Source organism: Bos indicus x Bos taurus, chromosome 10 (genome assembly GCF_003369695.1).
Source record: "Bos indicus x Bos taurus breed Angus x Brahman F1 hybrid chromosome 10, Bos_hybrid_MaternalHap_v2.0, whole genome shotgun sequence".
NCBI classification, from domain to species: Eukaryota; Metazoa; Chordata; class Mammalia; order Artiodactyla; family Bovidae; genus Bos; species Bos indicus x Bos taurus.
In genome coordinates, this window is record NC_040085.1 from 81,252,864 (window position 1) to 81,397,042 (window position 144,179).

General features: G+C 42.5%; 1 protein-coding gene across 5 annotated transcripts; it reads left to right on the forward strand.

Annotated features, from left to right (window-relative positions):
- Positions 1–8,846: 8,846 nt before the first annotated feature.
- On the forward strand, positions 8,847–69,088 carry GPATCH2L (G-patch domain containing 2 like). Of its 5 annotated transcripts, none has more exons than XM_027552501.1 (10): positions 8,847–8,932; positions 11,091–11,766; positions 26,743–26,807; positions 32,232–32,408; positions 34,368–34,447; positions 37,141–37,208; positions 38,289–38,328; positions 40,318–40,403; positions 57,076–57,170; positions 63,440–69,088. In XM_027552501.1, the coding sequence occupies exons 2-10, from the start codon at positions 11,105–11,107 to the stop codon at positions 63,598–63,600; spliced, it is 1,434 nt and encodes a 477-aa protein (XP_027408302.1). In that variant the 5' UTR covers positions 8,847–8,932; positions 11,091–11,104; the 3' UTR covers positions 63,601–69,088. The 5 variants fall into 5 exon arrangements, with proteins under 5 accessions (XP_027408302.1, XP_027408300.1, XP_027408303.1 ...); XM_027552499.1 differs by lacking the exon at positions 38,289–38,328 and adding an exon at positions 38,374–38,428; XM_027552502.1 differs by lacking the exons at positions 38,289–38,328; positions 63,440–69,088 and adding exons at positions 38,374–38,428; positions 59,020–62,463.
- The last annotated feature ends 75,091 nt before the right edge of the window (positions 69,089–144,179 follow it).

Sequence of the window (144,179 nt, forward strand, 5' to 3'; positions counted from 1 at the left end):
GATCCAAAAAGGTCAATGAATCCCAAGGACAATAGACATGATGCAAAGAATACTAAGACACATCATAGTCAACTTGCTTAAAACTAGAGATACAGAGAAAAACGTAGCAGCAACAGCATAAAGGTGTTTTCTGTAAAAGGCACAAAGATAAGAGTAACAGCAGACTTTATCCTGGAAATAACACAAGCCAGAAGACAATGGGGCAGTATCCTTAAAGTACTGAAAGCACCATCAGCCTAAGATTTGATACTTGGCAAACCATCTTTCAAAAATGAAGATGATATAAAGCTTTTAAAAAATTTTTTCAGACAAACCTGAAGGAATCATCAATAACATACCAGAACTACAAGAAATGTTAAGGGAAAATACTTCAGGTAGAAGGAAAATTTATACTACATAAAAATCTGGATCTACACAAAGAAATGAAAAGCACCAAAAATGGCATTTGTGAAATTATAACTCTTGGACCTAATTTAAAAAAAATCTCTAAATGATAACTGACTGTTTAAGGCAAACAAGTAAGAGTGTACTGCGGGGAACTTCCCTGGTGGTACAGTGGATAAGAATCCACCTGCCAATGCTGGGGACATGGGTTTGATCCCTGGTACGGGTAGACTGCACATGCCATGGAGCAGCTAAGTCCATGCACCACAACTACGAAACCTGCGCTCTAGAGCCCTCCAGCCACAATTACTGAGCCCACGTGCTGGAACCAAGCCCAGGCATCTACTGGCAGCCTGTGCACCTAGAGCTCGTACTTCACAGCAAGAGAAGCCACTGCAACGGCCCACGCACCACAACAAAGAGTAGCCACACTTGCTTGAACCACAGAAAGCCCACTTGTAGCAACAAAGACCCAGTGCAACCAAAACCAGTTAATTAATTTTTTAAAAAGAATGTTTTTGGGGATTTCTGCTATATTTAGAAGTAAAATGTGCGATAACAATAGCACAAAGGCTAGGACAGAGGAAATGGAGGGGTATGGTTGTATGCAAGGTGTAAAGTGTTATAATATTACTTGAAGGCAGAGTAAAATAAGTTAATAAGTTAATAATCCTAAAGCAGCCACTAAAAACATAAAAGAGCTATAACCAATAAACTAACAAAGAATATAAAATGAAATAATAAAAAGCACTTAATCCAAAAGAAGGAAGAAAAAGAGGGAAAGAGAACAAAGAACAGATGGGACAAATTGAAAATATATAGCATGATAATAGACTTAAATCTGTTATGGACTGTATCCCCAGGTTCATACGTTGATGTATTAACTCCTGGTACCTCAGAATTTGACTATATTTGGTAATAGGATCTTTAAATAGATAATTAAGTTAAAATGAGACTGTCAGTGTGAGCCCTAATCCAATGACTGGTGCCCTTATAAGAAGTGGAACTTGAGACAGGGACATACTTGGAGGGAAGACACTGTGAAGATAAGAGTGAATACAGCCTATCTATAAGCCAAGGAGAGAGGGCTCAGAAGAAACCAAACCTCCTCACATCTTGATCTTAGACTTCAAGCTTCCAGAATTGGGAGAAAATACATGACTGTTGTTTATGGCACCCAGCCTGTGGTACTTTGTTATGACAGCCCTGGCAAACAAATATACTTTGCAGGTATGATTAAAGTTAAGGATCTTGAGATGGAATGATTATCCTGAATTATTCATGTGGGTGCACATGGGTTCCTAAAAACAGAGAACCTCTCCCAGCTGTGGTCAGAGACAGACATGGTGGCAGGAGGATCAGAGAGATTTGACATTGCTGGCTTTGAAGATGGTGGGAGGGCACAAGCTGAGGAATTTGGCAGGCCTGGCAAAGCTAGAAAAAGCCAAGAAATGTGCTCTCCCCTAGAGGCTTCAGAAAGAAACAAGCCATGATTTTAGCACCTTGATTTTAGCCTAGTGAGATCCATGTGGAACTTCTGACCTACTAACGGAATTGTAAGATAATAAATTTGTGTTGTTTGGAGTCACCATGCAGTGATTTGTTTTAGCAGCAACAGGAAATTAATACACACACCAACATCAAAAAGGATACTGAGAAGATGAAATAATGAATTTAAAGTCTTCAGCACAATGCCTGGCCCATAGGAAGCCTTTGATAAATGCTACCTTGACAACCTCCCAAATTCAATGTTGTTGAGGAGGGTGAGTGAGAGAGTAAGAGAGCTGGGCCATAGATAGAATTTGATAAGCCGCTGCCATCTGCCACCTGCCAAAGAGAAGGTGTCAGAAGGGCTGGGGCCAGGGAGGAGGGCAAGTTTCAGGGAGGCACCCATTTTTCAGGTAAATGCAAACACTTCCTGTCCTCCCTGGTAGACACTGCTTCTATTAGTATTAACAACATCCCTTCAGTGGCTATTGGAATATTTGGGGGAAAGATTCAGAATGTCTTGGATCAGTTTAGAGAAGCTCTGAACAAGGAGACGAATTGTTCAGTTCAGTCGCTCAGTTATGTCCAACTCTTTGCGACCTCATGGACTGCAGCACACCAGGCCTCCCTGTCCATCACCAACTCCCAGAGTTTACTCAAACTCATGTCCATTGAGTCGGTAATGCCATCCAACCATTTCATTCTCTGTCGTCCCCTTCTCCTCCAGCCTTCAATCTTTTCCAGCATCAGGGTCTTTTCAAATGAGTCCGTTCTTCGCAGCAGGTGGCCAAAGGATTGGCGTTTCAGTTTCAGCATCAGTCCTTCCAATGAATATTCAGGACTGATTTTCTTTAGGATGGACTGGTTGGATCTCCTTGCTGTCCAAGGGACTCTCAAGAGTCTTCTCCAACACCACAGTTCAAAAGCATCAATTCTTCAGTGCTCAGCTTTCTTTATAGTCCAACTCCCACATCCATACATCATGCATGCATGCTAAGTCGCTAACTAATCCCATACGATGAGTTCTAAAAAGCATGCTGCTGCTGCTGCTGAGTCGCTTCAATTATGTCTGACTCTGTACGACTCCATAGACAGCAGCCCACCAGGCTCCTCCGTCCACAGGACTCTCTAGGCAAGAATACTGGAGTGGGTTGCCATTTCCTTCTCCAACACCCATACATGACTACTGGAAAAACCATAGCTTTGATGAGATGAGTTGTGAAGGAACACAAAAGCATAAGAAAAGACAATCTCCTTGTTCTTATGATATTTATAGTGTAGTGGGATGTGACAGAGCATAAACAAATACACACAAAATAAGGTTAATGTTGGATTATGAAATAGGCCATAAGTGAAATAAAGAAGACGATGAGATAGAAAATGGCTTTAGGGGAGGAGGATTTCTTAAGATGGTATTAGAAAAGGCTTGTTTGTGGAAGTGACATTTTAGCCAAAACTTTAAAGATGAGGATATTCCATGACCCTCACCTGCAGAGCCCTAAAAGACAGATATTCTTGGTTTCAGGAAAGCATATGCCAAGGCCCTGGGGTGGGAGTGGGGAGGCATGGAGGGAGAGTTTATGGGCTGGTACTAGGAGTATGGGGCAGGGACTATATCCTAGGTTGTGCAGGCATGCAGAGGACTTTCAGGTTATTATAACTACATGGAATCTGATGAATCAGCCAGTGGAGGTACTTGTTTTTTCCTCTGTGGGAAACAAAGAAGGAAGAAGCCTGTTGTTCCTTACTGGGTGCAGATCTTTTCAGCTGGTGATTTGCTCATTCAACTTGAAGTTCCATCCTGATGGTCAGTTAAGGGAAACTTTTTCACTTCCTCTACTCCATAATTCGGAGAAGGCAATGGCACCCCACTCCAGTACTCTTGCCTGGAAAATCCCATGGATGGAGGACCCTGGTGGGCTGCAGTCCACGGAATCGCTAAGAGTCAGACACGACTGAGCGACTTCACTTTCACTTTTATGCACTGGAGAAGGATATGGCAGCCCACTCCAGTGTTCTTGCCTGGAGAATCCCAGGGACAGGGGAGCCTGGTGGTCTGCCGTCTATAGGGTCACACAGAGTCGGACACGACTGAAGCAACTTAGCAGCAGCAGCAGCAGCTACTCCATAATTACTAACATTTTTAGAGTGCTTAATTTGTGTTGGGCTCTAAATGAAACATTTTGCATTATTTAACCTCCACCCGAGAGATGAGTATGTTTTGTTGTTGTCTCTTGTGACAGACAGATGAGGAAGTTAAGCCGTCAGGGCAGGACACAGCTTATCATGTACGGAGCTTCACTCTTGGTTTCTCTCCCGCCTCCACTTTACCTGCTCCAAGTCTCCATAAACCCTATAATCAGTGCTTGCTTCACTTAGCAAGCGTGATGGCCTTTCCTGACACCTGTTTCTAATTGTCCTCTTGGTCTCTTTTCGTAAACGTCACCCTTCTCTGGCTTCTACACACTGATTCTTTTCCACTGCTCTCTGTCCTTTGACCGCTTTGCCCTCTGCGGGTTTCTTCTCTTGTATCCTCTTTCCTTGAGTGGCCCTGCCCATGGCTCCCACTGTCACTAGCTTTCATTTAAATTTTCTCTTAAGACTGAGACAAGCAATTCTAATTTCCTGTTCTGGCATAGTAAACAAATATTTACTTTTGTCAACTGACAGTAGTTAGGGAGCACCTACCAAGTACAAAGGACTGTGCCTGGAATTGGTGGGACTGCAATGGCTAGGAGACTCTCTGGGGCAGTGCAGTAGGCTTCATTTTTGCTCACCCAGCTGTATCTCCAGAGCTTAGCGTAGGGCCACATGTGTGATAGGTACTCAGTGAATATTTGTTGTAAGAGTAATTTGGCTGGGGAGGCAAACTTGCACAGAATTGTCTCAGATTCAAGGCTGAGTGAAGAAATGTTGTAATGAAGATACCAGCAAAGAAAAAAAAAAAGATGCCAGCAAGTTCTGAGAGATCCCAAAGAGTAGGCAAGCACAGTGAAGACGTCATGGAGGTGACACTGACACTGAGCCTTTAAATCCCCTCAAACCCCAGGGGTGTTCAAGAAAAAGCAAGCGGTCTGGTGTGCCCAGCATGACACAGGAGATAGTGGAAGATGAAGTGAAACGGTGTTTCGGGAATCTCACTCTGGTGCCGATGTAGAGAATGACTTTTGGGGGAGAGAATGGAAGTGGCAAGACCAGTAAGGAGGCTGCTATGCCATCCACAAGAGAGGCTGCCTACCCAGATGTGCCCAATGGCAGACAGAAAGCAAAAGGGGGAGGGTGGATGCAAGAATACTATCAAAGTAGAATCCTTAAATCTTGGCATTTATTTAGATGAAGAAGTATTAAGGGGGAAAAAAGGGGGCTAATGGCTAATTTACCTGGGTAACTGCATGATGGTGGTGACATTTCCCAAACTGGGAACAGTGGGGGAAGGACAAATATGATAGGGATTACGGAAGAAACTAAGATTTGTTTTGACATCTTAACCTGGAGGTGCTGGTTGAGAAAATAAGTGGAAATTATCTAGCATAAATCTGAAACCAAAAGCTGGATTTCAAGAAATGTAGGAGCATTCATTGCTGATGGAGGGAAGTGACACTATGGGAGCTGATATGATTTATGGGAGAGAACTTCACTTAAGCAGAAAAGAGGCTGATGGCTGCGGACACCTCTTGAACATTTCCATCTTTTTGTCCTGTGGGAGTCACAAATTCAGCATGTCCAAAGTGGAATTAATCATCTTTCTACCAAACTTTTTTATCTCCTTGACTTCTCTAGTTGTGCAAAAGGCACCAACCCCTCTGTTAGCCCAGTATTCTTGGGCTTCCCTGGTGGCTCAGCTGGTAAGGAATCCGCCTGCAATGTGGGAGACTTGGGTTCAATCCCTGGGTTGGGAAGATCCTCTGGAGAAGGGAATGGCTACCCACTCGAGTATTCTTGCCCGGAGAATTCCATAGACAGAGGAGCCTGGCAGGCTACAGTCCATGGGGCTACAGTCCATGGGGTTGCAAAGAGTTGGACACAACTGATTTTCACTTCACTCTGTTAGTCACTCTGGCTCAAAGTCATCTTTGTCTACTCCCTTCATTCTTTATACAATGTTTCACCTATAGAAAATTCTGAAAACCCATAAAAACAACATGTAGGAGATACAATAACTTATAATGGAACTATTTTGGATGATAAGCAATGTATTATTCTGGTCATATTCCTATGCAAGTATAGATTTAATTTCCTTTATGCATGAATAGTCTCATACTCTACAGTTTTAAAGAAACTTTCCCCGCAACCCCCCCCCCCGCCCGGCCCCGGCCCGCCCACTTTCTTCTTTAAAGGAATGTTTTAAAGTATAACCATTGTACAGAAATGTACACAATCAGAAACTGATGACTTTTTGTGAAATTAAATATTCTTCTATAATCACTGTCAAAAGGCTGCAAGGTATTCCATCCCATAGACATACAGTAGTTTAGATAAGTAACCCCTGTTGTAGGATTTCTGGCTTTTTTCTAGTAGTCTCATGCCTACCTCCCACAATGCTCCTGTCAACTACAAATTGCCACTTGCCATCTACCTCTACAAGGATTAAATCATGCTGACTTTCAACAATCCCTGAAAGGAATTCAGGGTGGAGGGCAGAAAAGAGGCACTCTGTGCTTTGGGAAAAACTGGCAGAACAAGTCTTCAGATGGTTAAATAATTTCACAGTCGACTTTATGAGCCCAGTTCTTGTATCTCCTTATATCCAGAGAAGTCCTAAAGTCCTTCATGGTGATGACTGCTTCTGGTGACTAGGAGAAACATTCTGCCAAACAAAAGAAAACGTGCTTGATTGCATGTGCTCCCCCTTTACCAAAACCACATATACACCTTCCCCTCTACCTCTTTGGAGCAGTTTCTCAGAGCTATCTGAGATGCTATCTCCTGGGCTATAGCCCTCATTTTGCCCCAATAAAACTTAACTCACAACTCTTACGTTAGGCTTTTTTTTTTAAGTTGGCACTACAAGGATTAATTACCTGTACATTGTCCATTTCTAATTTTTTCTTTAGACAAAATTCATAGAGGCAGAATTTTCAGGGTCAAAGTTATTTAAAAATAAACTTAATTTCACAATAGCTTTAGGTTTCCAGCAAAATTCAGAGGTACTACTGTTCCCACAACCCCACACTCAGGTCCTCCATTATTAACATCTCACATTAGTAAACATTTGTCACAATTAATGAACTAATGTTGCTGCTGCTGCTAAGTCGATTCAGTCGTGTCCGACTCTGTGCGACCCCATAGGCAGCATCCCATCAGGCTCCCCCATCCCTGGGATTCTCCAGGCAAGAACACTGGAGCGGGTTGCCATTTCCTTCTCCAATGCATGAAAGTGAAAAGTTAGAGCAAAATCACTCAGTCGTGTCCGACTCTTAGCAACCCCATGGACCGCAGCCTACCAGGGTCCTCTGTCCATGGGATTTTCCAGGCAAGAGTACTGGAGTGGGGTGCCATTGCCTTCTCCGAACCAATGTTGGGACATTATTATTAACTAAAACCCATAATTTATCCACATTTCTTTAGTTTTTACCAAATATCCTTTTTCTAATCCAGTGTCACATCAGGATATAATATTACATTTACTTGGTATGTGTCCATAAGCTCCTCTTGGCTGTGGCAGTTTCTCAGACTTTGTCTTTGAAAATCTTGAGAGTTTTGAGGAATATTGGTCAGACATTTTGTAGAATGTCCCTCATGTGGGGGCTGTCCACTTCTTCCCTTTTATTGAGACTGGGATTATGAGTTTTAGAAGGAAAGGCCATTTTTGTCATATCCTCACTAGTGCACATACTATCAACATGATTAATCACTGTTAATATTAACCTTGATCACCTGACTGAGGCAGTGCTTGTTTAGTTTCTCCACTATAGAAGTTACTCTCCTCCCCCCACTTTTCACGTGGTACTCTTCAGAAGGAAGTCACGGCACAGGCCACATTTAGAATGAGGAGTGAGGCCTCATGGTGGAGTATCTATAAAAATTGTTTAGAATTCTGCACCAAAGACATCACTCCTTCCCCACTTATACATTTATTTGTATAAGTGATTGATTTACCCCAGTTTGACTATGGCTGCTACCTTTCAGTTCAGTCGCTCAGTTGCATCTGACTCTGCGACCCCATGGACCACAGCATGCCAAGCCTCCCTGTCCATCACCAACTCCCAGAGTTTACTCAAACTCATGTCCATTGAGTTGGTGATGCCATCCAACCATCTCATCCTCTGTCTTCCCCTTCTCTCGCCTTCAATCTTTCCCAGCATCAGGGAAATTTTCCAATGAGTCAGTTCTTTGCATTAGGTGGCCGAAGTATTGGAGTTTCAGCTTCAGCATCAGTTCTTCCAATGAATATTCTAAACTGATTTCCTTTAGGATGGACTGGATGGATCTCCTTGCAGTCCAAGTGACCCTCAAGAGTCTTCTCCAACACCACAGTTCAAAAGCATCAATTCTATACTTCAAGTTATAATCCAGTACTACTTGTTACTCAAGGCAAAGTGCATCTTTAATAGTCTAACTCACTACGACGCTATCCTGCCAAAGGCTATACAACTCTCATAGTTAGGAAATGAAGATTCATTTCCCTAACTTCCACGCGCTTGTATAAAGCCGGTCAGCAAGCAAGGACAAGGCCCATGCCCCTCTCTAGGGCCCAATATCCTGATGTCTCCAAGGCAGACGAGGCCTGCACGGGGTAGGCTCTTCCCCAAGATGGGCACCTCAGCGCCACGGTCTTGTCAGCCCCGGTCCTTCGTCTGCCCCAAAACACCACCGCTCCTGGCCCCCTTGCCTTCCTTCTGGGTTCTCGTGGCCCCCAGCTTCCCACGGGACGGAAGTGGGCGGGGCTGCTGGCAGGAAGCGCCATGCTGGGGCGGGGCCTCCCGCGCCGCCAAGTTCCTCCCATCTCGCCGCCGCCCCACCCCTCCGGCCCAGACCGGAAATGAGGTCAGAGAGGAAAGCTCCGGCCGGGAGACTCGGCCCCGCAAGCGGCGGCCTTCGGAGGTGGCTGCGGCAGTGGGTGAGGGGGACTGGAAATGAGAGGGTCGGGGTCCGGGGGGGTCGGCGCCAGTGGGGATCCGGGCTCTGGGTCGCGGCGGACCGACCGGGGGGCGTCAGGGGGCCGGCAAAGGCTGGCGGGAGCGGGTGAGGGTGGCGGGCCTTGTTTTTCAGGACCCATCTCCCCCCGAATCCGTGGGGGATGAGGGTTTCGGGCCATCTGCCAGGTGACAGTCACTTTTTGTCTTCTCTACTTTCTGATTCTTTAGGGAGTGGCGACAGCGTAAGGGCTTGGTATCCCAAGCTGTGGTCGCCCTCGTCCTCGGGGATGGGCCCCGGGTCGTGGTGGGGAGAGCCCTTCGAAACACACTTTTTTTCCCCAACAGATGTGGTCACATTGCGACCCCTGGCACGGAGGGAGTTTAGATCACCAGGGCTTGCATCTTGGCAGTTTCTGCCCTGGAAGAGCTGACTCCCTGCTCCTAGGTCGCCCCAACTGGGAAGTTCCCTCCTGTCTTCCCGCAACGTCTCCCCTCCCAACCCGGTCTGCACCTACACGACCCTGCGCCTGCCTGCATCTTTCTTTTTACTTCTACTGGTTTCTGGTCCCATCCTTTGCGCAACTCGGACAGCCTTTGCTTGCCTGGCCCCGGATCCTCTCGGACGGTGCATCCAGGGAGGGTAGGAGTTCCAGGGTTCTTCTGTCACCTGCTGTTCCAATTTTTGCAGTCTTTGAAAGGCTTGCATTCAACTGCACAGGCAAGGCATTCAGCTTCTAGTTGTTCCGTGTTAAAGTTTGTACAGTTTTGCCCGAGTTTTTAAAGCAGTAGTTAAGCATAGAGACAAGGGAAGTAGATTTAGATTCACCTATTTGGTTTCTAGGGACAGTTGTCTCCCCAAACCCCAGTCATGGCATTTTAAATAGCTTATTGCTTAAGTGAGTGTGGCTTTTGACACTTTGAGAAGTTTTGTTTGGTTGGTAGTTTTGGAACAAGGTGTCAACTATTGCTCCTCCTGACTTTGAGTTGGTTGGCATGGAGATCGCATGAAAATAGGTTTTTAGAAAGTCCTTTGCAAAATATAAACTGGGTGAACGGAAATATGGTCTGAGAGTGGCACCATAGAGTTTTAAGCTCTAATTATGGTCTTGAAATAGGTTGAACTTAAGAGCTAGGGAAAAAGTGCTAGTTTAACATGTATTTAATTAGGTGTACGAAGTATATTACACATTTCCCTTTTAAAAAAGGCATTTTGAAAATTGTTCCTCCTGCTCTCTGCCTCTGGAAGGTTTGCCTCTGAAGTGATCCCTGAAGTATGATGGTTTGACAATAATGAGTTGAAAAATAGGAAATTTTGGAAAGCTGTTACCTAGAAATCTTAGAGACTCCACATATTGTCATTTCAGCCTCAGTTATATCCTGTTTCTGTGTGATTGTCTGGCACCGAAGCACAGAATTTGGATGCTCACTTTATTTTCTGAAGGAGAGTGAAGAAGAACTTAAAAGTTGCTAATTATTCACAAGTTTATGACATACTCTTTAAAGCTCTTTGCTTCATAGCCTCTGGGTGGTAGCTGGAACCAGAGTGGGTGCAAACTGTCCTTTTTTTTCCCGGGCACAGCACAAACCTGCGTCACTACAAATTCCCGGATCACCAGAGCTGCAGGCAGCCCTCTGTAAGGGCGTCACTAGGTTGTTTTTCTGTTCCTGCCAGAACACTTCTTCTTAGTGACCCAAGACTGTAGAACAGTCTTTTTCATCTGTGATTTTGAAGTGGAGTGTTTTTCTGCTCCTGTCTAAAGAGACATTCTCTAAACCTTTTAGATCTCATCATCAGGTAATTTTGTTGAGCAAGTTTAATTGGGAAAAGGGAGCGATAACTCCCCTGAGTTTGCTTATTTTTACTAATAACCCATTTGTCATCTGGTGAGTATTTTGAGTTTTTGTGCTCAAGAACATGACGGCTATAGGCATTTGACAAGGGCCAGACACCTATTTTTAGTGACTTAACAGTGCATGGATGATAGGAATAGAATCTTAAGTGTAGCCAGGTGAACGCAGGTGAATTTTCTGTAGATGGAGTGGACTCTGCAGTGCCGCGATCTATTTAAAAAATTATCCTAAAGCAACAGATCCTATTGAGTCTTTCTCTTGTTTTCTTTTCTTCTGAACCTCCTTTAGGTAGATGTGGCCTCATGGATGAGCTGGTTCATGACTTAGCCTCAGCCTTGGAGCAGACATCTGAGCAGAATAAGCTTGGTGAGCTCTGGGAGGAGATGGCCCTGAGCCCGCGGCAGCAGAGGCGGCAGCTTCGCAAACGGAGAGGCCGGAAACGCCGTTCAGACTTCACTCACCTGGCAGAGCATACCTGCTGCTACAGTGAGGCCTCTGAGTCCAGTCTGGATGAGGCTCTCAAGGACTGTCGAGAAATGGCCCCGGTCACCAATTTCAGTGACTCTGATGACACAATGGTAGTTAAACGGCACCCAGCTCTCAACGCCATTGTTAAAAGTAAGCAGCATTCTTGGCATGAATCTGACTCCTTTACTGAAAATGCACCCTGTCGACCGCTCAGGCGCCGGCGTAAGGTGAAGCGAGTGACGTCAGAGGTGGCCGCCAGCCTTCAGCAGAAGCTCAAGGTGTCAGATTGGAGCTACGAGAGAGGCTGCAGGTTCAAGTCGGCCAAGAAGCAGCGTCTGTCCCGCTGGAAGGAGAATACTCCCTGGACCTCATCAGGTCACGGGTTGTGTGAATCAGCAGAAAACAGGACTTTCCTAAGCAAAACGGGAAGGAAAGAAAGGATGGAGTGTGAAGCAGATGAACAAAAACAGGGCTCTGATGAGAACATGTCAGAATGGTGAGATGTCCCATTCTATTTCCATTCTACTCCCATTCTATTCTATTTTGATCTTACTAAGTCAAAAGATTTTCCTGGTTAATTTTACAAATTAAGCACAAATCCACAGTCTTGATGATTTCAACTTTCTTTCAAACCAGCCTCTGATACACTGACTTTGTAGCTTTCTTTTAACCAGTCAGGTTGTGTTTATCTCTGGCTTAATGATCCTGTCACCCTATATCAAGAAGGCTATATTTATAGCAACACATTTGTTTTCTGAAAGTCATTTAAAATGTGTACCTCAAATGCATAACCGAGAGTTTTATTTTAAAAACATTTTGCTGCTCTTTATGCCACACAGTTCATACATACATAACTATTCTTTAGAACCAGGGCCTCAGCAGAGATTTGTGTGTGTGTGTGTGTGTGTGTGTGTGTGTGTGTGCGTGTGCGTGCGTGCGTGTGTGCACATGCGCTCGTGGGAGAGAAAATGCTGGTGCCAGGCATATGGAATTTGTAAATGTTCTTGGTAAGCTGCCTTTACCCATTAAGAATCCTGGCTTGAGATAGTAATATTTCTGGGCTCTATTTGTGTTTTCTACTTCTTTCAGTTTAACTGTATTGAGTTTATTTTATTGGCTGACATTCAAGTTGTCAGAACACATGGTAGACTTTGAAAATAACAGTACTGAATCCCATTAGTCTTACACGAGATGTCATTGAGCCAGCAAAATTTGTTTCTGATGGGTGCATGCTTAAAATGTCAGTGTAGTTTTGGGTGACTTTAAAATTTTTTACATCTCAAATAGATAGTCCTAGAAACATCAATACTCCCCAGCTTGATGCTTTAATATTGTTATGAATATTAATGTGTGGTGTCTGTTTCTCCATGCTGATGCTGTTGGTGTTTTGGGTGAGGCAGCTCTTTGTGAAGAGGGATGTCCCATGTTTGGCATCCTACACAGTTCCCACCACCCTTCATAGTATCAAAACAAATGCCTTCATGGGTGCTCCCTCGTAGGGTTGAGTACTCCCAACTGAGGACCACTGTATTATTGTTACTATTGTGGTTTAGTTGCTAAGTTGTGTCCTACTCTTGTGATCCCATGGACTGTAGTCTGCCAGGCTGCTCTGTCCATGGGATTCTCCAGGCGAGAATACTGGAGTGGGTTGCCATTTCCTTCTCCAGAGGATCTTCCCGACCCAGGAATCGAACCCGGGTCTCCTGCATTGCAGGCAGATTCTTTACCAACTGAGCTATGAGGGAATCCCTTAACAGTGTTAGCATTTATTAAGCACTAACTGTGTGCCAGGCCCTGTACTATTGTGCAGAACGTATATTCTTTTTGAATGTTCACAACTCCCCTCTCTGGTAGGGGCCACTGTTTGTATTTTATAGACGAGGAAATAGAGCTTATGGGTGTGGAGATAATTTGCCCAAGGTCATCTAGTAGCAAAACTGGGAATCAAACCTAATTCCATAGCTCATAGGTAACCACTGCGTTTGATTGCTCTTTGAGCTTGCTTTTCCCATGGCACTTTTCTGTCTCAGCTTAACTTTTACAACTAATAGAACAGATGATCTTTCTTAGGGTTTTGCTTCTTCTGAGATTTGTCTGAAAAACAAAAGCGTAAATCTTAGGAACTTCAAGGTGAGACTTTGTCAGGAATAGGAAAAGCTGTTCAGGTCTGTATGCCTGTACCTTTCATGGGTGGTTTTTAATCTAGCTTTAAAATTTTTTCTTACTAACTTTATGTTTGCCAGGCTGTGCAACTAGGTGGGACTTCCCAGGTGGCTCAGTGGTAAAGAACACCCCTGCCACTGCAGGAGATGCAGGAGACACGGGTTTGATCCCTGGGTCGGGAGGATCCCCTGAAGAAGGGAATGGCAACCTGCTCCAGTACTCTTGCTAGAAAATCCCATGGACAGAGGAACCTGGTAGGCTATAGTCCTTGGGGTTGCAGAGAGTCAGACTTGGCAGGCTTATAATTTGGCTTTCCTGATTTTCCTCTGCTGTATATTCTAGGGCCTTTTAACCCAATTTAAATGTATGATTTTGGATTGTAAACCCTTTTGTTTTTCCTCTCATCATGCTATATTTAATCAGACAAGAAATGCTTAACTTGTATCCTTTCATAATGGTGAAACCCTCAATTGAGGTGTTCAAGTTTGTTTCAATATCAAGCTTACATACCAAATAATAATCATCTTCCTATTAAGAATGACAATTTTTTTTTAAAAAAACTGCTTTTTGGAATGATATTTTTGGGTATATGTATTTCTTCCCCAGAATTTCTTGTTAAACTGTGACTTAATTGTATGTGTGTGTGACTGTTAACTCTGTCTTCTCTAAGATCACAGCCCAAGTATGGTTGCAGATACAGAGCCTGTAACTTAGCAGTGAGGCACTTGAATCTTTCCAGGTCCTTCTTACCCCAGATACATCTGTCATACATTATAGTCAGATTGTGATAATACATATCTAGTTATATGAAAGCTTGGGTAAATTGAAGTAGGCAGCGGTTCTTAGGAAATTCTCCTCTTTTCAAATTGAGGAGACCTGTTCCCACATTGGGGCTGTCTTCCTGGCCCATAACTTCAGAGTTCTTTCAAAGAACAAGAGTTTTTTGGTGGACACCAAAATCCTTGTAGCTAAGGGAATATTGGGTGGAGAAGTAGCAGACATAGAATGAGAAAAATTCTTCAGAATGTATTTAGGAGTCTTCAGCTCACCTCGACTGATGCTGATTCATCTTAGTTACAAGCACATGTGCTTTGTATTTTTTCCCCCTAAATATACTCTATGAGGAAGGAGGGTGATTCTTTTTTTTGGGGGGGGGGCAATGCCGTGTGACATGTGGGATCTTAGTTCCTTGAACAGGATCCTGTGTCCCCTGCAGTGAAAGTGCAGAGTCTTAACTACTGAACCACCAGGAAAGTCTCATGGTGATTCTTAGTTATTCCTTGACTGCACGTTATGTTTTGCCTGTCAATAGTAAATTGGAACCAAAATCTCTACCTTAGATTATTAAATATACCCTATAAACAGGACTAACATTAGCATATGTTTTAAGTAGGCAGTAGTTCATGATTTAGATGTTATACTGTCTTGATGAGTTGATTCTGTCAAAATTTTTCAACCTTTTTTCTGCGTTAAAAGAAATCCTCTTAAGAATTCTCTTGGTTATTACTCTTTCATAAATCTGCTTGGATGTGCCACTTTGCATACAGATCAAAGTGTAGAACTTGATATTAGTGTTTTTGAGGGTTGGCAGAATATACGATCCAGTTTGTAAAATTATTAGGATGAAGTTGATCATTAAGCTGTACTTTGCTTAGTAAATAGTTCTTTTAAAAAGCATATATTAGATGTTTTCAGTTTGAAAATCTATGTCTCAATCAGAGAACTTTATTTCTACTTTCCTTAAAATTTATTCTGCTTACAAACATAGAGTAGTTTTAAATTTAACCTATAATTCTTTTTGCTTTTCTGTTTCTGTTCTTCCTTCAATTCTGTACCAACCAATCCCTCAAGAGTTCTGAGGGACTGAAAGTGGTTATGATGTAAAAAGCTCAATTATTATTTTAATATTTTTCTATCCATGTGTGTTCCATTCTAGAATAGATCAACTCTTTTGTAAAATTACTTTCTACTGATCTTTATTCAAATTGTCTGTACAGTGACTATTAATTAGGTGAGTCATAGTCCAATTTTGCTTTATTCTTCACTAACATCATTCATTTGTTCCCCTTGAATGTAATTTAGCTTCTTTTCTTTCGTAAGTGAATTGGTTTGGTGGTGGCCTGAAGTTGCAGTCAGGAGCCTTCCTAAGGTGATGTATTAGAAGCCAATCTCACAGGAAAGAAAATATTCTCTTCTCTTGGAAGCCAAATGACAGAGATAGAGTGCTAAACCTCCCCCCTCCTTCTCTAGCCCAAGCTGACCTTCTGCGGCCCCTTGGTGCCTCTTGTTTTCTTATTTTTATAGAAAATCAATATCCCTTCTGACACAAATAATAGCTCAGAAGCAAGAATAAGTGGTGGAAAGCTGAGATCTCTGTCCATCACCTCTCACTTTAACTCTCCCAAACTCTTTTTAATTATGAGCATGCTTTGCTCCAGGTGTTTGCAACAGTGAAATTGCTAAATGAGGACCATTTTAACCAAAGATGGGTGATCAATAACACTCTATAGCAGTAGCTTGTTGGATCAATAGCATTCATTATTTCATGGTTAAGGTAAGTAGCCTCCTTTGCAAGTGGAGGTCATTAATCAGGGGTTTATTGGAGCTGTGGAAAAAACTGTATGTGGTAGGTTGAGGATGTTCTGTTTTCCATTCTGTAAATAAGGATGCTGACCAAGAGGGTATTTACCATTGTTGCGGTTATACCGTCGTATTTGAGGGTATTGCATAGCTGGCACAGTGTGCTTATATAGATTTATTCAAAGCTCTGCTGCTATATGCTAAGGAATAACTGGAAAAAAAACAACTTGGGAGGTGGATTTAATGTTACATTATTGTATTTGAAGATCTGTCTCTTAAATGTTTTGATTATTCTGTGACTCTAGAGGAAGGAACTAGAATCCATAGATACAAAGTGCAGAGTGTGAAGTGTTGCCTCAGTATAAAATACAGCATTCTGAAAATTAAATCTCCATAAAAATTGAGTTGTTTTACCAGGTAGATCACTTCAAGCCTGGGCTTGATGACCTCTTACTGAATTGTAGAGTTGGAGAGGCTGAACTGAATGATCTGTAAGGTCCCTGAGATTCTGTAATTGTTTTGTCACAGTCTCCTTCACATCATTATAACTTCACATCTTAAAAAGCATCTGATAAGTAACCTCAGCCACCCCCTAAAATATTTACGAAGATGTGAAACATTGCAAAGTCACATTGCCAGAGACCAGGACTTAAAGCTGACTTATTGCCAAGATTTTGTCAAACTGCAAGGCTGATAGACCTGCTCTGGAGAGTGCAGTAGGAAGCCCGCAGCCATGCTGAGCCCGCCCTGACTGTCGGTAGTGAGGCCCTGCATTCTCTCCCTATAGTCTGCCCTTGGTTCAGAAAGGCAGGGTTCAGTTCAGTCAGGAAGTTGGGCAGCTGTAGTTTTAGCTCGAGTGTTGTTGCACCGTTAACTTCCCAGTCAGTATTCTTGATTTTCTGTCTGGAGGTTGTAACTCCCAGAATGTACTCGGATAGGGAATTGTAGTGTTTTCTGTGTGTATATATGTTTGGGAGTAGGAGGCAGTCATAGCATATTGAGTCCTGGGAAATAAGAGTCTCCAAGAGTAGTTTACTGTTGGCGTAGACAGAGAAGGAAAAAGCACTCGTAGTAGCAGTGCGTTCTGGAGACTGTAGTGTTTATATACCTTCATTTATTGCAGACTCCTGGAATGGGGTCAGAATCAGGCAGTGAGGATCAGAAGAAGATCCCATCTCAATCTCCCGCGTAGCTGTATGAGATAAAAATCTATGGGTGAATTAGGCCAGGGGCTCTATCTTCCTGGCTTGTTGTAGATGTGAAAAGAGTGTGTTACCGGTATCCAAGGGAGTAGAGAATGGGACCAGGAGTAATTTAGCTACCCCTTCTGTTGGCAGATACCAAAATGTAGGTAAACTAATTCTCAGCAAGGGGCTTTTGAGCAGGTTCTGCAGAATAAAAAGAAGGGCACACCCTCCTGAGTGTTCAGAGGAAGAACACATCTTTGAAAATGACAGCTAGTGAAAACCGGAAGAACATTTTAGAAAATCTTCATAAGGATGCAAGGAAGTCTAATCACTTTGAAACAGGAGCAGAAAGTCATAAGGACAGAAAGATAGCTGTTTGACAACCCAGAAGTGTGGGAGGAAAGAGTGTAGGGAGATTTGAAATGTAATGTTACAATGAAGGACAATTCATTCTGCAGAAAATTGAGTTGATGATGTGGAAAACTTTGGAAGCCCTCCCAAAATGCACAGAGGAGATAAAAATGAGAGAGAAGGTGATAGATCTGGAGCACAGGAATGGAGGCCTAGTCTGCAGGTATGTGATTACTCCCAAGGAAGAAACCAAACCATTGGGATAGAAGAATGATTTAAAAAATCTAACTGAAGAGAGAGCATGTTCCTGGGTTGAACAATTAAGCATATAGATTAAAAGGGAAAGCTAATGAAAAGAGACCTCTAGTCATATCCTAGCAACATTTTTGCATTTTGCTTTGGTGGTGGGAGTGGAACAGTTGCAAAGAAAATCTTCAAAGGGATGAAAATAAGGTTGGTGTCCATCCCTAGAGTACTCTATGCCAGGGGCTAATAGACTTGCCTGTAGAATTTTGAGGGGGAAAGGTTGCTCCCCTCCTCCTCTCCCCTCCCTACCCTGAATTTTATGTATAGCTAAGATAGTGGGAAGGCACCAGAAAGACATTCTCAGGTATTCCAAGTCTCAAAATACATGCTCTTTAAAAACTTACTCTGAAAAGGCATCTCGTCTTGCTGAGGATGAATCTGTTAACTAAGCCTTAAAAGGAGGGGGTGGACTTCTCTAAGTCACTGCCATAGCTCAGTAGCAAAATCCTGACAGAAATCATTATCTCCACGAAGTATACCTGATTGCAGTGGCCGTGTTAATTGACCTGTGAAACTGGAGAGATTGCTGCCTTCTTTCTTGGTGCCATCTGAAGAAACTGAAAAAATAACCTCCTTCATTACACATTCTCATAACTAACTGTGGGAATAATTTTGCAGTTGGTGGGAGATACTTCTCTGAGAAACCCGTCCTTCAGTCATGAGTGCTTCCATAATCAGAACTCTGATTACATATGATTACAAATACACCACTTCAAGGAAGAGAAATCCAGGGAAGGTGTTTCAGGTGATAGATCTAGGAGTGACCTTTCTGTTTTTGTAAATTCTAAGACAATTAAAATTTTTTTTAATGTATTTTTTATTATTTAATAAAAATTAAAATGAAGCCCCTTATTTTTTAGCATGATACTGTAAGCCATTAACTCCATCCTGCTTATTTCTTTTAAAGTTAGTTGTAAAAGATACATCTTACTTAAGCTACTTGGTTAATAATTTAAATGGGTGAGAAACCGAGGTGGTAAAGTTGCTGATACAACTTTTGAGTATAACTGATAGCACTAATTCTGTACCTCCTTACTGTAATGGTGACAGGTATAAAGAACTCTTATTCAGGTCTAAATTTACAGTTTTCTGTGGTCAGGAATATGATAGAATTAGCAAGCTCTCAGGTCAGAGGCTTCCCTGGTGGGTCAGACGGTAAAGAATCTGTCTGCAGTGCAGGAGACCTGGGTTTGATCCCTGGGTTGGGAAGATCCCGTGGAGGAGGGCATGTCAATCCACTCCAGTGTTCTTGCCTGGAGAATCCCTATGGACAGAGGAACCTGGAGGGCTACAGTCCATGGGGTCACAACTGAGTGACTAAACAGCACAGGTCAGAGAACAAGCTCTTAGTTGTGGGAATTCAGAGATTTGACTTCTCGAAGTTAGAAGCTTCTCATTAGGGCTAGAAAGCAAGGAGAATTCATAAAGATGCTGTGTTTATTGCTACAGAAAAAGTTGCCCTAGAACTTAGTAGCTTTATAAAACATCAGCTTCAAGTGCAGTATCTGAAGTCAGGAATCTAGGAGCAGCTTAGCTGTGTGATTCTGGTTCAGAGTCTCTTCTGCAGTTTCACTGTTGGTAAGGGCTCTCGTCGTCTCAAGGGTCAGCTGGGGCTGAGGAATCCACTTCCATGCTCACTCACAGGGCTGTTGGTAGATCTCATTTCCTAATAGTCTGCTGGATTGAGAGTCTCAATTCCTTTTCTTGGGCCCCTCTTACAGGGCTGTTAGCATCCTTGAGAAATGGTCGTTGGCCTCCCATAGAGCAGATGGTCTGACAGAGAAGGAGGAGAGAGAGAGAGCAGGAGAGAGGGAGAGAGCAGGCTCTCCCTTAAGTACCCAGATCTCAGACATGAGATTTGCCTGTGCTGTTGGTTACACAGGCCAACCAGGGTGTGAAATACCAGAAGGCTGGCATCATTGGGAGTCATGCGGGAGTCTGGTTACCACAGGTGGCTACTGGTCTTCTGAAAATTTTCGTTACTTAGCATGAAGCTAAATTCAGGAATAATATTCTCAGAGTAATTATTTCCCCAGAACTTACTAAGAGAATGTTTTTACTTTGATTTCAAAGAAAGGACATTCAGGAACTATAAAGGCAAGCAAGATGTAGATTCCTGAGAATACATTGTTATATTTTCAGCATACTGAAAATGGTTGTTTATGTTTTAAATTTTAAGATGTAGCAAAAGGGAGAGAGGATCTTTTCTGAATTGAGTTTGTAATTCATTTTCATGCTATTCAGCATGTATGATGCATTTTTAGCTTATAAGCTGTAGTCATCAAAATATAGGTAGAATTTCAGCTGTATCTGAATGTTCTAAGTAGCAAAAAGCAAAGAGTAAACTCTTTCCCTAGTTCAGTCAGTCTGTTTGCATTTTCAGGTAAATGAAAATGAGAAGTGCTGAAATTCATAATTACGTTCTGAATAAACCTGAATTGACTTTCAGTAAATGAGATGACTCTACATCACCTGTGTTTTAGTGGCCATTCAGTGAGTGGGCTGTGGAGATACACTGCTACTGCTAAGTTGCTTCAGTCGTGTCCGACTCTGTGCGACCCCAGAGACAGCACCCCACGAGGCTCCCCCGTCCCTGGGATTCTCCAGGCAAGAACACTGGAGTGGGTTGCCATTTCCTTCTCCAATGCATGAAAGTGAAAAGTGAAGGTGAAGTCACTCAGTGGTGTCTGAATCCTAGCAACCCCATGGACTGCAGCCTACCAGGCTCCTCCGTCCATGGGATTTGCCAGGCAAGAGTACTGGAGTGGAGATACACTAGCCTGGTTCTAATGCTTGTTGTGCAGTGTGGGATGAGTTGCTCAATCTTTCCAAGCCACATTCCTTCATCTGTACTATGAGGTTGACATAGTTATCCCATAGACTTTTAGGGTAAAAGAAATGAAATAATGAATATAAAGCACTTAGTACTTTGTTGGTTCTATAGTAGAACACAGTAAATGATGTTATTGGTATCAATAAGTAATAGTAACCTTTTTTATAATTAGATTTGTTTATTTTTAGTTGAAGGATAATCGCTTTACTATATTGTGTTGGTTTCTGCCAAACATCAACATGAATCAGCCATAGGTATCTATGTCCCCTCCCTCTTGAACCTCCCTACTATGTTCCTCCCCAGCCCACCCCTCTAGGTAGTTACAGAGCCCCAGTTTGAGTTCCCTGAGTCATACAGAATAGTAGCTTTCTGTATTAATAGTTTTCCTAATAATTCAAGTGCCAAACCTCTTCTTGAGATACTTGTCTAATATCTGCTGAGAGCAGTGTCTCCCTCTCTTGGGTGAAACCCAGTGTGGGGAAAATGCTAGGTTTCATAGGTCACATATTAATTTTCCATTCAAAGTGAAAATAGATTTGAGTCCTACAGAATTTTTAGATTGAGGTATAATTGAGAGTCCCATTGAATTTAGATGACTATTTTAATAAGAATACCAGTGAGGAAATTACTACTACTATTAGCCTCTAAAATAATATTATTGGGAAACATACAAAAATTATCACCCTAGAAGTAGCCTTTGAGTCTTTCATCCTTTGCCTTTGTATAATAGCTCTAGACTCCACAGATACATCCTAGACTCCATACATGATAACGTACGTGATACATCCTCGTAGCACACCCTCAGAACAGTCCATCCACATTTTAACGTGCATGGAAATAGGATTAGAGAGGTGCAGTGACATGACACAAAAGCCATACAAGGAGAGGCAACAGAGCTGATTTGAATGAGTTCATTTCATTTGCGCAACATTTACTGAATGCCTGTTGTGTGCCAGGTGCTGTATTAGGCATTGGGGACATTGAGGTAAGCGAGGTATTTCCTTCTTTCCCAGCCTGGATCTTTCTTGTCCATGGCTGTAGGATATTCTTTCTGTCTGGGCTAAGCTGGGAAGGTGACCTGTACAACTTGTGAGGAGTTCAGTTCTTCAGACCAGTTAGCCTGAAGGTCCAGCTACCTGCTCATTGTGGGATCTGCTAGACCTCAGACTGAGGCCCTCACCCAGTCCTGGCAACAGAATGACATTGTTTCTTCTATAAGATGTTGACCTCTGCCCCTCCTCCGAAGTGGTTTCCCTCCTAAACTGTGATGTCCCATCCCCTTCATCCCTCCACTTTATTCATCTCTCTAGATTCGGGTTCTCACCTCTGATGCTGCCGACAGTCCTAGGCCAGATGACCCTCTGTTGTGAGGGCTGTCTTGTGCGTTGTAGGATGTTAGTGGCATCCTGGCCTCTGCTTGGTAAATGCCAGTAGAATACCAGCTCCTTCTACCTGCCTCCAAGTCCTGACAAAAAAGCTTTTCCCAAATATTGTCCAGTGATCCCAAGGGCTGGGGTGGGGCGGGAAGATAGGAGAAGGGGGACAAAATTACCTCCAGTTGAGAACCACTGCTCTCAGTGTTTCTGGTACTGAGATGGAGTTTTTACTTCATTGACGCTGCTTTTACCAACAAGCATGACTTTCATAGTAGAAAACTCAGTAAGACCAAAACGTTGATTTCTTCTATAGAATAAAAATATTGTGATTTAAAAATGGAGAGTTTTTCCTAATTTGAAAACCATACTTTTAAAAATTGTTCCTGAAAAGGACAGGCAATTCATTTTCAGAACTTGGAAAGAGGAGCAGTTCAGATGAAAGCGTTTAAAAACTTGTACCAAAATTTACAATGTTTAGGTAACTCTACCCTGGAATTAACAATTTAAGTGGATGAGAAATATCAATAGTATTTTATTAGGCTGGATTCCTGTAATAATCTACCCCTCTGAAAATGGATGGCATGCCCAGTCATCTGGTTTACCCAGAGTGCCTTGAATTACCAAGAGGATTGGGTAAGGATAGGCGGACAGATGTGTGACAAGACAAAAAAACCAAAATGTTAATTGCAATATCTAGATGATAGCGTGTGAGTGGTAACTGCTTTCAGTTTTTTTGTTTGCTTGGACGTCTCCATAATAAAATGTTGAGAGAGGAAAGCCTTTGGAACTGCTGGTTAGGTTGACTTTCTTTACATTTATGTTACTTCAGTTGGATATGCTTCGGTTGTTCTTCTAACAATTTTGTAAAAAGTAGGTAATATTAATACAATTAATTGGTCGTCCAAAAATCTAGGCTTTAATTTTTTTTTTTTTTTTGGTCTTATTTTAAATAGTGGCTATGCTGCTGAATTGTGGATTTTTTTTTTTTTTTTCAGTGAAAACCAGAGAAGTATGAGGTATTACTACTATTTTTACTCACATATGAATATTTTTGAGATACTTTCTGGCTTCTAATATGAGGTGATTTTCTCAGTATTATAAGGTTAAACTCTCAGCTTGCACCACCCTCACTGGAGAATTTTCTTCACTGGAAAGCACTCTTCTTTCTGTGTTTTCACACTCTTCTTCCATAGACTAGGCTAAGTTTTTTTTTTTCTCAATAAAATACATGGATTTAAATTGTGGTTGGCCTGCTTCCTTGTTAGTGTTAGTGCTGGTTATAGCAAGGCCTGGTATAAAGTAAAACTTAATAAATGCTTACTAAGTGAATGAGTGACAGTTTAGGGGAAATAGTGGGGGAAATCCTTCCTCCTCTTTCTTCTGTTAGAGACTTTTTATTGCCCCAGTTTACAATAGAATATTTTTGAATAAGGTATTGTAGGATTGATACATTTCTGCCCCAAAATATTCAATGAAAACTTTGATATGCAAACTCTCTATAGATTAGAATCATGTGAGACAAGGAGCACAGAACAGCTCCCAAGGCAAAGGCAGGAGGCGTGGTGCCTCTAGGAGTTGCTGTCATTTTAGGAAAAGACAAGATTTTTACTGCCTGGCATCTTTGTGGGCTTTATCTTGTTACTTTTTCTGATGATTAATCAAGGCTGAGTTTCTGTCTTCCTGACTAAGCTTCAGAGAACTATAGTGAAGTGGATAACAGAGGTAGTATCTCATTTTCTTTTTCTTATAAAAATGAGGAACAGAGCTATTTTCCTTGCCTAGTAAAATTGCCCATAGCAAAAAAAGGTATAAACTCTTTTCACGGTTTTGTAATAGGAAAAATGTGTAGTAGTCTACCACCTTTGAACTTTTTGACCTTGTGATCTGTAAAGGTACTAAAAGACAGTTGTTTTTATTGGAAGATAAGTGCTTATTTTTAACAGAATATTAAACATTCTGTTTAATTAGCTGAATTAACATTTTACAGTTGACTGAATCATTATTAAAATCCTACTAATATGATTTTTTTTTAAATGGTAATCTCTGATTCAGAAGTGAATGAAGGCCACCGGACTTTGGCCTATAAATTGGAAAAGGAAAAATTTGCTTCTATTTCATAGCTAGCCCTACATTTTTATATGCTGTATCATAGTGTTTATGTGCAGATAATGCCATGAAGTTCCCTTCTTTGTCCTCAGTAAATTATGCAAACAGTTTTTTTTTACATGTGGTTAGATTTTCACAATGCAAGTTCTTCTGGAGACATAGATAGAATTAAAAGATGCTGTCAGATGAAATAATCATTTCCAGATATTGGTGGAATGATGATACTTTTATGTAATAAGTGTTCTGTAAGGCACACATTATTTTCTTAATGAAGAAAATACATATCTCCCTAGAACACAGTCTTAAAATCCTGGTGGTATTTCTATGACATCATTGCCGTTACTCTAATTAACTATATATAGAAAACTTACAGACAAGTTTAGTGCAAGCTCTTTCAAGAACAGTGAGTCTCTTTAAATACTGTTGACAGAAATAGAAAATATACAAGACAGGAAGGTTTTAGGTTACCCATACCTTCCTGGATCCAGCAGATCACTCCCTTTATTTAGAGTCTGAGGAGATAATGGAATCCATGCAAAAAAGGATGAAAGAAACATGGTATCTTGTAGTGCTTACAGGTGGCCGGAGATAAATGGGGGCAGAATCCACAGACTTTGTAATAAGGCCTTAGTTTTAATTTCTTAATTGGAAATATTCAAATAGAGGAGCCCATAGACATTGCAGGGTAGAACTTGAAACACCCATAGAGCAGGAAACAGCAAATTTCCTTGGTAAAAAGCCAGCTAGCAAGTATTTGGGGGCTTCGTGGGTAATATATGTTCTCTATTGCAACTCCTCAACTCTGCAGTTGTAGTGTGAAAGAAGCCAAAATCTGTAATAGTCAACGAATGAGCAAAACTGTATAGGAACTTTTTGTTCCAATAAAACTATTTATGGACACCGAAATTTGAATTTTGTGTCATGTCTGTATGTCACGAAATAGTCTCCTTTTGATCTGCCCCTCTACCTGGTGATTTAAAACTGTAAAAACCATTCTTAGCTCACAGCCTACACAAAAATAGTTGACAGGCTGTTGTTTGATGACCCTTACATCTCAGTGATATGCTAACCAAGAATGCATATAACACAGTCGTGGAGGAGAATGTTTGTTTTATGGTCTGATGTGCTTTTTAAGCCCTCCTTAACATGTAGAGGAGCTAAAAAATAAATAAAATATGGTTTACCTTTGAGGTAAGATGATAGTAATAAAATAGTTGATATGAGAGGATGTGTAGTAAGACTCAGTGGACTTAGAGTATACCACTAATGCTCTCAGGAACTTGCTAAAAACAAAAACAGCACCATAAATTTAGCAGGCACCGTTCCTTAAACTCAGAAGTAGGAAGAATGCAGTACCCTGTGAGGATGTCTTCTGGATTTAACTGCAGAGCGCTTTGAAGAATCTAAATCCATCAGAATCCAGTGGTGCTAAGTTTTGTGAGACATTTCTCATAATGACACCCGAGAATGTTCCCATTTATAAATGCAGAGGAAAATGAAAGAAACTTTAAAGAAATCAGGTATGTTTTATTGGCTCTCACTGCAACAGATTTCCTGGATCTGTTACCCAGAGACAAGCTTAAGTGAGGAAACACTGCTACATAATTTAACTGGCATTTTTAGGATTTAGTGCTGGCAAGACATTTGGAAATGTTGCAAAATACAAAATATTTTCAGAGTTTGGATCCAGAAATGCAGACTGGGGTTTTGCCAAGCCTGTTCTTTATGCAGCAGGGTGAGGATGCTTCTTCTGTCTTCTAGAGCACGTGAACGAACTTGACTAGCTTGGAAGGAAACATCCCCATCAAGGAAATGGCTAGTATTATAAAGAATAGAGAAATTTTTCTTGCACCAGATAAATCAAATTTGATGATTAGGTGGGAGAAACGCAGCATCCGAAGAGGCAGAATCAGTTGTTGGAAGTAGCTCAGGATGAAGCTGACTTGGACAGCATTCTGTGGAGCCAGAGTTTTTATTTTGGTGAATTCAAATGGAATTTGTTTTTACGTTTTCATTTTTAACCTTATTTTTAAAGTGAATTTTGTTGTATCCACTTGATATCAAGAGACATTAAATTTAGAAAATATAATTTTTGTCATACTGATTTTTTTTTCTGGATTTTTGTTTGCTGCTTTGTAAATGGGAAAACTTGAAACATGTTGGCTATCTTTTAAGTTGCACGGCTTCATTTGAAACTGATAGTTGACGATATTTAAAAATAAAATTGGTTGATAAATTTGTGTTGTTTAATATACCAAAGCAGGTTGAAATTTACTTCCGTGAGCGTCTATAAATAACTTCCTCTTGGTAAACTAACAAAGTGACTTGCAATCTTTTGAAAATACTATAAAATATAAGTAAAAGTTTTACAATTCTCCTCTTCTTACATTTCTTTTGTTTGGGGGAAAATGAATTTACCCCTATACTTAACTGTGAAATTTGTATTTCTGATGAGTTAGAATGAAATGAGGGAAACTTGGGATCTTTCGACTTGAAAACCAGCAGATGAATGGACAGCTTCGTGTTGACTGGACCTGATGTGTTCTCTTGTGTTTTACTCTTTTTTTCAGTGAAACCAGCAGTGTGTGTAGCAGCAGCGACACGGGGCTCTTTACCAACGATGAAGGCCGGCAAGGTAATCATGATCCTAGCTTTGGGACGTTGGTTCAGCGTTTCTGGGAGGATTTGGATGGTTCTAGGAGTGCCTTACTGGGAGTATGATGGTTGTCTGTGAAAGTGGTTCTCAAACTTTAGGGCATAAAAACCATGTGGGGAACTGTTAAAACTGCAAGTTCCTGAGCTCCTCAGATTGGTCTGGAGTTAGCCCCTGGAGTCTGCATTTTCCATAAGTACCTGTGGTGATTTTTTTTTAATGCAGGTAGTTCAGAATTTGAGGATCATTGATCCAGGGGTGTTACAGTATCAAGGATAGAACTTTGGAAAGTTGCTTTTTATTAAAACCAAAAAATAACAATAAGGTTATTTTGTAACATTGTATTACTGGATGGTAAGACATTCTTATTTTCACATGGAGAGAATATACTTTTCTAACCTTATTTATAAGTGACCATTTATATAGTTCATGAGGGTCTCATGACAAGTATACTGGGGTGGTTTGCTGTTCTCTCCTCCAGTGGATCACGTTTTGTCAGAACTCTGCTATGACTCATACGTCTTGGGTGGCCCTGCATGACATGACTCACAGCTTCATTGAGTTATGCAAGCCCCCTTGCCATGACAGGGCGGTGATCCATGAAGGGGGCATCACTGATACAATAAACAGGAGCCTGGGCAGACTCCAGGGGATGGGGAGGGACAGGGAGGCCTGGCGTGCTGCAGTCTGTGGGGTTGCAAAGAGTCGGACTTGATGGGTGAGTAAACAGCAACAATAGATGATCGTAGTGTTCTGGGTGAAGAGACAGTAGAAAAGATCTTGTTTTCTGAAGTTTAGTAGAAACTTCTTGTGAGGAAGGCTTGTGTGTGTTAATTATCAGTTCTTTATTTTTTACTATTTAAACAGTAGTTTGATCTTGTCCTATACACTTTTGTGCTACACTAAGTGTGTAACAGTAAGAATTTTTTATAGCTCCCTTAGATTGTGGTTTTCTTTTTTCTTTAATCTTTTCCAGAAGTCAGGTATAAGGCAATTTATTTATTTGTTTACATATATTAAGTTTTTAATTCTAAACAAATATCAATCGTATGGAAAGTAAACAAAATACAATAATGAACCTCATGAGCCAGTCAGATAGTTTCAACACTTACCAGCTTTCTGCTGTTATTTCATTTGTTTCCACCCACACTCCACCCCACATTCCATTTTTTATTTTTATCATTTTTTTGTTATAATTTATATGAATTGAAATGTGCGTATCTTAGCTACATGATTTTGACAAACAAATGAAGTCTTGTAACCTCCCAACTCATAGAACATTGCTATCTATCCAGGGATTTCTTTTGTGTTCCTTCTTTGTCATTCCCTGCCCTGGCGATTAATGTTCTGATTTTATTTTCCACTTTAGATTAGTTTTGCCAGTTGGAGAACTTCATAAATGGAATTACAGAATGTTCATTTCTTTGTGTTTGGCTTCTTTTCCTCCTCATCTAAAGTATGTAAGATTTATCTGTGATATTTTCATTTATGAGTAATTTATTCCCTTTTATTGCTAGTTCAGTTCAGTTGCTCAGTCGTGTCCGACTCTTTGCGACCTCATTCTTTCCAAAGAACACCCAGGACTGATCTCCTTTAGAATGGACTGGTTGTATCTCCTTGCAGTCCAAGGGACTCTCAAGAGTCTTCTCCAGCATCACAGTTCAAAAGCATCAATTCTTCGGTGCTCAGCTTTCTTCACAGTCCAACTCTCACATCCATACATGACCACTGGAAAAACCATAGCCTTGACAAGACGGACCTTTGTTGGCAAAGTAATGTCTCTGCTTTTGAATATACTATCTAGGTTGGTCATAACTTTCCTTCCAAGGAGTAAGCGTCTTTTAATTTCATGGCTGCAGTCACCATCTGCAGTGATTTTGGAGCCCAGAAAAATAAAGTCTGACACTGTTTGCATTGTTTCCCCAGCTAATTCCCATGAAGTGATGGGACCAGATGCCATGATCTTTGTTTTCTGAATGTTGAGCTTTAAGCCAACTTTTTCACTCTCCTCTTTCACTTTCATCAAGAGGCTTTTGAGTTCCTCTTCACTTTCTGCCATAAGGGTGGTGTCATCTGCATATCTGAGGTTATTGATATTTCTCCCGGCAATCTTGATTCCAGCTTGTGCTTCTTCCAGCCCAGCGTTTCTCATGATGTAGTCTGCATATAAGTTAAATAAGCAGGGTGACAGTATACAGCCTTGACGTACTCCTTTTCCTATTTGGAACCAGTCTGTTGTTTCGTGTCTAGTTCTAACTGTTGCTTCCTGACCTGCATACAGGTTTCTCAAAAGGCAGGTCAGGTGGTCTGGTATTCCCATCTCTTTCAGAATTTCTTGTCTTTACCTTGCCTTGAATGGCTGGTCATCCTCCAAGACTGTGCTCATTTTGCTCCTCTGGGGCATATTTATGGACTACATCCATGGGTTTTTTTGCTCTCAACTTCTGGTTGGGTTTGGCTGTTTAGGAGGCAGCAGTGGAAGTGTGTGTGGCAGGGGAGGTGAATGAGATTGGTTGTATCAAGTTTTTATTATGATAATACTGTTTAGCAGCCCTAGGTTTCAGTGGTTTATTGTTGGGTTGGCCACGGTCCGTTCAGGTTTTGCTGTAAGATGCTATGGGAAAACTCAAACAAACTGTGTGGTCAATCCAGTACATTAATTTCTTGCTGTGGGGCTGGGGCTTGGCTGTGGTTCAGCTGCTCTTGCCTGGGCTCAGCCTGTCTCCAAGCTTCAAGTTAGGTTTGTATCTACTCATTTTTTTCTTATTCTGGGACCTAGGCTAAAGGAGCAATGGCTCTGCGTTTCATGGACTTCTCAGGGCAGAGGACGTGAATGCCAAGTGACCAAGCCAGAACATATATGAATATTTAAAGCTTTTGCTTGAATCATATCTGCTAATGTTCTACCTGAAGCCAGTCAGATGAGTAAGCCCCATGTCTGTGGGATGAAAAAGTGTGCTCTTCCTCAAGGGGTAGGCTCTGTGGAATCCCAGGGCAAAGGGCAAAGGCTGTGAATGTATCATTCTGTTATGGGGAGGCAGTGAAGAGATGGAAACAATAACGCAGGGTACCGCATTGGATTAGAACCGTCCCTGACTCCCTTCTCCTGGTTGCTCCTGTTTGTGCTCTTCTGCTGAAGGCTACCACCCCTGTTTGGACCCTTCTCCTATAACCACAGTTCTCCACGTTCTGGTAAGCATTATTTCCCCTTGCTTCTTCTGGTCTAGGAATGGTAAAGACTCACTGCTCTGCTGGCTCCGGGATGCTTCAGCATCCCTTTGGCTTCTCTTAATACTGCTTACATGTTTGTAAATAATCACTGAAGTCTCAAATACCCCATTTAAATGTACATATTTCCTAAAGGGATTCTAATACAATCAGTGTACACATCATCTCCTAGAACCCTTAACTCTTTTTCTTTCCCTGAACTTACTGTTTTATTTACTGACCATATTACTTTATTGGTAACAGATGCATGCCTTTTCCATGGAAGCTTTTCAGAGGCAGGAGTTTTTTGTTGTTGTTTTTTATTTTTTACCACAGTAGTAACACATTATCTGGCATATAATAAGCTCTTAATAATTATTGGGGAACACAGATAAGGGGGAAATTCTCCTTTCTCTTCCTGAAACAAAATTGTACACAGAACCTCAAATTATAAAACAACTAAACTCACTCTGGTTAAAGCAAGCTCCTAGAGGAGCAGGAGGTCAGAGCCTGACGCACTCAGCCTCTCCCTTATTCTCTGGCAGCCCTCTTTTGAGGAGCTCCTGCATCAGGCATCCTAGTGAACCAGGGTTGAAGACTACTGGTCTAAATGATGTCACAAGGGTCCTTCCAGTTCAGTGAGTCCTTTCTTGTATTATCGAAAATCTGGAGTCAATGCTTGAGAACCAAAACAAACAAAAAAATTCCCTTATAGTCTGCCATTTGTTATTAGAAAATTATGATATACTAATTAATAAAGGGCCCAAGGAATGCTTATGAATAGGAAGGAATCACTGTATTGACTTGGAGTGAAACTAATCATCGTTAATTCTGATGCCTATCTTTTATTCATTCTTATACCTGGTTAGGTTAGATGCTTTTAGAGTAATGGTTCTCCAAATGTGGTCTCCAGACCAGTTTAGCTTCACCAGGGGACTTGTTAGAAATGTGCGTTCTTGGTCCTGTTTAGGCCAGAAGCAGAAGTTTGGGCAGTGCAGCCTAGCAGTGTGTGTTCTGGTAGTCCTTCCCCATCCTTCTGAAGCACACTAAAGGTTGAGAACCACTGTTCTGAAAGACAGCTGTTGATGTTGTGTTTTTATAAGAGAATATTTGGAGCAGCTTCTTTAGTGGCCTCTTTTTCCTTTTAAAGATCTCTGCAGTGATTTAAGAGTTATCCTTAGTGATCCATGAATCTGATACTTCTTGTGATTAACAGGTCTGAGCAGCTTCCCTGAGATCCAGTACCCATCAGAATGAATGCAATGTGAACTCTTTAGATGTTCTAGTAATAATTTCCTTCATCCTTGCTGTTTTGAAAAGGGTGAGAGGTAGCAGACAGAAAGTTATCCATCTTACTCTTTGTGGGCAGGAATAAGCTCTTCTGGAAATTGAGATGCTATTATAGTAGCTGGTAGAAAGAAGTTTGAACCAAGAGTCTGGCTGTATGGTTCTAGTCTTGACTTTGTCAGTAATTGAGTATGGCCTCGGGCAAATGGTGTAGCTTCTCGACAAGCCTTGGGGTTACCTTGTCTTTGTGGTTAGTTTTTTTTCTGGTAGCTTGGGTTGCTACTGTCAAGATGATTTTCTGTCCCATCAATGAGATATCAAGGAAGAAACAAGGGACGAGTATACATTCTCTACTCACCTAGTACAAGAAATAACAGCAAGAAATCCTGCAAAAATAGCCAGTTTCGAATTGAGTAGTATTTGTGGGTTTAACCTCCAGGTTCATCTATGCCGCTTAGAATGGTGCACGAGCGGCGGTTCTTTTTTATGTGAAAGGCTTTGGGGTCATTCAGGCGTACTGTGGCTTCACCGTTACTAACTCTGTCTTGATTTTTCTGGGCTTTAGTTGCCTAATTGATAAGTTGAAGTTAGTGTAATGTTTGGAAGAGATAACAAATTTACAGATTTTTTAGCATGGATTCTGGTAGGTAGACAGGACTTATAAGCGGTAACTTTGTTAGTTTTGACTATCAAAAGCTTCCCAGTTTCAGTGTGACATTTATGTGGAACTAGTCTGATGTCCCGGTTTTTGTCATAATATGGATCAAGAAGTAGCAAACGTTTTTTTTTTTGTACTTTGACTTTATTTAAAAAAATAGAATCAGACCCATATCACTGAGACATCATCTTCCCACTTGGCTTCTCTTAGAGCACGTTAAAAATTCTAGCCATGACAGAATCTCTTTCCTTTAGGGGACGATGAGCAGAGTGATTGGTTCTATGAAGGAGAATGCGTCCCAGGATTCACTGTCCCTAATCTGCTGCCCAAGTGGGCTCCTGACCACTGCTCCGAGGTAGAGAGAATGGATTCTGGACTGGATAAACTTTCCGATTCCACATTCCTTTTACCTTCTCGACCAGCTCAAAGAGGTGAGTTCTGAGGAAACCAAAACATACTTCATACTTTTATGTTCTCTCTGGGGGGAGTCCGCCCATGGCCAGCCTACTCATGCCTGTAAGCATGCATTGACTGTCTGAATTTTAGAACTAGGCCAGGGAGTTGTCCAGAAGGTTCAACGGTCAGTCTCAAAGCTTGAGGTTTTCTCCATTCTTACCTGAATCAGTCCACGGAGACTCCTGGGATTTATATTAGCAGGGATCACAGAGACTCCCGGGATTTATATCAGCAGGGCATCCCTTCAGCTTGCAGTTGCCATCTGTGCCAGATCGAAGAAGCCCAGCAGTGTGTCACTGCTGCCTGTCCTGTGAGACCGATGGGCTCCTGAGTGCCCAGTGGAAGCCTGAAGTAGTGGATCTTGGAAGAGAACAGATTTCAGTAACAACATTCATAACAACAACAGGCGTAATGACATTTTTAAATGGGTGATTTTAAAATATTAAAAAAAAATTTTTATTTTAGTAATTCTGTTATTGTGGGCTTTAACACAAATGTGTATTCTTTCCCTGTGCTTTTCCACTGACTATGATGTAACAAAGTGGAATGAGTGGAGCCTAGGACAGGGGAAGGAAATGTGGGAATACTCTCTGGAGCTGTCTTCCTAGCTCTGTGACTGGTAGTTACTTCATTTCCTTGGGGCATCAGAGTGATGACTTAGGATATTGTGACATTGAACAATGTTGTTTCAGAGGTTTCTTTTAGCTCTGTAAATTTGTGATGAAAAGATCCCCAGAAACCAAAAATCATCCAGTTTCCAAGTGTATGTTGAGCATCTGTGGGTGCAGCATTGCACTAAGAGTTGTGAATTCCTGTCCTGCAGTGTTTCATTATGAATTTGGGTGATTGAAACGCCTTCTCAAAGCAGTCTGTTCTTGGTAAGGATGCCTGGCCGAGGCACGTCATTTGATACCTTAATAGTTTTCATAAACACATCAATGACCATTTCTAAAAGTTCTTTATGCACCACTTAAAGTACATACAAATAAGCAAGACTAGAAAGAAGAAACTTTACATGGCCTGTAATCCCACACCCAGAGTTGCTGATAATATTTTCATGTGGATTCTTCCAGTAGTCTCCTCTGTGTATAGAACATATACTGCAATTAGAAAAATGGGATTATATTATACATGCTATTTTTTTTTAACCTGTTTCGTGAATTAGAATGTCTTTAAAAATTTTTTTTTAAATACTTTTGTTTGTTTATTTCTTGGCTGCGCTGGGTCTTCCTTGCTGTGCGGGCTTTTCTCTAGTTGCGGTGAGCAAGGGCTACTCTTCATTGTGGCGCACAGACTTCTCATTGCTGTGGCTTCTCTTGTCCTGTTGCAGAACATGGGCTTTAGGGCACGCCGGCCTCAGTTCTTGCGGCACGTGAGCTCAGTATTTGCAGATCGTGGGCTCTCGAGCTCAGGTTCAGTAGTTGTGACACATAGGCTCAGTTGCTGCACAGCCCATGGGATCTTCCTGGACCAGGGATTGAACCCGTGTCTCTTGCACCAGCAAGCGATTTCTTTTACCACTGAGCCACCAGGGAAGCCCCTGAGTTAGAATGTTTTTGAGATGATAGCTAACGTTTAATTTGTAATTAGAAATTGTTGATAATACCTTATGTTTGTGTAGTGTTTTCAGTTTATAAAGTACCTTCCATGTGCTGTTTCATGGAGTCTTGAAGTCCTGTAAAAGCGGACTGAGCAAACGATTGTTCCCTTTTTAAACAAGGATGCCTAGGTCACAGGTAAATGACATGCCTAAGATCATACCACTGGTGACAAAGACAAAGGAATAGTAAATCCTTGGCAAATAGCCTAATGATACTGGTTTAAGGATCAATCTAGTAAGATCCCAGGTGGAAGGCCTTTGTGTACTAAAAGCATATCACTGCTAATGAATCTTGTGCATTCAGTTACTGAGGTCTGTCTTCTTTTTTATTTAGGGTACCACGCTCGCTTTAATCGTCTGCCTGGAGCTGCAGCTCGATGCCTCAGAAAAGGGCGAAGAAGGCTTGTGGGGAAGGTGATAGCTCTCACTGTTTCCTAGGCTCCCTGGGAGGATAATTTATTCCCCAAGAGATTTGTATCCTATTGGTAATCAAAGGTGCTGAAGAACTCCCTGGGGTTAATTAAACCAGATGTATTTTGCACGTTCACAAGAGTGAACATTATATAGGACATGAGTGGATACATACATGAAAGCTGAAGCTTGATTCATACAGAAGTTCTGACAAAGCAAACACTGTCATGACAGTGTTGGTGGTCTGTAAACCTAGAGGCCCGCTCTCTGTCCCTTCTACTCTTTTGATTATATTATTATTGTATAAGTTGAAATGCTCTTGGCTTCTTTATGACTCCTCTTGAATTCACGAATGCTTCTTTTGTTCTAACTTTGGTCTTTTATTCTAATTCATTAAAAAAAAAATGGGAAGCAAGACCTGTTATCAAATTCCAAAAGTCCCTCCTTGGCCATAGGAGAGGACTGTCTACCATTTACTCAGTTCTGCCTTCGCCAGGGACTCTGCTAGGTACTCAGTTCATTTATTCCTCCCAAAACTCTTGTTAAAAAGGTGATACTTTCTTTAAAGGATGAGGAAAATGGGTTCAAAGGTGTTAACGAATGTCTGATGTTATCCAGATAGCAGTGGCAAAACACAGAGAATTGAACCCAGGTCTACTTCTCTTTTATCTTTTTACAATTTAAATTTAATTAATTACTTATTTTTCACTCTGGCTTTGAGATTGAAAATAAGGCTGAGGCTCAATACCAGTCAGAGAAGATTGTGGTGGAGAAAGAATAAGGGTGGGAGAGGCATTTTTAGAGCATTAATATGTTTGTTCACTCAGTAAGTATCTAGACTGCCTGAGTGTGGCAGGCCCTGTGCCCGGCCAGGTATGCAGTGATCAGAGCCACAGTCTTCCTGCCTTAAGGGAGCTGCAAAAGAAATGAGTCTGTTTATTTTGAGATGAATTCATATTTTTATCTGTCTTTAAATTCTATTTCATATCTCTAATTAGAAAAATATTTGATTATTGGAAGAATACCTTTTCTTCTGGATTACTCATTTTATAGGCAACACAGTGCTGCATTTTCTATTGTGGGAACTTATTCTAACAGGACAGCTAGCAGGTAGGAACACATGGAGTGGAGGGAGGCCCCAGGATGTTGGGAGTGGGGAAGAGAGCAATGGTTTGACTTTTCTTCTTTATTGGTTAGGCTTGACACATGGTGTTCTCCCTAACACCTACCTTATTTTGTTTCAGCTCCTATAAAATAAGAGCCTTCCACGCCCATGGAAGTAAATAATTTCATCCTGGAGAACCCCCTTTAGCTTGCCTGGAAGGAAAGCCGGGCCTGTTGGATGTGTCTGTAATGATTTCAAATGAATAGGATAATATTTACTTGGTTAATTCATCTTCATCACCTTAAAGGGATATTTGTCATTTCTAGCAGAGGTCACTGTTCTGCCCCCCTTCTTCTCCCTCCCCTATCTCTCTCCTCTTTTTCTAAATTGTAATCATAAATAATGAGTTTCATTCACAGCTCCCTGCCAGCGAGCTGCTAATTACGCAAAGTACTGCTTGTAATTTACACAGTAATAAACTGTAAATTTAAACATTATGGCACTTTAAGTTAATAATTTTTCTGCTGTAACAAATAGCTCATTTTTCACCTATCTTTTCTCGTGGCCCCATTGCCATGGTTGTGTCTGTGACCAAGAGGCGTAGGTGTAAAGAGTGAAAAATAGGAAGAATACAGTATGGGAAGCCTTTTCATTTAGCTCCACTCCCACCCAAAATCTGACCTCCAAGTTAATTTTTCTACAGTCAGTTCTGCTAAAATGTGTACCCTCATGTTTAGGCTAATCCACACACAGATGAGTACAGATAATAGTGTTTGCCCAGAAACAAATGTGTTTGAGTAACAGGCTTGACATTTTTGACATTCATGCCCATGACTTACGCTCTTTCATCTTAACACGTCCTCACACGCGTGTAACTCTTGCTCATGTACTGTCAGTACGCTTGCCCAAGTTCTGTGATAGATACTCACTGTAAGTGTACTCAAGTTGAATGAAGGGTGAGTGCCTTCTGCCATTTTCCAGTTTTTTTGAGATTAGTTTCTGAATTGCTTGTGGTGGTATGGGTATGATTTTGTATTACAATCTTGAGAACCACTAATTTAAGAACCAGTTTATACAACTTGTATTTTTGCTTTAGGAGATGATGTTTAACAGACAAAATACAGGGTGACAATTTTTGTAAGTTACAAAAATCTTTTGACCTGTATACATTTAGTCAGTAGATACTTAGGTGTTCCTAGTGAGGACTTCACAAATGTCGCATTATGAAGGCTGTTGAGGCTATAAGTGAATGACTCTAGGGATTTGGTGTGCTGGCCTGTTAAAAATTGGCTGCTATTGGATTTTTTTAAAAACTGTTTCTATTTTGACATTTTTTAGTAAGTCCAGGAGGTGTATTGAAATACTATACATAGTTTAAAAAAAAGACTTTTTCTGAGCACTAAAGAAAACTAAGTCTAGAATACCATGCAATACTTTTACAATAGAGTTCCACAAAAAGCTGTCTAGTTGCTATTGGATTTTAAGATTGACATCTGACATGTGCTTTGGGGTTGCTGGTATAATCATGGGAAAGGGTGAGTTTGGTGACAGATCATACTTAATGATTGTTTTACCTTCTTTGCCTTTTCAGGAGTCCAGCATAAGTAATCTGGGTACTGAGAGGATAGGCCACCTCATTAGTGACCCTCGGCAGAAAGAGTAAGTGCTTCTGTATTTACCGGTGCTCTCCTGGCCTGTTCCTTGGAGGAGAGCGCAGAAGAACATTTTATGAAGAAACCTGGAAATTCTGTTGTAGAGCTGAATGAGGTCATCTTAAAGATTGGTACTTTATAACATGGCTAACATGCTGAGTTCATGAGAGTGATTAGTTTTTCCTTTCTAGACTAGTTTTTATTTCTTTGCATTTTATGTCTCTAGGTGCTACATTGTAAAAGTAGCCTCTAATGAGAATGTTGTATTTTAAATCACTTTTTCCATCTCTTAAAATTTTTTTGTTCAAAATGTGTGATTGCTTCTGTATTCTCTTCTGTATGCACTTCCCATGTTTAGGCGTCTAGACAAAGAAATACCTTTTTGTTCTAACTACTGTGATAAGTGCTACTGGAGAGCCTGTGTGTAGTGTTCTGCCTTTTCTTGTGACAGCCTTGCCCCCTAACACAGTTGGCTCTTTGGTGTCTCTAGTTTGTGTCATGGTCAGTGTCCAATTGTGATCCTGTATCGTTCCAGCCTGGTTGTTTGTTATAAAATTGACAAGCTGTGGTCTGTGCCCTTGTTGAACTAGGATCCTGTTCTCACCGCCCAGCTGAGAGTGCATTGGTTTCACACCATCGCCTTGAGTTGTTTTAGTGTCCAGTCTTCTGTATCCTGACTTTTTACTTTGAAGAGTCATTTTCTGCAAAAAAAAAAAAAAGTTCATACACATTTAACGTCTCCTTTTCTCCTCTGATTCCTTTTTTTCCCCTCATTTCTTTTTTCTTCACTTCATTAATCCAATATCTTTTTTATCTTCTCGTCTCTGATAATGTTCGTACCACTTCTCTGACTTCCCTGGTGGCATCTGCCTACAGTGCGGGAGACCCGGGTTCGATCCCTGGGTCGGGAAGATCCCCTGGAGAAGGAAATGGCAACCCACTCCAGTATTCTTGCCTGGAGAATCCCATGGACAGAGGAGCCTGGTTGGCTACTGTCCATGGGGTCGCAGAGTCGGACACGACTGAGCAACTTCACTCACCACTTCTTTTATTGTTTTCTTTCCTCTTATTCTCTCCCTCTCTGTAGTTTCTGGTTACCATCAGCTGGGAAAAGAGAACGAAATCAGGTAAGATTATTTTTCTTTGTCATCATTTGATTTCCTTTTCTTTAGAAAGAATAAAGCCTTGGCTTCTGGTTTTCCTCACATTTCTGCTTGTGCACATGAGGTAAGGCTCGTGTTCCGTATGTTATTCTGATTTTCTTGGAGAACTGTTTTCCACAAGTATCTTAGTATCCACTAGTAGGAACAAGAGTCCCTTCACCTTTTTAGGTTCAGCTGTGGTCTTCCGTTTATTACGTGTGACGTATTTCATAGGAATCCAGTTTTTATTCTGGTTTTGAACTTTGCAGTAAAAAATCAGAATGAACTTCATTTGCCTATTTTTTAGTTCAGTATTAGCATCCCATGCTGAGAAATGCAATGTTGAATCCTAAACACTTGAAGCAGAGGAAGGTAGAGCTGCTTTGGCTGAAATGGGGTTGAGGCCTTAGAGCCTCTTACTCTTTTCTCTGGCTACCCCTGAGGGGCCCTCAGCATATCTAGGCCTTTATGAGGGTCCTGATTTTAAAATTGCTGACAGTGGCTCTCAGTGTGTTCCTTTAATGTCCTAGCCTTTTGTGTTTTGTTGCGAGAGAGTTTGTTTCATCTTGATGATTAGTTGTAAAATAGACGAATACTGATAGGTTTTTTGGTTTTTCTGCTTATTATCTTGTTAATAAGTTGGTAATACTTTTTAGACTTGGCATTTTTGCCTTGAAGTTACTATTTCAAAATGAACTAGAACAGTGTTAGACCTAACTGGTATGAATTTATATAATTTTAGATGGCATGTGGATCCACAGTTTTTACTTTAGTTACAATAATTTATATTAGAAAAATGTAATTATTTTATCAAACTTATTATTTCACAGAAATATAGTGATGACAATGCTGAGTAAAGCTTAATATGCAGGAAAATATGAAATAAGTAGTAGAGCAGGTGATTGGTAGATAGTCATTAAGGTGGAATGTGAGAGACTACAGTTTGGGAACTGCTACGCTAGAGTATTAATTGTGTTTGCATCAGAATCTAAAGGCAAAGAGACCTATGATGATCATCTCATCCAGATCTGTTAATTTACAGATGAGATGGATTATGTACAAACGAGGTTTAAACCGATTGCCCAAAGTCATACAGCACTGGAACTGGAACCTCTGACAGACAGTTGCTTAATTTGTGTACTTTTTAAGTTCTTTTGAGATGATTAACACCATTCACTGTTCTTCTGGTATTCATATATATTTATTTCTGAAATGTGGGGGCAGGGGGAGTATTTACTGTAGAAAAAAATCCAAAGAAGGCTAGCCAACATAAAGTGACGTACTTTTATATAGTTCCCAGTTGATCCTTACAACCCCCTTTTGAGGTGAATAGGTGTTTTACAGATGAGAAACTGAAATTACTTTAAACCAAAAGTAATATTTTATGTAGCCCTCACAGTAATCCCATGAAATAGGTAAGACAGATAGTGATACATCTGTTTTACAGATGAGGATGGTAAAGCCCAAAGAGATTTTGTAGTTTTTAGTATATGACAACTCAGTGGCAGGCTGGAACTAAACGCTGGATATTCTAATTCTTAATCTAGTTCTGTTTCCACTACACTGCTGCTGGTTTGTGCTAACCAGTTATTCACTGGAAACATCTGCCAGGATAAGGACAAGGTAATTTCATGCTAGTATTCTTGGGAACAAGGGCTGCAAATCAGTAGGCATAAGTTCCCTTTATGTCAGTTAGAAAGTACTGTATTCTGCCGCTTAAGTAATTATTATGTATCAGAAGTTTTTGAAAAATTGCTGCTTACCAAGGACTAGCCTGTTTTTGAGGCTGGCTAGATTAGTTACGCTACATTTGTGGGTACACTGTTGACTGTGCACAGATTGATTGAACGGTGTCTGTGGTGTGACAGGAGAGTTGAATAATCAAAGGGGAAAAGTAAGCAAGTAGCAGGTAGCCCTTTAGGATCAGGTCTGTTTCATGTAAGCCTTACTGAAATAATCTCATTTATTCTGCAGTTTAATCCTCTCTCTCCCCTTTACTCCCTGGATGTTCTTGCTGACGCTTCTCACCGAAGGTGTTCACCAGCGCACTGCTCTGCCAGGTAATTGTGTCCTAGTGACTGTCTTTTCTAGATGATACTATTGTCCTTTTATAAGCCTTTTCAGATTAAAATATGTTAGTGTATACTGTCCACTTTGATCTCTCAACAACTTTTTGAGGTCAGGAGTTGTTCTAGAGAGGCAGAAACTGAGGCAGAGTGTTGAAGTTATCTTTCCTGTGGTCCCATGGCTTACTGTATGATTTAAAACCTCAGCTTTGCCCTAAGTTCTGACTCATCTTCTGTGATCTGACTCCTGCCTTCTTGTCCAGCCTCCTTTCATAGACTGCTTCCTCCTCACTGAGAGAGAGATCCAGCTGTGCCTGGGAGCTCTGTTTTATTCTTCAGATTGACAACTCTTTCCTGCCGCTGAACCTTCGACACGTGTTCCCTCTGCTGGACTGCCGTCTTAGAGCTTTTCCTGTGGTTGGCTCTTTCTCACCCCAGCTGGGGCCGCCTCCTCTGGGAGGACCCCCTCCGGCTATCCTGTGTAAAAGTGCCTGCCTGCACCTCTCACCGCTCGTTCTCTCTTTGCTTTAGAGCTTTAATTACAGTCTCTAATGACTTTATTGTTGTTTTGTTTTTCTTCTTACTTTTCCCCTTGTCTCTCACTAGACTATAAGCTTTAGAGCGCTGGGACCTTGTCTTGTTCCCTGATACGTCCGTCCCCCACGCCTAACACAGTGTCTGGCGCTTACGGGGCATTCAGTATGAGTTTGTCAGGATAAACCCTGCACTTGCATAGCAGAATGAGATCAGTGCCTCTGAATATCCATTCTCTCAAGTTGGGTGAATGCAGAGTAAATATGGTTTCTACGATGGCATGCCCTAGTGGGTTATTGTGCATGAGGAGCAGCTAATAGGCTGACCATAGAACTTTTATTATTTCTCGTGGCACAAAGAATTTCTTTACAAGGTTCCCATGGTTTTTTTTTCTTGATTCTTCCTAACACATTGTTAAGTGGATATATTCATAGATTTGGGGGGCAGGCTGCACAAAGAAATGATTTTTTTCATGGATATAGTTAGGATATTTGCTATGGCCTATAATAATGAACTCTGCACTATAACCGCCTGCCTGACCTTCTACTAGAAAAGTAGTATTTCAGTAGGAAAAATCTTTTGAAAAAAGAGACTATCACGCATGGTGTTAAGTAAGAGCTTGGAAAATTAGGGGATATTAGTAAACTACTGTAAGGCCTTTTCTTAGTTGCATGCTATTGAGCCATCATTCATTCATTCATTTGCTGAGTCCTTACTATGTGCCTTCCTGGGAAGCCTTCCTTGGAAGCCTTCCTTGGTGGGTCAGATGGTAAAGAATCTGCCTGCAATGCAGGAGATCCGGGTTCAATCCCTGGGTGGGACAGATTCCCTGGAGAAGGCAATGGCAACCCACTCCAGTATCCTTGCCTGGAAAATCCCATAGACAAAGGAGCCTGGTGGGCTACAGTCCCTGGGGTCGCAAAGAGTCAGTCACAACTGAGTGACTAACACTTTCACTTCCTTACACTTTATTATGTGCCAGGCACTTTGTTTAAATATTTAATACTATCCTAAAGGAGCTTATATCCTCATGGGAGGGTCAGGTGTAGAAATGGACAACTACAGTTAGGAATGACAGGTATTGTGTGCACCAGAGTGATAGCAACTCAGAAGAGCAGCTCCTCACTCAGGCTCAGGGAGCTTTTCTTAGAGGTGGTAGTGCTCAGGCTGTCTTGGAAGATGAAATTTCAGTCCATAGGAAAGCAGCCCTCCAGCTACTTGTTTTAATACCAAATAAAATAATGTCCACGTGTGCTCTTCAGGAAGACTCTGTGAGTAAAACCATGTCATGTCAGATACTGAAAGTGGACTATTTGTCCTCCTCCCCCGACTTCTGCTGCCTTGAGCTGTGCTGAGATTGGTGTATCCATGCCTTTGTCAGGCCTCCTATTGCCTCTCAGGCCTCATCCTGGTTGGAGTGGGTGTGAGCTTCGTGTTTCTTTGTGCATCTCATTATCCACATCATTATCTTTGTTCTCTTACCGGCCGTGCTTGTGGTTCTCTTCCAAGCCGTGCAGACTTGGAAACATAAGGAAGCCGAGGCTGTGTTTCTGGTGCACTCAGCTCTGTGGAAATAGTGCTTATTGCTTCAGACTATTGCTGAAAGCAGGATGAGAGAGTGTGGACACTTACAGCTCATGCTTGTCCTGCCTGGCATCATTCCTGGGTCAGTGGATACAAAGTGGGGTTGCAAACATGAAGGTTCTTTGGGGCACGGGAAGAACATTTTTAAACTTACATTTATTTATTATCTTATGCTTTAAAATTTTTTTTAAGTTATACATATATTAGTCTAGCAGCACATATTTTTATGTGTATGTATTACATATATAAGGAGTGTTCAGATTTTTTTTACTGAGGGCGCACGAGCAATAAAGTTTGGGAACCCCCGATCTGTGGGAAATGGTCAGCACAAGTGACCTCCACAGGTTTTAGGAAATGTGGGTGATGAGTCACTTCCCACGGGGCTCCCTGTTTTCCTTAATAGCGAGGTCCCTGCCTGGCAAGGGGTCAGCAGAGAAGGAGCAGCCTAGCTCCAGTGTGGCTGACGGGTGCTATCAGATTCAGAAATGGATGGTGGGCTTTGCAAAGAGTGGACCATTTAACAAAACCTGGCACCTAGGGAAGGATGTTAAAGAGCAGTGGTGGCAGGAAAGAGGCAGGTGAGTGACCACATTAAAAGTTGTTTCGAATGGAAATTTTGTCTTTTTCTTGTTTCATCTTATTTGCTGTAAAGATTCCTTTCAAAGCATCTGGGCAGCATTGGGAATTTCACACCCATCATTAGAACGATTTGTGCGTGTGTGTGTGGTGACTATGTTATCATTAGCGGTATAATTTTATTTTGCGAAGAGAGAAGTGTTTCCTGTTTTATCACAGCTTTCCCCGAGGAGGCCTGGTGTATTAATTTGCTGTATTGCCTCCTGGCTGTTCCCAGACTGTTTTTCCTCTTCATCATGGAATTTTTAATGGCCCTACTGCCTCTTGGGAAGCATGTGAGGAAGAGTTCCTCGGGGAGTGCTTCCCTTTTTTCACATGCCTATAATTACTCTCCTGTAAGAGCACAAAGAGTTTGATGATCATGCCTGAACTGTGCAGGTTTCCTCCTGTCGGGTTACTGAGCTGAGGCTGCTTCCTGCCTGGATGGGACCAGTTCAACTCCCCCCCCAAACACTCAGCTGCAAGAGAGGGAGGGTTCCTCAAGCACCTCCTCACTGCTAGAGCCTTCTCCAAGTGAGGCTTGGGGGCTGCTGGGGGGCAGTGAGTGACCTCAAGGTAGTCTCTTGTTAGCTTTCCATTGCCATAAACAAGACATAATGGGGACGTGATTTTAAGAGAAATGTGATCAATGTGTCATTTTAATACCACCCAGATGGCGGGTGCAGTGAGAGCGAACCTGTGTGGTCTTTGTACCACTGATTCATTTGTGGGCTAAGAGGTTTTCAGAAATACTGCCCTAGAAATACTGAAGTTTTCTGGTGTTCAGCCCTGGCTGTACTTTTGAATCACCTGAGAAGCTTAAAAAAAAAAGTCTATCCAGGCTGGTCCCCACTTGGCACGATCCTGATCCAATTGGCCTGGGATGAGGCCCGGGCACTGGCAGTGCTTTGGAGCTCCCAGGTGTCTCTAACATGCAGCCAGGCTTGGGAACTGTTGCCCGAGATGCATATGGTTTTATGACCGATGCTTTGTAATTTACTTAACAGGAAAGCCCATTTCATAATTGTCCTGTGCTTGGGTGTTGTGAGCACAGTTCTGTACGGAAGGGACAATGCTGGGCTTCTCTTAGCGTTGGAGAACTGCTGCAGGTGAGGAGGAGAGCAGCAGGGTCCAGCACTTAGTGGTGGGCAAATGGGCAGAGTTGATGGGTGAGTGTGTGGGTAGCTGGATCGTGGGCAGGGTGTATATAGATAAAATTCGTAAGCCAGCTGTTTGGGTTTGGTTGCTTTGGTTGCTGGTATTGGGCTGTTGCTATTAAAGTAGTAAGACCGGGGGCAGGTGCTAAGAATTGCTGCTGCTCAAACAGCAGATGGTGTGATTGGTGTTCTGGTAGAAGCGCTGGTTTTGCTGTCAAGGACACAGTCCCAGAATGGTAATAAGGAACTAGTGCTGTAGGCAGCTTTCTCCAAAATGAGAGATTTATTGATTGAAAGGTAGTTTTTTTTTTAAAACCATTATTGTCTTAGAGAACCATAACTGGAACTTATAAATTGCTACATCTCTTTGTATGATGCACAAGTCGCCGGTTGTAGTTTTTGAATATCTTGAGGCAGTTTTGAGTTTCTTTGACTTTCCTGATCTTTCCTCTATTTTGGGTGATCACTTTGTAGTGTATCACCATTTCTTTTATTCTTTCTTTTAAGTTTTTAATCTCATATTAGTTTGAGGCAGACTCAGATAGGAGTCTTGGCTTTTACCTGGGCAAAAGAATTAACCTCCCCATACTTCAATTTCCTCACCTTGAAAATGAAAATATCAATATTTTGGGGGCTGGTCGGGATCAAAATGAAATAATATACTTGAATATTTAGCATACTGGTAGCTAATACTTATTTTTGTTATATAGTTAACTACACTACCCTGTTCTAAGGATAACTGCAGTTTTACAAACCTTGAGTTGGCTTCCAGAGTCATTTGCTAATGAATATTTAGTATAGATTCTTGAGGTGTTTAAAATGACCCCAAGTGGACTATAAGAGAAGGCATTTGGACAGTGCTTGGGTGAAAGAGAGAGAGACCTTCCTGTTAGTTGAAATATGATAGTCTGCACTCATTGTAATTCATTTTATCTGTTCACAAACGCTATGATCTGCATATCAGAGTTGTGTGCCCAGCTGGCTGTGCCACTTGACAAGGAGTTTCAAAGAGCAAAAAGAAGACTCAATTCATGCTATTAATTTTGACCTTTGGAGCCATAGTAAACAGCCTCAGGTTTTACCTCGGGGCTTAGGGGAAAGAACCTTTTATTAGTCCTCTCTCTGCTGGGGATGCTGTGGTGCACAGTAGCTCTCGCTCACCACTTCAGCGCTTGGTTTCAGTCCTGTGTTAGGAAGTGTTTGTGCTGTGACGTTGTCCACACGGCTGCCCGCTCCTACCGGGACTTCGCATTCTGTAGTGCACACTTCTGGAATCTTTTGTCCTCTGTTGGACTGTCTTGTTTATAGCAGCTCTCAGCCAGCTGGCATCTTACTGCCAGGTATGGAATGATGAAAGCATTTTCTCTCTCTCTTGTTTTGCTACTGTAATATACCCATCCTTCCAATGGATATGGAACTCTTCTACTCCTGTGGGTGGCATGAGATGCCAGCCTTCGCCCAGCAAAGGGAAGTAAGTAGATTACAGAGAATGTTCAGGTGCTGGCGAGCAGTTTGTCACAAACTGCTGAGGGTTTGGTTTGAGTGAAAACACGAGTGGGATTGCCAGGATCTCTTCCTAAAACCTCCTTTGTGTCCTCTGATCGGGAGGTGGTTTTCTCTCCTCACTGCGACACTCCTGTTTCTAGTGTCATAGGCCTGGGTCCTGTCAAATGTGCAAGTCTGTGAAGATATATTTCCCCGACTGGGTGTCTAATAAATGTCACGTAACCCTGAAGGTAAAATCACATGTGAGGAGGGGTCTGTACTCCTGAGGTTTCCTCCTCTTCTCCCTCATTCTCCCCTCTCACTTTCCTTGCTCCTTGATTACAGCTCAGTGTCTCGTATCGCCTTATGCGTCGGCCTCCCTCCCTCTGCTGTGAGCTCCTGGTGGACGGGCCCTTGGCTCAGTCATTTTGTGTGTAACCTCTGTACCCAGCACAGTGTAGGCCTTCATAAATTTTTGTTAAAAATAATTGAGGTGAATAGATTAGTAATTGAGGAGAGTAATTGGAATATATGATGTATATGACCTTTGGTCCTTAGAAATATCAATAGTTTTTTCCTGATGTTACTTATTTGTGTGTTTTTAAAGGAGAAGTACAGCAAATAAATATCTTTTTAAAATAAATTTTATTTTTATTTCATACCAAAACGTGAACTTTTCAGTGAGTTTTTAAAATGAGTGCTTTTTGAAGGTGAACCATTCCTTAAAAATTAGCTTGCTGTTGACAGAAGACTGTTCTCTTTCCTTAGGAATGACTTTAAACCTCTTTGTTCTAAATCTAAAGCAGTCACTTCAGTTATTTATTTATTTTTTGCCAACATTGGTTCTATTAAACATGCATGTATTTCTCAAAGTAAGTTTTTCTTCCCCTAAAAGTACATTCCTGCCCCAAGGACATAGTGACCTGCCCAGTTTCCTAAGTAACACTGCAGTTTTAACAACTCACCTGATCTTTTCAGTTACCTGCAGTAAAAAATAAAATAGACGTGTTGTGTTTACGTGTGAATATACAGAATACTCTTTCAATTAATTTTTAATCTTCAGCATTCACCTTCACAGTTACAATGTGAATTTAGTGATTTTTTTTCCTGAAGTAAGAATTTTTAAAGAGTGCATTTAATGTTTTTAATGTTCGTTCCACCCACACCACCCCCAGAGCTTTTCAGCAAATGCTGCTGAATGTGATGCTTTTAGGAGAAGTTCTGACCCAGCACTCATGCTGTGAAAGAAGCAGTGCCCGGAACACTGAGGCCCAGATCAGACGAATAGAGCGAACGTGGCCTGTCTTTCCTCTGGGTTAATTGCTCGCATACTGGGCAATAATAAATATATTTTTCATCTACATTTATATTCATTTAATCACTCTCTTATTCTTTAAGTTAAATATTTAGATCTATTTTATGGACTAGCTTGGCCTTGGGAGGTTTTTTTTTTTTTTTTTAGCTCAATAATTTTCACAGTAGGTAGAAGCTTATCAGAATTACCTGAGGTAGAATTTCAAAATAAACATATTACAGATTCTTCTTCCATCCCTGCGTGGTGGGAGATGTGTATTTTGTAAAAGCTTCTTACATAACCATATATCACTTCCGTTGAGAAGGGAGTTTTAACTTGGTGGTGGCTTTAGCTTAACTAGTACTTAGCCTTTTTTTGCCTCTGCGTAATTGAAAGATTCCCTCCCTCCTTGCACAGGACATGGTTCACCATACAAGAGCAACTTGCACTGCTCTTTAAAAGGAAAAAAAGAGTTAAAATTAAAAAAAGAAATGTAGTTAAATTTTCTGCCACTCAGTGGATAAGGATCGGGGTCTGCGTGCCAGGAGAAGGGGAAGCCCCCGCCACTCCCTGGCCCTCTGTGATGCCTCCTCACCTGAGTGTTGGCCCTCTTCAGTCCCTGTTTTGGGAGACAGCGACGTTGTCAGAGTGAAAACAACATAATTTTTGTTGTTGTTACTCAGCCCTAAGTTGTGAAGTTATTCTGCCTCTTATGAAATGACTCTCCCACCTGGAAATGGCCTTAAGAGAAATGTTTTAAGAGGGAAGGAGCACTAACCTGAATTTTAGGAGTGAGCGTGACGTCTCTTTAGGGCTGCCTCAGTTCCTTTCTATACAGGTTCTGTAACTGGGAAAGCTGTGCTTCTGGAAGTGGGCCCAGGCTATAAAGTCCATTAGGGAAGAGACTGTTTCATTCACCACCATATCATCTCCCCCACCAGGTAGAAACTCAGTGAACAGTGAAAGGAGCAAAACTCCCCTCCTGAGTAGAAAGGAAACAGTCCACACAGAACTACATACTTTTATGACAAAATAAGTTGTGTTGTCTGGTTTCAGAAAGCCTCCAGTTCTTTCCTAAGAGGAATTTATGGATTTTGAAGGTATAACAATTAGGAGTGGGAATGAGATGGTAGAAGTAGACCGTTTACTGCAGAGAAGTGACAGGCTGAAGGCTTTAGCAGTCGGAAGTCATTTAACTAACGTAGGGACAGTTAACCCCGAAGCCCTCAACATCGCTGAGCAGAGACCAGTGGGGGATCCAGGAAGCAAGGCCCAGGGGGCAGGTGTTGCAAGGACCACCTTGAGCACACAGCGGCCTCCTCAGGATGTTGCACTATATACTGCAGGGGATAACTATGTGTAGAACAGTAGGCTGCTGCTGCTGCTAAGTCGCTTCAGTCGTGTCCGACTCTATGCGACCCCATAGACAGCAGCCCGCCAGGCTCTCCCATCCCTGGGATTCTCTAGGCAAGAACACTGGAGTGGGTTGCCATTTCCTTCTCCAATGCATGAAAGTGAAAAGTGAAAGTGAAGTCGCTCAGTCGTGTCCGACTCTTAGCCACCCCATGGACTGCAGCCTACCAGGCTCTCCATCCATAGGATTCTCCAGGCAAGAGTACTGGAGTAGGGTGCCATTGCCTTCTCCGGAACAGTAGGCAAGTAATACTTATTTTCATTTTACTAAAATAAGCATTTAAAAAACCATTGCATTTCCATTTAAAATGGTTTAAAATGTAAAGAATTTTATTCCAAAATGTGTCATTCCTTGAAAATATGGGATAAATGTTACTGACTAGGCCCATAAAGAGTGATAATTCGTGCCCTCAGCCATCTTCTTGACATGTATCAAGCACACAGAGCTGTGAAACGATGGACGGTGTGTAAATAAAAGGCAGTATTTGCTTTGTTTAGCTCAAGTTGATACTTTGAGAATTACTACGGTAAAACCCTTTTGAGTGTTTTTGTTATCATTGTTATTTTGTATCTGTCAAAACTTAGCATTTCATAAACATTGACCTTGAAGAAGCAATAGTTTTTAATTTAAAAAAGTTTAATTAAAAAAGTTTTTATTGAAGGATAATATACGTACAGAGAAGTGTACGAAGAAATACACACCTGATGAATTTTCATGAAGCCACATCCAAGTAACCCAGCATCTAGATCCAGAAATGGAACATTCCCAGAAAGAATCCCGCAAGTTGCCTGAGCCTTTTCTAGTGGCTGTCCCTCTTCCACTAGCCACAGCTCAAGGGTAGCCACTGTCTTGATGTCTAATAACATTGTTTAGTTTGAAGAAATGGGGTTAACGTTTAATCTGAAACATTTTAGTGAGTCCTTCAGTGAGCTTAAGGTAAAGAAGAAAGGAGCATGGCTGTAAACTGTTTCCCTTTGCTTGACTTTTCCCTTTCTCTGGCTCTTTAGGAGAAGCACAAATGAGCTGGGCTTCGCCGGTGGCTCGGCTAGTAAAGAATCTGCCTGCAATGTGGGAGACTTGGGTTCGATCCCTGGGTTGGGAACATCCCCTGGAGAAGGGAACGGCTACCCTCTCCAGTATTCTGGCCTGGAGAAGTCCATGGGCTATCCGTGGGGTTGCAAAGAGTCAGATAAGACTGAGCGACTTTCGCTTTCACTTTTGATTGAACTAGAACAAAGGGCTTGGATGGTATTTACTCAAGCACCTTGCTTGTGGGAAAAATAGAAGCTCTGTTCTGTACACTTCTCTGTTTTAAGGAGAAACAAAATTTGTAGTGTCACTTTCTTTTCTGCCTGTGTCTTTGACTTCAAAGGCAATTGATACATCTACATTTAGACCTGTCTACCTCTGACATTCTGTCTTATGTGTTTCTTATTATTAAATCGGCATGCTGATTTAGACTTATTCCCAGAACTCCGTAAGGTATAAAAAATGGATCATTTCTGCTATTTTACACATTTATACTTTCCTTTCACTTGGGGTTTCAGGATTAATTATTCATGGAGTACCTAACTTACAGTCTTTTGCCATATAGATGCGAATGATCAATAAAAGGTGACTTAGGTGGAATTCTTTGGACCATAGGCTTTATATTGTAAATATCTGCCTTTTGTAGAGTTCTTTGCATTCTAAAATATTTCTTATGGTTTCAGTCAAATTCTTATTTTTTCTTGTTTATAAGTTGAATTGACTCTTAAGCTTTTGCTGTTTTAAAGAGAGAGAGTATACATGTGTGTGTGAGGGCGAGAGGGAAGCATGTGGGTGCACATGCCCATATGTTTTTAAACTGTGGAAGTTGCCAGATTGGGGACCTCTGGATAGGAAAATTTGCCTATTCAACAGTAGTCTTGTTGCCTTGCTAACTAGATTCTCTTAGATTTGAGTGAGGTTTCATTTTTAAGGCTGTTAAGCCATGAGACTTGATTCCCCAGCTAGGACTACCAAGTAGGAGTTCATCTGATATAATTTTATTGGAGTCTTTTGTATATGCTTTGTACTCTGGCTGTGTTTTTTAAAGTTGTATTAAAATATCATAACATAAAATTTGCCATTTTAGGGAATAGCTGGTGGTGCAGTGGTTAGGACTCAGTGCTTCCACTGCCATAGCCCAGAGTTTGGTCCCTGGTCAGGGGACTAAGATCCTGCAAACTGTGCGGCATGGCTAAAAAAAATTACTGTTCGAATCCCCCCTAAGTGTACAATTGAGAAGTTTTGTTTTTAAAACTTTTATTCATTCATATCTGTTTTAGTCAACAGATACTTAGTGGGGGTCAGCTGTGTGCCTTGTGCTGAAGTTGGTAGGTCACTGGAAAATTATGAAATAAATGTAAACATGGTCCCTGTTCCCAAGGATGTTAGCCTCTTTAGAGAAACCAGATACATATACACCAGTTAAATAATGATTCGTGGCTGATGAGGCCTAGAGTGTTCAAGGAAAGCTGTGTGCAGATGTGAGACTGACTCAGCTTGGTCCTTTAATCAGGGATAGGATCTGTCTAGGTTGAGAGGAAGGTGGAAGCAGGGAAATGAAATAGCATACCAGCCTCCTAGCCATGGCAATCAGAGAAGAAAAAGTAATAAAAGGAATCCAAATTGGAAATGACATACACTATACATAGAAAATTCTAAAGAGGCTACCAGGAAACTACTAGAGCTCATCAGGGAATTCAGTAAAGTTGCAGGATACAAAATTAATACACAGAAATCTCTTGAATTTCTATATACTAACAACAGAAGACTAGAAAGAGAAATTAAGGAAACAATCCCATTTACCATCACATCAAAAAGAAAATACTTCTGAATAAACCTACCTAAGGAGACAAAAGACCTGTACTCTGAAAACTATAAGATACTGATGAAAGAAATCAAAGATGACACACAACAAATGGAAAGATATGCCATGTTCTTAAGAAGCAATATTGTCAAAACACTGTATACCCAAAGAAGTCTATAGATTCAGTGCAATCCCTATCAAATTACCAATGGCATTTTTGCAGAACTAGAACAAAAAATTTTAATTTGTATGGAATTACAGAAGACCCCCAAGTAGCCAAAGCAATCCTGAAAAAGATAAAGAGTGCTGAAGGAATTGGGTTCATTGACTTCAGACTATACTACAAAACTACACTCATCAAAACGGTATTGGTACTGGCACAAAAACAGAAATACAGATCAGTGGAACAGGATAAAAAGCCCAGAAACAAATCCACACATCTGTGATCAACCTGTGATAAAAGGAGGCAGGAATATATGATGGAGAAAAGACAGTCTCTTCCATAAGTTGTGTGGGGAAAGCTAGGCAACTACGTGTACAGTTAGAACATCCTCTAACACCATACACAAAAATAAACTCAGAATGGATTATAAACCTAAATGTAAGATATTGATGCTCTAAAACTCTGAGGAAAACATAGAAAACTCTGACTTAAATCACAGCAATATATTTTTGGGTCCACCTCCTTGAGTAATGAAAATAAAACCAAAAATAAACAAGTGGAACCTAATTCAACTTAAAAGCTTTTGCATACCATAGAGAACCATAAACAAAATGAAAGGACAGCCCATAGAACAGGAGAAAATATTTGCAAGTGAAGTGACCAACAAGCAATTAATCTCCAAAATATACAAACAGCTCATGCAGCTCAATATCAAAAAAATAAACAACCCAGTCAAAAAATCAGTAGAAGATCTAAATAAATATTTTTCTGAAGAAGACATACAGATGGCCAAAAAGCATATGAAAAGATGCTCAACATCACTAATAATTAGAGAAATGCAAATTGAAAGTACAGTGAAGTACCACCTCACACCAGTCAGAATGCCCATCATTAGAAAGTCTACAGATAACAGATGCTGGAGAGGGTATGCAGAAAAGGGAAACTTCTTAACACTGTTGGTGGGAATGTAACTTATTGCAGCCACTGAAAAAGAGTATGGAGGTTTCTCAGAAAACTAAAAATAGAATTACCATATGGTCCAGCAATCCCATTCCTGGGCAGAAAACCATAATTTGAAAAGATATGCACCCCAGTGTTCATTGCATCACTATTTACAATAACCAAGACATGGAGGCAACCTCAATGTATATCAATAGAGGAATGGATAAAGAAGGTGCGTGTGTACTGTGCGCACGCGCACACACACACACACACAATGAGTATTACTGAGCCATAAAAAATGAAATAATGCCATTTGTAGCAACATGGATAGGCCTAGAGATCATCATACTGAGTCAAGTAAGTCAGAGAAAGACAAATATATGGTATCACTTATATGTGGACTCTAAAGTACTATGGAAATGAACTATTCTTATACAACAGAAACAGACTCACAGACATAGAAAACAAACTTACAGTTACCAAAGGGGAAAGGTTGGGGGGAGGGATAAATTAAGAGTTAGGGATTAACATATAAACACTGCTGTATATAAAATAGTCAACAAGGATCTACTGTATAGCACAGAGAATTCAATATTCTATAATAAGCCATATGGAAAAAATCTGAAAAAGAATGCATACGTATATGTATAACTGAATCACTTTGCTGTACACCTGAAATTAACACAATATTGTAAATCAACTATTTCTTGTTCAGTGACTCAGTCGTGTCCAACTTTTTGCAACCCCATGGACTGCAGCACACCAGGCTACCCTGTCCTTCACCATCGCCCGGAGCTTGCTCAAACTCACATCCATTGAGTCGGTGATGCTATGCCATCTCATCCTCTGTCATCCCCTTCTCCTCCTGCCTTCAGTCTTTCCCATCATCAGGGTCTTTTCAAATGAGTCTGCTCTTTGCATCAGGTGGCCAAATTACTGGAACTTCAGCATCAGTCCTTCCAATGAATATTCAGGGTTGATTTCCTTTAGGATTGACTGGTTTGATATCCTTGCAGTCCAAGGGACTCTGAAGAGTCTTCTCGAACACCTCAGCTCAAAAGCATCAATTCTTGGGCACTCAGCCTTCTTTGTGGTCTAACTCTCACATCCATACATGACTACTGGAAAAACCATAGCTTTGGCTGTATGGACCTTTGTTGGCTAAGTGTAGTGCCTTTGCTTTTTAATACAGTGTCTAGGTTTGTCGTTGCTTTTCTTCCAGGAAGCAAGTGTCTTTTTATTTCATGGCTGCAGTCACCATCTGCAGTGATCTTGCAGCCCCAGAAAATGAAGTCTGTCACTGTTTCCATTATTCCCCCATCTATTTGCCATGAAGTGATGGGACCAGATGCCATGATCTTCGTTTTTTGAGTGTTGAGTTTTAAGCTTTTTCACACTCCTCTTTCACCCTCATCAAGAGGCTCCTTAGTTCTTCTCTGTCTGCTATAAGGGTGGTGTCATATGCATATCTGAGGTTATTGATATTTCTCCTGGCAGTCTTGGTTCCAGCTTTTGCTTCATCCAGCCAACCATTTTGCATGATGTACTCTGCATCGAAGTTAAATAAGCAGGGTGACAATATACAGCCTTGACGTACTCCTTTTCCCAATTTGGAACCAGTCTGTTGTTCCATATCCAGTTCCAACTGTTGCTTCTTGACCTGCATACAGGTTTCTCAAGAGGCAGGTAGGGTGGTCTGGTATTCCCATCTCTTTAAGAATTTTCCACAGTTTGTTATGATCCACAAAGTCAAAGGCTTTAGTGTAGTCAGTGAAGCAGATGTTTTTCTGGAATTCTCTTGCTTTTTCTATGATCCAGCAGATGTCAGCAGTTTGATCTCTGGTTCCACTGCCTTTTCTAAAACTAGGTTGACCATCTAAAAGTTCTTAGTTCACAGACTGTTGAAGCCTGGCTTGGAGAATTTGAGCATTACCTTGCTAGCATGTGAAAAGAGTGCAATTGTTTGGTAGCTTGAACATTCTTTGGCATTGCCCTTCTTTGGGATTGGAATGAAAACTGACCTTTTGCAGACCTGTGGCCACTGCCGAGTTTTCCAGATTTGCTGGCCTATTGAGTGCAACACTTTCACAGCGTCATCTTTTAGGATTTGAAATAGCTCAAGCTGGAATCCCATCACCTCCACTAGCTTTGTTCATCATGATGCTTCCTAAGGCCCACTTGACTTCACACTCCAGAATGTCTGGCTCTAGGTGAGTGATCACACCGTCATGGTTATCTGGTTCATTAAGATCTTTTTTTTAATAGTCCTTCTATGTATTATTGCCACCTCTTTTTAATATTTTCTGCTTCTGTTAGATCCATTCCATTTCAGTTCTTTATTGTGCCCATCTTTGCATGAAATGTTCCCTTAGTATGTCTAATTTTCTTGAAAAGATCTCTAGTCTTTCCCATTCTATTGTTTTCCTCTATCTCTTTGCATTGATCACTTAGGAAGGCTTTCTTATCTCTCCTTGCTGTTCTTTGGAACTCTGCATTTAGATGGGTATATCTTTCCTTTTCTCCTTTGCCTTTTGCTTCTCTTCTTTTCTCAGCTATTTGTAAGCCCTCCTCAGACAGCCATTTTGCCTGTTTGTGTTTCTTGTTCTTGGGGATGGTTTTGATCACCGCCTCCTGTACAATGTCATTTACCTCTGTTCATAGTTCTTCAGGCACTCTGTCTATCAGATCTACTCCTTTGAATCTATTTGTCACTTATACTGTATAATCGTAAGGGATTTGATTTAGGTCGTACCTTAATGGCTTAGTGGTTTTCCCTTCTTTCTTCAATTTAAGTCTGAATTTTGCAATAAGGAGTTCATGATCTTAGCCACAGTCAGCTCCCAGTCTTGATTTTACTGACTGTATAGAGCTTCTCCATCTTTGGCTGCAAAGAATATATTCAGTCTGATTTCAGTATTGACCATCTGGTGATGTCCATGTGTAGAGTCATCTCTTGTATTGTTGTAAGAGGATGTTTGCTATAACCAGGGCATAATCTTGGCAAAACTGTTAGCCTTTGCCCTGCTTTATTTTGTACTCCAAAACCAAACTTGCTTGATACTCCAGGTATCTCTTGACTTCCTAATTTTGCATGATGAAAAAGGACATCTTTGGTGTTAGTTCTAGAAAGTCTTGTAGGTCTTCACAGAACTGTTCAACTTCAGCTTCTTTGGCATTAGTGGTCGGGGCATAAACTTGAATTACTGTGATATTGAATGGTTTGCCTTGGAAACATTAGAGATCATTCTGTCGTTTTTGAGATTACATCCAAGTATTGTAGTTCGGGCTCTTTTGTTGACTATGAGGGCTACTCTATTTTTTCTAAGGGATTCTTGCCCACAGTAGTGGATATAATGGTCATTTGAATTAAATTTGCCCGTTCTGGTCCATTTTAGTTCAGATTCCTAAAATGTCAATGTTCTCTCTTGCCATCTCCTGTTTGACTACTTCCAATTTACCTTGATGCATGGACCTGACATTCCAGCTTCCTATGCAGTATTGCTCTTCACAGCATTGGACTTTACTTTCACCACCATGCATATCCACAGTTGGGCATTGTTTTTGCTTTGGCTCAGCCTCTTCATTCCTTCTGGAGCTCTCTCTCTGCTCTTCTCTAGCAGCATATTGAGAATATATTGACCTGGGGAGTTCATCTTTCAGTGTCATCTTTTTGCCTTTGCATACTGTTCATGGGGTTCTCAAGGCAAGAATGCTGAAGTGGTTGCCATTCCCTTCTCCAGTGGGCCACGTTTTGTCAGACCTCTCCACCATGACCCGTCTGTCTTGGGTGGCCCTACACAGCATGGCTCATAGTTTCATTGAGTTAGACAAGGTTGTGATCCATATGATCAGTTTGATTAGTTTTCTGTGATTGTGATTTTTATTCTGTATGCCCTCTGATGGATGAGGATAAGAGGCTTGTAGACACTTCCTGGTGTGAGGGACTGGCTGTGAGTAAGACTGGGTCTTGCTCTGATGGGCGCCATCTTGACAGATATTAAATCAACTATACTCCAATATAAAATAAAAATTATATAAAATAACCTGCCAAAAACTTCAGTGTTAAGTCCACTGCCTTTCAGAGAATCTTTTGCTTTTCTAGCTTTGAAGTTCTTACTGTTTTCTTTTTTAAACAAGCTGAATATTTATTTCAGGGAACCTATTATTAGCACATAAATTATTATTTTTAAAAATCACAGAAACTAATTTTGTGATACAGTCACTATTAGAAATCCAGATTTATACTGATAGAAGGGTTAAACCTGCTATTGAAATTCTATGCAAATATCTGTGTTCATGCAGCATTAAACTTTTCAATATATTACCACTTGGGAGTAAGTATTTCATTAACAAGTTTAGAACAATTGTGGTTTTTATGAAAAATAATTGTACAAAACCAGCATGTAATGAAGCACATATTTATTGAAATTAATCTTGAATGTCTGTTCTGAATTCAGGTAATAAGTTTAAAATGGGTATATATTGTGTGTAAAGAATAAGTTAGGATTAATTCTGAATCTTGTACTGACACTTGATGGCAAAGGGTGGTGCCCATTTTGTTAGTGTATGTGTGTAGTGGGTGAGGGGTTTCATCTGGGCTGAACATAATGTCTTAAGCAGTATTTTTTCTTCCTCGTATCTGCAGACAGGCAAACATACACCTGGGGCCCCCATGTTCACGTGACATCAAGAGGAAACGGAAACCTGTGGCCACGGCGTCGCTGTCCAGCCCAAATGCCGGTAATTAGATATGTAGTTATCCTTCATTGACCACCTGCTGTGTGTCAGGCACTAAATTATATGTTCTATACACCTTCTCATGTCACCTTTATGAGAAAGTAGGTCATTTTATTCCCATTTTCTATGGGAAAACTGAGAATGTGAAAAGTAATTTGCTTGAAGTCTCTCTGACCCTAAAGTCTGTTCTTTTTCACTGTCTTCTGCTTTCTTGAGTTTGAATGCCTGTGTTTCACCGTCGGCAATCTGGAGTCATCTGCACTTCTGCTGCAGCACAGACAGGAAGTTAGATGTGTGGTAATGAAAACCCTGGCAGGGTGGCAGCTTAGTCAGTAGTAAAGGAGCCGCACGGGTTTTTTACTTTCATGTTTGTGTACAGTACAATACGTATCACTGTTCTAATGTCTAGGAGAGTGCTCGTATTTTTCTAGTCATGAAATTCCTAATTAAGTTTTCAAGTTAAAACTTAAAAGTTTTCTGGGCAAAACTAGTTATAGAAACCAAAATAGTAGGTACGGTCAGTGTAAGGTAGGGACCAGAGGATGACATAAAAAAATTTTTTGCAATGCTGGAAATGCTTTATACCATGAACTTGGTGGGGATTACATGAGTATATGCACATATAAAGATTCATTGATTTAGGTGCTCTGTATGTATGTTATCCTTACATGAAAAAAGGGAGATGATTATATATTTATATCATCATTTATATCATCAAGAATATTGGGTGTCTGTAGATATTTTTCTTTGGAGTTAAGATAATTAAATGTAATTAGTAATCATTGGAAATACTTTATACATTGTAATACATTTTAGGATAAATTACTCTGGTTAAAAAGAGCGTATCTGCTTGTAGGACCTATCAGAAGTACTTATGGTTATTTTCTTGCTGATGGTGAATTCACTCTGAGGGAATTGAGTATATCATAAATTATTTTATTCTCTTCAGAAAATAGATATTGGGTTGGCCAAAAAGTTCATTCCAATTTTTCCATTATCACTTAAGGGAAAACCCGAGCGAACTTTTTGTCCAGCCCAATAATATATAGATCAGAGCACTTGACACCTGAGTAAAAGAGTAGACCTCAGACAGATAGAAACTGCTCTCTCTCTAACTTAGTAAGTTTCAGCATACTCTGAAACTGACCTGTGTGAGCTTCTGTTTGGATGGCTACTTGATAGTGGTTCATACTGAATAGTCTCAATCACAGTTCTGATGGTTGTAGGAAGATTTTTTTTTAAGCGAGTTTTCACATGGCCATGCCATGAACTGAACATTTTGTCTGAATTATTTCACTTAATCTTTGCAACAACTTAATAAGGGAGATGCTGTTTTTTATTCCCAATTTACACACGGGAAAATTGAGGCTTAGAGAGGTTAAAATAGTCACTGAGGTTACATGGTTCATAAATTGTAGACCAAGATTCAGTCCAGTTTCCCTATGACTCTCAAGCTGCCCTCTTAAACACTGCAGGCGTTTGGTCTTATATATGACAGGATTGCTTCCAAACCATGACTCCACGTCAAAACCCAGGTCTTCATCCAGTCTGTGGAATTAGTAGAGACAGTGAAATGTAGTCTCCCCTCTTTTTTGTTCTTTTTTTTGTTGTTGCTCTTTTTTTCCCCCTTAATGTCTAGCTTATGTTTTTAACTTTTAATTGCTGATAAGAGCAGAACTGCTGAGAAGAGTTCACAATCCGTACTCCATATTCAAATCAGGAAAGTACTGGGAGGTATTAAGAAGACTTGAGCCTTAAACATTTCCCCTGCTAAGCCCAGCTCCTCTCACTTGTTGACTAAGGCCTGCTTCACTGAATATTTTCTTTTTTTTTTTCCTATCCACAACCTGAGTGCCCCATGGAGGTGAAGGACATAGCCCAAGCCCGCGCCATCAGTCAGTAGAACAAATGGGCTTGCTCTGCCTAACATCGGGCCATCTCGGATTCCACCTCTTTTATAGAAATGAGTGATGAAGAGAGGTGCGTTCCGCTTTGCCGCTGTATTAATACACATCAGGGGCCAGCTCCTGGCACTAAATCACGCTCCTGCATACATCTGTTATCGGACTCTTCACCAGTGTGATGAACAAGACTGCAGATAGAGGCTTCCTTGTGTCATTCTTTATAGGATTTTCCTAAAAGAATAAATAGCTCAGATCTCTGCCAACACTCTCCCCTGTCACCGTGATGAATTCAGCTTCTTTCTTAAACATGCAGCCACAAATCTTTTCCCTTTCCCCCTCCCCCATTAGTGGAAAGTTTTGAGTTGAAATTGACTGGATTTAAAGATATTAATAAGACTAGAAAGGTGAAGAACAAAAAGGAAAAACGTGCCTTCCTGTCTTTTTGTATTAATATTAACAAAGACCAGGGAGAAGGACATGTCATGGGGTCGTTGGTTAGATCCATCTCCACTCCCCTTCCCTCTGTGGCTTTAAAACATGCTTGTGCTTAGTGCACAGGGATCCACCCTGGATCCTAGTAAGAGTATTAACCTGCTTTTAAGGTTGATACACCAGAACAGGGACTTCTAGTACTGTCTACCCCATGCTGAAGTGAACCAGCTATTGTGTATGTTCTTAAAGAATGCAACTGGAAAAGAAAAAAGGGTTATTTTCTTGAAAATTTGAGAGACTAAGTAGTTATAAGAAGCATAAGGAACTTAGATGGAAACAAGACTTCTTTTTCTTGTGATGATTTTCTTTGTTAGAGTGGCAAATCAGAGCTTTGGGTGTGCAAATTCCTTTTTTTTTTTTTTTTTCCAAAAAGTAAACATATAGCTTTAGGTAAAGGAGAATTGGGATGACAAGATGTTCTGTTGAGAGTCCTGACTTATTTTTTTGTGGGGGTGGGGGGAGGGGTGGGATCTTAATTTCCCAGCTGTGCTCCCTGCAGTGGAAGTGCAGAGTCCTAACCACTGGACTGCCAGGGAAGTCCCTAAAGCCCTGACTATATTGGCCCTTCCAAGAGCCTTTTTTGACCTTCTTGGGATAGGATATGTGTCCTTGAAAGGGTACCCAACAGTTAACCTGTTAATTAGTTGTCTAAGATTTCAGATACCAGGCCAGCCATGCCAGCAGTGCATTCACCAGGGCAGGAAGTTTCACCTGTCTTACTCACTGCTGTACCCCCAGCATCTAAAAAACAGCACTCCACACATAGAACAATCTCATTAGATATTTAATGTATGAATTAAGTGAATAGAATCTTTAAAACAGAGTTATTCTCAATATTATTCTAACCCTGGGATTGGATTCAGTACTTCCATTTTAGATTGGTCCTTGTCTCAGGAGTCATGGGGCAGATTCTTATTGCCTACTATGCCTTTTAATTAGGTTTAAATATTTTTTAAAGTTAAAAATGTTTTTGAAGATAAATATTGAATGTCCGCAAAAGAACGTTTATAGAATATATACGTGGTGTAAAGAAAAACAGTACAACAAGTATCCATGTACCCACCATCTACTTTACAAAAAAGAGCATCAGGACTTCTCTGGTGGTGCAGTGGCTGAGACTCCACCTGGATTCAGTCCTTGGTCAGGGAACCAGATCTTTTATGCCACAACTGCAAGAGTTCGCATGCTGCAACTAAAGATCTCACATGCTGCAACTAAGATACTGCATGCTGCAACAAAGACCCAAGATCCCAAGTACCATAACCAAGACCTGGCGCAGTCAAGTAAATAAATATTCAAACAGGAAGATTCCCTTAGGAAAAAAAAAGAATGTCTTTTTAAAAAATTTTCTTCCCACTCTATGAAGGAGAGTGGGAATATATTTTCCTAATATATATTTTTGGTTAATTATTTGTCATTCTTTGTTGTTTTCAAATAGTTTTGACAACAGATACATGTATCTCTAAGCAGTATATTGTCTAGTTTTACATGTTTTTGAAGCTTCTGTAAGTAGAATGTCATATTTTATAAGTTACAAGTTTCACCTAGTTCTTGATTCCGTTCACATTTTATCCTACCAGAATCCATTCATTATTGCCATATGTATAGTATTCCATTTCTGAGCATGATGAATATATTACAGTTAGTCATTCTTGATAAACATTTCAATCATATTCTTATGATAATCGTAATCAGATTCTTATTCTCATGCTGGTTTGTGCTACTGGGGAAAGTATTGCACCATTCTGTGGGCGAACATACGCAAAAGTTTTTCTTGGCCATTTCTCAGTTCTTATGATGGCTGTATCAAAACAAGCAAACAAAGACGAAAAACAGCATGCGTTGTTTGAAGAATGTGGAGGAATTGGAAAGCTTGTGTATTGCTGGTGGGAATATAAATAGTGCAGCCACTGTAAAGATCTCGTGGTTCCTCAAAAAGTTTAGACATAAAACTACCCTGTGATCTAGCAGTTCTGTTTCTGGATATACATCACCCAAAAGAATTGAAAGCAAGGATTTAAATAGGTATTTGTACACCTGTGTTCACAGCAACATTGTTCCTAGCAACGTTACTCACAGCAGCCCAAAAGTAGAAGCAACCCAAACGTTCATCCCCAGATGAGTGGACAACCAAGGTGTGATCTATACATTCAACAAGTTATTATTCAACCTGAAAACTTTCATCATCAGAATGAAATTATGACACACATTATAATATGAATGAAGGCAGTGTGTTAAGGAAAATAAGCCAGACACAAAAGGATGAATATGATTTGATTCTGCTTATAAGGGGTACCTAAAACAAATCAAATTCTTAGAAAATAAAACAAATGGTGGTTGCCAAGGGCTGGGGGAGGAGGAGAATGGGGAGTTATTGTTCAATGAGTAGAGAATTTCCATTTGGGATGAAGAAAAAGTTCTGGACATGGGTGGCGGTGATGGTTGTGCAACAGTGTGGATGTACTGAATGCTACTGGGGAGTATGCTTAGAAATTATTAGAATGGTATATTTTGTGTGTATTTTGCCATAATAAAAAAATATATATGTAGCCAACACAAAAAGTTTTTCTCAGATAGTTTTTCCCCTGTGGTTGATGACCTTGGGGTAATGGTAGGTACAGTTTTTATGAAATTTATTTTCACTTAAATAAGAGTGAATGAGCATGCGTACTTGTGTGTGAAAAAGAGAGATTTGGGTGGTGATGTCATATGTATTTCTTGCTCCTGGGGTTGAAGTTCTGAAATGTTTGAAAACTACTGCCCTCTAAAAAACTTGTATATGTGCCATAGAGTAATAGCTTTCGATTTTTTTTCTTGGTAACTCACAGTAAGAAATTTATGTTTGAATATATATTGGGTGTACCTGTAAAATCTGAAATAAACCTTTGGGTTCCCTCTGATATTTTCTGTTCTTTTTCATTAAGGGGGAAAAAAAAAGTATTTGTCATGACCTACTACATTGGTTTTGTGACCCATAATTTGAAAATTACTTTTCTAGATTATATTCCTGGGAGTGGAATTATTGTGACAGGATAAAAATGAAAATTTTTAATATTTTGCTTTATTTTAGTGTATGTTTGTTTTCAGTAGAGTAATGGTGGTTTGTACTCCTCTGCTCAGGGGGCATTTGCAAATGTGGGGGCAGTGTTGGGTTGTCACAGTGACTGGGGTTGTCACAGTGACTGGGAATGCTTTGAGCATTCAAGGACAGGGTCCGGAAGGGTAGGTGTCCTAAAAGAAATAGGACAGCCCTGCACAAGCAGTGTCATCCTGTCCAGAATGTCTTAATATCCGTGCTGAAAACAGGGCCCGGCTGTGTAATTTTTCTACCATTTGCCTTACTGTTCAGTGTTCATTGGTGACTCTGTCATATTGGAGGCATGGAACATTATAAAAAGAGCAGAGGGCTTGGAGTCTAGTATATGAGTTTGAGTCTTGCTGCTTAAACAGCCGTGTCTCTGAATGAATTATCTGCTTTCTCTATGCCTCAGTTTTCTGACCCAAAAAATGGAAATGGCGATACCTATTTCTAAGAGTTTGCATTAAGAAATAAGATTGTAAGTATACAGTATTTATATAGTATACTTCCTGGCATATAAATGCTTCATAAGTGGTTATTAGTACATTACGAATTTGTACTCCTGAATTTATTCATTTGTTCAGTTAAACCTATTTCTTGATGTGGAGAAATACTTATCATACTTAAATCTTGCCTTTAGTTTTTGGTTAAAAAAAAAAAAGAAACCCTATGTAGCTGCTTGGTTTAATAGGACATAAAATATGAGGAATATGGAAGTTTTGTGTTGACATGCCTCTTGTTCTAATTTGTCTCTCTGACTTTTTTCCTCCTTACTTTAACCGTAACACCCTTACCAGTTCACATGGATGCAGTGGAGTCAGCTACAGCAGCGTCACAGGCCCCCAGACCTCCAGACTCGGAGTGGCTGGTCAGGACCTCTGCGGCAGAGAAAGCCACTGACTCAGCTGCAGCTACGTCTTTTAAAATGCCACAGGAAAAGAGCCCTGGATACAGCTAGAACGCAGTATTTCACCCACCAGGAGCTGACTGGATGTTGTTGAAACAAATATCAGACTTTGTATTATATTGTCTTGCATATCTTAATTGACATTCCCAGCCCTTTCACCATCGGACTGACTCCTCTTCAAACAAAGAAGTGAACTCTTTCTCTTAGAAAATCATGTTGTGCAAATCTTTTTTTTAATTATTATTATAAAGGATTGAGACAGCAGTTTTTTTTAAAAAGGCCATCCAATGCTGTATATGTTAAATTGCTGTTGTTGTCCCAACAGTTACCTACAGCTCTGTTTACAGAGCTGTTGATTTTTTGCAGATATGTCCTGTTTTTCTTGAAAAACCAGTACCTGCTTTTGCGTATTTTTTGTGTAGTGCTTTTAATACCATTTGAGGAAGTTCTAAATTTGCAGTCAGTTCCAAACACAGAGTTAAGACCTGTGTGTGGAATTAATTTGCAGGAGATAAGGCTTGCCTTTGAGCTTGGTCTTTATTCAAGCAGAGTGCCAATAAGATAAATCCAGAAAGTTCTTAACTTGAAGCCTCAGAAGAGCCACCAGCAGCACGGGCCTTGGGAACTTACTCCGTTTTTCTAGATGGCCTGTTGGCATCGCCAGCAGCTGCACTGTATGTTGCCTCATCTCCAAAGTCTGTGTTCTACCCAAAGAGGACCTCTATACATATACATACAGATGGGTGTAATGAAGAAGGTCCTTTAGGTGTACAGCGAATTTAAAATAGTCGGTGGATTGTGTCTAAATACTTCATGTCATGGTGTAAGCCTTTATGTACTAAACGAGACTTTTACTGTTAGTATTATAGGTCAATAACCTGTAGCAGAAATTCATACTCTATTATAATAATGGCTTCTTGGGGCCATACACTGGGGAGGAAAAATGTCTTTTCAACATGACTTTATACTTGGCGTGTTTATGACGGCTTAGCTGCCTGTGGAGTTATATATACAGCCATGCCTGAAGTTGGATGATCCTTTGTCAAAATGAGGAATACGTGACTGCCTACAGCTACTGGAGAAAAGCCACCCTTTCTAAAAAAGTATCATCAAGAGTGTCTGTCATCCTGGGACCTGGTTGGCAGAAGGGCTCTTTTTCGGTACAAATTGAGTGCTTTTATTCTGCAGTACGCAGGAGCCGTTCTCAAGTGCCCACTGCTCTGGTGGCGCTCTGGAGCAGCGCGCACTCCGGCACCTGGCGGGACAGAGCCTCCTCTCCCGGAAGCACCATTGTGCCTCTTCTCACACAGAACGTAAGGGTGGGCCGCGCTCTCGTAGTCCTTTGAAAACTGTCCTCCTCACCAGTGGTAGCTGCAGAATGGCCATATCAGTGTGGTGGGTGTGAATCTGGTGGGAAAGGGGGACCGGAAGCTGTTTACGCAGCACTTTATCGAAGACTGAGAACCTGGCCGTTGTCCGTAACAAGGGATCCTGCGGAGCGAGGGGCAGGTGGAGATTGGAGTGAGGAGTAGTGCTCAAGCCAGCCCGGCTTCCCCGGGAGCCGCCCAGGTGCCCTTGTGGTGGCGCGTGTACTTCCTTGCCATTAGGCTGCACCCATCAGTATAGGGAACAATGTCTGTTGACTATAAAGTGGTTCTACTCTGTTGTTTCAGTGATGAAGGTAGCTTTTTGTTGTCATATGTGCATTCTTACTTAGTCCCAGTAGTGTCCTGAGGCACACATCTCTAATGGAATTTGTTGGATTTCGGGGAGAAATCCACGAGCATAATACTTGTATTTTCTTTGCAGTAAGCTCCATGGCTCATGCAGAGATCAGTCTTGCGATAATGGCCTATTGAGACCTCTGTAGTTTGGGTAGCATCTTTTTCTTCATGACACATAACCTAATAATTCTCCTTTTTACCTATGATTAAAAGTAATTTATATGAACAGCTTTACTTACATTTTAAATATTTCTGTGACGAAAAGGTAGGTGATTACTACTTTTACATTTTATAGGGTTAAGAATAGTCACAGAACTTCGTGACTTGCCCCAAATCACATAATCAAGCCAAGACTAAAATCCCAGACTTTCAGACTTTCTTAGTCCTGGGTTATAATCTTTTGTTTTTCATTAATAGAACTGAGTCACTCTGAGACTCATATTTTTGAAACAGTATGCCAGACAAGCTGTATATCCTCTTTCTTGATCAATCTTTCCTGAATATTTTGAATACTTTCAGCAGGGAGCACCCCAAAATGCCATGCTGTGCTGTGCTTAGCTGCTCAGTCATGTCCAACTCTTTGCAACCCCATGGATTGTAGCCCACCAGGCTCCTCTGTCCATGGGGATACTCCAGGCCAGAATACTGGAGTGGGTTGCCATGTCTTCTTCTAGGGGATCTTCCTAACCCAGGGATCGAACCCAGGTCTCCCACATTGTGGCTGAATTCTTTACTGTCTGAGCCACCAGGGAAGCCCATGAATACTAGAGTGGGTAGCCTATCCCTTCTCCAGGGGATCTTCCCGACTTAGGAATTGAACCGGGGGTCTCTTGCATTGCAGGCAGATTCTTTACCAGCTGATCTACCAGGAAGTCCCAAAATGCCATATCTACCTTTATGTAATAAGCAGAAAAGAAAATTAATTGCCTAAGAGAATAGCCATTAAGCACACAAATACATTTCCAACACAGGGTTGTAAATTGTGCTCCTTCTTTAAAGCTGCTGCATGAGCATGCTTATAGAAGACTCACTGACTTACTCTGCTTGTTTTTTGTATGAGTCCATTCCAGAGGAGTAACCTTAGAATCAAGTGTATTTTGAATCTTAAGCTTTGAATTTCCTTTTTATACAACAAAGTGTGTAATGTTACAAATTAAGAAAAATCTGTTAACCTTTCAACAAAAAAATAATTTCAAAATCAAGTTTTGTAATCTCTTGGAAGAAAACCAGATAATAGCTTGACTTCCTTTGAGGATAATTTTTGAGCCCACATATGTATGATCTGCTCAAAAGTAATAACTGAAGCAGAGTTCCCCAGTTCCTCCTTATTTCAGGTTTCGGATTTATCCCAGCATGCTATAGTCTGCCTGTCTAGGTCCTAGTCTTGGGTATTTTTCACAATGGACGAAAGTCAAGACATTGTCTACTTTCCTGAGCATCTTTCATAAAGGATAGTTCTGCTTACAGGTTCAAGGGAATTTAAGATTATATTTCAGATTCAGTGTTTTAAAGGGAACAACTTCATTTGCATCCGAAGTTTTGTTGCATTTTGATAACTATTCAGAAGAAATTAGTAGCTGGTTTTTGGTGCCAAATTTGGAGGAGCAGAGTATGATCTTTGTTGAGTGGTGTGTTCTTGATAAATAGGCCTTGAATTCTATAGAAATCAAGCATAATTGGAAATTTCAGGTGACATTGTTTTGCTGGACTGTACAGACAGGCTGCAAAAAAGACCTGTTTTGGCAACAAAATGACCAAAAGCTGAAATAAAGATTCTTAATCGGTGATGTTTATGGCATCCTTTGCTAAGTGCAGCTCAACACCTTGGACAGGTAATTAAACTATTTCTGAATCCCAAATGGATGAATCTGAGATATCGCTGCATTTTGGAACCAGAAGTACAGTCTAGACCACAGCACAGCAAGTTTTGATGCTCCAAGTACAGGAGCAGAGTTATCACAGAAGTCGTCTAGAGTCGAACAAATCACAGTGTTGAGCAAGGAAGCCAGGTGAGCACTGTCATGGCTGGTGTGATGGGTTCCCCACTTTGGCTTAAGGCAAAGTCTCCTGGTGATGCATGATTCGTGTCAAGTCTGCTTTATTTTGGCTTTTACTACATGATTCTGAGCCACAAGCTTTTGTTTCCTGGGGATCAGGCTAGGTAAAAATCTCAGTGTTAGAATCCGTATTCAGCATTCTATATTTGGTGAACCTTACCTTGAGCTGGGATGAGAGCAGAGTGACGTTCTCCAGCAGCTGTGGCTACATTCTATTTGGGGCGTAGTTTATAGACTGTATCATGGTCCGTATGATGGTGGGAGGGGTGGTGGAAGCAGATTGCTCTTACTGTCAGCTGCTTCCTTGGTTACTGCCCATTTTAGTTGTCAGTATTTCCTTATCTCCTGATCTCCCACTCTAGTTGTGACAGTGAGTGGAGTGACCAACATGACAGCATTCGGGTTGGGTTTCTACCCCATTAGAAAACTGGCACAGAGTGGGAAGGTGAGGAAGTTGGTGGATTCTGCTGTTAGCACTTGGAGAAGGCAGGGGCCACCCACTCCAGTATTCTTGCCTGGAAAATCCCATGGATGGAGGAGCCTGGTGGGCTGCAGTCCATGGGGTCACAAAGAGTCAGACATGACTGAGCGACTTCACTTTCACTTTTCCCTTTCATGCATTGGAGAAGGAAATGGCAACCCACTCCAGTGTTCTTGCCTGGAGAATCCCAGGGATGGCGGAGCCTGGTGGGCTGCTGTCTGTGGGGTCGCACAGAGTCGGACACGACTGAAGTGACTCAGCAGCAGCAGCAGCTGTTAGCACTGAACACAAGTGGTCCAGTGATGCCTTCATCTATGTTGAGGTCACAAAACATGAACATCAAATGCCTACAGATAGCAACGTTGAAAAGAAACAAGGATATCGAATAATCTTGGCTGAAGAGTGTGGATTATCAAGTTTGTAAGAAGCTCAGCAAAACAAACTCAATGGCCCGAAGAAGACATTTTCCTGCCACTGCACTAGGTAAAACTGCCAAATGTGAGGAATACATTTTTTAAGCATAGTATTTGAAGAGTGGGGCAGGTCCTGAAGATGTTCACCAAGGAAAAGGATATTGGCAAGATCCAGAGTGAGAAGGTGAGGAGAAGAGAAGGAGACGCATGGGGTAAGCGGACTAGGACCCTGAGACCAACAGCACCCACACATTCTCTGCCAACCAGATCGGCTGAATCAGAAGCTGAGGGTGAGGCCCAACACTCTTCCAAGCCCTCCAGGGGATTCCACATGACGTGTTAGAACTGCAGGCTTTGCCGTAGTTGGAAAGAAGTGTTTTAATATACTGGTATCCCCCCTAAGCTCTGAGGTGCTCTTATACTTTCCTCCATAAGTATAGAAATGTTTTGTGTATGGTTCTTTGCAGAAACTATTAAATGTCTTTATTTACCATACTTTTCCCCTCAAGGTCCTAAAAGATCTGGAAATACTGAGATAGGATGATGTGGAGAAAAATGCCATTGAGGTCGTTTTTAGATGGATGGAAAACAGCTCTTTTAAAAAGTGGATTAAAATACAACTGGATTTTTAGTCTGTGAGTGATAAGTTGTTTTTCGCCATTGACAGTAAAACATTTGTGTAAGATAGTGCCACCCATGATTTTATGATACCTGTTCATTACATCTTGGTTTCATGGGAAAATGTCATGTATTTTCCAGCATCATAATGAAGAAGCCTTTAAAGTGTGGCTCACAAAAATGAAAAAAAAGGGGGGGATCCACCTCTAATACATAGCTATTGTGTAATAAATACCTGTTGGGTTATTGGTTGTCTTTTGCTGGGAATTAATCTCAGTACTTCAGAGCATGTAAAAATCAATTTTCAGTGATCTCAGTTAATCACACTCTGTTGTCTTTGTTTTACATTTCATCTAGTGATTCCACAGGGCTTGGGGACCAGTAGGAACAGCGTGTTATATGTTTTCTTTGGCTGACTTCTAGTCAGTGTTTCCGAAGACGGTAATCTTAAAGCTTTGAAATGAAATCATGGCCATTTTTTCTTTAGATTTTATTTCTTTGAATTGGCCTTGGTCTGACTTTTATTACTAAAGCCTGTGAACCAGAGTTCTTTCTGGGAAGATGTGTAGCTATGGAAGAGTTCTCTATTTCCTCTGATGCTCCTGTTTTGTGCCTGGATCTTTATAAATGCAACTGAGTGATGACATGGAGAGAGGTCAGTGCCACTGAAAGAAAAGTCTAATGTTAGTTTCCCTAGAAACAAGAGGCATGGTTTGCCAGGCAGGGCCACACCAAGTTTGGGTCAGAAGCAGAGGATGGGAGCAAATGATAGTTTTAGGCCAGGGCCTTGATGGGGGTTTTCTTGGGAAAGGCAAAGCAGGGCAGGGAGAACAGTTTAGGAATGGCTAGTGAATAATTCCCAATAATTCCCCATCCTTAAGGCTACATTGTAGGCTCCAGTTGCTGGATGCCTGGCCTGGGATGATTGCAGCCTGAGATGTGCAGGTCAAAGGGAGGAGGTATGTCTCCATGGACCTGGTTAGTTTGCACATCAGACGCATGCTGAGTCCCTTGCTGGGTCTAAGAACTGGCCAGCCCTGGGAGGGGCAGTCTCCCCATCCAGAAACCTTGTTTAAGATGTCAAAACATAATACATAGAAAATAAAAAACACGATTAATACACATGCATAATAGACTGTTTAGCTCGCCTTTCAATTTTTGTAGTGTTTTAAAGCATCACATAATTTTTCTTTTTCCATCTTGAAAACTAGTTAAAAAGCACCTCTGGCTAAACATGGTAGTTTTACTAGATTTTATCAAGGTATTGGAGTATAAAAATTTTTAAAGACATAAAAAGTTATGAAAATCAATGTTTTCTTTCCCTAGAAGTGAGTTCTGACCCTTGCAGATCCCTCATGCAAATGTTTAATTGAAAAAGGAAAGGAATTATCCAAGAACTTACCAACGGCCTTGATGACGTAAGTCAACTCATTTCCCTGGGTATAGATTCTACACCTTGCTCCCTGCACCTCCCCTCCCCCCCCACCCCCCACTGCCCACAGTAGGCCATGTATTTCTCCATGAAACATCTGTCACCACCAAATCATGGTGACAACTTGAACTGCTCTAAATATTTGTCTTACTCAGTCTCCCACCTGTTATCACTAGCTCTCACAAACTGACCATTTTAAACCCTTTGAGTTCCCACCTTTCACTCCCAGCTGGGAATCTCACCTTCCCCTAAGAGATAGTAGAGCATTAGAGGGGGAAAGGCCACTTACACACCTTCGCATACACCCTTCCTCACCTCCTCTTTGTCTTGGAAATGCCTGTCCTGCCCCTAAGAATCCCTTCTCCTACACTCAGGGCCTCTCCCTAGATCAAATGCCTTGCTCAGTACAACTTCTCACTCCTGACACGTACAGCTTTGCATTTAAACACCTTCAAAGACTTCCCCTTCAAACAAAAATACCTTTCCTCAACTCTTTGAACCTCTTGACTAGCACTAAAAGTACTGCCCTTTCCTGCACTTTCTGTTAATTCTCAATCCACTGAAGCAGTAGTTTTTAACCCTGGCTGCACACTGGGATCATCTGGGGAGATTAAAAAAAAAAAAAACAAAACCCCCCTAATTCCCTCAACTGAAACACAGGCCAGTTACACAGGAATGGGGTGGTGGTGGGACAGTCTTTTTAAAACAAGGTTGTGCTGCCAACGTGCCCCTGGGGCTAAGAGCAAACATGTTAAAACCTGGCTGCCACCCTCACCAGTTGAACAGTTCTAATTGTTCTTGCCTGGTTCACCAATGACCTCTAGTTGCCAAAATTTAGTCCTCAGGTTGATCTTTGGGCTTCCCGAGTGGTGCTAGTGGTTAAGAACCCGCCTGCCAATGCAGGAGACATAAGAGACGCTTTTTTAAAAACAATTTTAATTGGAGGACAATCACTTCACATGACTCAGGTGGCCCCTGCCAACTCATCAACACGACTCAGCCACAGGAGTACCCGCACCCCCTCCCCCATCCCAAACACCCCCTCCCACCTCCCTCCCCACCGCATCCCTCTAGGTTGTCCCAGAGCACCAGCTTTGAGTGTTCAGCTTCATGCATCAAACTTGGGCTGTCCATCTGTTTTACATATGGTAGAATACATGTTTCAACGCTATTCTCATATCAGCCCACCCTTACCTTCTTCCGCATAGTCCAATAATAGTCTGTTCTTTCATCTGTGTCTCTTTTGCTGCCTTGCGTATAGAATCCTTGTTACCATCTTTCTAAATTCCATATGCATATGTGTGTTACTATACCGTACTGGTGTTTCTCTTTCTGACTTACTTCACTCTGTATAGTATAGCTGAGTAATATCCCATTGTGTGTATGTACCACAACTTCCTTATCCATTCATCTGCTGATGGACATCTAGGTTGCTTCCATGTCCTAGCTATTGGAAACAGTGTTGTAATGAACGCTGGGGTACATGTGAAGAGACATTCTTGATGTCTTGATACCACGTAACTGCTTCCTTTCTAGAATTCTGCCTTTTCTGACCCTGCTCTCCTGATCTTTCTCCTACTTCTGTACTGTCTCAGCCTCCACAGACGGGCAGACTGGTCGGTAGGTCAGTCCAACACAGACTCAAAGTCTGCCTCTGCCCTCACCTCCTTTACTTGAGGAATAGTCATGTGCTGATGACTTCCTTTGCCAAGCCACCTTAATGTGCTGGCTTAAAGCACTGATAGGAGGGACGCACGTTCTTTCATTGATAATTATCATCCATAAGGAAAGCCATCTCAAGGTGTCTATTTTTACTGCTGCTGTTGGTAAGATTTTAGTTTGAGTTTCAGGGATGAGACAGACTCATTTCGTCACCTCTTTTTGACCTTGGGTGCCTTGTTGGAGCTTCCTTTCTCAGAGAACAACTTTTTGGAGTCTCAGGCATTATCCTTACTAATGATGAAGTGGAACTTGATTTTCCACATCACTGCGTGATGCCTCTGGATCTCTGTGCAGGGGTTCCACCCTCACCAGAAGGGACTCTGTATGTTTCTGGCTTCTTCATATCACTAGCTTCTGATTTAAAGTCTGGGACAGGTAGGTCTGATGAGTCGCCAGGTGCCTGTGTCCTGACTGCAGGAAGGGAGAATGAAATTATCTGGAATGTTTAGCTTTTGTTGAGTATGAATGAATCCCCCAAACACAGGAGGGCAGGTTAGATACCGAACAGCTGATAGGAATGACAAACGTCCACTAGAATCATTGCCCTGTTCTCTGATAGAACAGATCATTACTGAGAACTCACTAAGCCTGCTTCGTCAGGGACTTCTTGGAGAAGAGGGTGGCTGCCACAAAGCAGGACATTCTGGGTCCCTTGGACACTCTGCTGGAAACCAGTAGACTACTATTCAGAGCTACTACTGTCCCCCTCCTCCTAATAATGGTGACTGTTTACTGAGTATTATGTGCTATTTGTAAACAGCATCTTCCTTAATCCTCAGCAACTCTAAGACAGGGACTTTTATCTCTGTTTTAAAGCAGCAAAATACACTTACAGTTCTAATTAACTTACTCAGTCACATAACTGGTAAGTATCAGCCAGAATTCAAATTTAAGTCTGTTTGTGCTAGAGGTTCTATTCCCAACCAATACCCTATGCTGCCCCTTTTTTCAATACCAATGAACTGTGGGCATGTACATCTGAAATAAACTTTGTGCCTCTGGGCCCAGGGCTGGGTGTCTGGTGAGATTCCTTTACTTCACTTATGTGTTGCTTCTGGTGGGCTGTTCCTCTGTGAGAGCAACTGTACACGAGCTGGTCTAATCTCTGTGCTTATGACCCTGAAAGAAGACAGCCAGCTTCTGTGGCACCTCCTACACTGACCTACTTTTGTTTTTGAAAGTGACAGGAGCACAAGTCAATAAAACCTAACAAACCAATGGCTATAAAAAGGTACTGTCCCATGTGTGCCAGAGCGAAACTGATCCCTAAGCCAGGAGAGCACGGCTTTGAGTTGTTAAAGGCAGTGGGGGACTGTAACATCTTGCTAACCTTATGGAACTGCTGGTCAAATAGCTGTCTTTAAAGTCTTGGCCTTCATACACGTCCTTTCAATCAGTAGATGTGTATTCCTGCCTGCTGCCTGCTGAGTCGCTTCAGTCATGTCTGACTCTGCAACCCTATGGACTATAGCCCACCAGGCTCCTTTGTCCATGGGATTCTCCAGCAAGAATACAGGAGTGGGTTGCCATGCCCTCTTCCAGGGGATCTTCCTGACCCAGGGATCGAACCCTTGTCTCTTATGTCTCCTGCATTGGCAGGTGGATTCTTTACCACTAAGGCCCACCTGGGAAGCCCCATAGATGTGTATAGAACACATTGTATGCCAACCTTTCTGCTGGGAGCAAAGAGGGAAGGCATTTCTGCTGTTACGAAGTTCGTGGTCTTCTGAAGAAGAGACGAGGAAAGCAAATACTACAATGTGGAGTGACTTTGAGATAAGAATATTAAGGTATTTTGGCAGCAAGGAGGAAGTGACTCAACTCAAAATGAACAGAGGGAGGATTAAAAAAATACTGTAACAGATCTTGAAGGATAAGGAAGTGTTAAGAGAGGATGAGGCCATCCAAAGGTAGAGAGCACTGCAAGTATTTTGGCAAGGCTGACATATAAAGCATACAGAGGAGCAGGGAATGGTAGGCAGGAGACAGAAAAGCAAGCTCTGTGGACACGGGCTTGCTTCTTGATTTGGAGAGCTGTGATAGTCCTCTGCAGTCATGGAAACCCTGCAGCACCGGGCCCACTGTGTGAGCAAAGCACTGGAACTGAGATACAAACTGCTTTGCACCTCCTTAATTAATCTTCTGGGAAATATGTTCAGGTCCCCCTATTTGTAAGAGCTACTGACATACTTAGGACATACACTGAACCTAATTGGAAATACCAATTTATACCATGGCTGTGCAGTTCCCTTACTTGTTCTGTTGGTGATACCGGTCCGAAGTTATTCAACTTGAGTCAACTTAAGTTTTATCTTGGTAGAATTTAAAGCACAATGTGATGGTCTTAATTCCTAGTACTGTTCCTCAGTAAGAGTCGTTGCTGTCAACCACCAGTTATGCATTTGAGGCTTTATTTCTCAGTAGTGACAGTAAATGTGTTGATCCTGTCCCACTTTTTAGATCAGGGGCCTTCACAATCTTTGCAGTTTCAAGGCTGTAGAAAACATCCACAGGATGAAACAACACATCTGGCCCACACTTAAGTGCTGATCTGTAATTTTCATCTTACTGATAGCATGCTATAAGCAAATCAAGGGAGCTGAACCCTTTGGAACTGTGTAAAGCAAAGCCAGTGAAGTGCTTCTGGCCAACAGTGGTGGCCAGTGGCCCTTTTGTAGTGTGCCACGTTACTGTGACTCAGTCTTCTCTATATTCTCGGGTCCGGGATTCAAAACCTTAAAAAACACACGTTTTATTTTTAAATAATTTTGGACTGAAGGAAAATTGCAAGAATAGGACAAAGAATTGACGTATGCCCTTCTCCCGGTTTCTAATGTTACGTAGGCAAGATACGAGTATCAAAACCAGGGAATGAACATCGACACAACCCTATTAACTAAGCAGCATACTTCATTTGAATTTCACCACTTTTGCCAATAGCGTTCTTTCTCTGGTTAAGGGTTCAGCCCGGGATCTGCATGCACCTGTGTCTCTTTCTGAACTTTTCTCTTCTGTTCCACTGGTCTGTTTGTCTACTTGAGCGCAGTCCCACACTGTTTCAATTATGGAAAACTTACAGCACAGGGAGAGCTAGTCCCGTCATAATTTTTCAGTGTTTTCCTAATCTTACATGTTTGTTTTTCTATATAAACTTTAGTATCAACCCATGTTATGCCATAAAAATAATGTGTTGGTATTTTTTATATCATGTTACATTTATTAACTAACAGGGAAAACTGACATCTTTACAATGTTGAATCATCTTATCCAAGAACAGGGGGTGTGTTTCTACTCTTCGAGTCTATCTGTGTGCCTTTTAAGGACGGCTTTAAAATTTTCCTTGAATAGCTTCAGTGTGCTTCTTGTTAAGGTTATTCCCTACATATTTTATCTTTGTTGCTAGTAAGTGGGGTTCTCTCTGCCATTATGTGTTCTACTTGGTTATTGTTCTTATATATGAAGGCTGTTGATTATTATATGCTAATTTTTTATCCTGCTAACTTACCTAGTACTTTTGGGGTTAGCTTTATCATTGAGGGTCAAAAATAGCTTTCTACATGCACAGAGCAGAGGCAAGAAACGAAAGACTCTGTAGAGGTCAAAAGGGATGTGAAAGCTCAGAACTTGGGAGTCAAGTAAAACAGAAGCCATCTTCCACCCTGCAGGTGTCTGCTGAGACTTGGTCTCCTTGAGTCTCTTTCTTGATGACTCTGATGAGTGCAGGAGGTAGAGTAGGGCCTGCTCAAGGCAGAAAGATCTGAGATCTCCCAGAGTGAGGACCTCGGAAGTGCTACACTTGCAGTGTAAGGGTGAATACCAAATAAATACACCAAGCAGAAATAACAGCAAGGGAACATACCTTTCTTGGCCTTAGCCCTGGATGGAGGAAGGACTTTTAATTTAACCTAAAAATATTTAACAAGTTGTCCCTTATAGAGTTTCTGGCCCAAATTTACACTACTTGGGTGCTCCAAAATACTGCAAGTAGGAATTTAATTTACAGTGGACCAAGGTAGGTGGTGACCCCAGATGACTGGCAGAAGCAAACACACACTCTTCTGGAAGAGTGAAACTCCAATCTAGGTACCAAAAGAATTTCCACAGAGAAAATCACAAAGATTATGGGTAGCTCACACTTAAAAACCACAAACCCAAGAGGGAAATAAGATACCGTGAGATCAAATCATCAGAAACAGTATACAGGAGAATCATACTCACAAACAACCTAGATATTTACTGGCATGAAATATAAACATGTTAAACATGTTTTAAATATATTTCAGGAAGTCAAAGAGAGGCTTCAAAACACCAGGTAACAAAAGCATATACTTTTGAAAGGAGTTGATGAGAGGTAACATGTCGTACTGCCCTTGAATTGTTCAAGAGGGGACTAAAGAGTCTTATTAATTTGGGACTTTAGTAAGTAGATATGTTAAAATATTTGGAGTAACTATTAAAAGAATAAATATAAAGTATAGCATTTAAACTAATAATGGATAAAAGGTAAAACAAGAAAATAGAAAGTTAAGAAAAATAAAAAGTATACAAGATGGTAAAAGGATTCAAATATAGTAGTAAATATACCAGTAAAGTGTAAATTATTTATAATTGCCAAGATAAGGATGCAGCCTAAGTGTTTATCAGCAGATAAATGGATAAAGAAGATGTGGTATATATACACAATGAACTATTACTACTGCTCAGCCATAAAAAAAGAGTGACATTTTTCTATTTGCAATTATGATAAGTGAACTAAGTCACAGAGAGACAAATACTATATTTGTGGAACTAAAAAAATATAACATCAAGTAAATATAACGAAAAAGAAAGACTCACAGATAATAGAGAACAAACTAGTGGTTGGACTTCCCTGGTAGTCCAGTGGTTAAGAATCCATCTGCCAATGCAGAGGACTCAGGTTCGATCCCTGGTCCAGGAAAATCCTACATGCTGTGGGGCAACCAAGCCTGTGCGCCACAGCTACTGAAGCCTAGGCAGCCGAGCGCCCATGCTCTGCAACAAGGGAAGCCACCACAATGAGAAGCCCGCACGCTGAACTAGAGAGGATCTCCCACTCGCTGCAAACTGGGGAAAGCCGCACGCAGGAACAAAGAGCCAGGACAATAAAAAATAAATATAAAATTATTAAAAAAACAACTGGTGGTTACCGGTGGGGAGATAGAAAGGAGGAGGGGCAAGTTAGGGACAAGAGATGAAGAGATACCAAGTATTCTATATAAAGTAAATAAGCTACAAGGATATACGACATGGGGAATATATTTTATAATAACTATAAGTGGATTATAACCTTTAGAAATTGTGAATATACTATACACTTGCAACTTAATATTGTATATCTACAATGCCTCAATTGAAAAAAACAGTATGGAGATTCCTCTAAAAACTAAAAATACAACTACCATATGGTTCAGCAGTTCCACTCCTGGATATTTATTGAAGACAAATAAAACCCCAAAATACTAATTTGAAATGATACTTGCATTATTTACAATAGCCAAGATATGGAAGCAACCCAAGCACCCATCAGCAGATGAATGGATAAAGATGTGGTGCATATCTATATCTATCTGCTGCATCACTTCAGTCGTGTCTGACTCTGTGCGACCCCATAGACGGCAGACCACCAGGCTCCCCCGCCCCTGGGATTCTCCAGGCAAGAACACTGGAGTAGGTTGCCATTTCCTTCTCCAATGCATGAAAGTGAAAAGTGAAAGTGAAGTCACTCAGTCGTGTCCAACTCTTGGCGACCCCATGGACTGCAGCCTACCAGGCTCCTTCATCCATGGGATTTTCCAGGCAAGAGTACTGGAGTGGGGTGCCATTGCCTTCTCCGTCTATATCTATAGCTCTCTCTATGTATAGCTCTCTGTATGTATACAATGGAGTATTGCTCAGCCTACACTAAAGCCTTTGACTGTGTGGATCACAACAAACTGGAAAATTCTTAAAGAGATGAGACTAGCAGATCACCTTACCTGCCTCCTGAGAAACCTGTACACAGGTCAAGAAGCAGCAGTTAGAACTGACATGGAACAATGAACTGGTTCAAAATTGGGAAAGGAGTACATCAAGGCTGTATATTGTCACCCTGTTTATTTAACTTATATGCAGAGTACATCATGCGAAATGCCGGGCTGGATGGAGCACAACCTGGAATCAAGATTGCCAGGAGAATCTTGAGACTCAATAAGCTCAGATATGCAGATGACACCACCCTTACGGCAGAAAGTGAAGAGGAACTAAAGAGCCTGTTGATTGAAGGTGAAAGAGGAGAATGAAAAATCTAACTTAAAACTCAACATTCAAAAACCGAAGATCATGGTATCTGGTCCCATCACTTCATGGCAAATAGATGGGGGAAAAAATGGAAACAGTGACAGACTTTATTTTCTTGGGCTCCAAACTCACTGTGAATGGTGACTGCAGCCATGAAGTTAAAAGACACTTGCTCCTTGGAAGAAAGTGAAAGTGCAAGTCACTCAGTCATGTCCGACTCTTTGCAACCCTGTGACTATACAGTCTGTGGAATTCTCCAGGCCAGAATACTGAAGTGGGTAGCCTTTCCCTTCTCCAGCGGATCTTCCTGACCCAGGAATCAAACCGGTATCTCCTGCATTGCAGGTGGATTCTTTACCAACTGAGCTATCAGGGAAGCCTTGGGGGAAAAGCTATGAACAAAACTAGACAGAGTATTAAAGAGCAGAGACATCACTTGCCAGCAAAGGTCTGTATAGTCAAAGCTATGGTTTTTCTAGTAGTCATATATGGATGTGAGAGTTGGACCATAAAGAAGGCTGGGACCCGAAGAATTGATGCTTTCTAATTGTGGTCCTGAAGAAGACTCTTGAGAGTCCTCTGGACTGCAAGGAGATCAAACCAGTCAACCCTAAAGGAAATCAACCCTGAATACTCGTTGGAAGGACTGATGCTGAAGCTCCAATACTTTGGCCATCTGATGCAAAGAACTGAGTCATTGGAAAAGACCCTGATGCTACGAAAGATTGAAGGCGGGAGGAGAAGGTGGCGACAGAGGATGAGATGGTTGGATGGCATCACTGAGCCAATGGACATGAGTTTGAGCAAACTCCGGGAGATAGTGAAGAATAGGGAAGCCTGGTGTGCTGTAGTCCATGGGGTTGCAAAGAGTCAGACACGACCAACCAACTGAAAAACAACAAGAAAATTATTCAGCCATAAAAAGGAATGAAATTCTGCCATTTGCAACAATGTGGATGGACCTAGAAAATATTATACTTATTGAAATGTTATCACTTATATGTGGAATCTAAACAAAATGTATATAACAAAACAGACTCACAGATATAGAAAACAAACTATTTAATACCAGTGGAGAGAGAGAAGAGGGAAGGAGCTCAAAACAGATGGGATTAAAAGATACAAATTACTATGTATTGAATAGATAAGCAACAAGGATATATTGTTCAGAACAGGAAAGTGTAGCCCTTATTTTGTAACAATTTTAAATGGAATATAATCTATAAAAATATTGAATCACTGTGCTGTACACTGGAATATAATTTTGTAAGTCAACTATACTTATTTTTTTATACAATAAAAAAGAAAATAAAAGGTGGTAAGTCAGTGGGGAGGAAAAATGAACTATAGAAATGAAAGGTATTGGCATAACTCAATAGTCATATGAAAATGAAAATTGATCTATTTCTCATACTATGTGCCAGAATAATTTTGAAATTGATCAGAGATTCAATTGTACAATATTAAGACATACTGGAAAAAATAAGATGAATTTCTCAGTAGACAGGCCGGTCCAAATCTGTGAGACTATTTTTGGACTGTTGAAGGCTAAGTAAGAATTTTTTTTTTTTTTCACTTTTGAAGGGTTTAATGAGGAGAAGGAAAAATACATGAATATATCTGGTTGTAAACTCTAAAATATTTACTTAAATATTTTTTAAAAGTTGTCATCCCTGCTCTATAACCTGGGAGTGAGGAAACTTTCCTAACAGTATTGATTAGTTATTGCATAATAACACTACATGTCTTTCAGTCTCCTGGGACCAGTAGGAAAATATTCTCCACCCATCTGGTGGAAGGGATTGTAAATTCACATGGTAAAGCATGGGGATACAGATAAAGGGTGAAGAATTGGGGCTACTGTATCCTCCAGACTAAGGATAACTTAAAAATCTAGATACAACAGAGATATATTTGGCTATGCTAAAAAAACCAAAAATATTCCTTTTGCATCTCAAATATACCAAAGTAAAATAAACTACAAGTGATAACTAGGAAAACATCAATTTATTTCACAGATTAAGGGCTGCTGCTACTGCTAAGTCACTTCAGTTGTGTCCAACTCTGTGCGACCCCATGGACTGCAGCCTACTAGGCTCCTCCGTCCATGGGATTGTCCAGGCAAGAGTACTGGAGTGGGTTACCATTGCCTTCTCCTTGATTAAGATTAAGGGCTAGTCTCTAATTTATAGCTAAACTGACGCTCAGTCCTGTCTGACTCTTTGCAACCCCATGGACAATACAGTCCATGGAATTCTCCAGGCCAGAATTCTTGATTGGGTAGCTGTTCCCTTCTCCAGGGGATCTTCCCAACCTAGGGATCGAACCAGGTCTTCCTCATTGCAGGCAGATTCTTTACCAGAGCCACTAGGGAAACCCCTCTAATTTATAAAGAGCTTCTAAAAATAGAGGAGATCCTATGGAAAAATACAGAAAGGATATGAACAGTTCACAGAAAAAAATGCAAATGCCCCTTAAGCACTTGAAAAAATGCTCAACTTTCCATAGTTATTTGAGTTTCATAGCAACATAGTGAGTGAAGTGGATATTCTTAACATCCCTACTTTACAGACAATAAAACTGAGTCAAAAAGAGATCAAATGTCCTAATAAATGCTCAACTTACCAATAATGGTGGTAGAATTTGAACCCAATCAAGCTGGCTCTAGCCAGGAGTAGTTCACCATGACAAAATGAGGCTTATTTCAGGAAAACAAGGCTCATTTAATATTAAGACTAACTGAGTGTTTCCTTAATATGATAAAATATATTTATCTCAACCCAAATCCAGCATCATGCTTAAATGAGAATTAGAGAACCAATTTCATTAAAGTCAGAAATAAGACAAAGACATTTACTAATCATTACAATCATCTAAAATTGTTCTCTAGGACTTAGACAAAACAATTAGACCAAAGAAGTTAAAGGTATAGAAATTAGAAAGGAAGAGAGGACAGGCTTGTAATTTGTAGATGATATGCCTGGGTTGTTTACTTAGGAACTAAAGGAAGACCAACCAAAAACAAATCAGAATTTAATAAATTAAATTGATACAAAATTAATTTTCAGTAAATAGCCTTTGTATGAACAATGTCCAATTACATTCTCTAAGGAAAGAAAAGGTCATTTTATAATAGCCAAAAACATAAGATATAAAATACTTGGGAATAAACTTAAGAAACATTACTTTATAGGAAACTTTAAAATGCTAATGAGGGACATAAAACAAGACCTGAATAAATGGAAAGACATCCCATGTTCTTGAGTAGGAACAGTCAGTATCATAAAGATGTCACCTCTTTTTAATCTACATGATACCCAATAGCAATACCAATAGGATTAAAAAGAAAAAGATTTACACAGGCTGATTCTCAGATTCATATGGAAAAACAAGCAAGAATATACAAGAAAGAGGGATGGTGATAGAGGGAGATTAACTCCATAGATGTTTTAAAACTTGTAAATTTACAGCAGTTAAAACAGTGTGGTCATACTTTAGATCAGCAAAACAAAACAGTTCAGAAATAGGAGTTGAGTATATGATTAGGGAAGCTTTTCATTCAGTGGGGAAAATATTCAAGAAGTGGGGACCACTGAATGGTATTCTGGAAAAAAATTACAGCCATGCTTCTTTCCTAACATACAACTGTGTATGTGTTTTCACATACATAACTCCTGACTGCTGGTCATTAGAATTCACTAGAGGTGTGTCAGGCTCAGTGCACGCGCAAGGGGGAGGAGATTATACAAGGGCTCGAATGACAAGAGGTGAAGATCATTTGGAATCGTCTTAAAGAAACTACTTACTACGTGGAAAAACATTTTTAAAACCTAACTGTATACTGCTTTCAAGAGGGACACTTTTAAGTGTAAAGACAAAGAAAGATTGAAAGCAAAGCAATGAAAAAATACACCCAGCAAAGACTAACCCAAAGGAGATGTAGCCATACAAAGAGCAGTCAAGGTAAATGTAAGTCAAGAAGTATTACTAAAGATAGAAGATCAGTTCATAAAGATAAGTCTATCAGGAAGATATAATAATTTTGTATTTTGATGCACTTAATTCAGTTTTAAAAGCACAATCACAGAACTATAGGGAACTGATGGAATAAAGAGTGAAAAAAAAAAAAAAGAAGATGGGAGAGAGGCACCTGGCAGGCTACAGTCCATGGGGTCACAAAAAATCAGCCATGACTGAGCAACTGAGTGCACACGCAGGAGATTGCAACTACGTGAGTAATAAATTAAATCTAATTGACACACATACCATACTACAGTCAACCTTATCTGATTATGTATTCTTTCTAAGTAATTGTGGGACATTTACCATGCTGGTAAGTTCTAACAAGTTCCAAAAGGTAAAACCATCCAAAATACATTCTTTGACCAAAGTGGGATTGAGGTAGTAATCAATAACATAAAGGTAACTAGAAAACCCTCACATATTTAGAAATCAAGCAATATATTTCTAAATAATAATTCAAAAGAAATTACAATGAATATTAGTATTTTGAGCTAAATAACAATAAAATGTGTATAAAAATTTAAAGAACAAAACTAAAGCTGTACTTATAGGGAAATTTGTTTCTTTAAAATTTCATATAATAAAAGATAATAAAGGTTAAAAATCAAGCTAAGTGTCCGTCTCAGAAAGTAGAAAAATAATAGTACATTAAATCCAAAGATAGAAGAGTGGAGGAAAAAACTGAAGATATGAAAATACTAGCAGAAAGTAATGAAACAGAAAAATAGGTAAAAGGAAGTCGACAAATCCAGAGGTGGGTTCTTTGAGAAGACCAATATTATTAATAACTGCTAACAAGGGGAAACTGCCAGGTGAAGAAAATAAAGAAGAAGAAAGAAGGTATAAGTTATCAGTGTCGTAAGTAGATACTACAAAGAACTTCATGCCTATAAATTGAAAATCTACATGGAATTTCTAGGAAAACACAACCAACTGAAGAGGAAAAAGAAAATCTAAATGTTTTATGTTTGTTTAAGAAGTTGAATCTGTAACTGAAACTAGCAATTTTGTCTAAATATTTAAAGAAATGTCCATAATCTTACACAAACTTCCAAATAATAGAAAAATAAGAGACAATTTCCAACTCATAATTTTAATACCAAAGGGTGACTAGTATGCTATAATAAGCAGAATTATAGACTAATATTTCTCATGAACATATTTACAACTATACTAAACAAAATTAGCAAGTAGTGTCCAATTATATGATTTATTTTAGGGATGCAGGCTTGGCTTAGCATTACAAAATCAAACTGTTTTCACGAAATGGTGCTGGCACAACTGGATAGCCACATGTTAAAAAAAAAAAGTGGGATCTCTTCATATACCATATGTAAAAATTAACTCAAAATGGATCAAAAATCTAAACGTAAGAGCTGAAACATAAAACTCTTAGAAGGAAATACAAGTGTAAATCTTCATGACATTGTTAGGCAATGGTTCCTTAGATATGACACCAAAAACACAAGCGAGCAAAAGATGAAAAAAGATAAACTGAGCTTCATCAAAAGTGTAGATTTTTGTCCTCCAAAATAAAGAACATGAAGAGATAACCCACAAAGCAGGAGAAAATATTTGCAATTCATATATCAGATAAGGGTCTAAATTCAGAATATTTTTTTTCTTACAACTAAACAACAAAAAGACATACAACCCAACTTTAAAAAAAAATGGCAAAGGACTTGAGTACACATTTCTCTAAAGAAAATATACAAATGGCCAACAAGCCAGGAAAAGATGCTCAACATTATTAGTCATTATGGAAATGTAAGTCAAAATCACAATGATACATTACTTCACACCCATGAAGAAGACAGTAATAATATATATATATATATATATATAGAGAGAGAGAGAGAGAGAGAGAGAGAGAGAGAGGCAATAATGAGTAAGGCAAGGATGTGAAGAAATTGGAACTCTCACAAATTGCTGTGGGAATGTAAAGTGGTATAAGCCACCCTGGAAAAGAGCTGGACAGTTCCTCAAAAGGTTAATCACAGGTTACCATATGACCCAGCAGCTTTACTCCTAGCTGTTTACTCAAGAACTAAAAACCTATGAACCTCTGTCCCGTGTGCATAGCAGCATGATTAATAATAGGAGTGGAGACAATCTAGATGCCCACTGACTAATGAATGGACAAACAAAAGGTGCTCCATCCGTATGATGCAATATTATTCAGCCACGAAAGGGGATGAAGTACTGACTCAATACAACATGAGTGAACCTTGATAACACTGTGCTAAGTGAAAGAAGTCAGACACAAAAGGCCACATATGACTCTCCTTATATGAAGTGTCCAGAAAAGGCAAATCTACAGAGATGGAAAGTAGGTTAGTGGCTACGACAGTCTGGGAGGGAGAAGTTAATGAGGAATGATTGCTGATGGGTAGGGAGTTTCTTTCTGGGGGTGGTTGAAATGTCCTGGAATTGGATACTGGTGATGCTTGTACAACTTTATAAATATCCTGAAAGACCACAGAACTGTACACTTTAAAAGGATCTCTATTGTAGTAAATGAATTATATCTCAATTTAAAAATGAGTCTGTTTAACCAAATTAACATAAAAAGTAGAAAAAGGATAAGATCATCTCAATAGAATGAAATGCACTTGGTCGTGTTAGACTCTTTGAGGCCCCATGGACTGTAGCCCACCAGGTTCCTCTGTCCTTGGAATTCTCCAGGCAAGAATACTAGAGTGGGTGCCATTTCTTACTCCAGGGGATCTTCCCGATCCAGGGATTGAATCCGTGTCTCTTGCATCTCCCGCATTGGCAGGTGGGTTCTTTACCACTAGTGCCACCTGGGAAGCCTCAAATGATATAGATAGATATAGAAAAAGCATTTAATAAAATCAAATACTTTTCACGACAAATACTCTTAATAGACTAAGAATAGAAGGAAACTCCACTAAGCTGGTAAAGATCATCTGTAAAAATCTTACAGAGAGTATCATAGTTAATAGATACTGAATGCCTTCACCCTGAAATTAGGAATACCTCTTAATATTCCTTCTATTCAATATTGTACTAGGTTAGGAATTCTAGTGATTCTAACGATTATAACAAGAGAAAAAAGAATTAGTGAGTCTAACCATTGTAACAAGAAAAAAAGTTATAAAAACCAGAAGTGAAAGTCGCTCAGTCACGTCCAACTCTTTGGGACCCCCTGAGTATACAGCCCATGTAATTCTCCAGGCCAGAGTACTGGAGTGGGTAGCCTTTCCCTTCTCCAAGGGATCTTCCCAACCCAGGGATCAAACCCAGGTCTCCCACATTGCAGGTGGATTCTTTACCAGCTGAACCACCAGGGAAGCCTAAGAATACCGGAGTGGGTAGCCTATCCCTTTTCCAGCAGATCTTCCTGACCCAGGGATCGAACCCAGGTCTCCTGCATTGCAGGTGGATTCTAGAAAAACTAGAAAGGAAGAAATTAAACTGTCCTTATTCACGGATAAAAGTATTGCTTAAGGTAGAAAATTCTAAGGAATCTATAGCTAGAATTATTAAAAATGAATATAGAAAGGTCTCTGGATTAAAGAAATACATGTTTCTACATACCTATAATAAACTGAAAATGAAAATTTAAAATACTATTTATAATAGTATCAAAGATACAAAATACCTGGAAATATATCTAATGAAAGATATACAAGACCTTTACAGAGAAAACATTGAAAGATTAAAAAGACCTTATGGAGAAAGTCACTGTGTTCATGAATTGAAGGCTCAAATATCTGTTTTTAGAAGGATTGCAATCCAGTCAAAATCAGCTTTTGCGGGGGCAGAGGGGTGGGGTGGGGAGGGTGTTGGGAGGGGGAAATTAACAAGCTAATTTTAATATTTATATGAAAATGTTAAGGACCAAGAATAGAGAAGATAGTCTTGAAGGAACAAAGCTGGAAGACTTATACTGCCAGGTATCAGGACTTCTTATAAAGCTATAGTGCTATGCGGTATTGATGTACACATAGACAAGTAGACCAATGGCATAGAATAGAGATAAGAAGTGACCCATATACATACAATCCCTTGCTAAGGACAAAGATGACTATGTAGTGTAGTGAGGAATGGATGATCTTTCATAAAGGTGCTCATTCAGCTGAATATTTACTTGCAATATAAATCTTGACCCTATCTTTGCTGCTGCTGCTGCTGTTAAGTCGCTTCAGTTGTGTCTGACTCTGTGTGACCCCATAGACAGCATCCCACCAGGTTCCCCCATCCCTGGGATTCTCCAGGCAAGAACACTGGAGTGGGTTGTAATTTCCTTCTCCAATGCAGAAAAATGAAAAGTGGAAATGAAGTCGCTCAGTTGTCTCTGACTCTTCGCGACCCCATGGACTGCAGCCTACCAGGCTCCTCCATCCATGGGATTTTCCAGGCAAGAGTACTGGAGTGGGGTGCCATTGCCTTCTCTGCACCCTATCTTTACCAATTAAACAAAACCAGTTCCATAAAAAATTGTATTATAAAGGTGAAAGCATAAAACAATAAGGCTTCCAAAAGAAAAACAAAAGTAAAACCAGGAAAATGTCTTCATTACCTTGAAGTAGGTAAATATTTCTTATGCAAAATAACAAGTACTACCCAGCAAGATAAAGACTGATGTATCAGGTTAAATTAAAATTTTTCTATTTGAAGAACTCAATTAAGGGTAAAAAAAAAAGTCAGCCACAGGGTAGGAGATTATACTTGCAATACAAATACTTGAGAAAAGGCTTGCATCCAGAGTCTATTTTAGAAACGGCTACAGATCAATTAAATAAGTAGATAATCCAACACCAGGCAAATGACTTGTAGAAAACATCACAAAAAAGGATATCCAAATGGTCAGTAAGTGTATGAAAGAGGTTTGTTAAACATCATTAGTCATTCATGAAATGTTAATTAAAACCACGAAACCATACACTCTCAACAGAATGGCTAAAATGAAAAAGACTGACAGTACTGACAATGAGTGCTGGTAAGGATGCGGAACAACAGACAATCCCCTAAACTGCCAGCAAGGGTGTATACTGGTCTAGCCACCTAGATGGTTATTTGACAATATCCACTAAAGCTAAAGTGAAGAGGAACTAAAAAGCCTCTTGATGAAAGTGAAAGTGGAGAGTGAGAAAGTTGGCTTACAGCTCAACATTCAGAAAACGAAGATCATGGCATCTGGTCCCATCACTTCATGGGAAATAGATGGGGAAACAGTGGAAACAGTACCAGACTTTATTTTTCTGGGCTCCAAAATCACTGCAGATGGTGACTGCAGCCATGAAATTAAAAGACGCTTAACTCCTTGGAAGGAAAGTTTTGACCAACCTGGATAGCATATTCAAAAGCAGAGACATTACTTTGCCAACAAAGGTTCGTCTAGTCAAGGCTATGGTTTTTCCTGTGATCATGTGATGTGAGAGTTGGACTGTGAAGAAGGCTGAGCGCCAAAGAATTGATGCTTTTGAACTGTGGTGTTGGAGAAGACTCTTGAGAGTCCCTTGGACTGCAAGGAGATCCAACCAGTCCATTCTGAAGGAGATCAGCCCTGGGATTTCTTTGGAAGGAATGATGCTAAAGCTGAAACTCCAGTACTTTGGCCACCTCAAGTGAAGAGTTGACTCATTGGAAAAGACTGATGCTGGGAAGGATTGGGGGCAGGAGGAGAAGGGGACGACAGAGGATGAGATGGCTGGATGGCATCACTGACTTGATGGACGTGAGTCTGAGTGAACTCTGGGGGTTGGTGATGGACAGGGAGGCCTGGCGTGCTGCGATTCATGGGGTTGCAAAGAGTCAGAGACGACTGAGCGACTGAACTGAACTGAACTAAAGCTAAACATATGCAAACCTAGCCACACAGAAATACCGTTCTTAGCTATATATGAAATACAAACGTGTGCACATGTGCCCCAAACCACAGGGACATAGCCGCCCTATACATAGTCACCCAAACTTAAAATGATACAAAAATCCATCAACAGAATGAATTCATATATTGTGATATAGTCATACAGTGGAATAATATTAATACATATAAAGATTAATAAACGACATGAAGCAACATGAATACAGCTCAGAAACGTGATGTGCATTTTTCTGGAGATATGTTATAGTCAATAAAAACAACACAAAACAAACAAAAAATGTCTGTGAGCAGGGGTATAGGGGGATGTCTGAGAGCCAGGGCATTATAGACCTCACCTCCCCTTGACACTCAGGAAATGGGCAGGAAGTACTGCTTAGAGGCCCTCCTGGACCACCTTGAGGGGTCCTCCCCCCTGCCATTTGGGGATCCTTGAGGGGCTCTGGCATTTCCTTTTAGAATACGTCATGGGGCCATATGTAATTCTCCATGCTGTTTGAAAAAGGTCTTCCACAGTGAAGGCCATGCTGGGACTCAGCACCCCAGGCTTCTGGCCAGCATCTTTCTCTAGAATAATTGCTTTCCCTATAGAATTATCGCTGGTAGTGGTGGTGTTTGGTCACTAAGTCATGTCTAACTCTTTGCGACCCCATGGACTGCTGCACGCCAGGCTTCCCTGTCCTTCGCTATCTCCCGGAGTTTGCCAAAACTCATGTCCATTGAGTCAGTAATGCCATCTCACTATCTCATCCTCTGTCACTCACTTCTCCTCCTGCCCTCAATCTTTTCCCAGAATCAGGGTCTTTCCAGTGAGTTGGCTCTTCACAAGTGGCCAAAGTATTCTCTCTGGTGTTGGCCTAAGCAATTGCTCATGGAGGTCTTTAGCTCCTCCTCTCCCCAACTTCAAAGTGCCTATCTGGCCATTGTGGAGTAGAGGGGAAATCACCTAGGCAATAGGGAAGCGAGACTAGTGGAGCCCCAAAGCCCAGGGGAGAAGGACTCAGGCAGAAGTTACTGTGACCAGCTGACGGGGTTAGAACCCAAGGCATGAATGAACTTGACCCACTGTGGGGAGTTGTATCCGGGAACATGTGGAGACATGGCCTCAAGACCATTCTAGGATATTCATGATCCACAGCCTCTCTGGTGGCATCGCTTGCAAGTCATTTGTGAATTGAGTAACATAGAATGAATCATGCTCCTGCTAGGGACACATGCTTTCTCTAAGTTATTTAAAAGTAGCTCGTGTTTGTAACACAGATATGATCCTATACATGTAGTACTGGGAAGAGTACTGCCTGTAACCAGTGGAACTGGTATCCACATGTGTAGGTATGTAAAACATGGGCTACTCAATTCTACCTACAAGCAGAGAACAGCCTCCTAATCCTGGCCACTCTGGCCATCACCACAGAGACCCTACGTAGAGGCTGAGAGTTGGAAAGTTCATTGGAGGTCACCTGGTCCAGCCTCCCCCAACCAGAGGGGTTGGTCCATGATTCCTGGACCTAGGACATAAAGTAAGTGGAGTTAAAATGTCTATTCAGTTCTCCTGGGTCAATTCCTACATGAAAGGGGAAAATAGCAGTAGATAATCCTGTAGCTTTCCAGAAGCAACACGGCCTTATGGGTCTCTGTGCCTTCAACTCTGAGGAGGTTAAATGCTAATAAAAAGCCCTGTCTGGAACTAGAGGGTAAGTATAAGCTCTAGGTATCAGGATATTTCTGGTTTGCATCTCTACTTAAAAAGACAGTAAGGTAGTGTTGCGTTCTCTTCCCCCAGACCCCACAGGGAAGATCCCAGAATCTCAAGCATTTTGTTTCAAAATGTTGAGTTCCTTTTGCGGAGGGAGGAACATAAATAGTTTTGGTGTTTGATTTGTGTGTGTGTGTGTGTGTGTACACAAAGAAAGGTTGCTCCTTCCCTCTCACCTCCCCACATTACAAGTCTCTGCCTCTTTCTCTGAACTTGTAACTTTCAGCATTGTGCCAGGGGGCATGCAGTTTCTAGGTTGTCAGTTTTCCAAGGTCATCCTTTGAGACTAGCTGACTGCCAGATGCATCAGTAATAAGTCAGACAAGGGTTTCTTCGGCTGACTTATTTGGCTCTTCCCCTCTGATCTGAACCTGCTGAGGAAGTTTCCGTGTATCCTGTAGCCTGTTTAGTGACTGTGAATTCCAAAAAGAAAATGAAAGCTGAGTTTAATAATTCCCGGTGCCCGTTCCTTATCTGCTCTCCCCTTCCTCCCTGTCCTTTAATGAGTGTGAAAGGACATGACAGTGTCTGGAGGAGTTGGTGGAGAAAAACAGTGGCCTGTGGGTTGGAACTCAGAGAAAGAGGTTATCCTAGGATGAAATACAAACCATATCACATTGATTTTCCCTTTGGGGGCCCGGATATCACATCCTTCCATTTCCCTCTAGTCCCTGCCCGCCATCGACAGGGAAGCATTAACAGGGAATAATCAATGGCGCTCTGTCCTGAAAATAAAAGGCTTGTCATGTCTCTCCATTTGGTGGAATGGATGTGGGACCAGAGGTCATGTGGCCAGCTTCCATCTGTCTCCTGACACAGGCACTGACTCAGACATGCTTTCCATCCAGAGGGCTGCAGCCCGCAGCCAGGTGATTGCAAACTCTCTACGGGCATCAAGAGAAAACATGACTTCAATTTCTTTGAACTCTTGGGTTAGGAGCTCAGCTAACTATCAAACATGGCAGCTTAGGAGTGGCTTTACTGAACTTTAATTTCTGGGTTACATAATGGATTGATGTCCCTTAATATGATAGATGATATGCTTGCTGTCAGAACAAGGCTGTGTATTCATGGTTTCATGATAGAATCACAGAAATTCAGAATTGACAGGGACTTAAATCTGTGGCCCGGCCCTATTCCCCATCCGATTTATGAAATTTATATAATTTACCCCATCAGGTAAACCCAATGGTTTCCTGAATACTACTGCCTCGCAGTGTTGCTCATCCATTGTCAGAAAACTCAACTCTTAGAAAGTATGTTCTCACACTAGCCCAAATCTGTTCTATGCTGCTCGTGGACATCACTCATAATTTCCTCTTCAAATGCCCCTCCACTTTCACTTAGATCCTATTTGCACTTGGTTCCCAACCTCTTCTGATTCTTTCCCATTCATAATCCTGTTAAGTTCCTTTAGATTTAACCCTTATATTTGGTCACTCATCAAAGAGTCTGGTTTGGAAGCATACCCCTGATCCTTCTCCTTTCAAATTCCTTGAGTAGCCTTCCTGCTCCTGCCTAACCCCCCATCATCAGCCCAGAGGTAAGTGAGAGGCATCCCCTTCCATTTTCTGTACTGGTGGTCAGTAAGCGGGCTTTGGAAGACATCCTTTGGATTAGTTTTAAAACAGCTCTAATCTAAAATCTCTTTGCATTTCTAATACATGCTGCAAAGCTGTTTTTCTACCCTATGCTCATATGATTTGATTATATTTGGATCTACATGAAGAACAGTACAATTACTATTACTATTCCATTTTGTCTTGTTAGATTGGTTTGTGGATCCACCTTTTTAAGATCCTGAATATCCTGCCATTGCAAGCGTGTACCTTCATCTGCAGCTTTGGTTTTCCTGCACTTTGATAAGCATACATTTTTCTGTCTTGCTCTCCATCACTGGCAAAAATGAGAGGATGGCATCCAGGACAGGGTCCTTGAATAACCTTTAAAAACTTCCTTTAGTTAATATCTCTGAGGCAATCCCACTGGGTATGGTAGTTACTGACTCCCCTAATTAAACTAGCAGCTGTGCTATATTTTAAATTTTTATTTGTTTAAACTGAAGTATAGTTGATTTACAATGCTGTGTTAATTACAGCTGTTCAGCAAAGTGATTCAGTTGCACGTGTATATACATTCTTTTTAAAAAAATATTTTCCATTATGGTTTATCATGGAATATTGACTACAGTCAGAGAAGGCAATGACACCCCACTCCAGTACTCTTGCTTGGAAAATCCCATGGATGGAGGAGCCTGGTAGGCTGCAGTCCATGGGGTCGCTAAGAATTGGATACAACTGAGCGACTTCACTTTCACTTTTCACTTTCATGCATTGGAGAAGGAAATGACAACCCACTCCAGTGTTCTTGCCTGGAGAATCCCAAGGATGGGGGAGCCTGGTGGGCTGCCGTCTATGGGGTCACACAGAGTCGGACATGACTGAAGTGACTTAGCATATTGACTATAGTTATTTGTGTTATACTTTAGTACCTTGAAACCCCTCCTTTCCCCAACCCCCTGCCCACTGGCAACACTTAGTCTGTTCTCTATGTCCCTGATTCTGTTTCTGTTTCATTTGTGTCACATATTTTGTGGAACATTTTAGATTCCACATAAGTGATATCATATGGCATTTCTCTTTCTGACTGACTTCACTTAGTGTGATAATCTCTAGTTGCATATGCTGTTTTCTTAATAATGATGATTACTTTACTGAGCCTTACTATGTGCCAGACTTGTCTCATTTAATCTGCATAATAACCAGTGGAGTTGGTACTGTCACTATTCCCATTAAACAGATAAGACACAAAGAGGTTAATTAAGTTGCCTGAGACCAGCGAGCAGAGCCAAAATTTGACCCCAAGTGTTCTGATGGAGTGTGTGCTGTTGCCCACTCTTATGTCGGTATCTCATCCACTGCACTGTGAAATTCCATGTCATGTGTGGGTACTCTGGGACCTTGAGCAGCTGCAGGCTTATGCAAGCCAGTGTGAGAGCTAGATCAAAGTCACCGTGAGCATGGAGCCCCACCATGGGGACCCGTTCCAGCTTGCCTTCCACCCGCCGCCTTCACTGTGGCTTGCTCATTGGCTCCCCTGATTTCCCTGAGATTGGGTTTGATGGGGCTGGAAGTAGATGGTTGAGATCCATTTTCCTTCCCAACTTGAGGACCAAATGAGAGACAGACCCAGTTATCAGAGAGATGGAGACCAAGATGCCGGCTTAGCCCATCCCACCCTGTTACTACCTAACAGACCGGCGACTCCCACTGGGCAGGCAGGCTTCAAGAGAACCCAGGGGGGCTGATGGACACTCTCTGCTCCTTCTCAAAGTGCGCCAGAGAAGTTTCGCTCCTTCTGTCCAATTAATAATATTAAGCCTTTTGTGGCACCTTTCCATTTGTGAATCACTTTGCTGTGCATTCTCTCATTCAGTCCTATCTCAACTCTCTCATGGGTAAAGGAGTGTTTTCTCGCTAAAATACTCCACATATAAGCACAGGCCCAGAAGGCAGATTACCCCAGGGGTCCAAACGTAGTTCATTCACCTTATTTCCAGCAACATTTCTGTTCTTTGGGGATCTGTCCTCCTCTGCTCTCACTTCATGAAGTTTAGATGAAATGTCTCCTCCCCTTCTCCAGGCTCAAGGGGTGGGCCCACTAAATGGAAGGTTGGGACAGTGAGTTCCACTGCTAGCCATCTTGAGTCATGAAACAAGGACAGTGTCCCCTCCGCCAGAGACAACAGCACATCCACGTGTTCCAGCAGGAGTGCCTGACCAGACAGGTCAGCGGGAGTGCCTGACCTGACCAGGTGAGTCCTGCTCATCCTTGCCTGGCCTCTCCACCTTCCTACTAATTCCACAAGTTCTCCCAGACTTACCATACTTCTTCCACTGTTCCCCTTAAAATTATGAGAGAGTCTATTGCTTGTTGCAATATAACTAAAAAGAATAAAGTACCGGTTTTGGTTGTTACCAGGTTCTGACCTAGCTTTCCTTAATTCAGCTTTAGGTCCCCATTAACACAACTTTCCAGGTTTCCTGGGTGATGCCTCTGACACATATCCACATCCATAAGGACAGTCAGCCTTGTGCCTGAAGGAAGGGGATCAGGAAATCCCTTTGTTGAATTATAGATATGCCATATCAGAGAGCCTAACAATCACGACAAAGACAGAAATGATGTCAATCTGATGTTTCGTGGGTATGTTTATACATGAATCCATACAGCATCCTGAGGTTCACCATTTTGTATTCTAGTGCTTGGAGCTTACTTGGAATTGGATACTCTTGTTTGGGTGGCAGTAATAAGCTCCTTTATTTGCAAAGTAAACTAGCAGTGGGACATTTAGCAGATCTGTTAGAACCTTAGCCTCCTCATTTGTAAGATGAATGGAACAGTTAATCCCTCCCACTTACAATTTCAAGCTTCTGTATGCAGCTTTACCATTTAGCATTTATTCTCACTTGCTCCAACTATACTTGTTTGCTGCAAAGAACAGGCAAGAATTTGTATGAAGATACTTAGTGAAACATAATGCATTAGATCTACGCCACCCTTGTTACAAAAGCCCCAACCTGCATCTTCTAGAATCTTCTGTTCTTCCAGTTACATCCAAGATCCTTGACAATAATTTAGCAATCCCATTTGCTAGAGTTATCAGCATCTAGGAGAATAATTCATTGAGGTAAGCGACTTTAATTCATTAGAGTAGCTGGAAAACAGGTGCACTTTTTATAATCTCTTCACTCAGGGCTTTGATTCCTTCTTATCAACATTTGTGTTACACATTTCATGGTAAAAGATTTTATTGGACAGTAAAGAGGGAAGCAAATTAGGGGATGTAGAAGTTCTGCCTTATTTCTGATAAAAATCTCTATCATTCCACAACAGTGCCCATGGCATCTTTTTCTTTGACTTGCCCTAAACTTAAAACAGCAGAAACCATTTTTAATGCCTTGGCTCTTTTGCAAGTCTCCCCTTATTGCTGGCTTCAGCCATCTGACCCTTTAACCACAACTCATCTTGTTCATTAAAGTTTTTATTCACATTCAGCTCTGCTAAGATTTTGAAGAACAGAAGCCCCTGAGAATAGAGGCAGTGTTTGGGAAAGTGTTTTGAGTACTGTGTCAACTCAAGGCCCCATTGCTTCACCTAAGGACTGAAGGCTCTGCTGTTAGTGTTAATCTGGAAGTGATCCAAAGGGTTTGCCAGGGCACAGCCCCCATTATAGACACACATCACCTTGTCATCACGGACTTCTCTTCTGTAGCACTGCCTGTCACTGTTCGCAGAGTTATGTAGGTCCCTTGTTTCGTGTTTCTTCTCTCTACCCTTTATATTTGTGCTTGTCAGAGTTCCTCTTGCAGCTGCTTAGATTTCCTTACAGTCCGTCTTCCTTTCTTTCCTTTTGGTGACATTTTTAGTTTTATAGTCAGGTTTGAGCTTTTGAGAGTTTCCCATTCACGAGCTACCTTATGCTATGGAATCATTGCCAGAACTGAGGGATTAAACACACATTTCTGATTATCAAAGTAAGTTATACTTATTGGCGTACTATGGGCCATTTAAGTTTAGAGAAGTAGTAAAATCTCCAACACCACAGTTCAAAAGCATCAATTGTTCAGAGAAGTAGAAAAAACAAAATCACAATCTTACTAGCCCAGAACAGCTACCCATTGGCATTTTGGTGTACTTCATTTACACATTATTCTACCTGTATTTCAAAATCTTACATGTGTGTAGTAAAAATACCATATATCAAACTTTTAGTTCTAGACATGTAACATACCCTCCCTCTTAGTAACACAAATTCTTTATGATTGCTACATTTAATATCTGCATAATATTGCATAAGTCTGTTCCATTATGGAACACTGAAGTCATACCTGGGAAATTTTTTTTTAATAGATAACCCCATGTGAGGTTAGAGGGGGCACAATCCACAAGACTGCCTTAACTTCTGACACTAACTGCAAAGTTAGGGAACAGTTCACATGACCACCCTCACTTGTGACACCCTTGTAAATTTAGGGGTCCTCAAGACCACCTTGAGTTTCCATAATTCACTGTAGGACTCACAGAACTCACTGATGGCTGTTATACTTGTGGCCATGGTTTATCACAGCTCAAAATAAAGATGAAAATCAGCCAGAGGAAGAGCTTCCAGCAGTCTTCTTCCCATGGAGTCACAGACAGTGTTACTTTTCCGGCAACGGTGTGTAACATGTATCAGTACTGCCAACCAAGGAAGCTCACCTGAGCCTTGATGTCCAGAGATTACAGGTAAACCATACCCAGAGGCTCCCTGGGAGAATGCCCCTTTAGTCTCCAGTCCTTCCAGACACAGAGTGGACACCAGTTAGCCCAACAAAAAATGTGAAAGTCACTCAGTTGTGTCCGACTCTTTGTGACCCCATGGACTACACAGTCCATGGAATCCTCCAGGCCAGAACCCTGGAGTGGGTAGCCATTCCCTTCTCCAGGAGATCTTCCCAGCCCTGGGATCAAACCCAGGTCTCCCGCATTGCAGGGGGATTCTTCACCAGCTGAGCCACCAGGGAAGCCCCTACTTGGCCCAAAGCACCCATCATAAATCACAGCGTTAGACTTTTCAGTGGCCAGGGCTGGACTGCTCTTTGGTATACGTCTGGTAGTGACTATCTTTGTGCATAAGTGTTGTCCATTTTGAGGGCTATTCCTTTAGGGTAAATTCCTAGAAATGGAATTATTGGATCAACGGATATTGAACATTTAAGACCCTTGATACATATTATCAAGATGATTTCTTACACTCCACCCCCTCTCCATCCCCACCCAGCAGCACATCGAGCCCCTGTTTCATCACATCCTCATTTTGCAATGGGTACTGTCACGTAAAAAAATTTCTGGCAATTTGATAGACACAAAGTGATCTAACATGGTTTTTGCTTGTCTGTGATTACTAATGGGGCTTCTCTGGTGGCTCAGATGGTAAAGGATCTGCCTGCAATGCAGGAGACCTGGGTTCGAGCTCTGGGTAGGGAAGATCCCCTGGAAATGACTAATAATGATTACCAATAAGGGTATATACTCATGCTTATTTTTAAGCTTTTATTATACAGGATCTTGAGTATCTATGAAAGCTTAGTAACTTAATGAACTCCCGTGTGCCCATCATCCCAGCCCCACATCAGCCTCTGGGGCTCCTACCTCATTCATAGCTCTACCTTCTCTTATTCCCGTAGCTTTGTAAAGAAAAATCTCTTAGCATATCATTTTATATTTCAGATGAATTTCTAGAAGGTAAGGGCTCGTTAAAAGTCCACAAATATAATTTCAAAAAGTAATAATTTCTTAATGTCTTCAAATATCCAATTGATATTCAAGTTTCCAATTGTTTCATAATCAACAGGTTTTTTAAACATTAAAAACATCAGGATCCAAATGCAGTCCAGATACTGAGGTTTGCAGGTATAGTTTTAAATCTCACACGTTCTTTAATTTCCAGACTCTCTCACCCTCCTGCTTCTCTGCCTCCCTCTTAGAGGTAACTTTGTTCTCGCCTCCCTCTAAGACACGGCTTGTTCACGGCTGTCCTCCCTATGTTTATACCTTTGTGTAACCCCCTCCCCTTGACTGACTTCCTTCTACAAATACAATACGGTAAAGGCAATGGCTGTGGCACCCATGATTATGCTATGTGAGACACCATCTTGCTGGCCACCTTTCTCTTCCTCGGTCTCCCTCTCCTCGCCACCCCACCCTCTCTCTGTTGCTGGCTTTGGAGAAGCTAGCTGCAGGAAGCAAGCAGATCAGGTGACAAGGGACAGTGCTCAGTCGCTAGGAGATGAGGGTAGATTCCAGCAAGAAACTAAAACCCACACTCTGGAAACTACAAGGACATGATATCCGCTAATAATCTGAAGGAGCCTGGCAGCAGGTCCCTTGGTTGAGCCTCTGAAGAGAGCACAGCCCTAAGTGACACCTGAGGCCCTTCAGCAAAGAACTCAGACTGTGTGCAGACTTCTGATCCACAGAGACCATACAGCGTGAATGTGTCTTTAAAGATGCTACTGAAAGTTGCTCAGTCACGGCCAACTCTCTGTGAGCCCGTGGACTATAGCCCACCAGGTTCCTCCATCCATGGGATTTCCCAGGCAAGAACACTGGGTGGAGTGCCATTTCCTTCTCCAGGGGATCTTCCTGAACCAGGAATCGAACCCGTGTCTCCTGCATTACGGGCAGACTCTTCACCATCTGAGCCCCCATATGCTAAGTTTGTGGTAGTTAGTTAAATGGCATAGAAAATGAATATGGTGGATGTTTGCTAAGCCTCAGTTTAATACTGAAGGCTAGTTAAGAACTGGTCAGATACTCTGCCTCTAGCTGAATGAGTCTTGCAGCCTTTGACCAGATGGTCAAATATCACCATCACCACCATATTGCCTTGGAGGTGGTAGTGTGACCCCTATGGGCACTGGTTGAGTTGGCCAGATCCTCCTCCTAGCCAGGATGACTGTGGTATACTCCACCCAACTTGCCTTCCCTGCTGCTTCCCCCATGATCTCCTCTTGGCCTGCTTCCCCTGACCTTAGGATGAGCTTCTGGAGGGTAAGCCTCATGAGAACTCTAAGGATTTCCACCTTCTCCATATGCCCGTGCTTCCTTCTGTTGTGGACGACACTGAGTGTGTGGGTTTTGGGTGTCTACCTTGCACTTTATTCACACTGTGACTATCTCTGCCTTTGATATAATTTGTCTTCTCCTCTCTACACCGCTCCCCTAGTCTGATTTCTGGATGGTTGTGAACTGCTCCCAACAAAAAGCTTTTGAGGGGGACATAAGCCTGCGTTCTTGAGCTGACCCCGTGTGCTCACCACGCGTACAGGCCACCCTGGGAATCTTCCTTGCCTCCCACCTGCAGGGGCAGCTCTACTCTTCGTCTCCAGGTCCCTGGGCTTCACAAACCCTCTGTTCCTAGTGCTCTTTCCACCACCTCCCCTATTCCATCCAGCCTGGTGTTTAAAAACAAGCCTTGTCAGAATATGCCATTCAATCGGTTTTCTTTTTTTTTCTTGTAAAATGAGGAAGTGAGGACTAGCCATAAGACCGCAGGTGAATAATGAAAGAATTCCTCCCAGCTGTTCAGGGATATATATTTTCCTGCAGTGGAGCGAGACGGATTCCCATCGCAGCTCAGGGACCTGTTCCATGAAGCCTGTCATCTGTCATGCCCCTGGGGGAAGGGGAAGGTGCAGAGGTGTCATTATGGATGTAACTGGTCTCAGAAGGGACTGATCAAGGTTGACGCTGCAGTTCTGATGGAGCTGTGGATGGAAATTTTCCTGGCTGGGGGAGTGGGCCGCTCCACACAGCCCCCACCACCCTGTTCCGTGGCTGACTCCTGAGTCCTTTCCAGTCAGCCTGCCTTGAAGCTGAAATAAGTCCCTCCAAGACAGCTACCCAGGGAAGATACCCTTGACCTGTTCCAAACTAGATAGGAAATCAAAGCAATATTCTTTCAGTTTTGCAATAAGCCTGAACCAGAGGCCTTTAATTGTCTATGCTTCCCTGTCCTGAAGCCAGCCCGTCTCCCTGGGAACTCTGAGCCAAGTGGAAGCAGGGTGGTCTGTCCCTGTAGCTGGTTCGTTATACTCAAAGGGAGAAAGGCTTGGGTCCAGAAGGTAGGCCAGTTTTGTGTGGATGCCGACTTAGTCTTTAGACAAAGGAAGACAAAAGTAGGTCCATTTCATGAGATGGAGAAGCTAGAACCCAATTTCCTCTCCGCCTCCCCCTTTCTCAACTCTGGAAACCAACTTGCACAAAGCTTTTCTGCCACTAACAGCTGTCTTTCCCTGTGTTTGCTCTTGCTTTTTCGAAGGCTGATCTGGATTGCTATGCCCTCGGCCACCACTGCTGGAGGGGGTCAGGGAAGTTCCCATTGGACCGGTGGCTTGTCACCCTTCTGCTCCTCCCAGGTTTTCAGTTTGCTTGGGAAAAGAATCCCTCCACCTTTTGAATTCATATCGCCAGTCTTGTTCCTAAAAGGATTAGAGATGTCTGACAAAACTACGAACAAGGCAGCAAGGTAGTCGGTCAGGGAGCAACATCAGGCAGGGGAAATAGAGGTAGGAAAACAAGACAGCCACACGAGGCTGTTCTACCAAAGGCCGATTGATGTGCACTTGCTAATTTGATTCTGAGTTTTCCAGAAGAAGGAAGCATAATTGACAATTCCCTTCTCAGTGTCTAGGAGATAAAAGCAAATCAGTTGTTTGGGAGAAAGTTCTGAAGCACCAGACACATCTCTGGTGGGATGTTTGTTCCCTCGAAGATGTGAACAACGCCCTCAGTAATGCTGAGTGTCGTGGGGCATAGGATTGTTGAAAATGTTTAACTTTAAGGCTGTCTTGAAGATCACTGGTGTTTGAATTCTCTGATTGTCTTAAGAATTGATGTCTTAGGGAACCAGGACTGAAATACATGATTTTTCTTTCCTCCTCCCTCTCCTTTTCTTCTGTGCCTCCCTCACACTGCCTTATTCTTCTTAAAAGACTAGACATTTTCCACTTTCTGGAAATCAAGGAACCTAGGCTCTGCTGCTAATTCTAAGCAGTTATCTGACTACAAGCCACACGTCCTGATCTCTGTGTTTCTACCATTGTTTGTGCACAAACAAGAGTAAATGAAACGTATCCAGTCCAGTTACTTAACCAAGTGATTATCAATTACATGCTGTAAGTTGAGGGTAGGATTTTTCTAAAGCTTGAACAAATATCAGAATCTCCTAAAATGCTTGTTAAGACACAAATGGCCAGGCTCCACCTCCAGAGTTTGACTCAGTAGGTCCAGGTGGATCTGAGACTTTGCATTCCTCCTAAGTTTCTAATAGTGCTGTTGCTCTTTGTCCACGGATCAAGCTCTGAGAACCCCTATTCCAGAAAACAGAGAAGACAATGGCAACCCACTAATACTCTTGCCTGGAAAATCCCATGGACGGAGGAGCCTGGTAGGCTGCAGTCCATGGGGTCACTAAGAGTCAGACACGCCTGAGCGACTTCACTTTCACTTTTCACTTTCATACACTGGAGAAGGAAATGGCAGCCCACTCCAGTGTTCTTGCCTGGAGAATCCCAGGGACGGGAGAGCCTGGTGGGCTGCCGTCTATGGGGTCACACAGAGTCGGACACGAGTGAAGTGACTTAGCAGCAGCAGCAGCAGCAGCATTCTAGAAAAACTTCCTTTTCCCTAAGCCATCCTAAGCTGGGCAGCCAGTTAATGTACATCTGGGAGTTCCCATCCCATTTTTTTCATGTTCAAAATGAAAAAGGGAAAACCAGCCAAAAATAGCCTCCGTCTTCCAGCTTTATTCTTAACCCAAACTAGGGCTCTGTCTGGACACAGTTTAGAGTAGCTCCCTGTGGAGTCGCAGGGGCACAGATTTAGAACTTGTGAGCACACATACTCTATACGGACTAGTGCTGGATTTTTCCACAGTTCTCATTGGGCAAAAAGCCATGAGATAATGCTTAGATGCTAGAGAAAGTTCTCAAAATGAGAGAAACATTATCCACATGTGTGGAAAACATGTCAATACAGGTGGCGGGCTAAAAGATTTAATTTGCTGAGGAAAGATCCAGGCTCTATTCCCAATACTGTCATCTGAAACTAAAAGAACTTGCTAGTCAGCATTCATTTTGGCCAGAGTCTGGCCAGTTTCATCAACTGAAGAGGGCTTAGAGAGGACAAAGAGCATGTAGGGACATGATTTTTTAGCCACCTAACACCTTGCATTCCTAGGGCAGTTGGCCACTCTGGCTGTTGTGTGTGTGTTCAGTTATATCCAACTCTTTGCAAGCCCTTGGACTGTAGCCAACCAGGCTCCTCCATCCATGGGATTTTCCCAGCAAGAATTCTGGAGTGGGTTGCCATTTACTTCTCCAGGGGATCTCACCAATCCAAGGATCAAACCTGTGTCTCCTCTGTCTTCTGATTCTTTACCTCTGAGCCACCTGGGAAGATGTTATTAAAAGTCTAATTTTCTTCTGTTAATCAGTCTCATGTCAGTTTAATTCTTAGATTAGCCAGAAGAATCTAGAAGGGTAGAGGAAAATTTCTTCCTCTCCAACATGGCATGTCTTTCCAGTTCACGTCATTGTGTTTCTCTAATGTTTTAGATCTTTTATAGGAGTATATGAAGTTTCGGTAATCTTATTCCTAAGTATTTTACCATTTCTGTTGCTATTGTTAGTTTTCCCCTCTCTTCCCCCACCCCCCACTTTATATCTTTATATGTAGTCTCATTTTTATTGATGAAAATACAGATTTCTAAATAAATGCATGCCCACTGTACCAAAAAACAGTATGGTACTGCGTAAAGTCAGATACATAGGTCAATGGAACAGAATTGAGAGTCCAGAAATAAACTCAAGCATATACAGTCAACACATTTTTGACAAGGGCACCGAGAATACACAATGGTAGAAGGATAATGTCTTCAATAAATGATGCTGGGAACATGATATTTACATACAAGAGAGTTAAATCAGACTCATCTTACATCATAAACAAGAATCAACTTAAAAATGGATTAAAGACCTGAAATGAATGTAAGACCTGAAACCATAAAAACTCCTAGAAGGAAATATATGGGAAAAGCTTCTTGATGTTGCCCTGGTGATGATTTTTGAATACAACATCAAAAGCAAATATAAACAAGTAAGACTATATCGGACTAAAAAACATCCACACAGGATTTTCCTCGTGGTCCATTGGTTAAGAAATCCACCTGCCAATGCAAAGGACATGGGTTCAGTCCCTGGTCTGGGAAGATTCCACACGCCACAGGGCAACTAAGCCCGCGCACCACGACTCCGGCACCCCTGCCCTAGAGCCTGCGCTCTGCAACAAGAGAAGCCACCACCACGAGACGGCTGTGCACTGCAGCTAGAGAAGCCTGTATCAGCAACGAAGACCCAGCGCAGCCAAACATAAGTAATAAATAGAAATATATTTTAAAAAGCATCTACAACCAACACGGTGAAAAAGCAAGCAATCACCACAATGAAAAAGCAACCTATGGACCGAGAGAAATATTTGCAAACCATGTATCCAATGAACCGCCGATATCCAAAAAATATAAAGGAACTCATACAACTCAACAGCGAAAAAAGCTAAACGATCCGATCTAAAAAAAAAAAAGAAAAAGATCAAAGGACCTGTTGGGCTGCACCTGCAGGCCTGCAAGCTTTGTAGGAAAACAACGGCATCTCACTGCAGACCCAGCCATCAGACTCATTTCATAGTGAGGCCACCATTGTCACCCAGTCTGCAAACAGATTTCCCTCTACTCAGACTAGGGGTGAAATGGAAGATGTTTAACAGGCATAATACAAGGGAGACCATGATCATTAAGCAGAATACAAGCCATGGCAGCACTCTGAGGTAACACCGCCCCAACCTGAGGTCTCTGTCCTGGCCAGCCCTTTCAGTCCCCACAGTTGATGCCAAGTACTGGAGAGGTGGATTAACAGCAGAGCACAGGGTTAATATGATGGTGCCTAGCCTCCTGAGTGGTCTTGAGTGGGGCAGGTAGAAGGTGAAATCTAAGTTCTCTTCTACTCCTGTTCCCCACGGGGTGCAAACCCAAACCACCAGGGACCTATCCTCCTGTCCCACGGCTTTTTATAATGTGATCCCCCAGGTGGGTACTGTGGCAAGAGGAAACCTGAGTCACTGTCCTGACCGATAGTTGGCAGGGGTCCCTCAGTGGTCAGGGGTTGAACTCGGATGGTGTTGACTAGTTGCCTCTGTGGGTTAACACAGCACGGCACCAGGATGACTGCTCCTGGGATGTTCAGTTACAGCAGTAGGGCTCCAGTCAGCCCTCTGCTCCTTGTGTTAGGAGAGCAGGTTTCCCATCTCAACTCTTGTTTAGGTAGTTTGTTCATCCTTCCAATTAGCCAGACAGCGGTGGGGCTGTGGACAGGTGGAAGTGCCAGTGTTGGTCATTTTTATCAGCCCATTTCTGAACTTCATGGCTGTTAAAGAGGATTCCTGGGTTGCTATCCAATGGAGTGGGGGGGAGGCAGCCCTTACATTATACACAGCTGTTTCAGACCCTGAATAATGATTTTCTGCATTACTTGATGACCCAGGTAGACCATTAGTAAGGTCTTCCACCTGCTATAATGCTCTGTAGATGCACAGGGCTGGTACCCATCACACTCTATGACAGCTCTGCCTACATCTGTAGCTGCCCCAGAGGCCCAAGGATACTCTTACTACTTTGCTCTTGCCACAGGACCCAAGCAAACCCTTCTAGGTAACTGGCCATGTCCAACTCACAAGTCTGTCCCTGAATCAATATCCCTACAGCCTGTGTCCATAACTATTTAGGGGTTAGATAACACCTAAGTATTTGACAGATAATCTCAGTCCTTGAGATTTTGTCTGTGTTCACCAGCCACCCCCGTGGAGTCAGACGAGCCAGGACCTTGGGGCTGCTACTTTTAAGCTAGAAAGAGACTCTGAGGTTTAACAGGACGCCACCAATATAATAGAAGAGAAAGATGTCTCCCGTAGTGGTCAGCTGCCACAGGGCCCTGTATGCTGGTGGACGGCCACCTCGGGATTACCCCTGCAATCTTCCTTTCCCTTCCATATTTCTTGACATCTCAGTGCTCATGGGAGTTACCTTGGCCTCCTGACTGGCTCTTCAGTGGTTGGGCCGCACCCTACAGGCCAACAAACCTTGTAGTTGCCCAGCCTGGGGACTGAAGACAGAGCCCGGAGTCGGTGAAAGAGACATCAATGGATTATTGGATGGGGATCTTACCGGCCTGTACCAAAAGCTCCTGGAGTGACACTCACTGTGTATGGTGGCCAGCAAACGGACCATGGCGGCCGCTGTTGCTTCTTGGTGGGGAAAGAGGCTGCTGCTGCTAAGTCACTTCAGTCGTGTCTGACTCTGTGCGATCCCATAGACGGCAGCCCACCAGGCTCCCCCGCCCCTAGGATTCTCCAGGCAAGAACACCGGAGTGGGTTGCCATTTCCTCCTCCAATGCATGAAAGTGAAAAGTGAGAGTGAAGTTGCTCAGTCATGTCTGATTCTTCTCGACCCCATGGACTGCAGCCTACCAGGCTCCTCTGTCCGTGGGATTCTCCAGGCAAGAGTACTGCAGTGGGGTGCCATTGCCTTCTCCAGGAAAAGAGGCTACTAACATTTATAGGGGGAATTGACATCAGGTTGGCTCATCAGTTGCCAGGGAAACCAGCAACTGGGGCACGTTTTTCAGCCCCTCAGATGAATGACCCTCAAGAGGTCAGATAGTTCCCTTTAGTAAACTAGCAGGTGCAGCCATTCTGGCCTGAGGATTAGAACAGTCACTAGCTGGGGGGAGGGGGCAAGCGTGCTTATGCGAGTAGAATGTAGGTGAAGCTGGGACTAGCCAAGCAGGCAGCATACAAAGAGCAAGAGGACAGCCCTCTTGAGTGGTCTGACCACACAGAAACTTGATAGACACTTTTCCCAGAGAAGATCTGCAGATGGCCACCATGAAAAGTTGTTCCATATCACTAATCATTAGGGAAATGCAAATCAGAGCCGCAGTGAACTATCACCTCACCTGTACGGGTGGCTATTATCAAAAGATAAAAGATAAGTGTTAGGCTGTGAAGGAAAGGAAACCCTGGTACACTGTTGATGGGAATATAAATTGGTATAGTCATTATGGCAAACAGTACAGAAGTTCCTCAGAAAATTAAAACTTACCAGATGACCCAGAAATCCCTCTTCTGGGTATATGCCAAAAGGAAATGAAATCAGTATTTTGACGAGATGTCTGTGTCCATTGCAGCATTATTCACAGTAGTCAAGATATGGAAGCAACTTAAATGTCCATCAGCTGATGAGTGGACAAAGGAATGTACTGAATTATATCTATGTATCCGTTTCCTACATCATAAGTGAAACTGGAGGACATCGTACAAGTGGAATAAGCCAGAAACAGGAAGAAAAAGACAGTATGATCTCACGTATATAGGGGATCTTAAAAAGTTGAATACATAGAAGCCAAAAGTAGAACCAGGGAGGGAAGGCCAGGCAAAAACAGAGATGTTGGTCAAAGGGTCCAAAGTTGCATTTATGTAAGCTGAATAGTCTAGAGAGCTAACGTACAGAATGATGATTAAAGTTAATAATAATGTATTGTATACCGAAAATTTGGTAAGAGAATAGATCTCAGGTGCTTTTGCCATATACAAAAAAATGGTAACCTTGTAAACAGAAATGTAATTAGCTTGACTCTAGTATGAAATTAAAAGATGTTTACTCCTTGGAAGGAAAGTTATGACCAACCTAGATAGCATATTCAAAAGCAGAGACATAACTTTGCCAACAAAGTTTCGTTTAGTCAAGGCTATGGTTCTTCCTATGGTTATGTATGGATGTGAGAGTTGGACTGTGAAGAAGGCTGAGCGCCGAAGAATTGATGCTTTTGAACTGTGGTGTTGGAGAAGACTCTTGAGAGTCCCTTGGACTGCAAGGAGATCCAACTAGTCCATTCTGAAGGAGATCAGCCCTGGGATTTCTTTGGAAGATCAGATCAGATCAGTCACTCAGTCGTGTCTGACTCTTTGCGACCCCATGAATCAGAGCACGCCAGGCCTCCCTGTCCATCACCAACTCCCGGAGTTCACCGAAACTCACATCCATAGAGTCAATGATGCCATCCAGCCATCTCATCCTCTGTCGTCCCCTTCTCCTCTTGCCCCCAATCCCTCCCAGCATCAGAGTCTTTTCCAATGAGTCAACTCTTCACATGAGGTGGCCAAAGTACTGGAGTTTCAGCTTTAGCATCATTCCTTCTAAAGAAATCCCAGGGCTGATCTCCTTCAGAATGGACTAGTTAGATCTCCTTGCAGTCCAAGGGACTTTCAAGAGTCTTCTCCAACACCACAGTTCAAAAGCATCAATTCTTCGGCGCTCAGCCTTCTTCACAGTCCAACTCTCACATCCATACATGACCACAAGAAAAACCATAGCCTTGACTAGACGGACCTTTGTTGGCAAAGTAATGTCTCTGCTTTTGAATATGCTATCTAGGTTGGTCATAACTTTCCTTCCAAGGAGTAAGCATCTTTTAATTTCATGGCTGCAGTCACCATCTGCAGTGATTTTGGAGCCCAAAAAATAAAGTCTGACACTGTTTCCACTGTTTCCCCATCTATTTCCCATGAAGTGATGGGACTGGATGCCATGGTCTTCGTTTTCTGAATGTTGAGCTTTAAGCCAACTTTTTCACTCTCCTCTTTCACTTTCATCAAGAGGCTTTTGAGTTCCTCTTCCCTTTCTGCCATAAGGGTGGTGTCATCTGCGTATCTGAGGTTATTGATATTTCTCCCGGCAATCTTGATTCCAGCTTGTGTTTCTTCCAGCCCAGCGTTTCTCATGATGTACTCTACATAGAAGTTAAATAAGCAGGGTGACAATATACAGCCTTGACGTACTCCTTTTCCTATTTGGAACCAGTCTGTTGTTCCATGTCCAGTTCTAACTGTTGCTTCCTGACCTGCATACATGTTTCTCAAAAGACAGGTCAGGTGGTCTGGTATTCCCATCTCTTTCAGAATTTTCCACAGTTTATTGTGATCCACACAGTCAAAGGCTTTGGCATAGTCAATAAAGCAGAAATAGATGTTTTTCTGGAACTCTCTTGCTTTTTCCATGATCCAGTGGATGTTGGCAATTTGATCTCTGGTTCCTCTGCCTTTTCTAAAACCAGCTTGAACATCAGGAAGTTCACGGTGCACATATTGCTGAAACCTGGCTTGGAGAATTTTGAGCATTACTTTACTAGCGTGTGAAATGAGTGCAATTGTGCAGTAGTTTGAGCATTCTTTGGCATTGCCTTTCTTTGGGATTGGAATGAAAAGTGACCTTTTCCAGTCCTGTGGCCACTGCTGAGTTTTCCAAATTCGCTGGCATATTGAGTGCAGCACTTTCACATCATCATCTTTCAGGATTTGGAATAGCTCAACTGGAATTCCATCACCTCCACTAGCTTTGTTCATAGTGATGCTTTCCAAGGCCCACTTGACTTCACATTCCAGGATGTCTGGCTCTAGGTGAGTGATCACACCATCGTGATTATCTGAGTCGTGAAAATCTTTTTTGTACAGTTCTTCTGTGTATTCTTGCCACCTCTTCTTAATATCTTCTGCTTCTGTTAGGTCCATACCATTTCTGTCCTTTATCGAGCCCATCTTTGCATGAAATGTTCCCTTGGTATCTCTGATTTTCTTGAAGGAATGATGCTAAAGCTGAAACTCCAGTACTTTGGCCACCTCATGCAAAGAGTTGACTCATTGGAAAAGACTCTGATGCTGGGAGGGATGGGGAGCAGGAGAAGGGGACGACAGAGGATGAGATGGCTGGATGGCATCACTGACTCAATGGACGTGAGTCTGAGTGAACTCTGAGAGTTGGTGATGGACAGGGAGGCTGGCGTGCTGCGATTCATGGGGTCACAAAGAGTCAGACACGACTGATCGACTGAACTGAACTGAGTAAGAACGCCTTGTACGTGTGCTGTGCTCAGTCATGTCCAACTCTTGGTGACCCTTTGGACTATTAGCCAATCAGGCTCTTCCTTCCATGGGATTATTCAGGCAAGAATACCAGAGTGGGTTGCCATTTCCTCCTGCAGGGGATCTTCCCGACCCAGGAATTAAACTCATGTCTCCTGTGTCTCCTGCGTTGCAGGCATACTCTTTACCACTGAGCCATAGTAGCCTTAGTCATGTGGAAAAAAAAAAAGTCTTTGTAATTGTTCGTTATTTGCCCTGAGAAGAACCAAGAAAGTACTTGTGCTAGTCCTTGACCCAAAGGGAACCCTACACAATGCAGCAGTTGGATGTAGACCTTCTGAGAATCAGAGTCCTATATTGTTATAGAAATGAGTGGAAGCCCCAGTCCTCTTTGCGCAGAAGTTTAAATGGAATAGGTTACAAGACATGCCCTAAAAGAGCATGGAGTACAGTGCTAGCTATGTCTACACAGAAACCCAATATCAGCAGCTAAGTGAGTTTGGTTGAGACTTGGGTGTGAGGTGATCAATTATCATGCATGTTATAGTGGGGTGAGTGTGGGTGTTGAGGGTAGCCTAGGTTGGGAGAGGCCAGGTCAGCACATTGACTGATTATTTCTAGTCTTCTCTCTAGGTGATTTTCAATCACCTGTCATAGCTCATATATACACTTAATTATCAAATAATTTCCTTAAAAGGCAATCAGTAACCCTGAAATTGATTTACAGATGAAGCCAGTTTCCATGTTATTTGGTTCCAAATATATATTTCAAAGCTCTACATGATATACAGAACCATACAGAGATCAGAAAATATACAAAGATCAGATCTTGTCATTTGTGAATTTGGTGAATTATACTATTTGAATCACCACTTGAAGGTGTATTATCTTACAAGTCTTATGTATTCTCAAAATAAAGGAGGCCTTCAGATACCCAGGTGTCCAATTTCTCTCTTTTTTAGCTACCTAATATATTTTGCATTAATCTCCACCTTGCCTTTCTTAGTCCTCAACCACTAAGCATTACTCTAACCAGATTCCCAGTTGATTATATTTTAAACGAGTGTGCTTGTGAAGGTTGCTTATAAAGATAGTTGCACATCCTGAGCTCCTGCAGGAAATCAAAAGACAGAATTAGACATGAGCCTCCCCCTCTGTGCTCACCATGAAAATATTAAATAGGCTAGAGGCATGAAGAAGGCATAAGAACACACACCTTTGTAGTTGGGCTTTTCCGCTAGAACCTGCAGATCCGTCTACATTTTGTGGAATATTTTTACAAATGTGTTTATTGACTGAGTTTTAGAAAGGTAGGTGCACCTGTGGTTTATCCTATGTTAGCTACCAGTAGGCTTAGGATTTCCTGCCTCATGTGTTAACTAGATGTCAGGGACCTGTCATGCTAGTAAGTGATGGAAGGCCACCGGGACCTGAGGAAGTGCCTAGTGTGTGGACAGCTCTGTAATTGACTTGTCGACATATCTAGTTTGGTCTCAGAACAAAAATAGACAAATTTAGAAAGTCTGCTTTATTTCTGTGGTTGGTATGTTTTTATTCTTTACTCTGAAGTGCTAAAGAATATTCTCCCAAACTGCAAATTTTAGCATTCCAACCTGTTGTAACTGCATTAGAAGTTGTCAAATACAATTAATTCTTTCTACCCCTAGGAACAGAACTTTTACACAGAGCCACTTCCTATACTGGCAGGGGGAAATATGAACTTTGCTATAATTGCCACTTAAATGTCTTGTACCCTTCCAAATGCTTGGGGTCTCCCAAAGCTTGATTGGAAGATGACTGGTGAGGTGTGAAAGTCTACTGGAGAGTGGCAGGCAGGAATGAGAATGTGTGGAGTTGGAGAGAGAAGCATAGAATTGAGTAGAGGATGAAGCTGTTCTGATGATGGAGTCAAATCCTTGGAAAAGTGGAGAAAGCCTGTAGCTCAGAGAAGCAGCACCAATGTACCGACACACCTGGAGGTAGAGCGGATTCTGGGATCAAGAGTCCTTGGTAAAAAAAACTTCCTCTTCACGTGTGTGTCCACTTTTCACATACTCAATGGCAAGGGTGCCTTTACAGTCTAGGGAAAGGACAGCGCATCTAGCAATTAGAGTCACACTCTCTTCTTCCAAAAGGACTTCTCTACCTGAAGGAAGATGGTCAGCTTGATGTCTCTTGGCACTTACTGCTCAGAGTTATAGTCAGAGAAAGGGAACTATTCACTCTAAAAGTCCTAACACTATCTCTATTCCCATCATCTGAGTGGCTTCTTTTTTTTTTTGTAAAGGATGTTTCATGGAAGGTCTTTATCTTCTTGCTTCTTGCAGATAAAGCTTTCCACTTGTTTCTAACCACACTTCAGTGGCAAAGAATCCAAGAAAGATGATGAATTAATTAGTGTTATTGACTTCCTAAAAGGGTGAGTGGTTCATCTCACAGAGTCCAGTAATTTTCCAAAGTGAGAGAAAAGGGTTTGTGCATGTAGACACATGCATATGTAATGAACTTTCTAATGTATAGAATGTACCACACACTGGGACCATGCTTAAAAAATTAAACAGATTCTCATTTAGTTTCGTCACATATCCAATCAAGCCTGGAAAATGGCTAACAACTCTGGTCAGTTAAGCAGACACTAATACAAGTGCCAGAGCTAGTGTGACGGTGGGCTTCTCATGTGTGTGAGACAAACACCCCAACAACACGCATCATTTTGGTCCATAGATTAAAGCTCTTCTTCTCCATCCAGCCTCACTGCTCCAAGCAACGTCTCTTAACTTTTAATTCAAGTCACTAGCAATACAATCAACACAGTTTGGCCTCATTTCCTCTTTTTCTCTCTCTTCTTTCTTTCTTTCTCCTTTTGCACACCTGGACCCTGTGGCATACAGGATCTTAGTTCCCCAACCAGAGAGGTACACCCTAACCTCCTGCTGTGGGAGCACATTGTCTTAACCACTGGACCACCAGGGAAGTTCCATTTCTGTCTATTCTTAAATTGATATTCTGGGGAGTCAATGAACAATCAAAAGCAAAGCATCATGAGCAGTTTTCAGAAAAGCAGAGCTCCTTGGACACCCATGGGCTTCCCTGTGGCTCAGACAGTAAAGAATCTGCCTGCAGTGCAGGAGACCTGGGTTCAAGCCCTGGGTTGGGAAGATCTCCTGAAGAAGGGAATGGCAACCCACTCCAGCATTCTTGCCTGGAAAAGTTCAAGGACAGAGGAGCTTGCTGGGCTAGAGTCCATGGGGTCGCAAAGAGTCAGACACGACAGAGCTACTAACACTTTGACTTGGACACCTATAGAGTAGGAGCGCTTTCTGTATCTAAATTAGTTATATGTACTTAGGAACTAGGGGACAAATCCCCCCATTCTCTCCCTCTCCTTTCTCCTCCAAAACCCAACCCCACTCCCCCAACCGTGTGCCTAGACATATCCAGCATCACTCACCCTAAAGCTGGGAATTAGAGCAACGAGGGGAGAGTCCATCTGCCCTCATTACCAGTTTTGACCTTGTTTGCTGGCCATGTGTGTGTTAGCGTGTGGGCGTCTGCACGTGCGGATTTCTTTATTCTCTTTGCATGTACCTCTAATTGATCTTGAAAAGAAGGGACAGTTAAAGAAGACGTTAAGGTGAAATGAAGCCATAACTGCAGCTGGAGACTTTTATTAAGTGTGGCAAAGTTCCCTGGGCTGCGCTGAAATTGTTTATTGATTTTGGTATGGCTGGGTGCTCGGGAGTAATCGCCCAGAATGCCGCTAGAGAGAGCGTCTTGTTAGCTCACGCTCCGCGTCTCCTCAGCACAGCGTGCACTCTGGAGCTGGCCTCTTTAACCTGTAAATAAATACCCCTGGTTAACTCCTGAGGTGCCTCGGCCTGGGACCAGAGCTGCTTCGGTTCTGAAGTTGCGATCCCCAGCAGCGTTCAAAGACTGTAATGGGGCTTAAGTTCCTCGCTTGGAAAAGGTGGTCTTGAGCGGGAAAGAAAACAGGGCTAGATTTGACATTAAAGACATTTCTTAGTGTGTTTGTCAGTTTCATGGGCTTTGCCCATGCCTGGGGCTTCCTGGTTTTCCCATCGTTCTCTCTAAACTTGCTCTGGAGTATCAATAGGGCTGCTCTCCCACAAACAGTTCTAGGTAGGGAAGCTGTATGGCAAGAACAGGATGTGTACGTGGTCATATGGTCCACGCCCTGCAGCTAGTGTGGAGGTGGGAAGAAAAGGCCGGTCCAAGAATATGTGAGGGAGGGATCCAACTGTGGGATGAGAACTAGGATGTCTGGGGCAGCTGGAAAAGGGCAAGCTTAACCCTGGAGCATCCCTTCTCCAAAGATCAGTAAGGTTAGTGTCTCTCAGGGGTCCCCAGGTTGACTTTGAATAGAAGTACATTCCTGAAGGTACTTTGCTTCAGAATTAGGGTTGGCAGTGATGGGGAACTGCCATCAATTGCACTGATGGATTTTATTCTACACCATCCAATAAAATACCCCCATGGTTTTTCTTTCCTTTCCTTTGAGATCCTTCCATAATTCCCAGGTATCTTTTTTTTTTTTTGCAAACTCCATACTCACAGCACTGGACAAATGGTTCCAAAAGAGCTACAGGGCACAGGGGACCAGGGGTTTACCTTAATGTCCTTTGGATCTATTAAAAAATCACATTCTATGAATTATTTCTTCTCAGTTATTCCTAAATAATGTCTCTCAAGATGCTGATGTCATGTCATGTCCTTTGAGAATCTCTCTGTACTTGCCTTTTCTTCCTCACTTAATACTTTTTTTTTTCCCAAACAGTAGCATATTTCCTCATTCCATTCTGACCACAATGAGGGTTTTTTTTTCCCACTTTGAGTTATCAGTCATCAGTTCCTATGAGGTATCCTATCTGTTCCTATCAGTTATCTGAGAGAATCAGAGATTCTTTGGAAAGTGTTGCATTCTGAAAAAGTTCTGCAATTTTCTACCTCCTCCCTCCTGAATATCATGACAGCTATGCCCGGTGTCTGACGGGATGACTCTTCTGCCAGGGGAGGGAGTGAAGATGAAAGACGAACACAGAGAAGACTTGAGCTGTGCCTAAATCACTACTGATTATGCCTTGTCGCTGCCTTTTCATGCCCCTACTTAGCCTCCTTCAAGAGGGGATTCATATTTGTCCCCCCATCTTACTGGTTAGTATTGGTCAAGATTAAGGAGGAACGTAGAGCTAATTAAGATGAAATGGACCATAAGTTAACTAAATGACAAATACCATTACCCTGAAATCTCAGCATAATCAAAAGATTTCTAAACCTAAAGAAATCTTCCTTAACCTCAAAAACCACTCAATTGAAAGAGTGGGGTTTAAGCAGTCCTTGGGCCAAATTTGACTTGGAGAGTTGTGATTTGTGTAGATATTTGCCTTAAATAAATAGCATTGTTAAGATTGAACATAATATCTTCTTCTTTGGAAAATGGCACATATCTATAGGAACTTTTTTTGCATCAAGCAGACTTGTATTCAAATCCCAGGACTACCCTTAAATCTGATCTTGAATAAGTTATTTAACTCATGAGTTAAAGTTTTCTTATGTAAAATGGAGATGTGGCAATTAACCAATATCCTATAAATGTTTTCTGCAACAGGCCAGGTGGTAAATATTTAAGGCTTTGCAGACCATATGGTCTTAGAGTTGATACTCAACTCTATTAGTAGTAAAACAGCCATAGACAATATATAAATGAATGAACATGACGGTGGTCCAAGAAAACTTTATTTACAAAAACAGCCAGTGGTTGGATTTGGTCATATTTTGCTGACTGATCCTATAGATGAAGTATTTGGCAGATGATCTGGTATTCATAAATATGAAATGTCTTCCCTTTCATTGACCATAGAATAGTTGGCTAATACTTGGACTATATTCAGCAAACTGGTGTGTCCAGTATGAAAAACTAATTTTAAAAAAACTTCTCAAATCTTGTACTGAGTATCGATCCTAAGTTGTAAATCCATTCTATCTTCCTAGTTAATTTTGTCTTTTCTCCCTAAGCCTGAATGTCACAGACCTCATTCCGACCCCCTCACCCACCCATTTGGCAGTGGGTTACCTTGGTCTTCCATTACTTCCACAGGCCACACCTTTTAGAGAATTCAGAATTCCTGTTAGAATTCCCCAGTCTGTTGCCTCCATTGGAAAGAGTTATTTTTGACCTGCCCTGACCCTGTCTTGAACAACAATAAAATGGGGATTGGGAGAAATGTGACACAAATCAATAGGTTATCCCAACAGACGTGATCTCTGAAGCTGTTTTTTCTCGGACACTTGCAGCAGTAACAAAGATAAATAGCAACTCCCTCACATGGCCGTCTGAGCAGTAGGTGGCTCGGTGGATCACGATGTGACCTCTAGTCTGGGTGAGCAGCAGGTTTGAGCAGGATGAGGGACAGGGAAGAGCAAAGATTCTGGCCACAAGGAGGGAAAGGGAGGTGGCCAAAGGATGTCCGACATCTGTTCCTAGTCACAGTTGTTGGTACACGTGGGTTTCCTGCCTGCTCTTCAGCTTGCTTTGCTCACTCACTCACCCGCTTTCCCCTTTCATGCTCCTCCCCTTATTTTACAGTCCTTCAATATACATTTCTTGAGCACCTGCTGTGCGCAGGGCACGGGCAGGATGGCTCAAGCATTGGTAGTGACTCTGGCGTTCCTCTGCCTGATCCTGAGGCAAGTGAGGTTGAGAATTGCTTGCCGTGGCTGATTCCAAGACCTTGCAGACAGGGCAGGGGAATATAATGCTGTGCCTTTCTCTTCCACCTTCCTGAATACCGGAGTTAGTAGCTATTCCCTTCTCCAGGGGCTTTTCCAGACCTGGGAATCCAACCCATGTCTCCTGCATTGGAGGCAGATACATTCTTTACCATCTGAGCCACCAGGGAAGCCATCTGGGTACCAAAGCTGGCTGAAGAGTGATCAAGAGCAGACAGAAGAGATTAACAAAACTCTACAGCCTTTTGTGTGGGTTGCGTGCTCCTTTTTTAAGCTCCTGTGGTAATAGTGAAAGTGAAACTAGTAGTGATGATAATTGAAAAAAAAAAAGTGGAAATGTTAGTCGTTCAGTCGAGTCCAACCCTTTTCAACCCCATGAACTATAGCCCACCAGGCTCCCCTGTCCATGAAAGTCTCCAGGCAAGAATACGGAAGTGGCTGCCATTCCCTTCTCCAGAGGATCTTCCCGACCAAGGCATTGAACCCAGGTCTCCTGCATTGCAGGCAGATTGTTTACCATCTGAGCCATCAGGAAAGCCCAATGATGACAAAAGTTAACAGGAATATCAATCATTTACTGTATACAAGGTATATTCTAGCCGTATTACCTATTATTTACTCATTTAAACAACCCCATGAGGCGAGCATAATAATCATTTCCATTTAAACAAGAGGAAAAGACCAGCAGAGGCTAATTCACTTGTCATCACATGACTCGGATGTGGTAAAGCTGGGAGGGGAGGCCAGGCCTGGCTCATCAGCACATTTATCTCACTGTGTTATAAGTGTCTGATTACATTTCTGCTTTCCCAGCTCGATTGTGAATTTGTTGGCTGTATAAACATTCAGTTAAAAAAACAATTTATAAAATATAGCACATATACAGAGAATTGCGCAAAACATAAAGGATAAAATGCAATGAATTATTGTAAAACAAAATTCTGTGTTCACTGCCCAGACATTGCCAGCAACCCAGAAAATTCCCTCCATTCCCTCTCAATCCTTACCCCTCCTTTCCTCTGCAAGCAACAATTCCCTTGACCTCTAACACGACTGTTAGTCTGGTCTATTTCTGAACCAGAGCAACTTGGGATCATAACATAAATTCTCTTTTGTGCCTGGTCTCTTTTGCTCAGCTCAGTTTTGTTACGGTTAGCTGTAATTAATTTATTTTCACCTGGGTATGTACTCTATTGTAGGAACTTGCCCAACAGTTTATCTAAACTATTGTTGATGGATATTTGAGCAGTTTTTAGCTTTTGAATATTATGAAAAGGCTTGCTATAAACTATAAACATTTGTGTCCACGTCTTCGGTGTTCCTGTGCACACATTTTTCTTAGCTGTGGATCCAAGAGAGGACTTTCTGAATCAAAGTGTTCACTTTGTTTTTACAAGTTTCCCTCCCCCAGCATTGCATGGAAGTCCCTGTTGTTTCACATTTCTCTAGAACAAAGACGTCAGGTTTTTTTAAATAGATGGAGGTAACTCATTCCAGCCTTAATTTGCATCTCCCAGATTTGTAATGAGGTCAACATTTTCATCTTTACTGGCTCACTGGAATACTCTTTCTGAATTGCCTGTTCAAGTATCTTGCCCATTTTTCTTTTTTGTGTGTTTGGCTTTTAAAATAAGTGATATGAGGGAGTTATATGTCTGAATGTAAGTCCTATGCTGGTTATATGGTTGATTCCTGGTAAGAATCTTCTCTTGCCACGTTGCTTGCTTTTCACTGTCTCGATGGAGTCTTTGATCAAAGTTAGAGAACAGTTCCATCAAAGTTGGAGAACAGTTTCTTAATTTTAACAAAGTTAAATATACTGATCTCTTTCTCTATAGGCAGTGCTGTTTTCTTACATACTATCCTAAAAGTTTTGCTGTTCTGTTTTCGTTACAGTCCATTTGGAGTTGATTCTTGTGTATGATAAGAGGTATGGGTGGTCTTAATTTTCTTTTTATTTTCCTTACTGAAATTGATTGGACCCAGCACCATTTATTCAAAAGACCATCTTTTCCCCACTGATCTGCAATACCACTTTTGTTGTAAATCAAATGACCCTATAAATACGGGTCTGTTTTTGGACCCTATTTAGTTCCACTGGCCCATTTGCCCATCTTTGAGCCAATTCTATAAAATCTTAATTATGATGGCTTTGTAATGTCTTATTTGCAGTGGATGAACTCCCACCCAGATCTTACCTGAATCCTGTATTTCAGTGCCCAATGCCTATCACAGGGCGTGGCATGTTATAGATATACAGCAAGTACTTGTTGAGTGAAAGGGCCCTGGCGCTGGTTTCTGCGGAGTTGCCACGGTGGAAGGCTATGGGAAGAGGACGGTTTCACCCCTCTTCCAGGTTGGAGGCTGGATCTAGAGGGTGTTTTGGACCCAGGGGAGTTTTGTTGGGGTAGTAAGGCTTTATTGTCTATATTAGGCATACGCACAAAGGCCATGGGCGTTAGTGGAACTGGGAAGCTCTGACAGTGACTGGCATTAAGGGTGGGGCAGAAATGGTGGGGGAGTTAGCTGCGTGCCCTTGGCAGTGACAGTGGCCTCCAGCTGTGCCCCTGAGGGGAGGCAAGTGTAGAAGTGTAGAGAGCATTTGCAGACTGAAGCTTTCACTGAGTCTAACCCCAGAGCTTTCCAGGCGACTCACAGGAGCTCCTTAGCCTGGAACTGGGCCTTGTCTCAAGCAAACTCATGGGTTGCCTCCTTCTCTCTCCATCCCCCAGTGAGATTCTGGGAGCGATCCTTATTTCAGTCACGACTTCCCTGACTCTGGTCTCTCCCTGTCCCTGACACCACCTTCAAACTGTCCCTCCTCTACCCCAACCCTTGTCATCTACAACATACATTCCAAACTCCTTAGACGGGACTTTAAACCGTTCCCTAATCTAACCCCTAAATACCCACTTTTCCTTTTCTCTCCCAGCTATTCTCTGGTCAGTTTGCTTGCATGTGTGCCAAGTCGCTTCAGTCATGTTTGACTCTTTGCGACGCTATGGACGATAGCCCGCCAGGCTCCTCTGTCCATTGGATTCTCCAGGCAAGAATACTGGAGTGTGTTGCCATGCCCTCTTCCAGGGGATCTTTCTGACCCAGGGATCAAACCCTTGTCTCTTTTGTCTCCTGCACTGGCAGGCAGATTCTTTACCACTAGCACCACCCGGGAAGCCCTGGCTAGTTTACTTATCTACTATACATAAAATGCTCACTTCCAACCCCAGTTTCATCTTTCCCCCAACCCAAGTCCTTTCTGACTATTTCAGCACCCTGTTCCCCCTCATTTCTGAAGCTCTTCCTGTATTTTTATCCAGTATTGAAAAGCTGCTTTTTATGGTTCTTCCCATAGATTGAGCAAAAGGAAAACCAAGATTCTTTTGGTAGCTGTATTAGTTTGCTAGGATGAAATGGTTAGATAGCATCACTGACTCAATGGACATGAATTTGAGCAAACTCCAGGACATACTGGAGGACAGAGGAGCCTGGAGTTCTGCAGTCCACGGGGTCCCAGAGTGACTGGACAACAACAACTGTATTAGTCAGGGTTCTCCAGAGAAACAGAACAAATAGGATGGATGCATAGATAGACTGATAAATAAGAGGAGATTTATTAGCTGGCTCAGGCTGTTATGGAGCTGAGAAGTCCTACACTCTGCCATCTGCAAGCCAGAACCAGGAAAACTGGGGGTGTAACTCCAGTTCTAGGTCCTGGAATCTGAAGGTCTGAGAACCAGGAACTACGATGTCTATGGCAGAAAACAATGGACATTCTTCTTTCAGGAAGAGAGAGAATTCACCTTCCTTGAACTTTTTGTTCCATTCAGGCCCCCAACAGATTCCCAGGTGGCGCTAGTGGTAAAGAACCCGCCTGCCAATGCAGGAGACATAAGAGACACTGGTTTGATCCCTGGGTCAGGAAGATCCCCTGGAGGAGGAAATGGCAACCCACTCCAGTATTCTTACCTGGAGAATCCCATGGACAGAGGAGCCTGGCAGGCTATAGTCCACGGGGTCACAAAGAGTCAGACACGAATGACTGAGCGACTAATTACACACGCACCCTGGAGAGAGTGAATCGCTTTACTGTTTTCTGAATCGAATGCTAATCTCTTCCAGAAACACCCTCCCAGACACACCCAGAAATCCTGCTATCTGGGCATCCCCTTAGGACTGTCAGATTGACACAAAGAAGTAATCATCATGGCGGCAACAACGAAATACTGCTGACTTACACAACAGACATTTATTTCTCATAGTTCTGGAGGCTAGAATTCTAAGATCAAGGTGTCAGCAGTCTGGTTTCTTCTGAGGCCTCTATGCTTGGCTTGCCGATGGCTACCTACACACTGCATCCTCCCAGGGCCTTTTCCTCGTTTGCCTGAGGCTGTGGGACCTCTCTGTACATGCAATTTCCTCCTCTTATAAGGATACTAGTCAGAGTGGGTTAGGGCCCACCCTCACAGCTACATTTCAACTTATCACCTCTCTCTAAAAGTCCGTATCTCCAAATCCAGCCACATTCTAAAGTACTGGGGGTTAGGGCTGAAACCTATGAATTTAGGGGGGACACGTTTTAGCCCATAATAGTGATCAGCCAACTGGGGTTACCCTGATACGATAAAGAATCTGCCTGCAATGCAGTAGACCTGGGTTCTATCCTTGGGTTGGGAAGATCCCCTAGAGATGGGCATGGCAAACCACTCCAATATTCTTGCCTGGAAAAGTTCAAGGACAGAGGAGCCTGGTGGGCTATAGTCCATGGGGTCACAAAGAGTCAGACAAGACTGAGTGACTAAGCACAGCACAGTGGCCAACTCACAGTGGATAAAGCCAAAGAGAGAAGTATCACCCCTAGTATCTGAAAAGTTGTGGTTGATCAAATTGTTAGAACTAGGTCCAGGCACCCCATGTTATCTAGAACCTTGTGCCTTCCCTTCCTCATCTCCATGTCTTCCGTGCTGACATCATTCCTTTCCTTGGTGGCAAGATAGCTGTCATAGCTCTTGGCTTGTCTTCTGCCCACTCAGCAACTCTAGGAACAAGAAATCTTCTATCTCAGAGGTACCAGGAGAAATCCCAGGACCAGTTCTCATTGGCGCTGACTACGTACCCCTCTCTTCACCAATCACTAAGATTCTGATTAGCCTGACCTTGGCATCCCCCACACACCCCCTACTCCATTCAGTTCAATTCAGTTGCCTTGGGCAAGTTATTTAACCTCTCTGGGCTTCTATTTCTTTCTGTATAAGATGAGGAGAGAAAGAGGGTGACCTTACAGAGCTAAGCTGCTAAACCTTCTCAGCACAGGGTTCCACTCACTGTGTGTGCTCAGAAATAAACAGGCCAGGTGTGACTGACTCAGCCAGAGAAGCCTGGCTGGGCAGAGGCTGCCCAGCCCAGAGCAAAGACCCTGGTGAGCAAAGGTGAGCAGGCTCCTTGTTCAGAGTGTTCCTGCAAGCCCAGCTCAGCGTTTCTGCCTCCTTTTGGGGAGAGCTCACTGGCAGGTGGTCAGGATTATGTCTGAGTTTATTTTCCTTGAAGAGGACTTAGAATAGGCTTCTCAGAAGAAGTGAGTCATAGAGAATGATCTGAAGAAAGGAAAGTTGTTGATTAATAGGGTGGCATGATACTTCAGAAGCTGACCTCCTTAAAAATTTAACTCGTAAAAACAATTTTACACCCCCTCCCCCGCAATATTAATTAAGTTCCAAGGCTCCTCTGCCTTGGAAGTCTATATCCACTGATAATCCCAAAAGCACCTTTGATTTCTGAATGCACATGTATGTATATATATATTTGGCAGTAGATTTACTTCCGAATCATGTTTGCAGTTTAAATAAATATGGAAATTAACCCTGAAACCTCAGACCAAAGCCCCAGGTTTTACAGATCTTGAACTATTCTAAAACAAATGTTGAAAATGCGAACTGCATAAAAAATAAAAGCTGATAGTTTTAATTTAATTTCATCTCCATTAAAAATATCACAAGTGATTTATTGAGCTTTTCAGAGTGAAAGGCATATGCTCTGTTATGAGCACGTGCCGCTTACAGATGCAGGTTGTTAGAATGAAAAATGGTGCTTTTGCCAGATGCCAGTTTACGGCTGGATCCCAACCAGGAATAAAGTTTTGTGGGTTTCACTTTAATGATAGTCTCCATGAACACATATCTTCGTGCAGAAACATCTCGTATCTTTTGCCATGTGTAGCTGCATACTGAGTTTCGTCACGTTCCAGATTCTGGAGAGAATACGTTTCAAACCATCTTTTAGCATGGATCTGAGTTTCTTCACTCACAATATGTACTGAACACTCACTACGTGCCCTGCTCTGTGTTATGTGTTTACTGGAAGGGTGGATAAAGAGAGCAGATGTAGTCTCTGCCTTCATGAAAATAGTAGCCTGGGGACAAGGGAGATATGAGCCCAGATGAATATGTAATAATAATTTGGAATAAGTGCTTGAGAGAGAATTTGGGAGGGGGGTTTAATTTGGTTTGCAAGAGGCCCAAGAAGCCATCACTGAGGAACTGACCTTCAGCCTGAGATGCAAAGAAGGGGGAGGACTTTGCCTGTTCATGTACACAGGTTACCTCTGCACATTTGTGTTACTGCGTGTCTGCAGGAAGGTTGCAACGATCCTCATATGCCATGTGCTTAGCTCAGGTGAGGGGATGAGGCTTTATGGGTAGGATTCTAAGCGTGCGTCATTCCCAGCTCAGAGGCTGTCACCTGCTCCCAGTCACACTCCTGATAAGTGGCACAGCTGGGGTTTGAACCCCTGTCCCTGCCTCAGAGTGCATGCTCTTTCTCTCATACCACAAAGCCTCTCAGAAAAGAGGCGTTTTCTCCCCCACTTCTATTTCCAACACTTCATCGAGGGCCCGGACAGGCGGTTGGAATTTCATCTGCCTTCTTCAGTTTGCGTTGAGACAATGGGTCTTTCTCTTTCCCCAAGGAATACTTTGGACCACAGGACCCAAGCTATCTCTTCCCCCTCTGAGGCTGTCTGTCCACGAGGCAGCTCACATGGACGGGCAGCTTACAGAGGGCAGTTGTAACCAAAGCTGCGGAGTTCCTTTGGATGTTGAGAGGTTTCTTTATAGTGTCTTTCTTCCCAGCTAGAATCCTGTGGAGATAATTCCATCACCAGCTGGGGGAAGGAGCGATAAGTCTGGAGGCTGAGGATAAGTGGACCCGCCTGGGGGCCAGAGAGCAGGTCGGGAAGTGCCAAGTGTCAGTAGGATGGCCACACCTGTGGGGTGGGGGGGAGAAGTGGCCTTCTGAGCCCCAGGGAAGAGCAGCTTCTGGCCTTTATTCTTTTTTTCTTTTTAACTGACATTAGAAAAAACAATTCAAGTATAATTTACGTATAATAAAGTGAGTAGCTCTTAAGCTCAGCTCCATGGATTATGACCATGTTTTTCCAGTAGTCATGTATGGATGTGAGAGTTGGACCATAAAGAATGTTGAGTGTCAAAGAATTGACACTTTCCAACTGTGGTGCTGGAGAAGACTCTTGAGAGTCCCTTGGATGGCAAGATCAAAGCAGTCAGTCCTGTAGGAAATCAACCCTGAATATTCATTGGAAGGACTGTTGCTGAAGCTGAAGCTCCAATTCTTTGGTCACCTGATGCGAAGAGCTAACTCATTGGAAAAGACCCTGATGCTAGGAAAGATTGAGGGCAAGAGGAGAAGGGGGCAACAGAGGATGAGATGGCTGGATGACATTACCAACTCAATGGACATGGGTTTGAGCAAACTCAGGGAGATAGTGAAGGACAGAGAAGCCTGGTGTGCTGCAGTCCACGGGTTCACAAAGAGTCGGACCCAACTTAGCAACTGAACAACAATACCTATGAAATTGATATGATATAGAACAGTTCCTTTATTCCAGAAAGTTCTCTTATTCCCCTGCCCCCACCCCACCATAGAAAAACCGATGTTCTGACTTCAATCATCACAGGTTAGTTTCGTTGCCATAGGTTAGTCACCATAGGTTGTATTTCAGTTACATGAAATCACGCTCTATGAAGTCTTTTGCATTTGGCTGCTATCATTCACTGAACAGAATCACTATCATTCACTATCATCCACTCTGTGAATGTATATAATTTGTTTATTCTGTTTTAGTTGGTGGACCTTGGGTTGTTTCCAGTTTGGGATTGTTAAGAGCAAACTGCTATGAATATGTTTCAAAATCTTTTTATAGATCTGTGTTTTCTTTTGGGTAATTATCTAGGAGTGGAAGTGCTGGGTCATAGGGAAATTCATGTACTTATACTCTGGCTTCTAGTGAAAGAGAAGCAGCGGGGAGATGGACTCTCACCCGCTCATGGCTTTGCTGTCTTTTCTGATAAACTTCAGTGGGTGTAGTGTATTTAGGTCCTGCCCCCACTGTGGTGGTGCTGATCAGACAGCCCTGAACAAATGCTTGTGGACGTTGCTCAGTAGGGTGCCTCTGACTAGAAGGGCTGGCTCTTACCCTAAAATCGTCTTTCCTTGGCTTCATTTCCTATCCGTTCTTTTTTTTCCTTTTGGCCACACTGCAGCACGTGGGGTCATAATTCCCAGACAAAGGATGGAACCTGTACTCTCTGCACTGGAAGGACAGACTTTTAACCACTGGATCACCAGGGAAATCTCTTTCTGTCCAGTTCTCTAACTGGATGGTTAGGTTAGGTCCATCTCTGATGCAGCAGGCAGTGGGTGTTGTGTAATTGGCAAGCTTTGGAGTCAAGCAGATTTGGTCTGTCTCTGGCTCTGCCACTTACTAGTGAAACGAGCAATTGCTTAACATCTCTGAGCCTTGGTTTCCCAGAAACTGTTGATAACATTGAGGGGTAGTTACAGAAATTACAGCAAGGCAGGCAGGTATGACTATGCAAGTTGCTCAAACCCAAAGGGACCAGCCCACTCTATGCTGTGTCACCATGGAGGAAGGGGCATTTCAAGTCCCCCCCCCCACCCCACCCGCCACCATAGGGGGTATCTTGTAATTCATACAAAGGTAGCTGTAGTCAAACTGCAAAGTGTACAATGTTTCACATTCAGAAGGTGCTGAATGAATGATCGCTCTTATAATGCAAATTGTGTCAGGGAAGGTTCTTGGTTGCAACCAACAGAAATTGGCTGTGGTTCTCTAATGGGTAAAAGGGAATTTTCTAAAGGGATATCAAGGGCTCACAAATTTTTTAGGAGCCAGGAGAGCCAGGGACTGTGCAGCAGGAACTCCGACCAAGCCCACCTGAGCAGGAACTGGCAGGTCTGGGCCCTAAAGTGACTGCTGAGATAAACACAGCCTCCAGCTGCCCCACACACTTGAATCACTTGCTCCAGGGAGAGAGGGTCCCATTGGCCAAATTTGAACTCACCAATCTTCGCCCATCTTTGAGGATGGGTCAAAAGAGTCAAGATTGAGCTTCCTTAATGATGGACATGAGTTTGAGCAAACTTCTGGAGATAGTGAAAGTCAGGGAAACCTGGCATGCTGTAGTGTATGTGGTCACGAAGAGTTGGATACAGCTTACTGACTGAACAACAACAAACAATGATGGACAGGTCCTCCTCTACCCCTAGGATGTCACCCTGTGGGCGATTCCCCATTTTGATGGGCAGGAGTTCTCTTTCCCAAGAAGACATCCAATGTGAATTTTCCTTATTGGGATAATAGCAGGAAGGGGAATTATATGCTGGACAGCCAATAAAATGACAAATTCCCTATTTAGGTCTGTTTTGAGCAATGGAAGGTGTTCAAATTTATTGCCAGGAGTCCTCATCACTTGGTAAACGAAGCCTAAAAAATGCAGGAGTCTGTTAAGCCAAGCCTTCTCCTAAATTGATAGAGGGACAAAAGCCCTCAGACAGAGCGGGGCACAGTGTCTCAGTATTTTCCACTTTGATATTTGGAAAAACATTCATTTAAAAACATTCATTATTTTAAAAATGCAGAATCACCTGAAGAGATGCCATTTGAGTTCTTGGAGGGCTGCCTGCTGACTTTTAGAAGATTTGTTTGTCATATTAATGACTGCTATCATAGCAGAGTGAAATGTGCCTGAGCAAATTGTGAAAATAGTAATGATCATGGTGGTGGTCAAGGCTGACTAGAGGATGCTGTTGGGGAGAGTTGAAGTTTTGATTTATAGTTTTCAGTTCAGTTCAGTTCAGTTGCTCAGTAGTGTCCAACTCTTTGAGACCCCATAGACTACAGCAAGCCAGGCTCCCCTATCCATCACCAACTTCCAGACCTTGCTCAAACTCATATCCATGGAGTCGATGATGCCATCCGTCCATCTCATCCTCTGTCATCCCCTTCTCCTCCCACCCTCAATCTTTCCCAGCATCAGGGTCTTTTCAAATGAGTCAGTTCTTCACATCAGGTGGCCAAAGCATTGGAGTTTCAGCTTCAGCATCAGTCCTTCCAATGAATATTTAGGGTTGATTTCTTATAGGGTCGACTGCTTTGGTCTCCTTGCTATCCAAGGGACTCTCAAGTGTCTTCTCCAGCACCACGGTTCAAAAGCATCAATTCTTCGGTGCTCAGCCTTCTTTATGGTTCAACTCTCACATCCATACATGACTACTGGAAAAACCATAGCTTTGACCATATGGACCTTTGTTGGTAAAGTAATGTCTCTGCTTTTTAATATGCTGTCTAGGTTTGTCATAGCTTTTCTTCCAAGGAGCAAGTTTCTTTTAATTTCATGGCTGCAGTCACCATCTGCAGCAATTTCGGAGCCCAAGAAAATAAAGCCTCTCACTGTTTCCATTGTTTGTCCATCTATTTGCCATGAAGTGATGGGACCAGATGCCATGATCTTAGTTTTTGAATGTTGAGTTTTAAGCCAGCTTTTTCACTCTCTTCTTTCACTTTCATCAAGAGACTCTTTAGTTCTTCTTCACTTTCTGCCATAAGCGTGGTATTATCTGCATATCTGAGGTTATTTATATTTCTCCTGGCAATCTTGATTCCAGCCTGTGCTCATCACCCAGCATTTTGCATGATGTACTCTGCATATAAATTTTATAGCTTTTGCATCAAGGAGTCACAGGCATCTCTGTTTCAGACTGTATTGGCACCTGATACTAACCATTGGGGTGGGTTACAGAAGGATTCAAGACTAAGTTCTGGGAGGGGTACAGATGCCAAGAATGCATTATATTTTGTGTGGTGCAGTGACAGTGTGGTAGGGTTGGAGATAAGTGTAGGGTGAGCACTAGGATTCCGTTTCCTAAAGAAAGAAGGTCAGTCTTATGCGGCAAGGGAGGGAAGGTTCTAACGATGACTCTTCATGTCTTGGGTCTTTCCAGATGGCCCTAGTGGTAAGAATCTGCCTGCCAGTTCAGGACCATAAGAAACTCAGGTTCAATCCCTGGGTCATGAAGATCCCCTGGAGAAAGGAATGGCACCCCACTCCAATATTTTTTCCTGGAAAATTCCATGGACAAGAGGAGCCTGGTGGTCTACAGTCCATGGGGCCGCAAAGAGTGGAACACGACTGAGCAACAGTGTCATCAATGTGTCCCAGCTGCCCTTAGGGCTCAAGTTCTCAGGGAAGATCTTTCCTGATGGCAGGAGAGGGCACGGAGCCTCATCTCAATCACACTGATGGCTGCACCCTATGTGGATGGTGCAGGAGAGGAGAAGCGGAAAGCGGGAGGACGGGTGAGAACTGATCGGTACTTAAGCCACCGAGGCCCCTTTCTCTAAGCAAGCAGCCCCGGCAGAGTCGCAGAGAGGCCTGAATTCTGTGGTGGCCTTGGCTGCACTCCTGTCTTCACCCTGGGGGTCTGTGAACAGAAGTGGCTTCTCCCTCCAACCCTGGTTTCCCATGTTTTTTGTGTTCTGAAGAGACACCCCATCCCCAACTAACTGGAGCATGACCATGATTATTATTCTTGCCTGGAGAATCCCATGGACAGAGCAGCCTGGCAGGCTGCAGTCCATGGGGTCGTAAGAGTTGGACACGACTTAGCGACTAAATCAACCAACCGGCCACCTCCTATGTTGGACTTCCTTAAACTTGCCTCACTGAAGCCATCCACACAGTCATTCATTCCCTCACCCATTGCTTCATCCCACAAATATTTATTGAACACTGCCATATGCCAGGTACTATGCGGTCCCCACGGGTTTGGCAAGCAGTCCTTGCCCTCAAGAAACTTACAGTCTGGTGGGGAAGCCAAATCACTCTCTTCTATAGCTCCCCCAACCCACAGACATCCATGCTATTCTCTCTCACCACCCGTCCCCCAGTGCCTGCAGCAGGAGCCCCTGAATCCTCCCCGCAGGCCAGATACCACGATGACAAATGCTGGGCTGCTCATCAAAGACTTCATTGAGAGCTGGTCCCTGCAGGCAGAAAGCAGCAGTGTTAGTCCTGAACCTGACCTGGGGAGCATGTCTTATTGTCAGCATTATTTTGACAGCGCTTGACAGCTGGTATCTGTCAGCTCTCCATTCCTCCCTCCACCCCTACCCCCAACATGCACACACAACCTCCCAGTGTCACTTCAGTTTGGAAAGCATGGAGGGAGGGAGGTGGGGGAGAGGAGCCAGGCATCAGGCTGCCGGTTTACCAGCGATGGGGGTCAGGTGTGGCCAGAGGACACGGGCAGCTGTGCTAAAACAGCCCAGGGGTGTGTAGCTGCCCCCGCCCTTGAGGATGAAGGGAGTGAGGGTCACAGGTCCCTCATCTGCAGCACTTCTCTCTGCCCATGCCGTATCCTTTTTGGGGGGCTGCACTGGGTCTTCATTGCTGCTTGTGGGCTTTCTCTAATTGCAGTGAGCAGGGGTTACTCTCTGGTTGCATTGTGCGGGCTTCTCATTGCAATGACTTCTCTTGTTGCAGAGCACGAACTCCAGAGTGCGCGGGCTTCGGTAGTTGTGGCCTGAGGGCTCAGTCATTGTGGAACACGAGCCCAGCTGCCCCTCTGCAGGTGGGATCCTCCCAGACCAGGGATCGAACCTGCATCCCTTGCATTGGTGGGCAGATTCTCACCTATTGGACCTCAGCCACAGGAAAGTCCTTTCTGCCTGTGCTTTTGAAGAGAGTCATTTTCTTTCCTAGACCTACCATCAGAGTATGTCTTCTCAGTGTCTCGCCCAGCAGAAACCATAGCTCCCACTGTAGGAGTAAGGTGATGAGAGAAGGGGATGCCCTGGTTAAGGGTGTGAACTGCCAGAGACTGATTTTCAGGGAGGAGAAACAGACGAGCATAGGGTGGCGAGTTAAAGCTTTGGGGTCAAACACACCTGGATCTGAAATCCAAATATGATCCAGTGATTCCATTCCTAGATGTCTTCCGAAGGGAAATGAAAATATCTGTCATGTATGCAAATGTCCATAGTAGCATTATGCATAATAGCAAAAACTGGAAACAATTCAAATGACTCTCAACTGATGAATGGACAGACGAAATCTAATGTATCAATACGGTAGACTACAATTCAACAACATGCAGGAGTAGAGTGCTGGCACGTGCTACAACATGGATGAACCTGAGAGCATTAGCTGAGTGAAGGAAGCCAGATGCACAAGCTCCCATGCTGCATGATTTCATTTATCTCAAAGGTCCGGAAAAGGCAAATGTCTGGATACAGAAAGTAGATGAGGGGTTGCCAGGGGCCAGGACAAGGGGGGGGGGTGGACAGGGAGTGACTGCAAGGCGGGACAAAGGTGATCTTCTTAAGGAGGTGGAAAATGTTCTAAAGCTAAGCAGTGAGGGCTGCATAGCTTCATAAACTTACTAGAAATTGTTAGATTGTGCACTCACAGTGGGTAAGTTTATGGCATGTAAATTATACCTCAGTAAAGCAGCTTCAGAAATCCTAATTATTCCACTCACTAGCTGACAGATCTTGACAAGTTACTTTTTGACTGAGTATCCCCTTCTGTAAAATGGGGATAATGATACCAACCCCACAGTGTCATTGTGAAAGTCAAGGGGCCTGATTTATAATGAGCATTCAGGGCCTTCCCTGGTGACCCAGCGGTTAAGAATCCACCTTCCATTGCAGGAGACGTGGGTTCGATCCCTGGTCATGCAACTAAGATTCCCACAAGCAGTGGGGCAGTTCTCAGCTAGAGAAAGCCTGGGCTTCACCACTAGAGAAAGCTTGCATGTGCCACAGTGAAGACCCAGCATGGCTTAAAAAAAAAAAAAAAAAAAGATAGCAGCTCTTGCTACTACTCCATTTTTAAAAATGATTTGAATTATAAAAATGTAGAGACAGATACCAGGAATCACAGGTGCTAGTGAATTACAGACTTTGAGGACTTGAGATGTTACCTTCTCTCCCTGTACTAGGTAGATTTTTTTTTTTTAATGGTCTGTCTCCATGTACATTCCTGAATGTTTCTCTGAATACCAAGGTGGCTGGTTTAAAAAAAACCAACTCACACCAGCCAAAAGCATAATGGAGTTGCAGGTCTTATACCAATATTGACAGCAAAGGGGGTTAATTATGCTGAAGGGAAAGCAAAGGAAACCCTTGGGGTCCAGGTGGTGACTAGTGGCCCCTTCTGTTTCAGCTCTTCATTCTTATTTGTGAATCCAGGAATGTCTTTGAAGTTTACTATGAGCCACAGGTGGGCCGAAAGGTCTTTCTGTGAGCCAAGACCCTCCTCATTGCGAGAGGAGAAACAAAATGCAGACTGGCAAAGACAAAAAAAAAGAAAAAGGAAATATAGCTCCCAGATCCAGAGATAGAGTGGAATTTAAGTTTGTCTGGATCTGGGGTCTCCAGTGAAGTTGGTCCTGGGCCCGATACCTCTTAGCTTGGCTTTCCTCTTGCGTTAGTTTTATTTGCAGGAAACTTGCCCCTCTCATGGTGACAGCAGGGTTTTCAGCAATCCCAAGGCCATAATCATTCAGCTTAACAACCCCTGGGGAACTATAATTCTTCCCCAGTAGTTTCAGCGAAAGCCCCGGGTCCACTCTCCTTTGGTGTACCTAGACTTCATGTGCATCCTGAACCATCCCTGTGACCTGGAGAACGCAGTGTGCTGATTGCTCAGACTGGGGTCACACGTCTGTGGGTAGGTGAAGTCAGCCCCACCTCACACGCATTGATGGAAAGGGAAGGAGGGGAGCTCCCTCAAAGGAAAACAAAGAAGTTCTTTCCCAGGGAAAGAAGAACCAACAGGCAGAGAACACACAGATGTCCACTCTGACCGTCCACCTTGGGCCTCTACCTTCCTCGTGCAGGTCTTGGAGAAATTTCAAAACTCTTATTTGGGGAACTCCTTGGCCGCTGTATCTCCTTGGTTTGATAGATCTCCTTAGTCTGCTGTTTTCCCCAAAGCTATCCTCCTATTCAAGCCTCAGTACTGGTTAGCAACTGTATCTTTCTAAGAGAATGTTAATCCTACTTCTCATTGGGCTCATTTTCAAAGTGTATGTTTCAGCACTTCACTGGAAACACAGTATCTGCATGATACATTCTTAATAAGGAATATAATCCCAAAGATTTAACTGGCCAACTCTGATAAAAAAAATTTTATTTCAAAATGTAATTCATATGGAGACTGTCTGGAGCACTTAGAATGTGATCGCTTCCCCGGATATTCCAGACTGCAACCCTGGGCCTAGCCAGAACTACCCGAGAACCATACGGCTACTTCAATTGTATGGTTTTGGCTCCCTGTACAACCATCTCTTGGGAACATGCTGTTGGCTTTTGCTGAAGTGTGCTATAAAAAGCTGTTGTATTAGTCAGGATATCCCAGGCCAAGATGCAACAACAAATAAACCCTGAGTCCTCAGGGGTTTAGAACAATAAAGGTTGACTTTGTGTTCACCTTGCAGTCAGATGTGGGTCAGGCGATCCTTCTCCCAGAGAGACTCAGGAATCTAAACTGCTTCTACCTGGCGCCTCAGCTGTCTCTGATTTCTTTTCTTTCATTCTTAAGGATGAAGAGGCTGAAAGGAATGAAAACAGTGAGTAGAAGTCACTGACACATTTTTTTCCTGAAAATTCAGCTGCATGATCCCAAACTAAAAGGGAGTCTGGGAAATGTCATCTCCCCGAGTGCCCTGGAGGAGAACACAGGTTGGTGAGCCTAGAGCACTGTCTGTCACATTCAGCTTCAGTTCAGTTGCTCAGTCGTGTCCAACTCTTTGTGACCCCAGGGACTGCAACACACCAGGCTTCCCTGTCCTTCACCAACTCCCAGAGCTTGCTCAAACTCATGTCCATTGAGTCAGTGATGCCATCCAGCCATCTTATCTTCTGTCCTCCCCTTCTCCTGCCTTCAATCTTTCCCAGCATCAGGGTCTTTTCCAATGAGTCAGTTCTTCGCATCAGGTGGCCAGAGTATTGGAGTTTCAGCTTCAGCTGTCACATTAGGTGTAGGAAAAGCACAAGCCTATTCGTTATAAAAAGGCTGTTGAGACATCAGATTAAGTATAACAGATAGAAACACGTGCATTTATTGCTAGTCCTTCCCCAAACCCAGCTCAAAGTACGGTAAATGGATTTTCGAAAGCTATGAACCCTTAAGGACAAAGAGAATGAGAAACAGACAATAGCAATTAGATTTTGGAGGCTGGAAATGAACAAACAAGTGGTTACTGGCTACTGCTGGGAAAGCTGAAGCCTAGGTCAGGAGTGGGAGCAGAGGTAGAAGACTGACAGAGGAGCCCAGAGGCAGGTTAAGCCCAATTCCAGAAGGGCTTAGATGCCAGAGGCACAAGGTAGTATTTGGACAGTGAGCAGACAGATGGTGCTAAAGACAGAAGGACGGGTTTGCATTTGGAGAAGTACCCTCCCTGACACGTGGGCAACCGATTTCTCTACCCCACCCCAACAAAAGAAGAGAGGTTTATCTTCTAGAGAAACTGAGCCAGAAAGGCTCTGGACTTCTGCCTCTGGACACCCCTTAGGGCAGGGGTCCCCGTGGACAACAGAAGCACTAAGTGCAAATTGGCACACTGAGGGTTAACCCCCTCTAGGCCTTTCCCAACAGGATCCCAGAGCTCCAGCAGTCAGGTTTGTTATATAAACCAAGCTGGAGAGCGACAGTGTCCTCTCTGAGGAAACCCATGAAACCAACAGACCGCCAGGAGCTTGCTGTTTCCTTTATGGCAAGGTGCCCTCTCTCAGACCTTAGTTGAGCTTCTGCTGAACAGCCCAGAACACCATCTTACTAACACTGTGAATCTTGTAACGAAGGGAACATCCTCCTTTGCTTTGTCTCTGGAATATATAACTCCAAATATTCTGCCTAGCTCAAGAAGTTGTGTGGAGCACTCTGGCATGTATCTCTGGACACTAAATTCCTCCCTGAGTTCATGTCTGCCAGGTGGTGCTTGAGGTCAAGAATCGACCTGCCAGTGCACGAGACACAGAGTTGGGGGTTCAATCCTTGGGTCAGGAAGATCCCCTGGAGTAGGAAATGGTAACCCCCTCCAGAATTCTTGCCTGGAAAATCCCATGGACTGTGTAGCCTGGCAAGCTGCGGTCCTTGGGGCTGCAAAGAGTAGGACATGACTGAGTGACTGAGCACATTATTTCAGTATCACCCTGGTTTCCACCCATTGATCCACTCAGTCATTCTTTCAGCAAATGTAGGTGGACTGAAGGCACTTTGCATACCAGACGGTGGAATCAGTGTCGGGGTCCTGGACTTCCTCCTCTTGTCCCTACACTCTGGCACTGTGTGCATTCTGGTAGGCATCCTGAAACATGTTTTGAAAGTATATGCAGGTGTACAGTTGATAGAAATGAACATGTACAAAGATTAGAGCCGATTATCCCACTGTGATGCTGGAGAATGGACCTCATTGCGGGGGCTAAATTCTAGTGATGTCTTAGTACACCTGCCACCATGGATGGTTAGGCTGGGGGTGGGATGCGGGTGCACGGTGTAGGGAGGGTTGGGTTAGAGAAATGTGTGCCTTCTCCTAGAGGGACCTCATACCTTAAGGAATTTAAATAGGAGAGAGACAAAGGAATGGGCTCACAGTCTTCCTTCTCAGGTATCTCTCAGGAGAGTCTTTCCTCTGAATCTAGGCTCCTAGGTGCCTGAGTTACCCTGCAAGACCAGGGTGTTACAGAAAATTGCCAGCCCGTTTCAGGAGTGACAATTTAGATCCAGATACTGTTTCTCTCAATGGCTGATAGTTGTTGTGAAAGGGGGTCTCACCACCCAGATCCACCCTCTACCCCACCACCCCTTGGTGGCTGGGTGAGGCTGGGGTGTGCGGTTCACAGAGACAATGTGCCTCTGGGATGTATAAATACATGCTCTGTCCAGGTGGGTCTGAGGGCCTGGCTCACCTCTGGGCAATGCTAGCAGGGTGGCCCCCATGTGTGTGCACGCATGCACAGGCTCACATGTGTGCACACCCTACGGGGAGGTTAATAGAGATCTACAGCCCTCGTTCCCATTTGCTTTCATAAATAAATATATTAAATAGGGAAGCCAAATTTATTTCCAGCAACAGCTTGCTGGCTACACCTCCCCCTCTTATTCACAGTTCTCACAGTAACCCCAGCCTCTTCCACCACCACCCCGCTAGGCATGATTTTCTCTCTTAAAATTTTATTTTTAATTTGTTGTGATGAATGAGTGACACCTCTGACAGCCGATTCGCGGAGATTAATAGAAACGACACAATATTTACGTCGGCGCTACGAACAATTATCCTGCCATCTATCTCTGAGATTATCTTCCTGATTGAAAACTACTCATCCATGTAATCGGAATTATTTGGAATTAGAAGGGAATTTATAGCCCCCCTGAAGCACACTCTCTCCCCTGGCGTCTACACCCCGGGGCTCCATCATTCTCTCGTCCCTCCTCGGGGCCTTGGCCTTCTCTTCCGTCTTGGCAATGAGCAGCGAAAATTCTCCTCTCTTCCAGGAGGCCCTCTTGTCAGGGCGGTGGGCCTCTCTCTGGTGTGGCTTGGGGGCTGTGTGATGAGGGGTTTGGATGTGGTGGTCGGTGGGAGGGAGGCTCTCGGTGATGTTGGAAGAATCAGGGGTCAGCAAGGGCAGCTTGTGAGCTCAAGACAGATGAACACAGTCTGGAGAAAGAGGTTAGCGTGAGGGTGGAGAGGAAAGGTGACTTTGGGAGGCACACGGAGTCAGGTTGTGCCAACTGTGAGGAAGCCCAAGAAGCAGACTAGGGCTCTAAGAATGATGCTGAGATTCTGGTGGAGGGGCCCCTTAGGGAGGCTGAGTCGGGTGGTCCAGAGCTAGACCCTACTAAGGACCACAGTTAGGTTGCAGGGGTTGGGGGTGGGGGGCGGCATCACAGCTTGTGCAGATCTTGGGAGGCCAGGGAGTGGGATTCCGGGTATGAGATCAGAGAGGCTGCCACTGTGTTCTTTGTTCTCTGCCGGCCCCTGCCTGCTCGCCCAGTGGCTACTGAATCAGACAGACCTCAATCCGACTCCTCGCACTGCCACTTTGAAGCTGTGTGACCCCAGGCAAGTTTCTGAACCTCTCTGGATTTAATTTTCAACCTCTAAATCTCCAATTTACAATCCTCCCGCTAAGAGTGTGCATGATCTGTAAATGGAGGAGAGGGCCAGTACCTGCCTCACAGGTGTGTTATGAAGATTAAATGAGATAAGGCATGCAGAACACTGGACATAGTCTCCTGTATACAGGAAAGACCCAATGTATGTGGATGCTACACAGGAAATAAACATAAGCCCTGGACCCCTTTAGGAGATAAAGACCTGGGCTCCAGGAATAGCCCTGCTTGCCAGGTTCCTTTCGCCACCCTTGGCATCCTCATCCTGCTGACCTGCAGCCTCCTGCTCCCCTCCCCCTCTCTAGTATGTCCTGGTACCTCCAGCTGCAGAAAGCAGACAGATGCTTGATTTGATGGGTGCATATTACTAGCTCAGATCCACTTTCTGGTAGTTCTGTCTTCTAATCCTTGTAACTGCTCATGTGTATTGAACATACACTTCCCAGCCACTGTTTTAGGTTCTTCACCAGTATTTCATCCATGTAATATCTCCATAGGCTGAAAAAGTGGAATGTTAGTTGCTCAGTCATGTCTGACTCTTTGTGACCTCACAGACTGCAGCCCACCAGGCTCCTCTGTCCATGGACTTCTCCAGACAAGAATACTGGAATGCATAGCCATTCCTTTCTCTAGGGGATCTTCCTGACCCAAGGATCGGACCCGGAACTCCTGCATTGCAGGCAGGTTCTTTTTTTTTTTAATTAATTAATTTTTAATTGAAGGATAATTACTTTACAGAATTTTGTTGTTTTCTGTCAGACCTCAACATGAATCAGCCTGTAGGCAGGTTCTTTTACCATCTGAGCCACCAGGGAAACTTTATCCCCACAGGCTATGTGCTATTAATTAGTAACATACCCATTTTACAGATGAGGAACCTGAGGCCCTGGGAGGTTAGATAACTTGCCAAAGCCACATGGCTAATGTGGTGGGCAGCCTCGAAGATGCCCTCACTGGTCTCTGCCTCAGGCATTCACACCGATCCTCTGGCCTTGGATGAGGGCTGGACCTGTTCATTCTTGCTTCTAGTGAACAGAGTAAGACAAAGTGATGGATGCCACTTTAGAGATCAGGTCCTAGAAGACTGTGACAACTGTTCAGTCTCTTCCTAGCTTCGCTCTGGTCCCTTGCCCTGGGGAAGCCAGCTGCTGGGCTGTGAGCTGCTGTCTGGAGAGGCTTCAGGTCATTGAGGGCAGCCTCTGGTTAACAGCTCATGCGGAGCCAAAAGCTGCCAACAATGCTGGGAGTTGGTTTGGATGCAGATCATCCCCAGCGGGGCCCTCAGGCGTCTGCAGCACCTAGTCAGACACACTTTGAAGGTCACCTTGTGAGAGATGCTGAGTCAGAGGACCCAGCCAGGAAGGTCCAGGCCCCCAAAACCAATAAGATAATACATGTTTTAAGCTGCCGACTTCGGGGAGAATTTGTCACACAGCAGTAAAGAACCCACACAGCTCATAATAGCTGAGTCCGTGTTTGGACCTGGGCAACCTGACTCCAGAGCCTACGCTCTTGACCACTTTGCTCCCTGGGCCCTGAGGAGTCCTCTGGAGCTCAGCCGCTCAGTTCTTCAGTCCTGTCTGAGATGGGCAAGCAAGCTCACATGGCTTTTCATGTTATCACAGATTCAGACTGCTCTTAAAGAAATATCCTGGTTTGAGAGAATAGCACTGAAACATGTATATTTCCATATGTGAAATAGAGGACCAGTGCAAGTTCGATGCGTGAAACAGGGCACTCAAAGCCAGCGCACTGGGACAACCCTGAGGGATGGGATGGGGAGGGAAGTGGGAGGGGGGGTTCAGGATGGGGGGACACATGTACACCCATGGCTGATTCTTCTCAGTGTATGGCAAAAACCACCACAATATTGTAAAGTAATTAGCCTCCAATTAAAATAGATAAATAAAAAGAAATGTCCTGCTGAGAAGTAACTTGCAACCACCACCTGGACAAAGTCTCTTCTCCCATAGCCCCTTAGGGTTAATTTAACCCTGTCCAAGAGAAAGAGGAGAGATACGTATTGTTTAGGTCTCAGTTTAGTTCAGTTCAGTCGCTCAGTCGTGTCCGACTCTTTGCGACCCCATGAATCGCAGCACGCCAGGCCTCCCTGTCCATCACCAACTCCCGGAGTTTACCCAAACTCATGTCCATTGAGTCGGTGATGCCATCCAGCCATCTCATCCTCTGTCGTCCTCTTCTCCTCCTGTCCCCAATCCCTCCCAGCATCAGGTTCTTTTCCAGTGAGTCAACTCTTTGCATGAGGTGGCCAAAGTATTGGAGTTTCAGCTTCAGCATCAGTCCTTCCAATGAACACCCAGGACTGATCTCCTTCAGAGTGGACTGGTTGGATCTCCTTGCAGTCCAAGGGACTCTCAAGAGTCTTCTCCAACACCACAGTTCAAAAGCATCAATTCTTCGGCACTCAGCTTTCTTCACAGTCCAACTCTCACATCCATACATGATCACTGGAAAAACCATAGCCTTGACTAGACGGACCTTTGTTGGCAAAGTAATGTCTCTGCTTTTGAATATGCTATCTAGGTTGGTCATAACTTTCCTTCCAAGGAGTAAGCGTTTTTTTAATTTCATGGCTGCAATCACCATCTGCAGTGATTTTGGAGCCCCAAAAAATAGTCTGACACTTTTTCCACTGGTTCCCCATTTATTTGCCATGAAGTGATGGGACCGGATGCCATGATCTTCGTTTTCTGAATGTTGAGCTTTAAGCCAACTTTTTCACTCTCCACTTTCACTTTCATCAAGAGGCTTTTTTAGTTCCTCTTTCCTTTCTGCCATAAGGGTGGTGTCATCTGCGTATCTGAGGTTATTGATATTTCTCCCGGCAATCTTGATTCCAGCTTATGCTTCTTCCAGCCCAGTGTTTCTCATGATGTACTCTACATAGAAGTTAAATAAGCAGGGTGACAATATACAGCCTTGACGTACTCCTTTTCCTATTTGGAACCAGTCTGTTGTTCCATGTCCACTTCTAACTGTTGCTTCCTGACCTGCATACATGTTTCTCAAGAGGCAGGTTAGGTGGTCTGGTATTCCCATCTCTTTCAGAATTTTCCACAGTTTATTGTGATCCACACAGTCAAAGGCTTTGGCATAGTCAATAAAGCAGAAATAGATGTTTTTCTGGAACTCTCTTGCTTTTTTTCCATGATCCAGTGGATGTTGGCAATTTGATCTCTGGTTCCTCTGCCTTTTCTAAAACCAGCTTGAACATCTGGAAGTTCACAGTTCACGTATTGCTGAAGCCTGGCTTGAAGAATTTTGAGCATTACTTTACTAGCATGTGAGATGAGTGCAATGGCGCAGTAGTTTGAGCATTCTTTGGCATTGCCTTTCTTTGGGATTGGAATGAAAAGTGACCTTTTCCAGTCCTGTGGCCACTGCTGAGTTTTCCAAATTTGCTGGCATATTGAGTGCAGCACTTTCACAACACCATCTTTCAGGATTTGAAATAGCTCCACTGGAATTCCATCACCTCCACTGGCTTTGTTCGTAGTGATGCTTTCTAAGGCCCACTTGACTTCACATTCCAGGATGTCTGGCTCTAGGTTTAGGTCTAGAGAAGCTTTCTTCTTTAGGCAGCTGATAAGCAAGGAAAGGGGCTTCCCAAGTGACGCTAATGGTAAGGAACCCACCTGTCAATGCAGGAGTCACAGAGAAACGGGTTTGATCCCTGGGTCGGGAAGATCCCCTGGAGGAAGGCATGGCAACCCACTTCAGTATTCTTGCCTGGAAAATCCCCTGTACAGAGGACCCTGGTGGGCTACGGTCCACAGTGTCGCAAAGAGTCGGACATGACTGAAGCGACTTAGCACACACACAGGGAAGGAAAGAGCTCGCCTTTGTGAAAAAGGTGGTGTCATCAGGGGGCCCTGCTGAGAGGAATCTCTGATAGCATCCTCAAGAATGCTTCCAAGCCAAGGCAGCCTCCTATGGTCTATAACAAGCACTCAAGGGCTGGCAGCGGGGAAACGGTCCTTTACCTCTCTCACGTTGAAGCCCAAGCTTACCCCACAGACATGAGCTCATCACCTCTGTGTCATGGAGAGCCTCCTTCCCGTCAAGGACTCCCACACCCAGTCCCTTTCCCCCTGCCTGTGTTCAGTGTGTGTCCTGGAGACCTAACAGGACCAGGCAGAAGAGACGAGGGAGGAAGCAAACGTAAAACCATGGGTACGGTTACCCTTTCTCAGGAACCACTTCAGATGCAAAGCAACGATTCTGCAGAGGACCAGGGCAGGGCCCAGGGACAGATGCTGAGCCTTATTTAAAAACGACAGTGAGATGTCTGTATTTGTTTGGCAGTGTGGATCGTGGGGGCAGGGGGCGCCGTGGTGGGGCCGTCGGGGTCTCAGCCACCCCAAGCCGAGACCCCAAGCCGATCGGCGTGAACTCTCTTCTCCTTGGGCAGCACCTGGCGCTGGAACAAAATCAGCCCAGAGCAAGTCCTCAGAGAGCAGGCTGCCTCTTCTTGAGAGGGGCCACGGGGAGGGGGGTGCAGGCAGGAAAGTCATCAGGGTAACCAGCCTTAATAAAGGTAGAAGATGAAAGGCCAGAGGGGTGAGCTGGAACAGGGGGAGTCGGGGCGGGGGTGGGGGCGGGAAGGAAATGATTGCCGGAGAAACAGATGCGATTGAACAAGACTCCTGGAGACGGATTTCCCTGCCTTGGTCCAAACTCAAATCCCTGTGCTCAGATTAATTAGCAAGGAAATATTTTCCTGTCTGCAGAAAAAGGCTGCTGGATTGCCAGTGGGACACGAGGGTGGGCAGTCTATCAACTAACTACTAATTAGGTTACTTCCCACTGCTGTTGACATGCTGGGGACACGTTCCTGGGCCAAAATAAAGGAGGAGGGAGGAGGGGAGAGAAACAGAGAGAGAGAGAGAGGTACAGGCCAGGATCCTCTCCGCTCATTGTAGGAAGCTATTGGCTGAAATTAGAAAGGAGACCTGGGTCCAAAACACAAAGGGGAGCTGACAGAAGAGAAGCAGTGCTCTGATTAGCACACAGCACTTGGCCAAGAACTGCACTTGGGTTTGCAATGTGTGAGGCTTTCTAACTCTCAAAGTATGCATAGAATGGCGAGCCACTGGGAAGCTCTAGGTGGGAATTTGAATGAGGACAATAATGACAATGGGTGCTTTTTGAGTGTTTACTACCTCCCTGTAGCACTTCATTCATTCAAGTATGAAATGATGGATGGGGAAAGGATGAGAGATTGACATTCATTTTCCTCCTCGTTTCTCGGAACTAGGGAGAAAGTATTTTAGCCCCTTTTATAGATGAGGAAATTGGAGCTCCGAGAGGTGAAGTAACTTGTCTGTAGTCACACAGCAAATAAGAAGTAGTGAAACTGAATTTCGAACCTCAAGTGGTCTTGATTCCAGTCCTGCCTGCCCTTCATCACTGTTCAATGGAAAATGCATATTCAATAAAGACCTTGTCTTCCTTTGCTCAAGTTCCCTAATTCTGTCAAGTTCTCGAGGCATGTTTTTCAGTATGTCACATGCGGGAACTTTAAATGTCCTCCAGGAGGGCAACCACCGTGTTTCCCGAGGCCTGAAGCCACCATCCAGCGCCCTATGTTACAGAACTGAACAGGAGGGTTCAGTTCCACTGGCAGCGCCCTCAGGTCATCTACATTGTGCACATGAGGAGTTCGCCTGTTTCCTGACATTGTCTCATTGCAGACAGGGCAGCGAGTGAATCAGCTGCTGTGCAAAGTAGCTCATGGCTATGTCCTCTCCTGGGCCGGTCCATCCTCCACCCTGCACCCTTTCCCTGTGAGCAGTGTGGGACCACAGGGTGCCACCCTTCTGCTCTCTGGTTCGATCTCCTGCCTGGTGAGTTCTGGTTGTTTCTTTAAGCTCCTCCTGCTATAAAAGTAGCTCTTTGTGGTCTGGCGCGCTGTGGTCCATGGGGTCGCAAAGAGCCAGACCCAACTTAGGAACTGAACAACAACAATTGCAGCCTGTGGACAAGCTGGTAAGTTTCTTGAGGCCAGAGACTCTGTCCTGTTCACTTTTGTGTTCCCTGAATGTAATATTGTCCCAGGAACCTCATGGTGAGTGTTCCATGAATGTTTGTCAAATGAGGGGGGTAAATGCCTGGATGACTCTTATTTGGCTCACATCCAGCCTGCCTCCAAATGTCTCCCTAATTTGTAGTATTGCACCAGACACCAGTACTGGAGCGTCTTAAGAATTCTCTGCTAAGTAAGTGTGGCAGGAAGATGACAGCGCCCCCAAGATGCCATTTTACCTGTGCGCATCCCAGTTCCCTCTTAACGTTGGAAGAGTAGGGACTTTGGAACAGAGGAGCTGCTACTGCTGCAGACGGTGACTAGAGTTCAGGCACTACTGGGCTTTTGAAGTAGATCCAGACCTGAAGGCCTGGCATGGGAAGGCTGATGGCTGGAGTGGCTGGGAACAAAAGAGTGTCCGGAAGACCTGCTTCCTCGGAGCGAGTCGTGTGTGAGCAGAAGGAATCTATCCACAGAGGGGTGAGGTTGCAGAGCAAGTGGGTTACCTAAAAATAGCAGCGTTGGTTTCTCACGTTTGGAGGTGGGTCTTCTGTGCATCATCTTGCCTGGTTTGTGCACATTTGCTTATTTATTGAGGGTCAGAGAAAAGAATCAAATCATTCACCTGAAGACAGAAATCTACAACTCCTTCTACAATGAGCGACCAGACAGAGCAGCTGAGCTCGAGTCTTATGAAAGCCAGAGGCCTGGGGCTGGCTGGGGGCAGGCAGGCAGGCCTAGGAACTTCTCCTCCTGCCTCTACGGCACAGGTGATGGAGGGCAGAACCTCACTCCAGTCACGGGAGAGTTCAGTGGAAAGGGCATATATATACAAACAAGTACCCATAGATCTGTAAGAATATGTGTCTCTCTGATGGAAAGGGGTATATAAATGACCTCACCCAGCACCAGGCACCCATAGTAGATGCGTAATACATGTTAACTAGGGAGTCAATTGGGTGGGAGTGAAATCAGGGTGGGAAGAGGCAGGGAGTGAGAAATATAAAATAAAGCAGCCATTCATGTTTTTTAAGAAAGAAGATGGATTTTTGGAGTTAGGAAGCCTGGGGTTCAAATCCTAACTCAGCTGTTTGCTAACACTGTAACCTCAGGTAAATCACTTGTCAGAATCACTGTCTTCTATAAATTTTTAAATGTATTTTTTAATTGGAAGATAATTGCTTTACAATACTGTGTTGGTTTCTGCCATACATCAACATGAATCAGCCGTAAGTACACAAACATCTTCTCCCTCAGGAGCCTCTATAAAAATTTTTAAATGTTTATTTTCATTTATTTATTTGGCTGCACCAAGTCTTATTTGTGGCATGCAAGATCTTCCATCTGTGTTGTGGCATGCGAGTTTGTTTGTGTTTTTTTAGTTGCAGCATGTGGAATCTAGTTCCCTGGCCATGGATTGAGCCCCCCTGCACTGGGGGCTCTTAGACACAATGGAGTCTTAGACACTGGACCACTAAGGAAATCCCTATAAAAATTTTTAAAATGGGGGTAATAATACCTATCTCATAAAATTGTTGGGATTATTAAGTAAAATTATACATAGAGAGTACCTGTACAAGGCTAAGTGAATTCGCTCAGTCGTGTCCAACTCTTTGCAACCCCACGGACAGTAGCCAACTAGGCTCCTCCTTCCATGGGATTTTCCAGGCAAGAATACTGGAGTGGGTTGCCATTTCCTTCTCCAGGGAATCTTCCCAACCCAGGGATCGAACCCAGGTCTCCCGCATTGCAGGCAGACCCTTTACCATCTGAGCCATCTTGAGTCTGTACAAGGCTAAGCTCAGTGAACTAGAGCTGTTTTTAATTATCATTTGTTTTAAACAGCGTCAACAGGGAGGACCTTCAGATTACTAACAGAATATTACTTTAAAAAAGAACTCAAATTAAAGATGCTAATTTTCCCAAAATTGATCTGTAGATTTAATGAAATCCCAAACTACCATTTTTTTAAAAAAATAGAAATTGATGAGCATATTCCAAAATGTATATAGAAATCCAAAGTCCTCATAATAAACCAAAGATGAAAGAGCTGTACTACTAGATTTCAAGACTTACAAGTTACAGCAGTAAAGTACTGGTGTAAGGATAGACCTATTAATGAATGAATTAGAATGGAGAGTTCAAATGTAGACCTATAGATATTTTAGGGTGATTTTCTACATAAGGGCCAAGATTTTCAGTGGGGAAAGGAAAGTCTTTTCAACAGATCATGCTAGAATGGCTGAATATCCATTTGGAAAAACTACAAAACCTCAATTCTTCTTACCTTATACCATATACAGAAATTAACTCAAAATGGACTATAGATTCATGATGGCTAATTTTATGTGTCAGCTTGACTGGGCTGCCCAGATATTTGGTCAACCAGTATCCTGCATGTTTCTCTGAGGATGTTTTGGATATGATTAACATTAAAATCAGCAAACTGAGTAAAGCAGATTCATCCAATCAGTTGAAAGCCCGAATACAACAAATATCTTATACTCCCTTGAGTGAGGAAGGATTCCTTCTATTTCCTGCCTTTGAGCTGAGACATTGACTTTGTCTTGCCCTTGGACTTGAATGAAACATCAGTTCTTCCTGGGTCTCCAGCTTGCCAACTCACTCTGAAGATCCTGAGACTTGTCAACTTCCATGTTTCCAAGAGCCAATTCCTTATAATAAATCTCTTTCCATAAAGATGCAGCTATATCTCCTATTGGTTCTGTTTCTCTGGAGAACCCTAATATGGAAAAAAACAAAACAAAACAATTCTTCTTCATTGAAAGACACAGTGCTAGACTGAATGTTGGCCTCCCCAAAATGTCCATGTCCGAATCTTGGAACTGGTGAATATGTTACCTTACATGGTAACAGAGACTTTACAGATGAGATTTCATTACGAATCCTGAGATATGGATATGTTCCTGGGGTATCCAGTGGGCCTCATATGATTGCAAAGGCCCTTTTAAGAGGGAGGCAGGAGAGTCAGAGACAAAGAGGAGATGTGATGATGGAACCAGAGGTTGCAATGATGCAGGGCCACCAGCCAGAGAGTGTATGCAGCTACTAGAAACTAGAAAATCAGTTCTTTTCAAACCTCCAGGAGGAATGCTGCCCTGCCAACACCTTGATTTTAGACCTGTGGAATTGATCTCCAAAACTATAAAGCAATAAATCTGAGTTGTTATTAGCCACTAGGTTTGTGATAACTAGTTACAACATCAATAGAAAACTAATACAGATACCATTGAGAAAACACGCACACATAGGATTTGGACCAAGAATACATAAGGTTTTATAGCTCAATAATAAGACAAACAATCCAATGTAAAAATTGACAAAAGATTCATACAGACAAAAGAAGATATACAAAAGGCCAATAAGCACACAAAT

What these genes read in the sequence shown, in the direction of transcription:
- GPATCH2L (XM_027552499.1), top strand. Translation starts at nt 11,105, where the DNA reads ATGGATGAGCTGGTTCATGACTTAGCCTCAGCCTTGGAGCAGACATCT. An exon ending in GATGAGAACATGTCAGAATG is followed by an intron (nt 11,767 to 26,742) that starts GTGAGATGTCCC and finishes TCTTTTTTTCAG; the next exon opens with TGAAACCAGCAGTGTGTGTA. An exon ending in AGTGACCCTCGGCAGAAAGA is followed by an intron (nt 37,209 to 38,373) that starts GTAAGTGCTTCT and finishes CCTTTTCTTTAG; the next exon opens with AAAGAATAAAGCCTTGGCTT.